The sequence below is a fragment of the Catharus ustulatus genome, chromosome 3 (assembly GCF_009819885.2).
Source record: "Catharus ustulatus isolate bCatUst1 chromosome 3, bCatUst1.pri.v2, whole genome shotgun sequence".
Lineage (NCBI taxonomy): Eukaryota > Metazoa > Chordata > Aves > Passeriformes > Turdidae > Catharus > Catharus ustulatus.
In genome coordinates, this window is record NC_046223.1 from 66,133,165 (window position 1) to 66,277,343 (window position 144,179).

Consider the following 144,179-nt stretch of genomic DNA (forward strand, 5'->3'; position numbering starts at 1 on the left):
ATTTGTTTAATTTCTGTGTTCACCACTCTGATCCCATACAAATTAAGTGCCTCAGAGCAAGAGGGATGAGTGAAAAGCAAATAGGCTGAACTAACACAGTAGACCTCAGTGACAGGTATGGTTTCATACACAGGATGTAGGAGCCGAAACAGGATTTAAGTAGATGCTAAGGATAAAATCTAGTTGCATGAATTGCACATAGTGAGACTGACTATATTTACAGGTGACTAGGGCCATTTGGAGCACTTTGGATATTCATGGGACTGTGAGAAAGACAGAAAAAAATATCGGAGATGCTCAGCCTTTTGACAAGACTTTCCTTTAAGTTCAACTAAAGTTGGTTCCCACATTAGTTGGCTTAAACCCAACTTCAGTTTAAGCTCACCTGAAAGTGATCTTAAACTGAAGGATTGATTCAGCAGACTCAAAGTGCCACAGACACCTAGTGCCATTTGAGATGCCTTAGGGCATTTCAGACATGTGCATGTGTCTGGCAGATGTGACACAGGACAAACAGGATGCCTACACTGTTCTGGATCATCTGGATACCACACACTGGGGCCAACAATATCTCCAACTAAATGCCATTTATAGATAACTGAATTTGATGCTTATTGTCCCACAAAAGATTTCAAAACAATTACCCACAATAATGTATTGTAACATAGCAAAAGAAGGCCACACTTAACCCAGGAATTTTAATGTGAATTGCTCTACAATAAAAACCGGATTTTGTTAACAGATGGATCATTTTCCCATTGTTATTTTTATGTTGTTTCAAATCATGTTTCCTTCAATTGCAGGGTACTTTACAATCCTCATTGCCAATGAAAACTCACAAATATCAAGTAAGATGGTTTTGCATTGCCCAGTTCTGCACAGCAGGGTGCTTCACACAGCCAACAGATCAACACTTGCCTACACGCCACTGCTGTTCCGCCAGATATTGATGGGAAAAAACTTTATGAGATTCCTTTGAGCTCACTAAACAGAATGTTTTAATCAATTGTCATTTGTACTTTCATTCTCAGCACTGATGATGTGAAAATTAATGACCCATACACAGACAGAGCTGAAGCAAAGGCTGGCGGTTGCTGCCAGAGCCCCTGAACACTGGAGCACTTCTGTCACTTGCAGTCTGTCAGGGAAATGGGGTAAACAGTTACATTCCAAAGGAGGCTAGGCAGAAAAGAACTTCAGCATGAAGTCTATGACTCCATGTCTTAACATGGACCTCACCTTAGCTAATTCAGTTTCTGTTTCCTTTGGGCTCCCGTTTATGTGATTGTACTTATGGAGATTTTGAATGTAATTTTAGACAGATTCTCCCATCACTTAGAATATTGTAAATGGAGTATGACTTCTAATGGACTAACTTGGTGTATAAAATAAGCAAAAACTGGGAGAGAAATCAAATCATTTTAGATTGCCTGCCTTCTCTCCATTTGCCACTATGCCATTAAATCCCTTCTGATTTTGTTTTGTTTATTCGTCTAGTTAGCAGCCTCTCAGTTAAAGAATTCATTTTTGCCTTGTTTATTATTCTTAGACTCTTGGAATAACCTGAAATAACTGACTTCAGTATTTTATAAACTAACTGGTTTATAATCTAGTTCCACTGAATAATTTTCATTATTGTAAATACTTTAAACAAATTAAGTGTTCTTCCCTTATATGGCTTGAGATTTATAGTTGTAAATTACTTCAGATTTACCCAGCAGGATACTTAATACTAATAATAATACAAGAAGAATGCAAATTAGTGAGTTTTCAGAGTTAAAATAAGTAAATAAAAGAACTTTGAAAGTTGAGAAAGTAATGTTAAATATTAAATTGAAAATATTAAATTGAAAAAAAAAATCAATACTAACAGTGTATTGAAGAGAGGTCTATGTGAACACTTATAGAGTAAAATATCTACCCATGGAGAAAGTTTTACAGCAGTGCCAAGCTGAAAAGCACAGGACAAAGTTTGTGAGTGTATAGAGACAAGGAATTCCTCACTGAAGGAATCCAGTTATAGTAAAAAAAAAAAAAAAATAGAAAGTATTATAATCTCACTCTTTTAGGAAACACAGCAAAACCTTAAACAGAAAAGATTCCCATGTTTCATGCAAGAACCACACTGCTTTGTACTAACAAATACTAATCCATGTCACCCACAACCTGTGTTGCAGGAATCTGAAGAAAAAAATCAGTAAACCAAATCAAAAGAATCTCAAAAGTTAAAAATCACACAGACTGAAAAAGAAATATGCTAAAGAAAAGAAAATGCCAGGGACTCTCTATTCCTTCAGGAACTTCTTTGCTGTTATTTTTTAGCCGAAAGATGACCAGATACTGTGATAATGAGTTGGAGTATAAAAACTATACTGAGAGTTATTTTCAAAATAGTAGCAGTGAGACTAGCTAAACAAAATGCATATCCGATTATCTGAACTCTCACAAAAGCTGCCGTTTCTGCCGTATCAAAAAGAAAACAAAACAAGCAAGCATGCACTAGAAAGCTCTTCTGGAGTATCTTGTAGGGGAAAATTCTTTGACAGACTTTAGGACAGAGGGTATGACCTTAAGAGCCAGCTTTCAAAGGACTTTCAGCTTTGGCTGTAAATTGAGTATGTTGCCTGCAGGCACAAACAGGATCTGTGATTATCAGATAAGATTTTGCAATGTTCTCAGATCACTGCTGGGTCAGTCACCCACTCACACGCAGTAGATCTGCAAGCGACCATTAAGGACTCTGTTACAAAGTTGCTATGACAAGTCATTTCCTTCTCTAATGCAAGCATTTCTGCAACAGACCATGCTAATCTATGAACAGTTTATAGCATTAACATGTTCAGAAATGTTCCATCCTGTACATCCATCATGACACTGTTTCCATTAGCAAGAGCAGATTGCATGAAGCACTGAGTTTATTCCATCAGCAGGTTCAAAGCTTTGCACTACTGGGAAAGTAATGCCATTATATATTACTAATACCAACTTTAATTTGATTGTGACTCTGTCTTCAATTTACCTCTTTCATTGTAATTTCCCCAACCCTTTCTCTTCTTTTCTCCTGGTCTTTCATGCTGGTCCTTGTCTTTTTTTGTAATATCCTATCTCCTACTCCAACCAAAAATATCTGGTCTAGTCTGGAAGAGGCTGCAGGTTTTACTGTGCTTTCTGGCATCTCTATACTGAGGGTTTATTTTCAAAAGTAGTTTAACTGGAAGAATGCAAACTCTTTATTCAGCTTTCTTAAACCAAAAATTCAAATTTCAATTTCCTGCTATTATGGACAAGCACAGCAAGATAAACTGGCACACTCACAGAACAGATGCCATCAGATGGAAAGGAAGGGTGCACAAACAGAAGTTGGAATGCTTTATTCACAGAGGATATTATTTCTTGTGATGCTAAAGTTGATTAGTTTTGGGAGGCTTCTCCCATCACCTAGAACTGATGCAAGAAGGTAGCCTGAGGTTTTCAGCAGTGGCTTGCATGTGTGCAAAGGAGACACAAAGGAGCTGTGCAGAGCATGAATATACAGCATTTCCTAAAAAGCATGCTCCACCAAAGTTTCCTGAAATATACCTAAACACCCCAAATATCAGCTATCTTTTCTGAAAACCCTCATCTCCACCTTTTAACATCCTCACAGCGTGTCACTGAATAAGCACTTGGAGGGACCTCTGAATGGCCATCCCCTTCCTCCACCTATGGAAACCTTCTTCCATACCCACTGAAGTTAGTCAAGTCACTTACACTTGCACTGCCCAAGGTGTATCCTTTTAATAAATACCTTTTTATTTCTTTTGTTCTGTCTAGTCTCTGTTCCAGGCCAGCCTTTCCAAGCATCAACACAGTGATCAAAATTAACACAAGAACTCCAGTGTGTTTTATGGTATTAAAGGAGCTGCTGCTATCACTTTAAATAACCAAATTCTAGTGGTGCTTTGTTTCAAGCCTCCACCAACCACTGCAAAATCCACGTGGCAGAAATAACCTCTCAATTCAAGTACACATCTCCAGCCTCCCTGCCTTTCCTTGATGCAACCACCTCTTTCCTGTCACTCAACACATAAATTCTGTTTTCTTTGTATCCAGTCTTCTAATAAAATGCATTGAGAAATCACTACGTAGCTGTAATTTTTTGCTCTCTTGCTTCTCAAAAGACAAGCTCAGGTTGCAGTAAGGGCTGAGTGCTCCTGAATTGTTATAATTGCACTAAACAATGCCAAAACCTCAGAATTAAGAGGAAATCTTAGCTAGAAGCACAACGCAAAAATGAGGGAAGTGTAGGAAAGATTATCAAGTATCTGTGTTGGAACAGACCAAATCATAACTACAGTATCTGTCCGTCCTTTTTTTAATTAGCAAAGAAAAGTAATTTTTTCATTTGTCATTTTATTACACATAACATAACCAAATATGCTAGTGGTTTTTAAAGCAAACACACCGCCCCATCAATTTTTCAAGTTTCTCTTTAAGGTGCATTAGCCAGTGTTTAACAAATATGCAGCACTGGCCAAACACTGTCCTCCTTGGTGGAAAAAGTGGGAACTTTTTCTGTCTCTCTCATCTGTCAGAGGTTCATATGGCTCACTGGACCCTGTACAGCTGCCTGCTTGCTTTTTTCAGAGGACTCTGTGTTTCTATTATTTTTACTAGTCAGACACCGGCTGAATGTCAATGGCAAGGAAGGTTATATTGTTATACATTAGTGATGTAGGCATTATTTCTGACACATACAACGGAAAATTAAAATGTTTGCTGTGCACTTATATAGTGTGTGACTGGGAATATGAGGCACTATGGTGCAGTGCTGAAGCAAAAGCCTAAAGCAATGGAAATACCTATTTATTCTTAAGTATTTCTGCCACCATTATGTCATTATATTACTAGATAGAACTGCTGTTGCTCTTGCTGGTCATCTACTGAGTGTGTGCATAATCAGCATGGATCTAATGACTTCTATTCATAGCTAGATCAGTGGGCACAGGCACTGGCATACAGACTGTATGATGTTTCCTGTACTTTGTGCAATTTGTTAGGCAGAGCTTGCTACCAAAGGAGAAACGCTCCAGCCCTGCTGGGTGGGCAGAGATCCTATTCTGGTTTCCTGGGACCTGCTTCGTATTGCATCAAGAGAGCACACAGGATTTAGATTGTGAATGGCTTCATTTTTCCTTTGAGTAAATAATAAAGTTCCACAGTTTAAAACTCATATTGCTGACTCTGGGCTTTTCCTCATTGAAAAAAGAGCAAGGAAAGGAATTCACTGTGCTCAGACTCATTGATTGGACTGAAATGCAGCTCAGCTACATTATAGCGCCATCTCTTCAGGTCCATTAGACTTGTTAAGTGCCATCAGAAGGTCTGTTCAGGAGCACTGAGAGCAGAAGCCTTCACAACTATTTGGTACCACTGAAATTAACAGGAAAACATTTTGCAGCCTAGGGAAAAAAAGAAAAAAAGGAAATTAACTCTGACTTGTCTAGTAGTAATTTAGTAATTCTAAAGAATAAGAATTTATCTCAAAATAATTCTTTGACTGTCCCCCCCAAATCTGACTCAAACATTCATTAGCTAAATAACTGCTTTAGATTTAGTATTTTGCCCTGAACATCTAGAAAAATTTAGACTTGTTTTTTGGCTCCTCCAACTTTGTACAGCCTAATTCAATCCAATAATCTTTAAAATACTTCAAGTAACTCTTAACTGACCACACAGTAAGCTATATTTTCATGTAAAATTAGTTTAATTTTCCTGAATGTTAACAAAACCATTTAAAGTGAACTTCAGCAATGTAGTAAAAACAAGTCTATTGATTTAGTTCCTGTAACACAAGTTATCAATTGTCACAGGTGGAGAGGGAAAAACAGTAAAGTAAAATACCTGATCAGGAGGAATACATCTAAGATTCAACAAGCAGAGTATCACTTTTACAAAGCACATCCATTCATAATTCTTCCAATGACAGTAAATAATTAACAAACTATTTTTAAATGCAGTTTCAGCTTTTTTAAGAAGGTGTTAGTGAGGTACCTTGCCACTATGCTGCAACCCACTTGCTGCTTGGTGCCCTCAGACACATTTTTCTGTCCGATTTCATGCTTTTCTTTTCTCCCTCAGTTCAGCAGACCACCAGACCACAACCACAGGCACAATGGGGAAATGTTCCTATGATGTGGTTTCTGAAATTTGTCTCAGTTTTTCTTTTCTTGGCAAAGGCTTATTCATTTCCATGTTCTGCGCCAATCCTGTTCCCAGTAAATGATAGCTGTGTGAATACACAATGCTGAATTTGGCTTTTTGAGTTCAGCTGGTTTCACAATGACTGTTTCTGAATCAGTGCTCATTCTGGTAAATAAATTCAAATTCTAGTAAGTAGAGTTGCCACTTAGCAAATCCTTTTTTTTATTAGTAAATAGATTTATTCCTACTACTTCGATTTTGTTTTCTTTTTCTCTGACATTTAAAATCAAATCCTCCTTTTTAAGAACCCTCCAGAGTCTACACTAGATTAAATTTTCAGGTGTAAGTAAGATATTGTTCAGCCTCCAAAGACCTCAGTTGTGCCTGGTGCCTACTGTAAGCAATTTAAAGAGTCACTTACATGATAAGAACAGCCTTTCAAAAGGAAAAAAAAAATACCATAATTTCTAAACATATGCTTTACAAAATGGAGACACTGACAGTTGTACAGGCTATATGATAAAAAAGCTTGGGAGGTCCTTGCTGCAGCCCTGCTACAGAAGGCTCAGTACTGGGGTCCGACTGGGGTGCTCCTGTGATGTCAAACAGAACAGGTCGCAGGGCAGAGTCACTGGTGACACTCCACTGCCACCAGCTTCCAGGTAAACACAATCCTCTAACTACTCTCTGTCCTTGGAGCCCAACCATACAACTGCTTTTTAACCAAACATCTGTACACCCATTGACAGTTAACTCAACTAGTTCTGTGAAATTTGAAGGAGGGTCTGTTGGAAGCCTTGCTAAAGTCAAGTTAAACGACACACACTGCTATCAGTTTGGTAAGGTATGATTGACCACTCCCTGGAAAATCCATGCCATCTGTTGACAATCTCTTCCTTCTTCACCTGCCCCAAAATGTTCTTCAAGAGGACTTGCTCCATGTCTTCCCTGAGATCAGCATTCTGGAGACTACTCTAACTGGTAGAAATTGTTCCAAGTTCCATGTGAAGTATTGCATGTCCTTCTTTCCTATTGGATTTGAAATCTTCAGAGTGGATACAACATTTAATTAATCACTGAACTTCATTTTAAGATGGTGTCTTCAAGACCAAGGCTTCTGGCTACTGTGAAAGGGAATATATCTAGTTGCTAAGTTCTGAGACATGTGCCACTGCTCAAAACAATTTTTCCATAGCTTTATTTCCTTCCTTCCTTCCCTTCTCCATACACATGTAGTTTAATATGATGAAATGGAGATTATAATTGTGTGGTTTGTCTGGCAGACAATTAACAAGAACTCAGCTTTTCTTCTCCCTGCTCCAGTTCTGTATATTATACTCCAGGGAAACACATGAATTTGGGGGTACTGCAGCAGACTTGGAGATAGATCCAATTCCAGTCTTAGCTGTATGTTTTGGCATTGCATACTGATTCCATTAGAAGGAATAACTGATTTTTGCCTTGGCTTCTGAATCAGCCCAACCTCATAGTTTCACAGTCTGTGAATATTTCAACTTACTATCATAGTCTTTTCTTGTGGCCCATGTGTTAAAGAAGGCCAGTGGCAGTATAAGGCATTTACATCTCAGCAGAAGCTTACCAGAATTTAACAGGACAAAGAAGAAATACTTCATCAACTATAAGTACTCCTCCTCTCAAAATCCTTCTACAAATAATATATATATATGTAATGAGTCTTGTAGAAAAATTTGCAATAATGCTATTAATGCAAAGTGTATAAAAGCCAAGATTTAGCTGAGTTTCAAGATAGCAGAAAGGAGTGCAACTCTTAATTACTTCTCTGAAGGCTATCTGCAGAGGTATTAGCCGACAAAAATGAGGATGTGCTTGAAGAGCTGTGTCCAGTTTTCATCCCCACAATTAAAAAAAAGACATGCACAGGCTAGAGAGGGTCCAAATGAGTGCCACAAAGATGATTCACTTGCTGGAGAACTGGATTCACAAGGAAAACAGAAGGAATTAGGCCTTTTCTCTCATGAGATGACTCAAGTGATCTCATCACAATTTTTTAGTACTTAAAGGGCAGTTAAAGAGCAGACAAAAGGTCACTTCACAAGGACACACATGGAGCAGACAAGGGACAATGGGCTCAAGCTCCATTAGGACAGGTTTCATCCTGATATAAGAAATAATATTTTCACAGTGAGAACACTCAGCCATTGGAACAATCTCTTGGTTATGTGACAGCCTGCATCATTGTATGTTTTTAAGATACCACTGGACAGGGTGCTAGACAATGTCATTAGGGCTCCCTTTCACATGAAACTTTGAATGAGATGAACTTCCCATTTTTTCCAACTTAGGCTGTTCTATCATTCTATGACCCATATACTTTTTGTTAGCATTTGGACATACATTATTAATTAGTGTACTTTGCTGTCTTTTTTTTTTTTCTTGGTTGGTTTTTGGTTTTGGGATGGGGGAGTGTTTTGTTGTTTTTTTGTTGTAGTTGGTTTCTTTTTTTTTTTTTTTTTTTTTAATTCAGGCATTCCATCCAAGCCTGAAATTTAGAAGCAGATGGGACAATTTACATTTGCTTGCCTAAACAAGATAACATCAGAGATCTCTCAAAAATGTTTTATTATCTTCTTTGTCTCGTCCTCTTTACAATTCTCCAGGATTCTGAATCAGATTTGATAAATTATTTGAGGATTTGGTTTTAACATGAACAATTGCCTTTTGTTGTGGCTCCAATTCATAGTCAGCACTGAAAAAATGGCTTATCTGCCTCACACTATGATTCATTGGCTGTCTAAAATACAGAAATTCTCAATATTGCATCAATATCAACAAGACCTCTTTTTTACCATGATTAAAGATCATGCTGATTTTTTGTAATAAACTATATTACTTTGAACATCTTAGCTGGCAGGGATAAGAAACCAGAAAAAAAATTCTACAGCTGAGAAATCACAGTAAAATAAGAGGAAATTATTATAAATATCAATGAACAAAATGTAATTTGTGGATCTGCTTGCATAGATTTTGTACTATCTTCGTTTGACGTAACTTTAAAGCACAAATCCAGTACGTAAACCCCAAGGATTTAAAAACACATGAAATTCTAGTTATCAGAAAAAAATAAAAGACCCCAGAGGATATTCTCATTTATTCTTAAAAGTTGGAAAATAGCATGTTGAGGTCAAAAGTAACTGTGAAAAAAAAAAATACATAGGAAAAGTCTTTTGTAACTTAAGCCAAGAATTCATGAATACTTGGGTATGCATAGCTAGGATATATGTGTGAAGAAGAAAATTAGGAGATCCAAGATATGTGAAGTAATTTCTTCAATTGCTCATTAAAAATATTAATACATCATGCCCACCCTGTTAAACAAATTTACCAGTCAAATATTGAAATTTGAATAGGACAATTTGCCTAAGAGGTCGACAATTTTTAAACTACTTTTAAGATGTAGAAAAACTTTATTAAATTAAGAAATTCAGTGAAGAGTAACAGAAATGGTCAGAATGTTGGGACCAATTATAAGGAACAGTTAAAAGTGTTGAATACCTCAAACTTAACAAGGGGCTGGCTGAAGAGCAATGTAACAGATTTCATTAAAAATGTTAACCTCAATATGATACGAAGTAAAACTGGAAACGATTGGGTAAGTATCAGTAAAAATTAAGAATAAGCATTTTCTGATCTTCTTTATGAAAAATTAAGGAAATTGTATACCATAGGAATATTTGGTACATGATGCATCATTGTAAAAGTGCAGATGTATTGTTGGCTACATTCTTTTTTTTAAAAAAAGGGTTTTTTTTTGTGGAAAGGGAGCAAGAATTCATAATATTGCAATCACTGAAAAAGTAATATTTCCAACAGCTCAAGAAACAAATCAAGAGTTTCTTACTGCTGCTGTAGTTACCACTGATTGTAACAGTGAACAAGTGTTCTAGAGAATGAGGGTAAGCCATGGCATTGTCCTGGATTCCTGGATAAGGCTGCTACAGAAAGAAATTCTGACTAACACAGGCACAGTCTCACGGCCAGTACCAAAACCTCCCTGAAATTATTGCAGTCTTTCCATGGATTTAAATAGACTCTGTCATTTTGCCATAGTGAAATGAACTTATGGCTAGCACCCAAAGTTCAAGAAAGCCCAAAGGACAAGATCCTGACCTTTCTATGCTTAACAAGGGGAAAGAAGAAAACAAAAACAAAACAAAAAAAAAAACCAACCCAAAAAAACCAGTAAGGGAGGAGGGCAGGCAGAAGAATGGTAGAGGCATAAAGGAGAATAACAACTTTGGGCTTTGGGCTATGTACCTCTTGAAGAAACTGGTAGAGAAGGAAAGAGAGATGATAAAATGAAGCTGGGTCAAAGAAGATGGAGGAAGAAGAACCTGGCACAGTAGAGGGAAATTAATAACACAGTTGGCAGCCCCTTCAGTGACCTCTAATTAGAGCTGCAAGGATTCAATGTCCTCCAAGCAACTCTCCCACTTTCCTATTCCTATTGCAAGTTCCAACAAAACTGAAAGCAAAAAACCAAAGAAGACAAAGAGGAAAGGTTTTGCATTGGTGGCAAGAAATAAGTTAGCTAGTTATGAGAAAAAGAGAGAATGCAAATCACAGACCAATAAAATACGGTTTCTTGCATTCGTAAGTTAACACTGAAGAGAAGGTTTTAGCTCAGAAAAACACTTGGTGGTTAAAGACACGTAATCCAAAAAGATTATTAGTTCTGGGCATGGTAAAAATGGTCCTCTATTACTCATGAGCCTGCATGAAGCAGAATGGGTGGCCTTAGAAAGAGATTATGAGAAGAGATGAGGAAAAAACAGAACATCATATAAAAAATGGATGAAATCCATAATAACAATAAACTTGCATTAAAAATATTTTAATCTAAGACTGCACTAAGCTTTAAAATTCTTTGTTCTGGGAGATGTGAGCAGACCAGCTTTAACTATTGATGAAGACAGTTCCTCACCCAGGCATGGGTCATGGTCCAGATGGCAGGTGCTTCTCAGAGCTTTCACCAGCAGTGACTTGAGTGGAAGGTTTTGCCTCTCTTCCCCTGCCAGCCAGTCCAAGCACTAATATTTATTCAAATGGGATAAACAACAGAAACAATTTTTGGAAGAAATAGAAATTCAGTTTATTAGGAGTATGGAAACTCAATGCCAGATATTTGAAAGTATAACCAAGCCACTTAAATCCAGCCATAATATTTAGATTCTATTTAATCCTAATGTATTTTTGTAACAGATTTTTGATGAATCAGGCTTTTAAAAATTTTTATGCAAACAGTTCTTTGGCTTCATATGCAAATACTATCCTTTGTAAACTGAAATGTTGGCATATATTCCTTCCACAGTGTACAAATAGCCTAACTATTTACCCATCAGATTATTCCTAGATTTTTTGATGTTAAATAGCATCCAAAGAAAGGAAAGTGCTACATTCTGGTATACCACTGCAATAAACCCTTAGAGATCACAAAAATTCCCTCTGTTAACATTCTTGCAAGAAGGCTAATCTGAACCTGATAGGCTAGCTCAATTTTGTTCCAATTGTTTGCTTAACAAATGTATTAAGAACAATTTGGGAAATTACCTACATTATACATGAGCTACTTCAAAGACTGCTGGAGTCTGTCAAAACACATCATCTTGCAGTGTTCCTATTTGACCAAAATGGTATTCTTACCGCCAACTGAAGTGAGACACCTGAATAGCACAAAATTCAGAACAGGCAATAAGGCAATCTCTTAAACACTTGCTGATCTTCTGAACTAGGTCTGTCCTAGAAAAAGGGAAAGAACCTTTCATTTTCTTATATCCTCTTCCTGATAAAGCAATCTGTGCTTCTTAAGCTTCTCAAGACACTTGCTTTTACCCATTCCCAAGAAGATTGCACACTCACATGTTTGCCCTTTTGCTACATATATTTTCATCCCTGTCCAGTAAACTGGAGTGGTCAAAAAAGTCAGAGAGGTTACAGAAAACAACAATCACAGTCTGAGTTAACAGGATAAACAGTGAGACAACAATTAGGCATACCTAGCTTTAAATATAGTGCAAGGCCCAAAAATGGCCTATTAGAGCAAAAAGTCTTTAACCTCACCTTTTAAGAGGAGCAGAGATTCAAACTTTATCTTGTGTCACCTCAGATTTCCAAGAGATCTTCCCACACTCTACATTGTGGGTGACAGTGAAAGCTGTAATTTCAGTGAAATGTTGATGATGTTCATTCTGCATTTTGATGCAGCCTATAATTACAGGCTCCTACAGAGGCTTTCAGGTCTACTTCATCTATGTATTTCTCATAGTAAAGAATCAAAAAAACACTGAGTAAAACATCCTGCTCAACATACAGAGATATCTAAAACCCCTCCAAAAACATATTACTGCATTAGGCACCCCACTACAGGTCTAATGTCATGTCCCAAAACTTTTAGCTACTACATTCTACATAAACACCCTCAAATATTACATTTGAAATGCAAACATACAGGGTAAGGCATCATGAAATAATATACTATGTATTTATCTAACATAATGTAACATAAAGACAAAGCTTTTTTTTTTTTTTTTCCTCATCAGCCAATTAAACCTTGCTCAAGCAGGCACTATACATAGTTAGGATTTAAGGAGTGAGAGTTTTGAAGAGTTCAGACAAAACCCTATACTATACTAAAATTTGGATAACAAATATAACAAGGTTCACCTCGGGACACTTTTAGCTCATTCCCACATATGTTCTTTAAATGTATTTTGTCCCTTGGTAGTGCAGAAGCAAATTAACAACATGGGAAATCTACTAAGGAAAACAGAAGGTGTACATTAATTTCACACCTAATTATTAACTAATTTGCTCAGGCTCTGCCAGAATAATCAGTACTTGAACAGCTTCACTTGTTCCCAATGAGCCTCTGCAGTGCCTGTGTTTAAAATTCCACGGGGGTGGGCACAGCTGTAGTAGGATGAATGATAATGATTGCAGGGAGCCTGAGCCTGAGCCTGGCTTGGGTACTCTTTCCATGGGGCCTGCACCACATTCCTTCATAGCACCAAGAATGACAAGGATACTAATGCTAGGGTAGATAGTTTTAATTCTTCTGATGTGCTGCACTAGCATAAAACTAAAGGGGAGGATGATGCAGGTAAACAAGCACTGTTGATTTTGTGTTGCCGTAAAATCATAACAGTATTAAGACAAAGTCTGTGTTTTTCACACTGAAAAAATTATTCAGGACAAATCAATCTGCATGATGTATTACAAAAGGCTTTGGTGCTCTGATACAAACAATATGTAGCGTTGGGAGATGACAGGTTCAGCTAACATTAAACAAAACACAAATCATCTTTGACAGACAGATGACATGAAAGGTTGACAGGAATTTTTCTACATGCGGCCTCTTTTGCAGATAAAACTTCTAAACATGTAGCATAAGCAATCAGTTCCTTGTATTTTTGATCCAGATGGCCTTCCACTTCCTTCTGTACCCCATGCAGGTTTTAATTTGCTTTAACAGCTGTCTGATAAAAAGTCTTACATTTACACAAAATAAGTGAGAATTTGAAAAAAACATTATTTATTTAAAGATACAAACATCTTCTACATCCTACCCTTATTATGTTATCCTAGGTAACAGAAATTGATACCTGTCACTGACCTAGAACAAGAGACACATGTAAAAAATGGAAGACATTTAGGACCAGATTAAGAAGGTCTGAAACTGAAAATTAGGGTGCAGGCTCCTGTTTGGCCCTGAAGACCCAAAATGCCTACATACCTCTTTATGCTTCAGTCTCACAGTGTCCACTGACAGTATCTAACTCAGTCTAGAAACTGAGAACTCAAAACGAACCTGTTCCTAGAAGAATTTTTAAGTGGCTGAGAAGCAGGCAGGCTAGGCTGAGCAAGGCTTTCCTCTTCTACTGAAGATTTGTGAAGGAGGTTGTGATTTGTCAAAGGGGGAGGGAAAGCCAACAAGTGGAAAATTAACTCTGCAGAGACACTTGGGTAGGAGTGAGTTGTGAGACTGTTGCTGTTGTCAGGACTGATCATCCATTTCATATTAAACAGTGACTGGACTTAATACAAAGAATAGTACCAACACTCCCACATCAGTGCTTCACCACAATGCTACAGTCAAGCTTCATTGCTGTGCAAGATTTGAAAGAATTTGTAATTCCTTTGGGAAAGGAATGGTTTCCTTCCCTTTCTTTCTCGATGGCGCTCACAATATGAAAAGCTAAGAGAGGAAGATTTGCCTAAAAAATGCAATTTCAATGGTTCCTTTCGGCTCTAAAGTCCCATTCTAGAATTAAGTCAACAACATGAGAGCCACACAGTATATTTCTGCAAAGGTCAGCTCATCTCACTAAGCTTAGGATCATATAATAGAACAGGAGAAAATGCATTTAGTCTCTAAATTTACTCTTTTGGGTAAGTATTTAGTCTTTGATGGATAGGAATTGGGGTGTCATGGTTAACATGCAAAAATAAAAATCTGCATGGGGTAAGTAACAGAAAGAATAAATGGTTCTGGTCTGCGAAGTGAGATTCTTGGCATCCATCACCTTCAGAAACAATTGAGAATGTGCAATAACACTCAGGAGTGATCTTCAAGTAACCTCTGAGGCAAAGCATTACAAATATAAACTAATTTCAAGAGACAAGTGTAAAAACCATAAAATCCTAGCAGAGCTTATTTACCGTTTTATACCAAGATCTATGCTTCCATAAAACTTTGTGGAATTGCACCTAATTTACCATGGGTTATTTCTTGAATAAAAACTAGGAAGAAAGGTAATAATAATTTCCCTATAATTTTATATTATTTTCATCACAGTAGGTAACCTACCTATAATAAAAATCCACCAACTTTGTTTTGCAGTACCATGTTTATTGTATTGAGTTATATGCAATATAATACACATCAATACCATATGGTGCATAAGCAGTAAAATAGAGAGTATGAAACACAATGGCATTATTTAGGGCTATAAACACTATAAAGCATCAGAGTAGCTGGCAAAATTATTCTAAAAACCAAGCAGGTATTTTTAGTGTTCTGAGAGCTTTGCCAAGAATTACTCATCTGTGAGTATATTCTCCTTTCTCCTTAAAACTGGGGTTGAATCTTCCACTGGTGTATTATGATAGATCCATCAGTATCAATCAAGTTAATTAACCTACAACAGCCTAGAATCTATATCCACATGGATTCTACCCTCCAGCTACTGCATTATTTTCCTTGCAATGCAAGTCCAGGAACCTCAGTTATGCAAAAAAGACTGCACCAAAAGGGAATCAAACTTTAAAATTGTAATTGCCACATTCTTAGCATACTTTGCATGCTGCAGAAGTGCTCCAAGGATTCCAAGCAGAATAATCTGTCTCCAAACAAATCACAACCAGTTCACAAAACCCATCTGACAGAAGACAAAAGGATTAAGATTACACTCAGCCATATCAAAACAGAATATGCTCCCATCTGCTTTGACGTAAAGCCAGGTTATGAAGTTCCAACCCCCACCAAGAGTTACTTTCATTCCAGCTCTTTTCCCCTCAGCAGCACCAACTTGCACATGGCAGGTCTGCTGTAGTAAACAAGACCATTCACAAGTCTGAGAAAAAGATACCTTCTGAATCAAGAGCCCTGAGTGTCATCTTGTGAACTCAAATAAACTTCTAACCCAGGAGAACAGGGACTCAGTGTGTGTTTGTTCTGGCAGTTGCCCCAGACAGGTGTATAAGTACAATTTCCTGGACGGAGAAGGTGGTTCCCTGAAAAAAAAAGGAATGAAAAGATGAATTTTCTGAACTGGAGATGAGACACCTGGACAGGCTGGATTGATGGACCAAGGCCAGTTGTCTGAGGTACAACAAGGCCAAGAGCCAGATTGTGCCCTCAGGTCACAACAACCCAGCACTACAGGCTGCATGTTAATTATGCATTACAAAATTTGCAACAGTCAGTGAGCAAGTGTATCAAGATATAGAAATATTTGTCTTATTCCTCAGTAAAAGGAGTTTGACTGACAAAATCATCTGTCTACAGGAATTTCACTCATATCATGAAGGCACTAAAAATACGAGTAAAAATATTAAATATTCTTCTTGTTAGAGATAGTTTTTCATGTCAGAGGAATGGATTTGCAGATTCACTGAATCAAATTCATCCTTATCAGTAAAATTCACTGGAATTATATTGAGATGAGGGTGCCATATTGACTTCAATAATGCTAAACTATAATTTTTTTTTTCAAAGAAATTAGATTCATTATCTTAAGGAATGTGTGTTACTAATAAGATTCCATTGCACAACAGATTCTGTTACACAACAATCTTAAAATAAATTTTATAAAAATATGTTCTTTTGACCATATTTTGTGTATGAAGGCATTCAGGACTGGTGTTTTTCTTCATCTATTTTTCTTTATTTCAGGCATTGTATTTATTCAGAGAATCTCCAAAAACTTTTCTCAGATGTAAAATTCTGTTAGGATCACAGACATTATCTAAGCAACATAAAAGAAAAAGTGAAAACAAGTGTTTTCTGGAATTTAAATAAACAGTGTTGTTACCAAGCAATGCTTTTACTATTTCTTTAAAACATAACTGTGAGGAGGAGGACACAGTTTGCTAGGACACAAAATATTTGAAAAACAAAGCACACAGTTCATGTTGCTGAAAGTACACAAAGGAATAAAGTGTGGCAAAGGATGGGCCAAATTCTGTCTTCCTGAGCCTGTCTTATGAAGAGTATGGTTTCAAATGAGCAGCAAAGAGCATGATTTGCTTACTTTTCAAGCATTTTACAACATTCCAAAAATGAACAGAACAAAGTTATCTGTGCGTCACATCTGGCTAGATTGATCTCTACTTGTAGAAGAGACCCTTAACAAGAAGACCATAACTTATATTAACAAGAGAATATAAAAGAACAGCTTACATAGCAAATGTCTCCAGTATTTGACTCCCTACAAATATTAAGATTACAGACAGCACTTGGTTGAGCATGCAGGAAGGAATCTGTATTGTGTTTGACACTGGGATTCAGAACTATAGCAGGATAAGCCATTAGGTAAGGAGAGCAGTAGTTTATCTGGATGGGTACAATTTCCAGAAGACAAATGGGAAACAGGAAAGAGGAGGTGTGGTGGCTCAATTTAAAGACCAAGTAACAAAATCACTCCTAAAGGCTTTGTAGTAGTAATGGTGTAATAACAGGAGTGATAGCAATGACACATTTTAGGGAAATCTAAGAGGGAGAAGAAATGCAAAGAGGAATATAGCAGTCAGTGTCTGCAAAAGAGTATCACATCAGCAGCTCAGAGGAGCTGATGAATTAATTCTAAAATGTGAAAAATGCAGGAGTTAAGGCTGATCTTGAGGGGAAATCTGAAGGAAGTTACTTTAGCAATACTTTACTAAGAATGAACATAAATTGAGCAATTATAAAAATATTCAACTTCAGGATATCGAAGTACTGTTTTGAGAGGTAGCACAAACAGTCATTGCTAAGGACAAGAAAGATGGACAATTCTAAGGTACAGGAATATTCACATACAACTACTAAAAAGGCCACCAGGTCTGCTGAGCAAACTCCTTAAGAAGCACAGTGTAATAAATTCTGCCAGTGTAATTTAAAATCGTAACATTTCTCTTCCATGCATATTTAGGAGTAGAGATTACCTTTTTTAAAAATACAATACCTTCCTTACTTTTCTCTTAGGAAACATTTAGTTCTGAAGGCAAGCAAGGACTATGGAGTTCATTCAGACCAGTGAAGATACACAAGGAAGCCTCTGTTTATGTTTTGCATCATCTTTAGAAGCATGGCCATTGGCAGCTACGCACCTGACAGAATCACAGAATAGGTAAGGATAGAAGGGACCACTGGAAGTCATCTGGTCTAACCTCCCTGCTCAAGTCAGGTCCGCAGGATTGTGTCGAGATGGTTCTTGAATATCTCAAGTGAGGGAGATGCCCTGTTCCAGGGCATGGGCACCTGCACAGTAAAGAAGCTCTTACTCATATTCTGGTGGAGCTTCCTGTGCACCAGTTTCTGTCCATTGCCTCTTGTCCTTTTGCTTGGCACCACCAAGAAGAGCCTGAGTCTGTCCTATTGACACCCAACTTCAAATACTAATAGACATTGATGAGGTCCCCTCTCAGCTGTCTCTTCTCATGGCTGAAGAAGTCCAGCTCTCTCAGCCTTTCCTCTTAAAAGAGATGCTTCAGTCCCCTCATTGTCTTCATAGCCCTCTGCAGGACCCACTACAGTAGCTCCATGTCTTTGTACTGAGGAGCCCTGCATCAAAGTGGCATGTCTGGGACAGCAGTACTTGGGCCCTTGTCCTAGATGCATTGTGAGAGAAGCCCTGGAGCCAACAGAAGACTTGCAGGCAGAAGAATCACCTGACATAATGCAATTTTGTTAGCGAAAGACAAAGCAGAGGAAAGCCTGCTGCAGACATGTCTTTGTGGGCTTCTATGATCCTCCATTTAAGCTGCAGTGTGATCTGCAACTCCTTGTCCAGGCAACTACTAGCAAAATGAAAGGAGACAAAAGTTCTCTAAATTATTTCATACTTCTGATGTTGATGCAACTGAGTTGCTTCAGTAACAGAAGCATTTCACCACAATGTGTGAAACAAGTGTTAAACTTTCTTTTTAATTAAAAACCTGCAATGCTGTGAGATAGTTGGCCTGAGTGACTCTTAAATGATTAAGATCAAATGAAGGAATGGAACTGAAAGAAGCCCTACAAACTGGCTATAATCTTCCTTCAGTGATCACACGTAACATTTGTAGTGTTTTGAACTGCTAATGTAGTGTCCACAAATGAGCTTACAGTTCACTTCAGAAAAGGCATACAATACAGGCTTCAATGAAGACAATGAAATAGATAATTTTAACTGCAAGCAATGGTAATTCATTAATTAAAAATATTTAATACTTCAGGAATCCTTCTTACAAATTTTTATCATACAGAAGAAGAAGCAATTCTAACACTCCAGCTCAACATAGTTTCTTCATATTTTCTAGTGATATTGTACATCTACAATATGTACAATGTCTACAACTACAAATCTATGTCATCAAATTTTGATTTAAGCATATTATTAATATTAATAAATAAAAATACATTTACACTGAAAGAAATACTGTATTACAGGTCAATAGTTCAAAAGTCAGACATTTATGCAAATCCTGAATATTGCTGCCACCTTCAGGAAACACATGATAAAAAAGACCAAAATAATAATTAGAAAATAAATGGAAAATAAAGTCAAGATCTATGATGCCACTTGGTTATTATGATGTACTTCTGTAAGATTAGTTTTCATATTGGCATATAATTTTATTTTTCTCAATTTCCAATAAAGACCTAAAGATGCTAAGACATCTGCCTAAGGCCAGTCAGAGCTAGTAACATATGTCCTTGGCTCCTTGAAGCTTCACTAAAAGAAAGTTGTGGAACGGGAAAACTATTTCATTGGCATTTGGATATTTATATTACCATTGAAGCTTATTCTGTCTTTGATTCTTTGAGGTAGTTACTTAGCATTGAAGCATAAATTTTATCACCTGAGTGCCAGTAGTTACTTTTACAACCACAAGCAGAGCATGTATTGAAACCTGCATCATAAAATACAGATGGAAAAATCAGTACTTATATATTCACTAAGTTACATTTTTAATCAATAGCATTCCTGATTGGTATTGGACAGGCTGGTTCAGAGCTGATGCTTTACAATGCTATGCAAGAGTCCTATCGATTTCCTGCCAGTTTCTCACTTTTCAGAAAAAAAGAGATCAGAAACAGCAAAGTAAGATCTTCGGTCTTTTTGAAATGTCAGCATAACTGAAGTTTAATAACCAAATAAGCAAACCGACCCAATTTATTTTTTTGACTCCTGTAATAGTTTACATGCATCTCATACCAGTTTAGCTCTCAAGTATGTACAAAGTCATCTGATGTAACTTTAGACCTGTCAGGACACTTTACATTTTCCCTGTTATGGAACTGATATAATTTCTGTTTACATAGGTTTTGAACACAAGACTTCTAAGTGCAGCTGACAGCATAAGTGCTCCAGCCTGCAGCCCTTGTGATCATTTACCCACCAGTTCCTCAGTGTTTGTTTTAACGGAAACATCTAACCAAGGGTTAGTATTTCCCCAGAGTGCACAGGGAGGAAAGGACAGATGGTCTCCAAAACAGAAAATTTCCTTTGGAGATTATTTAAAAAGATTTTCCCATCAGCAGTAATATTTTAAGCAGTTTCCTTTTTGATATTTATGATTAGATTATGATCTAATGATGTCTTAAAACATGTTCATTGTTCCTCCAGATTTGGGAAACTGCCATAGATGTGATAGATCTCATACATGTGAGAGGGCAACAAATGCCACAGCATTCATACAAGGGTTGATGAAGTGTCCTCATCTTTTATTTGGAGGCTCAAGAGCTGCTTATGGGATGTGAGTGTGCAGAAAGGTGGTGAAGACTTCTTGTGCTACCTCCAGAACCAGAATTCACACTTATTTCTCCTTTCCTAACTTATTTCTTCCTTTTCATATCCTAGTCCCATTTTGAGAAACTCTAAAGTGAGGACACCTTGCCTCCCTCTGATCCTGATTTAGCTCTGAAATGGGAGTATAGAAAGTTGCTTTTGTTTTGGTTTGGTTGGATATGTCTTAGTCTAGAGGAGTTTGCCTTCCCTTTTAGTTCTTTGATATATACTACTTAGAAAACCATACCAGCCAAGGAAAGGCTGATAAACTGGAATTTCAATAGATACTGGCAATGCTAAATTTTTAGCATTGATACTAAACCCCAATTCCTTGTAGGTCCTACATACAGAGTTTGTGAAAGTCTTAACTAAAGAGTCTTGGAAAAACTAAGAGCTGTTATGTTTAACGACATAAAATCAAAATTTCTCCACATCTTTGTGTATCATCCAGAAAGAGTGGTCTTGTGGGAAGCTACACTGAAGGAAAAGTGAGAAAGAGCAGAAAGAGGGGAGAGAAATTATGTCCCTGTGGTAATGACGTGCATCAACACAAGCTATTTCCACTACTACCACCAGCTGTAAAGAAGATTTCTCTGTTTTCCACGGTTTCCTTTTTTTCTGGTCTGCCACATAAAAGATGCTGCAGAAACATTTTAAATTTACAGAAAGTTGCCATAAACTGATAATTCAAATTTTGGTTCAGGTTCAGGGTATGGGAAGAAAATCATATAAATTAAATTAAACTTCTCTATAATACTTAAATTACTCACATTCCTCACAATTTGAAACTCTGCTTATCTTATATGCTACACACTCTAAGTATTTGTGTAGTTGATGTTTCCTTTAAGTTTTCTAAAACTATAGAAGTCAGCACTGTGACTTTCTAACAATGCTGAGACCTTATAAAGAGTTATTTGTATCTCATGCCTTCCTGAACCGGGGTTAGGAGCCAGGTTTTCCTGTTTGTACAACCAAGAGAGAACATCTGGAATATTTTTACCAAGGAGAAGGAATTCCGAGAGTAAGAGAGAGTGGAATTTTACCAGTGCTCACATGAACAATTGAAACAATTGTCCACATGAAATCCACATGAACAATTGCACAGTGATGGCAACCTCTCTCATGTTGACAGACATCCATCCTTGTAAACATACTGTACTTCAAAACAGTGATGTTCACTCTGGAATATCACCCTCAGAGGGTGTCTGCCTGGATGCATCCCAACAATCATGGCCAATAACATCTGAGCTCTGCCAGCTTTGCTCACAAGAAAGGGCTCCATATTCCCAATGGCTGTAAAATGGGGCTAAAGAAGCTGGATGCAATATAGAAGGTGGGAGAGGGTAGAAAAGAATGGAAGGATTTCAGGAACACCACAGACATCATGATAACATCTTTCTGAGATGCCACTACAAGTGCAACTTTTCTTAGAAGGTGTTTTATAAGATAGGGAAAGCTTGTTAAATTGGAGGCTCTTTCAGTAAGGACTATGAATGCTGAACACCGAACATTGATTTTTCTCTATTCCTTACCAGCTATGAAACTGAGATCCTGTCACTTGAATCAGTGCTTGTGAAGTGATAAAGGACTCAGAAGTGTTGGTATGAGGACAGAAAAGAATCAAACCATTCTGTTGCCTGTGAAGGAAGAGCCTGGCATGGATGTGGAATAAACTGCTAGCCCAACAGTGCACTTAGAATATGGGGAGAGTGCATGGCCAAGCTAACAGGACTCTGCTCAGTTTACTGGAGCTCCTTCACAAGCAGTATCCAGCAGACAGTTTTTTCAATTTTATTTTGTGTGTGTAGCACACTGGCCACATCCAAGCACCGAAGAGCTCCACTGCTACAGGTATCACAAAAACTTTGTTGCAACCGATCAAAATCTGGTTTCTGAGAACCGCCAGTAAGAGAGGCTGTGTTGCTTCTGAATGTCCCTTTTCAATAGAAATAATGCAGTTTACAAGCATAATTGTACTGTGCAAGTGGATCCCCCACAGTAGAGCTCTGTTAAATGCAGGTCCAGTTAAAGGAACAAGTCCTCATGGAAGATTAGCGTTGAATCCATTCTATTATCACGGAAGATAAACATTTAAAGGACACATCATCATGGAAGACTAGCATCACCCAATATCAGAAAAATGTAGGAGGGAAGGATAATAATGCAACACCTTGAACACAAGCACTGGCAAACATCGTTATGAGTGTTTACGGCAACCAAATTCTAGTTTATTATAGCTGACCTAATAGAAGTTATTTCATGCCAAACTGCTTTTGCTGGTTTTGTGTTATGCATTTATTTGTCGGAGAGAAAAAACGCTACTTGATATTTTGGTAACATTTCCTTCATCGCAGGAGGGAATGGAGAGTTAAAGAGGACTGAAAACCTTGCCTTTCACTATTTTATTTACTGAAACAGCCTGCTCCCCTGCATGACCGTATTTCTTTGGGAAACCTGCGGGCCAGCAACTCGGGCTGAACAGAGGGGAGCCCGAAGCCAGGGAGCGCTGGGTGTTCCGAAGCTCTGCTGGGGCTGCCCGCACCGGCGAGCCCGCCCCGGTGCCCGCGGAGCGGCCCCGCCCGGAGCCCTCACGGCGGCCGGCACCGTGACACCGCCATCCCGCGGGCGCGGCGCGCGCGGCCCACGCGGCCTCTCGCGATGCTTCCAGGGCCCGGCGAGACTCGGCGGCGGCGCCGCGGTTGCCAAGGGCCGCGGCCGCCCAAGGTGAATCCCGGCCAAGGGCCGCGGGCAGGGAGCTGCTGTGGGGCTGGGCGGGACGGGGAACGCGGGGAAGGAGCCACCTTGGGGCTGGGCGGGACGGGGAACGCGGGGCTCCTGGGGCGGGGGCGCGTGGCGGAGCCGAGCGGGTGAGTGGGGCGAGCGCATCCGAGGTGCCCGGGCAGAGCTCGCCCTCGCTGTCAGCGGTAGCTGAGCGAGGCACTGGGCAGGCGTAGCCTGTCCCGACGCTTGGGAAGAGAGCGGCTGCTCTCCTCGTGCCGGAGTTGTCCCGGGAATCCTGCTTGCTGCCCAGCGGTGGTTCGCAGCCGAAGGACGGGCGGTAAAGCGCCAGAAGGGGCAGGGGTTCTCGCTCTGCTCACATTCTGGGAGCTGCTCCCCTCGGTTTGTTGCTAAAATTGCCTCCTTGCCCAGGCAGCGCTTGTGTTAGGATAAATCCTGGCGACAACAGGCCGCTTCTGAATGGTTGCCTGAGTTATGGGACAGAATTTGCATTTGAGCTAGTACCGGGACCTTGAAAAGACTGCCCAAACTGGGCTTTGGGTAAAGTTGTAATTTAGGGAGAAAACGACCATTTAAATGTCCGGAAACTGAATGGGGGATATGCCTGCTGGGAAATAACCCCTAAAGCAACAACCACCAAAAAACCAAGCACACCAAACCACAAACCTTTACAAATGAAATGTAAGATATGTATCTTTGTTAATGATTACATAAGTCAGGTAAGACTTTTCAAGGCGAGCTGGAGGTGAAGCTGCAATATTGTCATGATTTCCCTCTATGAATAACCTGAGCGGGGCTTTGCACTGACAGCCAGCTAGTATCTGGATACCTTGCACTTCTAGTAATACCAAAATACTTGGTAGTTTGGTTTTTTTTTTTTCCCCCAGAGGATTAGGATATTGTCTGATGTTTATATAGACCTAGAAGTGCATTGACTTTGATTAAGTATCTTGAGATTCTATAAGAAAAAGAAGGCTGCAAATCAGTGAGTTAAGATTATTGCAAGGGATTTGGGGCATTTTGTTTGCTTGCTCTGATTTTAGTTTGATGAAATTTCTGGTGAGATGATTGAGTTAATATTGAAAAATGATAGATCAAAGTAAAATATTCAGCAGCTGTGCTACTTAGCACAGAAAAGTGCTACCTTGATGAACTATTACCTTGCATAAAAGAGAACTTTTCCAGGTGGTGCAAAATGTTGCTTGGGTTTTTTTTTTTTTTTTTGTTTTGTTTTGGTTTTTTTTTTGTTTTTCCCCTGGCTGATACTACTTGATTCTTAAACTTATAGTTTAAATTGTAATAATAAATTATTTACTATAGTAAATAGTAATTTACTATATTGTCTCCTCCAAATGTGTATGTATTGCTTATTCACAGGTGCTTAGAGAATCTTTTTAATCCAAAGAAGTCAAATAACTCTGAGTAATTTTTCCTTAAATAGGCTAGAAATACATAAGCTAAAACTACCACTGAGGTTTGAAAGTCTTCCAAGACATATAAAGATTTTTAAGCCATTGATTAATCAAGATCAAAAATGAGCTTGTGCAATTGTTTTTTGCAGCTCTTGAAAATTTAGCTGACATCTGTCTTCTGGACTTGACAGATGTTTCCAGTTGCTCACTACTTCTTCTTCTCCCAGTTTTTCTCAGCAGTTTCCATTTAATTTGGCAGGACTCTTTCAGGTCACTGTTGTTAATCAGCTCAGGGCAATTAAACTGTTCTGGTAATTCTCTGGCCCTTGCAAAAGCTGACAGCGCTTTCAGTCATGGGCACAGCAACAGCTCTGAGTAGAGGGATTCCAAAGTCAGAACTGGGTAGTAATAGTGGATGAGAAGCAGATGAGAGACTCTTAAAGTTTTCTTGACAGGTTACAGTCATTGCATCTGTTAAACTTTCCCTCCCTTTTATATTTTTTAGCTTATTGTGTGGTCCTGTGCCTCTATCATGGGCAAGTACAAATGGGAATATTCAAGCTTTTCTTAATGTAATATCTGCTTTGAGAATATTATGCTACTATATCAGGAGTTTTAGTGAAACCAATTTGATTGTTTTGTTTTCAGTTTGTCTGAAGATAAGCTCTATCAAATATTTCCTGTCTGTGATTGTGTCTTTTGATAGAAAATCCTGTTGATAACAGTAAAAAAGTAGCGGTTTAAGGCATTTGTGCTTTTCTTAGCATCTTGCATAAAAACAAAACTATGAGAGTTTCTCATTCTTCTGTTTGTTTTCTACAGATGTCTCATTGTACAAGTGAAGATGAAGCTTTATTACAGTCTATGCTTAGACAGTTGCTGCAGAGTGTGAAGGAAAAAATCACTGGAGCCCCATCAGTAGAATGTGCAGAAGAAATTCTCTTGCATTTGGAGGAAACGGATGAGAATTTTCACAAGTAAAAATATTTTTTGCTATTTTTAGTCTTTTGAAGAAGTTGGTGTATGTTAAACTGTACTCTTCTTGGTAAACGTCTACATTTTATATTGCTTTGTAAATGTGTATGTATTTATACATATATAGATATTCCTGTCACTAATCAACTCTCAGATGATACTAATTTAAAGAATAAAATTAATGTTGCCATTTTCTAAGTTTGCTTTTGGTCGAATCCACTCTTGCTAATTAATTTTTACTATAGTAAATTCATGTACTTTTAGTACATGTATATTTAGTACAAATGTACTAAAGTAATTCATGAACTGCTTGTGAGAGAGGAATTTACAAAGCTCTGATGCACATGCACACATAATGTACTAAATGCACACGGGAAAAGGAGCTAGAAAAAGTAGTCACTGAGGACTGAATATATTTGACACCTGCTAGACAACAGTCCTGTTTTTCAAAATAGAGTACTTTTTCAGAGGGCCACTTGGCTTCCATTTTTGATTGTTCTCTCTGGCCTATGTTACTGAACATGTCTATCTCATCTATCTATTCTAATCATTCTTTTAATTTCTTTTAAGTAAAACAGAAATGTATCTGTATCACACTTCTGTTAAATCAGGTTTTAACAGTGTGACTTCACATGCAATCTAGATTTCCATATCCCGTGCTCCTCTTTCCATGATGTTATAACTTGATTTTTTTTACTACTTGGGAGATTTTTAGTACACATTTTATCACAAACCAAGAGAGTATCAGGCTGAAATTACCTGAAGACATTTTAATAAGAAACAGAGTTCTGTGACCTTGCTTCTTCTAAGAAAACTGATTCTCGATCAGTTTTTTCAGAAGTGGCACTAGTTACATTCTCTTAAATTTACCTAGGTATTGCCATTCCTTTGTCAGTGGTATGGTTAGGTAAAACTTAATAAGTGAAATAGAATTAGGGTTTATCTAAAATTTTACTGTAATTTTAAAGTCTTGATGCTTGCATGTGTTCTGAAGATTGTTTAACAGGTATTTTAGCTCAGTTTTAGTTTTTGTTACAAATTGTGTTGGATTACACTGTTGCTTGTACTCTTGTGAATTTTTAGTAGAATGTTGGTGGGTGACAGCATGAGAGTAAAAGAATTTGATTATGAACCTGTCAAAGTTGAAAGACATGTAATTTTGAAAGGAAAAAATATTTAGAGAAGATACGTACAATAAAACTCAAACAAAAAAATCTCTGAAATTATTTGTGTCATTTTTGCTCTGAGAACCTAATAGAATACCAAGGGTGAAGAGAGTGAAGTCTCTAAGTGGTTGAAGCAATGCCTGTATAGCTTTTCCTTTTGCAGTAGTGATACCTCTACATCCATCTTGTATGTTAGAAAATTGGTGATTATAAAGATACTTTCTTTTCATGAGAACAGTTTTGATTTACATTTAATGGAAAATCAAATGATCTTTACGTTTAGAACATGAGGATTGCTGTCTGGTGCTGCAATATTTCTGGAGGTACTCTTGTCTTGTTTGTGACCCGTAGCAGTGCAGACTGGTTGTCCTGGAAAGTCAGAGGTCATATGGTCATTTATAAATGAGGCTGTTAAGAAACTGTCTCCTTAACCTATCCATCCAGATTGCAAGCTCTGTTATTAGTACTGTGTGCTTTGGACTATCCAGTGCTCTAGTTCAGCTCAGCATTTTGAGCAGTACTGTTTCTGCCTCATGGTATTTCATGCAGTAATTCTACCCGATTTTGAGGCTTTACTTCATCCTTCGTTACCACTTTGATATAGAAAAGACAAAAATGCAGGATCCTCAGAATGCTAATAAAATAGAAAATGGAACCAAGTACAAAACTTCTCTGAAGTAGCAGACATCAGAATTTAAAACTATATAAGTAGCTTGTTTTCTGTTACATTAGAGGTATTTTTAAGAACCCCCCCAAGTGTGATTCCTTTGTAAATCCTTCCAGATCAGTCTGAATTATTTCTGATTGGGAAGAAGTAGTACTGTCATTGCTGAAACATATAATTGTAACAAAACACGTCTGAGGTGGAAGAATAATGCAGAAGATGAAGACTACAACTTCAGACATAATAGTGGTGATGTGAATTGTGATGTGGTTACTGTATATTTCAGAAACTGCATATTGCAGTATCTGCAAAAACAGATACTCTGAAGTTTTGCCCTTAGGGGAGACAAGTTTCATGAAAACTTTCATGCAGTGTAGAGTTGTGTGCAATTTCACAAATGAAAACAGAAGTAAACATGTTTTGCGTCTTTCTTGAGATGTATTTCTGTTACTTTCAATGAGAACAAGAATGGAAAGGTAGGGGAAAAGAAAAATACTGACATACCTGATAGAACCTGAGGTAGGAAATCCAGCGAGGAAGTATCTATCATGATTCAATTTTGTGTGCTTTGTTGTTTGTTTTTGGGTTTTTTTAATACAAGTTAACATGGAGAAGTTGCACATCTACTTTTGATAAAATGAAAATAAAATTATGAATCTACTATTACTATATGATTACTTTTTTGTGTGTTTCTGTTTGCCTTGCCCTTTATGCAAATCACAAAACTAGCCAAAAAGAAAAGTTGATTTATTCTGAGCAGTACTCTTTAGCAATTTCTATAGCTAATATAAAGTTGAAGGACCCAGGGAGAGTCTTTAGTTTGAGATCTCCCTCTGATTATTCTATTCTTTTAGCAAGTGTTTGTGGGTATCTGATCATAAGACTGCGAAGTGGTGAATATGATGTGTTTGTGTAATCAGAGACAGGTTTTGTCAGTTTGACTGAGATCTGTGTATTGTCATGACACACAGAATTTCATAGGCCGTAGGTGTTCTCATATGCTCTAATTTGTAAACTGTCTTTTGTGTATCTTCTAATTTTGTATGTATAATGCATAATAAATAAGTACATACATAACCAGACAGTTTATACTCTAAGACAGTCTTAGACAGTTTTTACTCTGAGACATGTTCAGAGTGCTACAAGGAATAATTCTTTCGAAATTTGAAATTTCTTGATACTCTTTGTTTTTTGTCTACAAAACCTTAACCTTCTGTCTGAGTGGATTTTTATTTTTAGAAGAAGCACAAAGTGAAATTGTGCTATTTGGTAAACTAACTATTGATTTTGTTTCTTCTGTTTGGTATTATTTCTTCCTACAATATGCTAATAATGACCATATTGAAGAAAATCAAACTAATGTGTTATTTTATGCTCCTGACATTTATTTCTATGCAAGTCATAAACTCTTATCTCAGGGTAGCAGATCTACTGGGAGAGAAGATAGTGGTTGTTGATATAATGTTGAAAATGTTTCATGGTGAATTCAAGGAGATATTACATTTTAATTTTGTGTATTTTTTGCAGCTATGAGTTTGTGAAATACCTTAGACAATACATAAAAAATACTGTGGGACCTGTGATTGAAGAAGAAACAGAAAAATGTACCTCTGCTCAAAATCAGGGTGAAATATCTGGCTATGACACACTTGTCCAACATCTTACTAAGAAGGCCCGTGAATCAAAAGAGTGAGTAATTAATATTTCTATTTCTTCTTTGTCTTAGGTCTTACTTTCACTTTTCCATAACATGTTCTGTAAAAATAAGATATGAACCAATAACAATTCTGAACCTGTAACCAAAGTTAGTGCCAAGAAATTCAGATATTGCCACCCTGCGTTGCAATTTGTTATACTTTGTCTCACCCTGGAATTGTGAATAATTGCATAAAAAAGATAGGTATCAAATATGTGAAATTTTTGAGGTATTTAGGATTTTAGCATCAGTGGTCATTTTTATGTGTTGCAAAATAAGAAATAGGAAAATAGATGTTGGGATGACCATTTTTCAGATTATGGTGTTTGTATAATTGTATTTCAAGGATGAGGACCTCAGGGTTTGTGCTATTTAAAATTGGTAGAAGAAACTCCAGTGAAATAAATATGTATCTTATTAAGTTAAATTATAAATTTGACGTGTAGGAGGATATTAAAACACAATATGATAATTTGTATGTATGATAATTTGCATATTTGTGTCTTTTTTAATTTTTATGTAAAATAAATAATTGTAGCATTAAAGTAAAAATTGAAATAAAATATCAGCTTTTTACAATAGGATGCTTTTCTGAAGCATTTTTTATTTTGAATTGCTTCCCTGTGGATATTATTTTTCAATTTATGGAAATTCGAAAAAGCCTGGTTTTGTTGAAAGAAAATTATTTTGTGTACATGACCTGTACTCAAGATCTTGAATTAGAATGTTGTGTTCATTTCTACTGGTTCTACTCAAGGTTTATTGTGAAAGAAAAATTGGGTGTTGAACTACAAGAAACAAACAGTAACAAGGATTAGAACTGGCTTGTTTTCTCAGGCACAGATCCTCCTTTTTGGTGGGTTCATGTTGCTCTTTCTTAAGAACATCCCAAAATAGAATTATGATAGTAGTGTTTCTTTGAATGGTTCTGGAAGGGAAAAAATGGTTTTTATAGTTTTAAAATATCATTAGCTGAAACATGTAAGGTACATACATGTTTCCTTGCTCAGTTTGGATTAGGGTTTGGTATTCATTAATTTCTGTAAATTCAGTGAGTTCAGTTCCAATTTGCATTATGTCATTTTCAGTTACTCATGATGTAGCAGTTTCCGTTTTTTTTTTTTTTTTTACATAGTGATTTTTGTGTTCTTTTATATTAAAATCATCTTTACTTTGAAGATACAGAGAAATGATGCATGCCTTGAAGAATGTCATGATGGTTGTGGTAGAATCTTTGATTAACAAGTTTGAAGAAGATCGGATGCACGATAAGGAGCTGGCTAGTAAAGCGAAGAAAGAACTTCAGAGTGGCTATTACACAGACAACTGTTCTGACAGTGACTCCTCCTTCAACCAAGTACAATGGACTTTCTTTCTATGTTATGAAATAAGCATGATGCTGCAAAATTGTTGAATTTTTGTCAGTGGAGTTGCCCTAGAGAAAGATAAATTTTTTCCCGTCTTTGTTATATCTTAAATCAAAATTATTTGCTTTTCTTTCAATTTTAAGTACTAAGCTTATACTAACTACATTAGGCATCATATATTAAATGTGATCAATACGATGTCCATATACTCCAAAGTACCTGTCCAATATGGTATAGAAAACTAGAATCAGTACATCATTTAACTTCTGTGATTTTACTTTAGAAGCCAAAAAATGAGCAATTCATTTCCAGACTACTGTTCTATGCCACATTTCTTCCTGAATAAATTATTATAAGGGATTTTTTTAAGATATAGAAAACTTTGAAGTAAAGCAAACAAAATATGTGATTTATATGTGTGATATATGTGATATAGTGGTTTCATTATCTTAAGTTTAACCTTGGGTAAACAGGAGGAAACATTTGGAATGTTTGCTTTATAATAAAATTAGTATAAATGTTGAAGTCCTAATTATTAAAAGTGAATTAGGTATCAGAAAGACTGATGATTTTAATCTTCTGCTGTTCAGTTTAATGAAATATACTGATGATCATTTTATAATGTGTATTACAGAGCTATGCATTCATGAATCAGGAGCAATTGCAGCTGCTTGTGGAAAGGCTTGACCCTAGTCAGCCCAAGGAAGTAAGTTTAAAAGGAGAAATGAAATATTAATACAAATGAATGCTTATGGCATATTGGAGAGCAACCTATCTGTGCATAAGAGTTCCTGTGTACCTAATGGAAACTTGTCTTTGTTGATTCATCTATCTTACCTTCGGTGCAGGAACTACTTTGCAGTGCAGTATTTCGTTGTTTGTAACAATCTGGTTCAAAAACTAGTGTTGCAGCAAGTATCTATTTTGTTTTGGAGATCTGTGTGCTATAGATTGGCATTTTCAGTTTTAAGAAGTTGTTCCATGATAAATAAAGTTACTGAACATTATTTGTCCTGTATACGTGCTCCTTGCTCTTCTTGATAACTTCTGTGTTGTCCTTTGAGTTAGTCCTGTCAGAAGAGAGAGATGCATGCTGATTTGCCAGAAAACTGTTGCCAAATGGAAAATAGAAATCCAAGTTAGGTTTGCTGTCATGTCAGTGGCAGTACTAAGTTGTCTGTCTAACCAACAATCAGCACCAGCTGTTGGTATTTTTGAATCTTGGAGAAGTACCAGTTTGTGCTGTCTCGATAACACTTGTTGGGACTTGTCTGGTAGTTGAAAAAGGCATGGTAGGTAGGAGCTGGTACATTGTGATGGAGTTTTATTAGAAAAACAGGCAAAAAGTCTGATGCTACTAAATGTTATTAAAATGTCCTACAGTTTCTTTCAGTAAGATGAAATAAATTGCTAGGGATAACAGTTGTCTATAAATTTGAACAAAAATGAGTTACTTGAAATTATTTAGAATGCTGATGAAAATTCAGCAGTCTAACACAATTTCTAATAACTGTGTCTGCTTCTCCTAGCTGAGAGCTTTAGAGCTATATTCCCCAATAGCAAAATACTTGATTACGGGCAGAAAGTAGAAAATAAACCTTGCATCCAGTAGTGAAAGTGAAAACCCATTTAAAATGGTTTTAGTATTTGTTTGAATGCACGCATTTTCCCCACTGTGATGTAGTGTTTTGTCTAAATAGCCATAAAAAATATAGCAGAAGATAAGTATTTGTTATTCCTTATCTGTTCTGCAGCCAGGTTCTGTTCCTTCCTGTCCATCCTCCCACCCTCTGACTTGTAAATTGCATATTTCAGAGGTTACTGTGAATGGATTTTTGGTGTTTATCTTTTTGACTGCTCCAGGTTCGCCGAGAAGCTTTGCAGACGCTGTGCTTGGCCCCTGCCTCTGATATCCTGAGTTCTGAGAGTTGGCCAAGTTTGCGTAAGCATCTGACGATCTCTCTGGCAGATCCTGATGCAACATTCAGTGTAAGGGAATGTTTTGTATCTAATAAGATTTGTATCCAAAGAAAGGACTACCAAAGAGGTGTAAGAAGTTACACATATAAGTAGTCTAGCAGGGTTCAAGGCATTTTATTATTTGTGTGTGAATCACATGAACTATTTTTTGAAGTGACAAATCGAGGATTCCAGTAAATTTTGGTTTAAAGGACTGCAACAAGCTTTCAAAGGGATTTTTAGACACCAAAGTGCTAATCTGCATTTCTGTGAAGACATTTGAATTTCTTTTAGCTAAAATGCATGTAAAAAAATGGACAAAACTGCTCTGTAAAATAGGTCATGTTAATATTTCATGCTCAAGTCAAGTTTATGCTCCATGATGATGAGAAAATGATACATAGTAATATTACACAGGCTGTGATGAGGAAAAGGAATGACAGCTGCTTAAATGGCTTTTAGATTATTTATTATGTCAGTTAAACTTCTTTGCTTCTTCAGAGTTGAAAGTGATTACCAAATAAATAGGAAAGTTGCCCCAGCTGCTATCACATATTTCTCTTTCACCTGAGAAATTTCTTTTAAATCAGTGATAATTGCAAGTCACTGATTCTTAATAGAAAAGTAATGTTCCTTGGTTTACTTTATAACTCAGTGAGGCTTTTCATTGGTGCTGTAGTTTGAGTAGTTGAATAAAATTTCCTTTGAAATGGAGATTTCTGTGATCATAAACTATATTTTTGTAAAAAGTGCTTAACATCTGCACAGATGTTCAGATGAATAATGTAATACTAAGAATAATGATATATTAATTATTTTGGAATTATAATACACAGTTAATGACTATTTAATACACTTCTTGCTTTTTTCACCCTTAGGAGAAAATTCTTAGGTTCTATGCGAAAACCTTTTCTTCTTCTCCATTTAATATGGCAAAAGAAGTCTATACAAGTTTAGGTATGTACATTTAATTACATTTCAAACTTCATGGGTCATGTACTTTTTGAAAAGTTAAATTTTGTAATGAAGACTGTATAAGAATGTGTGGTTTTTCATGGTTGTCATGGAGGTCAAGTGTTTTTTTGTTATTGGGTTTCTCATTTTTTTTTTTTTTAGCAAGACACTTGGAGTTGTGCTTTCTTTCTGGAGAATATTCTCTTCATATTTCAGCTGGTCTGGATGTATCTAACTCAGATGTAAATCGTTTACTTAAAAAGGTATAAATGAACCTTTTGTACCTTTTCTATCAGTACTGAAACATTGTGCATTAATTGTTTTTAATTTTAATAATTATGTTTTCAGGTCCGCCTTTTAAATGAGTACCAAAAGGAAGCACCATCTTCCTGGATTCGACATCCAGAAAAGTATGTCACCTTCAAAACTCCGTAACTGTTTCTTAATTTAATAGTTATTCACATAAAATGAGATGTATGCAATTTTAGCAAAGGCTTGATCATAGGATGCACAGTGGCTGGTCAGTGACAACGGGGGAAATAAAAGTAGAGGGTGGGGAAAGTAAAATGGGGTATTTGCAGAGGAATAAGCATATTAAGCTGCTTTTGGAGTGTTCTAAGTAATTTTGAACAAAAAATAATTTGAATGCAAGTGTAGCAAGTGTAATATTCAGCACTTAAAAGGTGTAATAACTTAGGACAATGTAGAGGCATATTAGTTTTATTTGCAATATTACAAATAATTAATACCCATACAAGATCAAGCTAAAAATAATGCTGTTGGTATTTATGATTTATCTAAAGGTTTTATGATAAGTTTGTTCTTGAGTGCTACTGGTTGACGGACTTCAGTGATTTTTTTGTTTTCCATCCATTTTTTCCCATTTGTGTCATAAGGTACATGGAAGAAGTAGTGGAGAGTACCTTGTCACTTTTGTCATTAAAACACAAGCCTAATCATCCTGCCTCTCCAGATATCTTGAGTCCAGTGCACTTCTTGGCTCTGCTAGATATAAAAGCAGTGTGGTTTAAGAAGTGGACGGTAAGCAAATAACCCACAACCCAAAAACACATAACTTGTTCATGTCAGGCATTAATTTTGAAAGGTTGCAGTTCTGACATCACAGACCTATTGTGTCCTATAGCAATCTAGATTAAGGAAGTGCAGGCGTTTTTTCTGTCCACTGCTTTTCAGTACTCTACATCTCAATTTCTGTTCAGTTACTTTTTTTCTCTGCTTTGTGTCTTCACTCTCTTTGGTAGAATTGACTGACAACCATTAAAAGATGCAAGTATTTTGTGGAAGAAGTGATGAGCATGAAAGAACAGTTGTATATTACACACTACACACAACTTGCTAACTTCAGTGGATATCAGAGCTTTTTCCAGCCTACCATATATAAACTTACAATTTAGGATTTACTTGGCAATTTCAAAATGCATAGTTCAGCATTTCAGTCTACTTACTGATTTTCTGTTTTAACTAAATGTTCTACTACACTTTTTTTCTAATGACGTAAGGGTTTTTATGTCATTGATGTACTGCAAACAAAAGTTTCCGTTGAGTATAATACTGGTTTATTGAACTGGAGTTCAGTGCATTGAGTATGTACTGTACATGAGATCCCTATTAGAACAGAATCAGAGATAATTTCTACTTTTTAGTTAAAAACCAGAACATTTCTTTGCACTTGACATTACATCTTCTTTGTCATTCAAGCATGCATATTATAGCAGAAGAGTGGTATTTAGGCTTCTGGAAAGGAAATATAAATCCTTGGTAAGTATTTCTATTAATATACTTTATTGATTATATATTCAATAATAGTCTGTAAATAAAATTTATTTATGGAACACAGGGTAATGGCTTGAAACTGAAAGAGGGTAGATTTAGAACAGATATTAGGAAGAACTTCTTTTTCTGTGAGGGTGATGAGACATTGGAAAAGATTGCCTAGATAAGTTGTGGATGCCTCTTCCCTAGAAGCCTGAAAGTGTTCAAGACCAGGTTGGATGGGGGTGCAAGGTGCCCCTGCCCATTGCATTGTTTGGAGCTAGATGATCTTTAAGGTCCCTTTCATCTACAATTCTATGAATTTCTGAGGCAAGTTTACATGCAACTTAGTGTTTTTATGCACATAGTGGTTTTAACTCTCTTCTTTGGTTTTTTTTTTTTTTTTGGAGCTGCTTCATGTTCTTCAGCTGAATAAGCCTTTTGGATTTTTAAATTGTTTTTCAATTTTTCTTAGCTTAAAAGTGTCATTGATAAATGCAAAGAAGCGCATACAGCCAGATCTGAGTAAGGGGATTTTGGATATTCTATTGCAGGTGTTTACTTAGGATTATAATTTATTAATTTCTTATGCTTCATTCATATTTAGAATTATTTCCAAAGAAGCATAAAAATCACAAATGGTGCATGATAAATACCATAAATACACTCTACTAAATTTGGATTTTTGATGAAAACAGGCTAAAAAAACTGCTTCTCTGAAGCATTAAGGGTTCAAAGTCAGCAAGAAAAATCAAACTGGGAAAATATATTTAGTAATATAGTTGTTAGTCCTATCATATATTTTGTATGGGCATATCTCTTTACTGGGGTGGAATTTTCATTGTTTCTAATAAGATCACTATATATATGAGATCCATTCATATAAACAGGACTTGGCTATGTTTTATAAAATCTTGTCATACAAATGAAATCAAATGTAAAATATATGGGACTGATAAAACCTTAAGATGGAGAAAAGGACACAGAAAACTATAAGAGAGCTTTTCTGTCTGTGTGCACAGAACAGGCCATAGAATAAAGCATAATCCATGCAACAAAGAGTTTATGATAGAAAGTCCATCAGCAGAGTAGTCCAATCTAATTTATAAGCACAGGGTAAACATCTGATTAAGGTTGTTTTTGTTTTTTTTATTGTGTAGGCCTGTATATTTACACTTGTGAATAAATCTTGGCAGCTCTGAACTGTAATAAATCTAACTGTGTTTCTCAGATCATAAGAAAAGAATAGAAACAATTAACTCTATCCCAGCTAAAATCAGTACAAGGTGCTTTGGGTTTCCTTGCTACAACCACGCTTATAATTTTTAACCTTTTATATATCTTGATTAGATTATAGTGCTATGACAATGATATACCACCAAGAACAGTAATAGCACTGACAGCACCTGGCAGCCAAACCTACAGTTTAGAAAGTGTATTCAAGACAAAGTTTTTCACATCTGGAAACTAAAAATCTTCCACCATAATGACAATAGGGCATTCACAGATTGCTATTGAGTTCTCAAAACACATTCTCTGTACTCTTTTTCATAGACTGTCTTTATGTGTATAGAGCTAGTTGTGTGATAATGTAGTAATGATGGTGATATATTTTATTATCCTTGCAAAATTTTGCCTCCTTTTGGTTAATCCATCCGAAGCACTGGGAAATGAAGTCATTGAAGTGAAGTGAATATTTAAGTTATTGTGTTAAAGGACAGTACTTGGATACAAGAGAGAGTGAGAATTTTGTGAATTCTGTGAAATTGTGAAATATCTTGTACTTTATTAAGTTGTGCTTTATTTCACAGATTAATGCAGCAGTCCAGCATTGTCTTGATTATGTTGAATTTTGCAAGGCAGCAGTTAATAAAAATTCCAAAGTCGGTGACTTTTCCCAGCACTACTATAGTGAGTATCTTTGCATGTCTCACATTATATGTGCATGTGTCCACATTCTATGTATTTTCAAGCATGCAGAGGAAGACATTCTATCTATTCTATTTCTTCCCCAAATGTTGCGTGACTGTCTTTTAAAAGAAAACTAATTGCAGTGGTTAATTACTTAAGCTGTCTTTATATACAAAATGCTTGTGTTGCAGAAAGTAGTTAGGTATTGTAAAGTGAACTACAGGAGCAAAGTTCTAATTCTTTTTGCTTTATTGTTACAGGTGATATGCAGAATTTTTTTTACACTGGACCAGAGTTGCAGTACATCTATTTTGTTCATTCATTGTGCCTCTTAGGAAGATTGTTGATCTATAAGCAAGGCCAGAATCTCTTTCCAGTACAGCTGAAAAATAAAAAAGGTGGGGGTGAGCTGAGGAAAATGGAACCTATTGAGAAAAACTGTATCCATTCTTGATACATATTTCTATATTTTCACTGCAATATTGTGGACATTGAAGTACAATACTTTGTTCACCAATTCTGGGCCTGGAAACTTTCATAAAGGTGATGTGTGTATATATACATATACATATATGAGCATCTACACACAGTTTTTTATTCTTTGAGGGTTGTGGTTGAAGGGATTACTGATGTGTTTTACTTTTAATATGTAAATTTCATGTTGAAGGACAGTTGGATCAGTGTGTAAGTGATTCATTTTTTCTAGGTGTGAGTAATAGCTTCTGTCAAACCATTTGATATAATTGGTTGGAAGAGAGACATGTCCAGGGAAAAACTGTTCTTCAGGTGTGAAAGAAAAATCAGTATTTCAAGCTAATTGCAAATTGAAAACAAGTACACTTGAGTTTAATCTGTTAATTAAGATAATATAAAACTAGAAGAAAAATTCTGTGCCTGTGGAGCAGAGGTGTTAATAGGGACACCAGATATGAGATGGAAAAGCTCTTGTGGGACAGCCAGAGAAATCTACATGGTGCAGGATTGGCAAACAGAAGTGTGTGAGGGCAATTGTAGCATTTCATTGCTTTAGTGTCTCTATTAGTTCAATGTAGAATTTCAAACATTACTGGATACTAGTTCAGTGACTTTTCTTTTGTTCCTCTGGTTAGAGGATAAAGACTTGATAGATGCAGTGTAGAGCAGCTGTGAGTAAGAAACACCTATTCATAAAGCGCTTTTGCTGTTTATGCATTACCTTTACATTACCATTAGGGTGTAACACGTGTCCAGCAGAGATCCAGGGATGGTGGTTGCTTTTTTCTTTCCTGTAAAATGTAACAACCTTGCCATTTCTCTTCTTAACAGTATCTTTCTCGGCTTCATAGATGGCAACTCTTTCCTCACAAATTGGCTGATTTATTAACATAATTACTTTAAACTTGGAGCAATTGTTCCTGTCTTGCATTTAGCTACATTTGTTGTTTTTGTTTCAGACCTGAGAAAGCGTTTTCCCTGTTGTTTTACTTAATCTAATAGTAAGGTAATAGTTTTTTTCTGCAGCCATGTGTATTCAGTATTTTCAGATGTTGGCTGCCATTTGTTGCAGTGAAGGACATTGAAAAATTCCAATTGACTAAATTCAGAGCAAGATCAAGTCTTATAAGTTGATCATGAAGCACCTTAGTAGAGTCCCAAGGACATGTATGTCCTTATCTTTATCATTTGTACCTAACTGATGTTCTCTATACAGCAAAGCATTCTTTACATATATTTACAAAATCAATTTTTTTTATTTAGAAAATCATACTCAGTCTTTAATTCACAAAGTACTTTCCTTTTCTTTTTTTTTTTAACTAGATAGTGTATCCATAACTGATGTGTTGGTGTTATTTGCTCAACTTATTTATTATTCTCCAAGTTACCCAAAGACTGCTTTGGTAGCAGATACAGGTAAATGCTTTCTTTTCCTTATATGCTAATATATTTAGGTTTAATGAGACATATGATAACTTCTTTTGCAATTTTTAATTTGGGACTGTTAGTGCAGTTTTTCTTTTCCCTTCCACCCACCCTTACCCTTTCTTCCTCCCTCTATGTTGAATCAGTACTTAACAAAATTAATAGTTCAGAAGCAACTACATAAGTCTATAGGGATATTTGTGTAAGTTAAAATATAAATAAATATTTCTTGTGTTCACCAGACAATTATTCTCCAGAAAGTCTTGTTATGGAGATTCTGCAAGTTATTTGTGATCAAACCGGATGTGCTGCTGAATGTTTATATACAGATGCAGTGATAGATGCCCTGCTTCATCCTGTTCAAAGTTTGCTGAGTGGCACAGAGGTTTGTAAATATTGTCCAAATAATTTTTGCATGTATTGAATATGATACTTTTTCTATATTTTCTATGTAGAAGATTCATTTACTCACATAGTGTGATATTTTCTTTGGTATTTTATACATTAACTGGCATTGAATGGTTTAGTCTATTGCTGTGATTGGTTTGACATGGAAATCTTGTGAATAATAGCAAAAATTTTGCTGTAGTGGGACTGTTTCTTTGGGAAAAAAACACTGCTTAAATTTTTTCATTGGTTTTGGCTTTTTCTGAGGTCTTTTGGATATTCTTATACTTCTATTTTTAAATTCTGTTGGAAACTTGTAAGTTAGGTGTTCTCAATAACTAGTGTTAAGTAAAATATATAACTCTCCATGGGAAGCTGCTATTTTCTGGATTGATAAAAAGGGGTTTTTTACCTTTTTTTTTTGGTAAACATTTCTATAAAGATTATTAAAATATTGGGAATTACTGCCCGTTGTAATGAAGATTTCTGAGTGATGACATTTGAACATGGGGTGTTAACTTACTGTGTTTAAGACATTAAGAAATCATCAGAAAGGTGACCTTCAGGTTCTGCATACCTAAGACTGATTTGAAAAAACAGCTTTCACAAAAGCATTGAATTTAAAACTTCCTTTTTTTTTTCCCTCTTCCAAATAGGTGTATATAAACTGTCTTGAAACCACTTTACTTGATGTAGCTGATATTTTGGCAAGGATTGCTGCTTCTGAAGATGGTCTTTCCCTTCTTCTTTATGGAGAAAATGAAAAAAATTCTAAAGACACGTAAGAGTCTTTAATGGATGGCATTAGTGAGCAGTTCAATGAATTACATTGTTCTTATGAGACTCATTTGCTCATCTTTCATTTATCTATAACGTGGCATATTTTGCTTTTGTTAGAGTAAAATATCTAATTATAAATTAAAGTAGTAAATGTTTTATAGAATGTATAAGGGAGATATTTATGTTAGAACCAGGTGAAATGACAATGTAAAGAAATACTCAGAAGGGAGATTTTAATGTTTTTCTTCTTTTTCTAATTCATGTGAGTGCTTTCCTTTCTTTGAATATAGTTCCATTATATTTGTAGTGTTAATTTTCAGACCAAAGGCCTCTCTTCAATTGTCTTTGTTTTTAGAATAAGTATTAAAACCAAACAAATTTATTGAAAGAATAGATTTATTGTAGTATTCACATTTCAATACATCTAGTAGAGACAAATCTTGTATAAGAAGCTGCCATGTGTAACACTGTACTTGGCTTTGGATCAGTGTGTTCCTGTGGGTGGAATGTAATTAGCTGATTCTAAAACTTGTAACAGCAGAGATAAGCCTTGAAAATAGGTCATGAAAATGTTTGTTTGGAATGTATGTCTTCTAAATGGAGGAATCTCAGAATTGTCTTCCCAACTGGACTCCTATAAAACATGGAATCTGTGTAGTTCATGGTCCTGTGGGCTGTGGGGAAGGTAATGGATGTATTTTTGCATTGTATACAACTATTTGCCGAAGTGATATCACTGGCTGTTTATTTCTTCTGACTGATGTTACAAGTTACAGTATAGTTTGTCCCTCCATAGTGGGTCATAATCTCTTTCCATAGTTTATTTTCCCCTAAAAAATATAAATATATTTAGTCAGAGGATTTGTTTCAAGGCTGACTATAAAACAAAATTTTAAATGTATTATTTTATTTCCAGTCCTACAGCTGCTCATGTACTTGTTCAGTTCACAAAGAAGCTTCTTCATGACAACATTTCTCTTTTATCTGGATCAGAGCTTATGCCAGATATTAAAGGAGCTTTCATTTTTGTATGCCGTCAAATGTACAGAACTTGTGAAGGCCTACAGATGCTAATTCCTTATGACTTGCATGAATCTATTGCAGAGGCCTGGAGAAAGGTAAATCTTGCTTTTGCATTGGGAAAAATCTTACTGTGAGAGGTTCAGCTTGTGTAATGGTTGTTCTTACAAGTTAACTTTTTTGAAGCAGTTAAATAGTACTTAAAGATGTTGTAAAAATTTGCTACTTGGAAATTTTCCTAATGAATGTGAGCTAGCAGAAGTTTGAGACTTTTATGTGTAAGATTAAAACAGGGGCTCTTGATACATTAATAGACCTGAGAGGCACCACCCAGCCCCTGGTTCCAGCCCCTGCTGGCTGCGCAGGCTGAGAGGGACCACCCAGCCCCCGACCAGCGGCAGCCGCACAGGGAGAGAGGGAACAGGCAGCGCCATGCCGCCCTGAGCCGCGGACGGTCCCGAGCCGCCCTGAACTGCAGCAACCCCGAGGTGTGAACCGTGGCCGCCCTGAACCGCGGCAGCTGCGAGCCCCGCCTCGCCAGCCGGAGGAGGGTACTTGGGGCTGCGTTTAAGGATTATGCCAATCTGTTAAAATGTTTCCAATTAGAGCACATGCCAGTAGACTCCATGATCGTGGGATTCCATTACTAATTAGTTACTTTGTTGCATGCAACATGGATCTTCGCAGCAAAAAAAAAGTGCACCTTATATGATCTACAAAGTTACGAAATTTACCGACTCCCGGGGGGTGCGCTTTATAGTCTGGTGCGCCTTGTGGTCATGAAATTACTGTATTCTCAAGAGACCATAGTGGGAAGTACCAGGCAGGAGTTTTTGTCTTACCTGTGTACATGGATTTGTTATGAAGTTTAGACTCTGTACTACAACTTCAGTTGGATTTCTACATGAAAGAAAGAGCTTGGATCCAACAGTTCTGTGCATTTTTCTTTCTGTTATCACAGAATCAGAGAATGGGTAAGATGGGAAGGGACCACAGTGGGTCAACTGGTCCAACCTCCTTGCTTAAGCAGGGTAATCCTATAGCGCATGGCGCAGGATGGTGTCTAGAGGGTTCTTGAGTATCTCCAACAGGGGAGTCTGCGCAACCTCTCTGGGCAACCTATTCCAGTGCTTAGCCACCTGCACAGTAAAGAAGTACTTCCTCATTTTCAGGTGGAGCTTTTTGTGCATCAGTTTCTGCCCATTGCCTCTTGCCCTCTTGTTTGGCATCTCCCAGCAGAGCCTGAGGAGATCCCTCCTCTTGACACCCTCCTTTCAGACCCCTCTCAGTCATCTCTTCTCAAGACTGAACAGGCCCAACTCTCAGCCTTGCATCATAGTGATGCTTCAATCCCCTCATCATCATCATCAGTTCTATTTTCATTGTTCTGTAGTCACATGCAGTGTGAAAATTCTTGTGTATTGTAAAAAATTGCTTAGGGTGGGGAAATGACGGCAGATCCTGCAAATGCAATTTTTAAAAAGTTCACAGGGAAGCCAGTTCCAACATTTAAATTATTAAAATAACATTGTCACAATTTAGGTAAAGGTAGCAAACAAATCTTCAGTTTTGGCATCCAGCATAACCGAAAGCATATTTAAAGTGTAGATATAAGGTTTCATAGTGGAAAACCAAAGTGTAGCTGTGTTACTCACTTCACACTGAAAAATGAGACTATCTTTTTATATCTTAGAGAGGAATCAGATCGATCTGAAACAAAGAATGGACTGAAAGACTAAATTTGTTTTTTTCTGGAGACAAGGCAGTGGGAGGGAAAATGAATGCAAGGGAAAAAGAATGGAACAACTATTCTTCCTTCTTCATGTATGCTTCTACTGTATGCTTTTATTATGATGAGATATTTAAAAAATAATCACAATGTAAACTGGGGCAGAAAATACCAGAAGGGTAGAACATGAATAAAAGATACTTAAACCACCAGTTTGTGAGTTTTCTCACTGCATCATATATTAATATTGCCATGAAGGCATACATTGTCTTGAGAATAAAATATTATTACTTAAAATCGTATTTATATCACAGTAATTTTTTTTTCTCATCAAAGAATGTTGGTATTGTTTGTTTTTATGTTTGTTTTTTGTTGGTTTCTTCCTTGCATTGAAAACTTGGGGACTTTTATTGAATTAAGGAGATTCATTCACTTGATTCATGCTGTAATTTACGTAACTCAGCAATCTTTTTGATGCTTTGCTATTGTGTAACTCATCAGTCTTACTCAAACCAGTCTGTTACTCTATTTAATGTTTATCACAGAGTGTTAAAAGCCTTTGATGGACATTTCTGGTTATTTCTTCTAAAAAACCACAACATTTACACTTTGTACAAAAGACTTATTTCCGCATTAAAATCCCTTATTATGGTATAGAACATAATTGAGACAAGTTGTCTTGACACGTACAAGAGAAGTAGACTGAATGTGTTGAATAAAAACAAAGTTTACACTACAAAATGCTATTTCTTCACTTTGGTAGTCAGATATAAACTGAAGTAGAATCGATATATTCTTGACTTTAAGAATCAGAAAATTATTACTGGAAAGTCAACTCCATCTTACTGCTTTTAAAATTATTTTTTATAATTTTTCAATTTTAAAACATCTGAACTTTATAAAATATCTTCACTGTTTTTGCTACACAATAAATGATGACTGTGCTGCATTCTTTCCAAGCAGTAGTGTAAATTTTTTAATAGCTGGACTCTTAATTGGTATCCTTTTCTTTTCCATGACTCCTGGAGTTTTAAGACTGATGGAGAAAGAAATTATTTTTTTTCTTGGCAGATTCTGTTGAAATTCTGAGACTGCATTTATAGACATAATAATGAAAGGGGAACAATAGATCCAGTACAATTGACTAGTTTAATAGAAGAATCTTGTTGATTTTGTAAATCACATTTATAAGGCAGTAAATTAATAACAGCTCACTTTTATTTCAATGGTTTAATTGCTTTTTATCCCATAAACATAAAACAACTTAAATAATTACTTTTAAATATGCAGTCTTTCATGCCAGTTATTTTCAAATATAATTTAAATGATCAAATACAAAAATATGTATATATATTTAAGTCTGTAACTCTAATTACATCCATATCAATATATATATTTTTATATAATTTATAAATAAAAAGAGAAAGTGGCAGAATTAATACGTTTGATATAGTGACTCCAGAGGATATAATTTCCATTACCTGTGACAGAAATGAAGTGAAGAGTTGTGTTACAAATTTTCCTTTTATCCTTTTAAAAGCCAGTTTTTGATTTGGGAGTCTCCAGTTGAAAAGTAAAGAGTTTATTTAAAAATTCTAATAAAAACATTTAAAATGTGTTAGCTTTAAAATTGTTTATACCCAAGGAAGAAGTAAAAAATGAGCTTTTTTGGAATAAAAACAATGTAGTGGAATAGTGTATTCTGTGCCAAAGACTACATTACAACCTGATCACTGTGTTTTTATTCTTTTGTATATAACAAGAGAATGAACAAGATCTGGAGTTTAAACGTGGTGTAAATAAACATTAAAGAGGTGTTTATTTATTTTCATCTTACAGACAAATTTGCTTTCAGAAAGAATACCTACTCCTGTAACTGATGCAGACTCCACTTCATCAATAAGTCAAGACTTAAAAACAAGGTAACTTGGTACTTAATTTGTGCACGTGTGTAAGTGTGAACACACACTGCTGCTTTAACTACAACGGAGACATCTTGTAACCCCATTGTTGTAGTTTGGTTCCAGCTAGCAACTAAATACCGCACAGCTGTTTGCATCCCAATGGCATGGGGAAGAGAATCAGGAAAAAAAAATTATGGGTTGAGATATGAACAGTCTAATAATTGAGACAAAGTGTAATAAAAGTAATAATAGTAATACTACTGATGGTAATAATGGCATTAATAGTAATAGTAATAATAGTAATGAAAAGAGAGAGAAGTAACAGACAAGAGAAACAAGTGACACGCGACTCATTTGCTCATCACCCTTTGACTGATGCCCAGCTTATCCCTTAACAGTGAATTTTGACCAACTTTCTGGGAAACTCCCTGCATTTTATGTTCTAAGCATGACTTCCCATGCTATGGAATATCCCCTTGGCCAGTTTGGCTCAGCTCTTTTGACAGTGCTCTCTAATGGTTTCTTGTGTACCCGCTCAGTTGCAGAGCATGGGAAACCAGAAAGTTCTTCACTGTGCTAGGAACTACTTGGCAACAACTAAAATATCAGTGTGTTACAAACATTTTTCTCATCCTAAATCCAAAAAACAGCATTTTACCTGCTACTTAGAGGAAAACGCGCTCTATCCCAGCCAAAACCTCTACAGTCTTTTTGCCAAAAGGGTAGTGGTAGGTAGAGAATCTATCCTACTATAGATCTCAGTAGAGCTACAAAATTCTTCCTGACCTTTGAGAAATTTCTTGGCTTAGAAAGTAGTGTCTGATCGATGTAAAATTGACTTATAGTTGATTCTCTTTGACTAAAGAATTTGGTTTGAGGAAAATGTGAATTAGAAAGCACAGAACAAAATAGCTGTCTGTTTATCTTATGCCTTTGATGTGGTGCTAATTTTAAATGCTGTTCTACTGAATCATATTTACACCTTGAAAATATTGTGTAGCAAGACTGGCAGCATTTTGGCTGAAAACCTAATACTGAATGAAAGTTGTCCTTCTTTTTATACTGAAACTTAATGTCCCTTTATAGAAGTTTGTATTCATTGAGATAAGGAATATGAAAGTATTTAGGAGTCTGAAAATTCAGGGAAATGTTGATTTTTCCATTTACTGCTCCTAGTATGTGAAGCTATTGTGTAAATATAGCACCTTTCTTCATAATGCTGTACCAATTTCTTGCAGGAACCTTTAACTCCTCGAATGTGAGTTCCTTTTAGTGTTTTTACATTGCTGAGAAATTCTGTACCTGTGTTGCCAACATGCAACTGTCATGTTAATATCTTAAGACTGTATAGAGTCATTGTAAGTCGTAGATATATGTAAGGATAGCATAGGTCTTTTGGGTTTTCCATTACAATCATCTCTCTCTTCTGTGTTTCTCCCTAACCTTAGTTTTACCACAGTTTGGATGTTCACACCAAATGCAATCTATTATTTTTTTTCCCAAATGCTTTTTTAATATAACATAAACTTATAAATTAAGCATAGAGTCCAGTGAGTAAAGTACTGTTGTTTCTCAAAGTTAGGAATTGTACTTTTTCTTTTATCCCATGTTTTTTGCATATATTTTAAATTACTGTTTTATTACTCTTGCAGTTTGTTATGGGAAGAGACTTTGTTAGATGCTTTGCTAAATTTTTGTACCACACCCAAAGGACTATTTCTGCTTCATAGTACAGGTACCATGCCTGACTGTGTGAACTTTATGTTTAACAGTTTATCAAAAAAAATCCAGGTAAGCATTGCACAGTCTTTATAGTTTACTTTTTACTGTGAAGCTTGAAATGCTAGAAAAAATATTTTTTCTCTTTACTTCTAAGAGCAAATTTTTTTAGACGGTGTTGGCAGGTCATGTTGAAATCAAAATATGCTAGACAAAGTTTGTAATATAAACAAAAAAATCAGATAATGTGCATTTTTAGGGTAAAAAAAGTAATTCTAAATGCATACTACTGAATGAGTACAAAAGCATTATAATACTAATGGTTTTATTTGCTCATATTGCATGTCTCAACCATAGTATTTTGTATTTAAATTTTTATAATATACTTGATAGTTTGGTTGGGAATCTGACCCTGGTAAGTCTGTAGAGGATAATATATATACTGTTCAAGTCTAAACATAAGGTGGATTGAATTCTGTAAATAAGTTTAAGACAGATCAATATTTTAGAGCTCATTTGAGAGTTTCATGTCTTCTGAATAACTAACACTGCACTTTCATACTTCTTATCAACAGACAAATGAATATGAAGACTTTGGTAATAGAATCATTGTTACACAAATGGCAACAACGCCAATGGCTGCAGTAGCTCTGCGGAATTCAGGTAAATTGAAGAATGATGTTATTATGAATAACTACATCCTATAGTCTGGCATTTTGGAAAAAAGACAGTGAGAAAGATGCTGAAAAAATATGAACTGTGTAAGATAATTATGCAGTATTAACAAAAATTCCTCAATGTTTGTTAATTTTTTCTTGATGGAAACTGATTATCTCCAGATTTCAAGTTATTCATTAATCTTGATGCAGAATTTTAGGGCTTGTTTTATTTTCACTTCTGATATTATACAAAATCTTTACTTCACTAGTTTGAATTTCCAGAAATTTCCTGTATGTGTGTGAAGATATGTGCACTGTTTAAAAATAAGTTTGCAGGTGGTTCTTATTGATCTGCAGATCAGAATGAATAACTGTTGATGTGTGTAATTTGTATCTACATTTCCATGGTTACTGGCTGCTCAAAGGCTGAGTAACTTCAAGGGCCCGAATGTCATTGGTGCAGTTACACATTAGCGAGATGTAAATGAGATTGTGCTGCGTGAAGAATTGTCAATTCAGACAAAGTCCCTTCAGAGTCAATCTCTGATGACCCAACTGTTAACATGTCATTAACAATCCAGGTAACCATTATAGTAAAACTAGAATCTCATCAATAAAATGAAGGTGATGTCTTAAGTTGCTAAGGAAGTCCATGAGGTACAAAAGTTTTAAATAATCTCTCTGAGTGTCTAGAAGTGGCTGGTGTTGACTGAAAGACTGTCAGAAAGGCAGGCAAATTCTGCCAGTCTAGAAAACTGATTAGTTTCTTATTTATGCCTCTGGGATTTTTCACAAAGCAGGGAGCAGATCTACTGAGGAGTTCCCATCTGTCCTTTTTAAGCTTTTAGCCAAATTGCTTCTTACGACCCTTTTATGCCCTTTGGCGTCAGAGACAAATGATAAACCAAAAATAATCAGCATTGATTTTCAACCCTTACATTTGAAGATTTCCTCTTCTTTTAAGCATTTAACATTTTAAATTTTAACAATTTAATTTCAGCTAGTAATGCCTCTCTTGAAGTTGGGATTTTTCTAGTCCTTTTCACTGTGGTGTGTTTTAATTTATTAATCTGTATTTTTAGAACCACAGAGACAATGGTAGCTATGCCTTGATCCATTACAGTTAACTTTTTAAAGGAGGTCAGAAGCATATTTGCATAGAAGATATATAAATACAATCCTACTCTAGTGTAATAGTGTTTGGGAACCATTGCTACAGATTGTAGATAGAACATAAGCAGACTGCTCTAGAGAGGTAGTTTTGATTAAAGAATTGAGAATAGCAGGGATGGTAACCCTAAAGCAATCTGTGTTGTGAAATTTCAGCCTTCAGTATAGAGAATTTTGCAAATCTTGGTTAGAATTGTGGTGTAAAATATTTCTAGTATAAAACTCATGATTAGAACAAACGTTTGTTTTAGGCTTTATAAAGGCTCTTCTAACTGAATTATGGGCTCTTTTGGAGTGTGGAAAAGATGATTTGAGAATAACCCAACCCAGACCTACTCCAGTTGACCCTATTGACCAAAGTTGTCAGAAGGTGAGAAATTATTTAAGTTTATGATTTTGTATGGAAAGAAATAGTGCTGTGATTTAGATAGGATGATGCATATAGTTCTGGAATTTTTTATTATAACTATACCTGTTTCTTGGCACATGTATCAAAATTGTTATAATACCAATAATACTAGTTAAGTGATGGCTGATAAAGGATTCTTGTGTTGCATGACTGTTGACAATGCCAAGGATTAGCTATGAAATAATGAATAACAATCATGACAAAACTAAGTCTTAAATTCTAGCCATCAGTTCATGTCCAGATTACTGAAATAAAATCAGAAAGAGTGATATGTTTTAGAGTACAGTAATTTCACGATTATAAGGCACACCCTTTTGACTAAATTTTTCCCCCGAACCTGGAAGTGCGCCTTATAGTCCGGTGCACCTTATATGATGGACAAAGTTGCGAAATTTGCCAAACCGGAAGCGCGAGCCGCAATGGGGGGGTGGTGCTGCGGGAGCACCGAGTCGCGAGGCGGGGGTGGGAGCAGGTGACCACGGATGGCAGTAGCCGCGAGGGGAGGGAGGGAGCTGCTACCGGCCCCGGTAAAACAAGAAGCCGGACGGCGCCACCCTGGCTGCAGGGGTGGGGGGAACGAGAAGCTGGGCGGTGCCAGCCCCGGCCCGGGCGCAGGGGAAACAAGAACCCAGGCGGCCCTGGCCCGGGCATGGAGGGAATGAGAAGTGCAAGCCCACAACAGCCCCGAGCAGAGCCCGCTGGGCGGTGGCATCGGAGCAGCGGCGGTGCAGCCCAGGCAGCTGCCGAAAAGCGGTGCCGGCCAAGCCCCTGCAGCGGCCGAAAAGCGGCACCAGCCAAGCCCCTGTGGCCGCGGCGAAGCGGCAACAAGTGGCGCGGCCGCAGGAAAGCAGCGAGAAGCGCTGCCACCGCCGGCCGCGGGGAACCGGAATGCAGCACGGCCGCACGGTGGGAGCCGTGAGCCGTGCCAGCTGGTGCCAGGGGTGAGCGGGAGTGCCGGGGCCCGCTGCACAAGGAGGGCGCCTGGGGCTGCGTTTAAAGGCTACACCGATCTTTGAAAAATGTTTGCAAATTGAACACCTGCCAGTAATTCGTTACTTTGTTGCGCGCCGCACAGCTCCTTGCTGCAAAAAAAGGAGTGCGCCTTATAATCCGGTGCGCTTTATATGATCTACAAAGTTACGAAATTTACTGACTCCCAGGGGGTGCGCCTTATAATCCGGTGTGCCTTATGGTCGTGAAATTACTGTATTTTTTGTCTCCAGATTTGAGAATTATGTGATAATGAAATACTGTAGTTTTCAAAATTGCTTGTACAATTTGATACATAACAGGTATTAGATAGGTAATAGTGTATCAGACACTATTGCCCTTTTAGATTACATTGATGCCTACCAGCGTATGCAACCTTATTTTGGGCAGGTCTATTTATATTAAGTTCAACCTGTAAAGGATAAAGACAAAATTGATGTAAATGGCAAATAATTGCTCGCACTTACCTGGATGCACTTAACTGATTAATATTCTCTGTTGTTCCCCCTTTTTTTCCTTCTCTAGTCTTTTTTGTTTCTGGTAAATGTGCTCACTTACCCAGCAGTTTTTGAGCTCCTGAGTAAACGAGATATACCAAATAAACCGATGTACTCATTCCGTGAAGTACCCACAGATATAATTGTAAGTGTTTTGAAAGAAGAATACTTCAGCAAAGACATTTTTTCCTGAGAAAATGTTATGGTTATAAAAGAATTAGGTTTTTTTCTTATTGAAAGATTTTGATTTTTTCTGCATTTTGTATTATATGCAGCATGAGGGCAGTATATGCACATATCACTTCATATTAACCTAAATTTTTGTTTTGAAATCTTAAAGGTAATATAAATTTTGATGCCTAATTTAAAGATCATCTTTCCTGACTTGAGTTAGAATTGTGTTTTTCCACATAAAAAAGTAACATAAATAAACACGTTTGTATGTGCATACAGTTACATATGGGAAAATGTTGAAAAATATGTATAGTTGTATTTTATACAGCATTGCTCTATTACACTATCTCTGGATTTAAAAAGAATAAAAGAAAAATAAAAACCAAAATGAAAATACAAAGGCCCCATACCTCAAGGTTTTTTTTTTTTTTTCACTAGGACACATGATTCACACAAAGGAAAAAATCGGTAATTGGAAAGCTACTGATTAAGACATACTTCAGAAAAATAACTTCACCATTTCCGTATTTAGTATTATTTTGTATTCAATCATACTACTGAAGTCAATTATGGCTTTTTTTCTCATCTACAAAGCACAGACAAGTAATTTGTGACCTTGAGTGGCAGTTAAAATCAGATTTTTTTTTTTCTAATGAGTTAGCACTTTAATTGCTGTTATATTTAAGCGTTTGTTTAGCATAGACTCTGGATTGGTGATGTTTTAAGTTGTTTAGAAAGACTTTATCATAATAGTGTGTGTTATGTTTGGAAGAGATTTTCGAGTTCTTTTTTGCAATACTGTTTCGATGATTTCAGGAGGAAATGGCATGATAAATTTCATTTTTCCAATCTACTTCATGCTAATGTGTTCACCAATGGATAGCTTTGTTCAGTTATCAAGTTTTATAAAGAACTGGGAGTGAGATAGGTGTATGCTGAAGATGATAAGTATTTGAGAGCTTTCTAATTGTGGTAGATCTCAAAAATGATTTTTGTAACTTTTGAAAGCCCGTGTTATTTTAGCTTTCAAGGTGCTTGAGTGTTTTTATGAAATTTTATGGGTTTCTAGAAATGCCAATACTGATACAATTGTTCAAAGTTCCCCAAGGAGATAAAGATGTTTTGGATGAGGCTTGTCTCAATTAACTACTGTGCAGCAGTGGATTATAGGCATCCAAGATTATAACAGAAAGGAAATAGTCAGATACACTGATGAGTCTAAGTACTCAGAAAACTCCTGAAGAAGATGTATAGGTTTGTTATAACCATGCTTTTGGGCAGTGATTGCAGAAAGCAAAAGATAAAAGAGTTTGACCAGATAAAACTACAGGAAGCGAAGTAGAAGCAACTTCTGTGCCACTAGAAAATTTGATTGGAAGTTGCTAACTACTCTGTGTGCATTATTTTTTCTTTATTTCTGAATTGTGTCACATTGCCAAAAAATGTGACTTTTTTATGCTAAACTATATTTGCTAATGCGCAGAACTTAATCATTTTTGTGTATCCTTTATTTCTTTAATACCCAGCATTTAAACATTTTTGCTTCCTTTGTATTTTTACCTGACTAGCTGTATCATTGAATAGATTATGAGTTGAGCTTTTACAACTTTTAACTGTAGACTAATCAGGTTTTTATTTGTGCCCTTGGGAAATTTTTCTTAATATATGCAATATTTCTCTTTACTGTGTTTAGCATGTAAAATTATTTTAGAAAATGGAACACATAAATGACGGTTCTTCTGCCTGCCTCCAGACTTTGAGGGTTTCTGCAGTAAATATATATTCAGGGGAATCTAGTTTGAAAGGTGTCCTCTTGACCTTTAGCTTTGAAACACATTAGAACGGTGATTGTCTTCAGTGATTCAGGGCAATCTTAGATGGTTTTCAAAGGTATTCAACAGGTAGATTATATCTGACCTGTAATATTTAAGCTATGCACTGTAGCTGAGCAGTGCAGATCTATCCAAACATTTTTTGAGTGTAATTCTTTGTTAGACCTTTTTAATTATCTTCCTTCCTAAAATCCCAAATCAGAGCTTAGTCTCCTTTCCCAATAGTCCTCTCGCTGTGCCTACTCTTTGTACTCTTTTGCAACTCCAAGCTGTGATTTATAAATGAGAGAAAGAGGTTGATGCCAGAGAAATATCCTTTAGCATTTAACTCTTTGTATGTACAAATATCTAAAAAAATCTTAAATCCCAAAAAAATTGATTGCTTGCATTATCAATTTTATGAATAGCCTTGAGGTCCAAGTTGTGTTTTTTAATTGAGAATTTTATTGTAAATATACTATGTGGAAAAAGCTATCTCCCCCACTGCCCCAAAAATCTAATAGGAAAAATATGCTTTCACTGTGTTTTAAATAAGACTACATTCTATGAAGACAGTTTACTTTGAAAAGTTCTAGATTTTTTTTTTTAGTATTGTGAGTTTTACTTATGATTTTTATTTTTACCTGTTGAAAACCAGAGCTTTTGTTGATTTCATGAAAGTATGGGTTTTAACTTTCGCTTCATATCTTATTAAAATGACTTATTCATCTAATTGGGTGAGTAATAACTTCCTCTGCTGTCTCTGAAACTGTGCTTCTAAAATGTGGAGAAAGTAAAACTTTGTATTTAATCAAGATTAAATAGAGCTCATAAGGATTTTGTAATCTGTTTCTTCTGACTGTAGCACAACAATCTGTCTCTGACATGGTAACATCACTGAATGTTTCTGTTAATTCCTTAGTTTTTTAATCAAATAATTTCTTCAGAAGCAGTTTGCATATGCAGTGAGACAGAGGGGAAGATAATTAGGTTGGCTTTGTGGAAGAAGTGGGAAGCAGCCACAAGTCATTGTCTATTACATGAGATGCTCCAAGATGAAAGATGTAAGCCTCAATATTTGAGCCAAGCCTTGCTAAACTGAGACTAAATTGCTGTCTTCAAGCATGTAGTATTAATCAGTGTCAGAAAGGGTTATTATATTAAAGGAGTTGCTGTTCTCTTCATTAAAATAGACATGCACACACTACATACATTCAAAAAACATTTTAACTTTTTTTGTGGTTGAATACTAAAGAACTAAGATACTTGATATGTAAGGATCTTTTTGTATGTTTATGTTTTTAACAGATTTTTTTTTCCTAACCTTCTATATGATTAGGAGATTTTTGCCATTTTTGCCTTATTTTTTTGTCTTTGACTTTTGTGTGGAAAATGCCTCCTATTACAGAAATAATTTCAGTGCATGTTTCAATAATAGCTTTCATTCAATAGTAAATATCCCTATGAAATTATGATGTGCATAAATTATAAAAGCATACATGTTTTTTTATGTTTCTCTTCCTTTGACAGGATATCATTGACAGGCTTATAATTTTGAATTCAGAAGCTAAAATTCATTCCTTATTCAATTATGAACAATCCCATATATTTGGTCTGAGGTAAGATGCATGTTTTTTTATTCTCTGGTCACATTAACTAAATAGGATATAATATTCTTGGATGTGTTACTTCTGACAAGATAACATTGTTTGGGTTTTATTATGTATAAAGGTGAAATTCACCCTTTTTTTACCCTAAGAAGATTAAATGAAAAATGGCCTACAAAATGACAGCAGTGATGATTCTAATCTTATTATCTGTAAATGGATATATTGTAATATGAGAAGCAATGATAGAAACTGCATGCTATTTTGCCTACTTGACTGTAAAAAACAAGTTGTACATCCACTGTACACCGAAATACTAAAATTATTTTTACTATATTTATGTCAGTTTGGTTTTTGTGATTTCCCTGTACTTAAAATAGTTTTTTGAAGTATTTGTTTAATTATCACCTATTTCACAAAAACTTAGTTTGAGGAGTGTAGCATTTGATTACAAATATTTCTAGAACATGAAGAACCTTTTGCATCTTCAAAGATGCTCACCCTGTTATGCTCATGTATTGTAATATTTAGTGCTTAGTAATTTTAACATAGAAATTAGTTCCTGCATTTTTATTCTGTTTTCCTAGGATGACTGTATAAATCCTTGAATTCACACTTTTGTCAGGAACTTATTTTAGACAGTTAAAATTAAAATCTATTGGATTGTACTTCGTAATATGGGTAACTTTCATAGCCTTGCTTGAGCAAGATATAGTCTAATTGATTAAGGTCTGAAACATTAGCTTTTTGTAACCATATTTGTACTTTGATATCATGGTAAAATTATTTCATACTATATATGAATAACCATAAGATACAGTGTAATTTGTTGATAAGGATGAGCACAGAGGAGATGAACAATGGCAGAGATTGAAGTTGGGAGAGATAAATCGGAAGTTATAATTACTGCTTTGCAGGAAATCACTGGTTTATATAGGAATGAGAATTCTTAAGATGAAATTTGAAAAATAAAATAGTCTTAATTTAGGATTAGACTGACTCCACAGAACATAAAATACATAGGCTTTTCCACAGTCTGTTTAATCCAAAATGCACAGGTGTATATATTAATGTTTGAAGTATTACTATTGCATTCTCTGGTGGATAGTTTTCTTCATTTTGAATAAGTATGAATTCTGAATTATAATTTTGAAGGACAGTCTGGTAGACTGTCACTTTCCCTTTTCACGCTTAACTACTCTGTAAAGTGGTGTGCATGCAGTAGAAATCAAAGGGAAAACATAGGGAAGGTAGATATGGTGTGCATAGCCAATATCTTTTAGTCTTTAAAGAATACTCCCTATGGTGCATTCATATAGATTGGGGTTTGTGTGGTCAAGGGTGAAATACTCAGTTCCACCACAAGCTGTAGCCAATTTAAAATCTGTAGTTCCTTTGGTTTTCTTTTTATTGTTTGGTTTTGTAAGGGTTTTTGTTTATTTGTTTGGGGTTTTTGTTTTGGTTTGGTTTTTGTTTGGTTTTTTTTTAAAGTTCTTGGAAGTATCTTGGCCTAGCATGGTTCTTCACTAGTGTCAGAGACAGGGATCTGGTATTCCATTAATTTAATCTATTGTGTGTTTCTGTGACAAGATTTGTTTACTTGAAGGTCCTTTTAAGCTAACTGGAAAAGAAAAGATGTTATTATCATTATCGTTATTATTATTTATTTACTAAAGGGAAACCTTAGGCAAGAAGTTGGAGATAGGAATAGAAATGTGTAAGTATATAGACAGTTCCTAATTTGTGTATAGAAAGATTTTCAAACTGTCAGCTCAACTTTCAGTTTCAAAGCAGATTTACACTTTATTTAGAATCAAGAATCTCCCAGTTGGCCAATATCAGTTGATAAAAGAACACTGAAGGCTGTCTCAGGCACTCTTTTGTACAGGCTGAAAATCTGGATGCACAGGAACTAATGCAGAAATTGTCAGTGGTCTTTCTGTTTTAGAAGGTTCTGAACTTGCCATCAGAGGACAAATCCTACAGAAAGGAAATTCAGAGCAGTGATTAAAGCTATATATTTTTAGCATACTAAACCCAGAGTATTTTCTTAATTTAATAATCAGCTTTATTTCTCTGATACACATGTACCTGTCAATCTGATTTAACAGGATATTACATATAAGAAATACATTTTCTTAAAATGTGACACTAGAAGTCTTCATTACCTCCCTTTAAAGGCAAAGCTCTTTGAATCTCTAACTTATATCAATAAAGGAATCTTTCAGATTAATGATTTTATATATTATCAACAGAATTTGTCTAGTATTTCAGTACGGTAAATGCATTTATGGGTTTTGAGTTTTTACAGTCCGCCAAGAAAAGATATGCATAATATATATATATATTTTCAAAGTCTTTGCCCAGAGCATTATTCAAGCATTTACATATTGCTGTTCTCTCTATTCAGAAAATGAGTTTTCTGTGAATGTTAGTGACACCGTTTTGTTAGCTGGATTAAAGTGTGACAGAGTAAAAATTTCTACCTTTGATAATCAGGTTCCTGTCCCTAAACAGTATCAATACCCCAAAATGAATTCAAAAATACTCAGTTTGTGTTGGCTTGAGTCAAAAACAGAAAGAGAAACAACATTACAGGAATACGCATAGACTGTGGGCAGTTGGAGGGGATAAGAGTTGGTTTACAGGCAGCTTTTCAAAAAGTCCCTTTATTTAATAGAGTATTTTTGTAACACACTGTTCCTGGAATCTCTTTTTGTGGATATATGATAATATGGCAAGGGCATTTGAATACTTTAAAGAGAAAAACTAGACCTTTTATTTCTTTGGCTATCTTATTTTTTCCCCAGTGTCTTATTTTGACCATAAATCAATAAAACTTCTAAATATTGTGAAGTGAAAAGATCTTTTGTACGTACATTCTGAATCAGGACTACCTTTGTTAGCTCCACACTTTTTCATGAGGTACCTCCTGCTAGTGAGCATCAGGCAAGAACAAGAGCACTCTGTTAAAGAGTTTGGCCTGCAGGGAAATACCTGGAAAATTCTAAGAGTAAACCCTTTTTCTTTCAGATATGCAAATTGTGACTGCTTAATTTTAAAGACACAATGTGCTTGCCTATCATTAGAGATACCTGAAGATAACCCATTTTGTAGAAGTGTAATTTGAACTGCAATGAAAAATAGATTTATTTTAAGCTTCTGTAAGGCAAGGCTGAAAACCCAGAATTTATTACAATGTTCTATGTGAATAAATGCATTTCTGTTTCTGTGGAATTAGAGAAAATTGTAAATATTAGTCTAAGTCATATGCTCATGTGTATCAGCCTCAGGATTGTAAAGCTACTGTCTGCTGCAAATAGAAAAAGAATATTGGCTTGTTACTTTCAGGTTTGTGTAGTAAAGATTTTGACATTGTTAGGTTACATTTTCTTTGTCATATAAAATGTCATGGTTAATACATTTTTTATTTATGTTTTCTTGCTTACCAAATGAGTGCAGAAAATGATAAAAATTCATTGTATCTATTTCTGTTGCCTAAAACCTTAGCAGAGAAAGATTTAGGAGAGAAAATTTAAATGTCTTATACTATACTGACATCAAAATCAGTCAGCATCTTGAAATTTGCCTTAAAGCAGTACATATCTGTTAAAATTTCATCCAGAACACTCCAGTGAAATCCAGGTGAATGAATTAAATGAAAAAGAAATGTGATAGGCAAAAGATAACTTTGTGAGTTTTGAAAATGCAAATAATAAATACCCCTGCATTCTCCTCCATTACTTTTTTCAACTGCATTGTAAAAACCCTCCCTTATATACAGTAGTTTCACTACTGTAAGGCGTATCCTTTTGACTAAAATTTTGGCCCAAACCTGGAAGTGCACCTTATAGTCCGGTGCGCCTTATATATGGAAAAAGTTCAGAAATTTACCAACCTGGACGTGTGAACTGTGAGCCGCGGGAGGAACCGGCAGGGCTGCGGCAGCTGGGTGGAGGCGGGCCCGCGGTGCCACGGCAGTCGGGTGGAGATGGGGCCACAGCCAGCACCCGCACAGGGGGAGCCAGCGGCGGATCCTCGCTGCAAAAAAAAGTGCACCTTATAGTCCGGTACGCCTTATATATCGGCAAAAGTTCGGAAATGTGCCAACACCAGGAAGTGCACCTTACAATCCGGTGTGCCTTATGTTTGTGAAATTACTGCAATTGCATTTTTATAGTGAGGTAGGCTCAGCATATGAAATAGGTCATTCCTTGCATTATGTGTATTGTTAATTAACAGAATGTGTGACTTCAGTGATTGCAACACAATGCTGTTTATATTTAGTCTCTTTTTTTCCTTTCTATTCATTAAAAATCATTATGAGTTGAAGAATCCAAAGGGTCTGGATTAGCAGTGACTATTAGTGGTGGGGATTTGCAACAGAAATATGTGAGAATGCTTCCACATTATCTGTGATCATGTAGTTACACAGTTAATTCAATTTTTTGCTAATTTATACGTTAATAGAAGTTTGTTATGTTTATTCATTTAAAACAATATTAATAAAATAGGAACAGCAGATTCTGTGATCAGATGTCACTTGTTGGTTCATTTTTTTTTTCCTTTACTTAGCTGAGGGAAATTAAAAGTCTCCACTTCTGGGTCCTTTAGGCTGGCAAGTGTTGCACATGAAAAGGGTTTTTGTTTAGCTAGGGAAACCTTTTATCATTAGCAACCTCATTACTTGTCATTGTAGGTACATTAGGCAACTGAAGTGGTGTAGGTGCTCGTTCAAAAATCTTTTCGTGTGAAAAACATTGTAAGGAATACATTAGTCCCTGAGTTTTCTTCCTGGGAGAAACATGACTACCCTGAGGTAATAACTTCCAGCGTCCCAGGCACGAAAAGTGTAACTTCTGTATCCAGAAACTCATATACTTTTTTCAAAACCGTACATTGCCCTCAGAGGAACAATTAGAAGTCTCGATCCTTTAGCTAGACCAAGTGCAGAGGTGTCCTCTGTCTGCTCATTGCTAATGCCTTTTGTTCAGTTCGCAAAGGCAGTGTGCAAGGCTTTGCTTGGCTGAAGCCAAAATGCCCTTTGTGTTCCAACACTGACTGACTTTTGACTTCTTTAGGGGATTTTTTGTTACCCATTGCCTTTGTCTGCTGGTCTGGCACTTGATAATAATTGCCATTCACTGTTTGGATCCACATTGTAATTGAAATTTAGACTCTTATTCAAAGCATAAGAAAGAATAAATAAAATTGTTAATGTAAGCTCTGGTCATAAATGTTTTGAGGCTGTCCCCCATGATGATGACACTGCAGTTGTTTAATGCAAGTTTGGCTTTGGATTTCACTTGTGTTGTACATACTCATTTAGTGAAAATGAGGGCCTATGACTGCAAAGAGGTTCCAGTCCCTTGTTTTATCGCCCTTCAGTTTTTAATGTTTATTCCTGGGAGATTAAAAAAAAAAATGCACCTTACCTTGTCCCACAGCTGAGCTACAAATATCATGCTATGTATTTTGCACTGGCATGATTCAGCCATACCTGCATCTGTAGAAGACAGTAACTACAAGCCAAGAGAAAACCTTTTTCTAAAGACCAGTTTAGTCCTCTATTTTGGTATCATGTACACTGTGTATAGCAGAGATGCAAACGTTTTGTGCTTAGCTGGCCATTTTATGCTGCATTCCCACATCTATTACTATTGTAGTATAGTTTACTTTGGATGAGCTGCTTTCTTTGTTTATATGGTGGAAATTTCGTACTGCTTATAGAATAAAATTTTACCCTGTTTCATTTGACTACGTACAGACTGGGGTTAAATTTTTTAATAGCACCTCACATGGGGACTGTGTTTTGAATTGTTTTGAATTTGGGACTAACACAGCATATTTCCACTGACACTGTGCAAGCAACTGCTCAGCAACAGAACTTTCTTTTGTATTAACATTACCCAGCAAGTAGGATAGGAATGTGCAAGAGGTTGAGAATGAAAAGAGCTGGGACAGCTGACCTGAACTGACCAGAAGAATGTTTTATACCATATAGATCCCTCTCAGTAATAAAAACTGAGAGGCTTGAAGGTTGGTCTTGTAGGTCTCATTGGTCAGAGACTGGCCAGGCACAGGTGATGAGGGAGTGAGAAGTGGGGGAGTGCTTTGTTGCTGACTGGTGTCAACCCACCACAGACTCTTACAGCTGCTGTGTTCAAGAATAGTATCTTGCATCTTTCACCACCCACTGAGCATTAGCAGATATGCCTGAAGTGAGGACATCAAAGCAGCTTTGGAAAGAGCATATATTATGAAAGTAAGGAAGACTAGTGTATGGTGATGTAGTGGGAACTGCAGAAAAATAGAATTGGGTTTACCATGATAAAGGTCCTGTTTGAGAGAAATGTGGTTTGACATTGGGAAAAAGAACAAAGGACATACTGTCTTGTGTTCTTGAAAGAAACTAATAGAAAAAATATTGAGATATTAATAAGCTATCTTCATAATGTGCGTTTTTAGCAACTCGAAGTAAATCAAGGGCAGTTTAATTATATTATTTTCAGGCAAAAAATTTAGAGAGACAGCATAAAAATTAGCAAGGTTTATTTACTAGCTGATTTATATCTCACAAAGGACTTTTTGTTCTATCATAATTAAAGAAGTCATTATGATTCCACATACCAAAACCAAGGAGATAGCCTGTGGAACAAAATACTAGTTAGAATGCCTTATTTTAGATTAGGGATTTCTACGGTGAAATAGTAGTTGTGAAATTGTGGTTGAAGGGATAGAATCCAGGGAGCAATTTTTAAGAAAAATGGATGGGGTAGAAAATGCAGAATTCAGAACAAAATTACTTATTCCTAGCATATTTTCACAGCTATGATATGTATTTTGCTATTTCTGAATTTCTTTAAAATTACTCTTCTATAAAAGACTGCCTTCAGATAATATTTTCTTTTATATGCATTTCAGTTTGTTCCTGGGTGTATGGTATATCTTATAGTAGTGATCATAGAATTACATAATCAGAATTGAAAGAGAGATGGAAGATTGTATAGTACAACTGCTCTGCTCAAAGTGGGTTCAACTACAGAGCATTACTCAGGGCTGTGTTCCATCTGGTTTAGAATATTGTCAAGGCTGGCGATCCTGCAGCATCTCTGGGCAGTTTGTTCCACTGTTTTACCACTGTCACAGTATATTAAAATGGAATTTCTTATCTTTCAATTCATGCCCATTGCATCTAGTCCTTACACTGGTTATCAGTGAGAAGAGTCTAACTCAGTTTTCAAACCTTTCTGTTCAATATTTATACACACTGACAGGATCTCCCTAAGGATCCTCTTTTCCAGGCTGAGCAGTCACAGCTGTCTCAGCTTTTCCCTATGTCAGATGGCCCAAGCCTTAATGATCTTCTTGGCCTTCTACTGTACCTGCTCCAGTGCACCTATATCATTCTGTTACTGGGGAGCCCAGAACTAGACCCAGCATTCCAGGTATGACTTTACCAGAACCAATAGAGGGGCAGGGTCATCTCTTCAGAAAGTGACTTTTGGCAGTGCTCTTCATTACACAGCCAGGATGGTGTTGGCCCTCAGTGGCATGTTTCTGGCTCATGTTCAGCCTATTGACCATCAGGACCTCCCGGTCCTTATCTGCAAAGTTGCATTCTGACTGATTGGTCTCCAGCCTGTACTATTGCATTGGGTATACTTCCCAGATGTGAGAACTTCACCGAAGTTTATATTCCAATATTCAGCAGTATTCAGCAAGTTGGGAATTCTGTCTTTTGCTTTCTAAAGAAAATTTTTCAACATATCTCAAAAATATATGCTTTAATCTTATTGTGCTATATCTGTAAAGGTTTTATGCATTCTCATAAGCATGTACTTCTTATAGATGAGATATTGAGATGCGAGTCTGATCCAATTCTTATGTTCCAAAAAAAAAAACAAACAAAAAAAAAACCCAACAAAATTCCATAGCTGTATTCAAGCACGTTTACAAATATACTCACTGAAAATTGTGGTTTTTTGTTTATTAACTATTATTTATGACTTTGGAAGGTAATTAATGGAATATTACATTTAACCAAACACATTTTTAAATGTATTTTTCTATATAGGTGAAAATTTCATTTGAATGCCCAAGCAGCAACTGCTCACACTAGATCGTGTATATTTTGTCACTTACTCTACCACTATTCCTTCTACCTAATTTTATTTGCTTGTGGTTGGTTGTTCTGGGTTTTGTTGGTTTTTTTTTTGTTCTGCCTTGCCTACCAGAGGAGATGTTAAAAAGCATTCTCGGCTCTAGTCTTTTCCCAAGTGGTTTTTAACTGCTGGAAACACGTCTTTGCCATTTATTGTACTCAACAGAAAAAAAAGTATCCATCTTCATGCTCTTTTCTGTTTTTTCTTCTAAATCGAAATTATAGTTGAGCTGCCATTTTTTCTTCTGTGATTTAGAAAAATACTGAGAACAAATTTATGTCACAAAATGATTAATGTAAAAGAAAAGCTGAAGAGTACTGAAACTGAACAGATCAAGTTGTTTAAAAAAGAACAGGAAAAAAACTGTGACATATTCTCGTCTTGACTGTTTAATCCTTGGCCACAACTGTATGAATTTTCAGGTGTTAAATTATTGAGAAAATGACTGATGAAGCTATTGTCAGTAGAAACATATTAGAAATTACAGGGAAGAAAATAAGCTTTGACTGACAGACTATAAATTTAAACCACTGTATTTTCTAGTTCATATCAAATCTTATGTGAATAAAAAATGTTATGCTGATCAGCCTTAATTTATGTTGCATTTTATGACTGTGTTAAAACAGGAAATAAAACCAGTAACAAGAATGTTTAGTTACATTGTTTTCCTTGAACTGGAAGCCCTCAATGAAGTTATTCTGTTGTGGTCATAGAGTGAATGGATTAATTAAAAGAAACAGTAATATTATTTGGATTGCTTTATTTCAGATTTATGTGAAAACATATATTGGAGTGCTTATGCTGTTAATTTGCCCCAAACTTATGAAAGAAAATTGTATATAATCTACTGTCTTGTGCACTTGTTATTATTCATTTCATTTATAATTTGTTTCTCTGAGAAAAACCCAACCCAGCACATTTGTTGGTTTTGTTATGTGTTGAATCTTTTACTGCTTTTGAACTCTGTTAAATTTGATTATACAGAAGCACTTAAAAACCTCTTTTCTAAAGGAAAGATTTTTTTTTGCTTCCCTACCTTCCTCTCCTTTCAGATAACCTAATTCTGAATTGCTTTACCAACCTGTTATTGTATAATTTTCTTGCATTTCACATGGACTGTCTTACTTAGCCTGTATCATTTTTGTTACACTGAAAAATCACAGTGTAAACTCAAAAGCAGACTAAGCTGACCAGTGGATATTTTCTCTGGTCGTTCAGTGCATGCAGAAAAACAGCTGGGAAGCATCCTCTATTAAGGTTATGCCACTTGAGTGGTTAAAAAGGATGTAAAAGAGTGTTCCTGACCTAGTTGTGTCTGGGGTTTTTTTTGGACACTTCAAGTGGGTTTTTTTGTTGTTTTTTCCTTCCCTTCCTTTCCATTGCAAGACCTCATAAACATGTTCATCCTTGTCTTTCTGTGCATTGCTGGAGTCCTGACTGATGTGCTACCATTTCAATGTGTCCTCCTGCAGGCTGTTAAATGTGCTGTGCTCTGAGCTCAATACCCTTTTACTCTTGGAGACTCAGTATAAAGTGTCACAAGTTTTACTAACTGCTCAGAAGGAAAATGTCACAGAGACTTCAGAAGGACCAGGGTAAGAAGTGATTGATGTAAATGTTATTTTAACTATCACACTCTTCTTCTGAGAACAAATACACATATGCCGTAGTAGCTTTAAACATACAAATGCTTTCACTTAAGCTGATTTCAAATGTCCATGAGTTTCCTTGCATGCAGGTTTGTCAGCAGTTCTGAATTATGAAAAGATAAAATAGCCTTCTCTTTCTCCCATGTTCACTCTAATAGTATAAGAAATAAAAAAGCAATTATTTTTCTACTTTTTAGTTGATATTACTACTCTTGTTTCTTTAAAAAAAAGTGTTTAAAACTTGTGAATGTAAATATTCCTTTTAATTTTATGGTTTTTTGATATTATGCATTTAATAGAAAATCAGTGTATTGTTTTAATGTTCATGAATTAAAGGTGCCATCAGTACTTTGGGATTTTTATGGAGGAGTGTTGTTGTTATTGTTTGGTTTGTAGCTTTGTCAACTCTCCAACAGTTTATTTGTAGTTTAGTCAACTCTCCAGCTTCTGTGACTTTCCACTGCTGTCTTCTAAATAAAATTGCATGGTGCATCCTTTTAAAAGGAAAAAAGTGGTTTTGGGACAGAAGCGGACAGTCATTTAGTTACTGACATTTTTTCCTTTCTCACGGCATGCTGAGTTTAAAGCATTCTCCTCTTACCGTTTGTTTTATGGGACCATTACAAAATGTAAGTCAAACAGTGTGGGTGAAGATGAGAGTTATTTACTATTTAAAGATGAAAACTACTATTTCTCTACTAAGGTAAAACTTTTATTAAAAACTTGGTGAAAAAACCCGAATTTTACTGCTTTCAAAAATTTTGTACCTTGGGCTGCACGGTGACTTCAGACAGCAAGTTGTCTGTGTTTCAAATAATGAATCACTCTGTTTATTTGTGACAGCAGAAGTATACTGGTAGACCAAACAAGGAGCAAATTTTGATGGTCCATTAACTGTCACTGCCCTAGTTATATAATTTTTATGTGACATAAGAAAATTTGTGAGATTTTCTACTCTTTCAGGTTCTGTTTTTTGCTCAAGTTATTCTAAATCAGTGGTAGGTAGGGAAGCACAAAGTTAGAATAATGCTTCAAGATATCTCAAAATGCTTCATGTTTCTGTTTATTTATACCTATATGTATTCTAGGCTGTGTTTTAACTCTGGTATGTTTCTCAAAATGTTGCTTCTGTAAGTTTTCTGAATTAAGCAGTCAGTAAATCAAAGCTTATAATTTTTGGAGGTTTATTGTGTTCTGTTCGGGTTTTTTTCCACAGAGTTTTTATAATTGATGGTCTGTCAGTGGAGAGAAACCATGTTCTTGTAAGGATAAATCTGATTGGAGGACCACAGGAAAGGATTTTGCCTTTGAGAGAATTAGATAAGGTTAGAACCTAAAGTTTACCTGTTTCTCTTTCTGTAACTTCTGCCTTCATTAACTGAACACTTTTGCTGATAATTTGGCATGTAAAAAATTATTTAAAACCAGAGCGTCTTTAGTTTTGTGAAGTGTTCACATTTTAAAGAAATGATACACTGAGCAAATACATTGCTCCCACTATTTGGGGATTGTCATGTACCTAGGACATACTATGTTCAGACAACATGTTTATTTTGCTCCATTTTAGTGTTAACTTTAAGTTTGTTGGGTTTTTTAAATTTATTTTTATATTTCTGTGTTTTCTTTACTAACTTTCCATTTATCTTCTTATTATTTGATTTTTTTTTTGCCATTCTTGGGTTTTCTAGTTATTGAATGTCTAATACGTGGAGCTTTAATCAATATTCTAACAATGGAGTGTTTGTTAAGGAACTTCTTTAAATGTTCTACTTCTCACTTGATGTCAGTCTCATAAAGATGAAATACAGATTACTGTCAGCACAACAAAGACACCTAAATCAATGTCTAAAGTTGGAAATATATTTTAGTAGGTTGTTGAGGGTTTTTAAAAATAATTTTTATAAAATTTGCAATTTCCTTTGTGGTTGAAAAAAGGAACTGTAAAATCAAAACTGTCATTGGTATATGCACCATAAAAATTATGTTCTCAAATGCTTTTTGGATTTTCTATCCCTTTTTTTAGTTACAGCACATCTCATTGGAAATCATAGTATCCAGCATAATTTTGGTGCCTAAGCAGTAATTCTGGGAACTGTACCTTTGTGTGTTAATTGAGAAAAAGCTATTAATTTTCTCTGCTAAATTATTTTGTTTCTGGTCCTATTTCTAGGGCAGTGGTCTATATCCTTGGCCAATGTTTTCATCATTCCCTGTGCCAAAGTGCTATGTTGCAGAAATTCCTAGGAAAGCTGAATTCAGACAAGGTACACAGAAAGCATGCAAACAGTGTAGATTTCATGCAAGCATTCAGTCAATTAAAAAAATTTCTTTTTCCTTCCTCCCTGCACCCTGCTGCCCACCCTCACATCCCACAGATTACAATCTCGTTAAGTACAGTAATTTTACGATAATAAGCCTCACTGAGTATAAGCTGCACTTCCAGGTGTCGGCAATTTTTCATTCTTTGTCCATACATAAGCCACACCTGATAATAATTCGCACGTTACAATACAGAGCGTGATAAAAGGTATCTATTCTATCACCATCTGTTGAAGGTGGGGGCAGTGATCCTTATCTCAACGGCAGGTATTCTGCTGATGAGCCATCCATTGAAACCAGGCAGGGCATTGTTCTTTATCTTTTCACAACCCATCCTTCCTCCAGTGAGTCATTTTCTGCTAATGGCCCATTGAGTCCCACTGTGGGACTGATAAAATTACTGCATCCCATTGGAAGTTGCTCCAGCCAGGGGGAGGAGCCCAACATTTCTTACCAAGATAAAAACAGAGGTTTTGGGACACTAAGGGAGCCCCTTTCTCCACTGGACTCCAGAGGGAAATCGGATTTCTCCACATCACCACTGGAGCTCCGGAGGGAAACTGCACCTTCTACAGGAGCACTGCTTCAACTGAATCACATCTGTCACTGCAGGAGGATGCAGCCACCATTTAATGGGACTGCTACCAACACCCTGCCTGACGGGGTGTCAGGTTGTACTCTGACTTTGTCAGGGCTTGGAGCTTGTTTCTTTGTAGTTCTGTATTTCTATTTTAATTTCCCTAGTAAAGAACTGTTATTCCTAATTCCCATATCTTTGCCTGAAAGCCCGTTGATTTCAAAATTATAATAATTTGGAGGGAGGGGGTTTACATTCTCCATTTCAAAGAGAAGTTCCTGCCTTTCTCAGCAGACACCTGTCCTCCAAACTAAAACAACAACTTTTTGTTCTTTGTCCATATATAAGCCACACCTGATTATAAGCCGCACTTCCGGGTTCGGACCAAAATTTTAGTCAAAATGGTGCGGCTTATAATCGTGAAGTTACTGTACTTGAAATTATTTCAGTGTTGGCTGTGATTGTAGCTAAATAAGTTGGTTTGGTTTTGCTTGTCTGGTTTTGTGCAACTGTCAATCTGCAAAGCTCTGTTTGGTAGTCTAATTCTTATGCACACTTCAAGATTAACCTCCTGGCTCGTCTCTGGTGGGTGACTCATAAGGTACATTTATATCATCTCTCTAGTAACTGAAGCAAGACAGTTTGCTTAAACTGCAGAGTTTTTTGTACACTGTTTTCGGGATTCACATCCCTGTGTTTACAGAGCTTGGTGGTGTGTGAAATAGAGAGTGTTTAGGATAGTTGGTTTCTTCATTGAACATCAATTTGGAATGTGAGCAGACTGAAGAATTCTTTGAAGAACTACCTAGGCACAGCAGTTTAATTCACACAGAGAAACTATTTTAAGGTTTTGGTTTGTATAGACAATGCAAAAGAATCTGGTGAATCGTTTGGCAAATAAATAAGTCATTGTATTTGTTCATGTTTCCTGTATCCCTCAGATGAACTTATTAGAAATTATAAATTTCCTTAGCTGAGACCGATGTACAGAAGTGATAGAAATTCTACATTAACTGTGGACTATAAAATAGTCTGTTTGTATATATCTGGGGAAAAAATACTAAAATATTATTTCCTGCTCTGACCAGAGGACAGGACATATAAAAGAAGGGATTTTTCTGTATCTTAGCTTTTTTAATACTGTTCCAGGATTCCCAAGGCAAGTTTCATAAGACAACAATCAGAAAATGGTAAAGTGGGTGTCTTCAAGGAGGCAGTAGTATCACTCTTGGGTTGGAAAACCATATTGTATCGTTCTTATTTTCAGAATGTGTTCCAAGGATCCCTCTGTTCTCTTGTTCAAAATAATTCTGTTGCTTATCATTACCCAGCGGGATAATGAAATAGATATTAAAGTTGTCAAGTTTGTGGATGAGAATCAGCTAAGAAAACTTGGGTAAAACTTTGGGTAACTGTAAATTTTCTGAAATGATGTTTCAATGATTTGCAAATGAGTTTGTTGAAGAATTGAAATCAAAGAAATATTTTTAGTTAGAATGGCATTTTTGATGTAAAAGGTAACTGAAGTAAAAGATTACATAACTACAAAATGAACAGAATGTTTGGTAGTGGAGTTAAAATATTTTGAGGTTTTTGTTTGAAAAGAAAAGAGAAATAAACCATTGAAAGTGTTCGATTTCAGTGCTAGGTTAAAACTACCCAACAAATCACCAAACTGTGAACATGTGATTTGCCAAACTGAAGCTTTCAGGATGTGTAAGTTATTTAGAAAGAAAATACTAGAATAATAATATTAGAATAAATAGATGAAAAATAAAATTATGAAATTCTTAAATTGCCATTGCAGTGCTTGAAACAAAAGAAATCAAGAGCATGAATAAAAAATGGAAAATATCTGAACTGTATTTTTAAACACTATGATATGGCAGTGATAGAAGTTTTCTTTCACATGGAAGGTTAAAAATACGATGGCAAGATGGATCCATGAGTTACATTTATACAAAATTTTACAACTTCTTTGATTTGAATATTCAGAATTCACGTGTGTTACTCAGATTGCTTGGAGTTTAGAAAAATACTTGTTAAATTTTCATTCTGCTTTAGTGCAAGGAGATGGACAGGGTTCACGCAGATTTTTGACTGGCAAGAGTTCTGCAGTCATGGTGTGAGTGGGAATGCATGGCTGCTTCATTGTATCTGTTGACAAGGATGGAAGGCCAGCACGATGTCTCTGGGTACCTGAACCTGTGTTCAGATTTCATGCTATGGTGTTTCATTATGTAACCTGTGAGGTATCATTCTGGTCCTCTTATTTTGGGTGTTTCTATGACATGAATAATTAAGACTAGTAGATTATTAGTACTGTTTAAGAATGTATAGTTTCTTTGGCTGAAAAAGCTGTAACTGTAGGTTTTATTCTGTCTGTCCTGACCTCTTATTTGTGTCTTCTTTATTGCTCAAGACATGGACACCTCAAGAGAAGCTTACCTTTTCTTTGTACTTAGAAAATGTATCCTATATCCTTCACATAATTTTGATGGCAGGTGTAAAAACATAACCTGAGTTGATTTTTTAATATATAACAGATATTGGAGATGGCCTGTGAGAGTTTTAAAAAAAATTAATTTACAGATGTGCTCTTGAATATGATACTGCTAATACTTCTGTTTCTAACCCTCCCATCAGATGGAGTTGAATGACATGCCATAACAGAACATTTTGGAACTAAGTGTGGCCAAACTGAGGTCAGGGAAAAGGAAGCTTCATTTCCAGATCCCTGGACTTCATTTATACTGTGTCTGTATCTGATATAATGGAAACCATGGATAAAACTGAAAGTAGATTATGAGGGGTGGTTACTTAAAAGGACTTGTTCACATTGAGTTTTCTAGTGTGAAAACCCAAGAAGTGGGTAGGGTTTTTTATTCTATAAATTCTTTTGAAGGGACAGGGCTAAACGTGCAACACTGACACCTTATGGTTCAGTTTGGGATGTGAAGGGAGGAGAACTAATGAGCTGTAATAAAAACCAGAGTAGTGGTAACTCTGACAGTGTATGGAACATGTATCCCAGCACCAAGGCCTGAAGGCTGTATATAACAGAACTCTTTTTTCATACTCTTGCTTTTATTCCATGCTGTTATAGTGATCACAGACACTAGCAAGTGGATATTTTGACTCACTGAATAAAAAAGTTGGTAAATTTAGTAACTTAGAGTAGTGAGGTATCTCTTCCATTTCATAAGGACACACTGAGTAAGCAGACTCACCCAAAAAGATATATTTGTATTTGTGGAACACTTGTAGTGCATCAGTGTTTGCAAATATCTGTCCTGGTTTTGCAGATGTTAGATATTTGTGTGTGTGGTGTATGGGTCTACAGGAAACGATTTATGGAAAAATAAATTTGGTTGATTGTATATTAATATGGTCTAATAATATCAGCCAGCATTTAGAGTTTGAAAACTATTGGATAGAAGTATATTAATGATTCACTTCTGTCAAAGATAATTTATAGTGAAATTTCAAATTATTTATGTGGGTCATTATTTGTATGTGAAAATTAATTATGCCATTTCTACCTGTTTACACTGCAGCAAGATACCCTGCTACTTTTCTTTTTTAATTGTTCAGCTATTATTAAGGTAATTTGAGGAAGAACTATTAAGTGGTTTTCAAAGAGTGATGTAGTTCTTTTATATTCAGGATAAAATTGTGAAAAGATTTTTTTTATTTGTAATATTAACTGTAGTATAGATTATTAAAATATAAACACTTTAAAAGGTTATTAAATTGTAATATTCACTCTTCTATTTGCACAGAGTATGTTTTTCTTTTCTAGTCCTAGCTCTGCAGTTATGATAGTTGATAATGACTGTGGCTGAAGAATATTGTCCGTAAAAGTCCTGCAAGGATGCATTCACTGCTTAACATTTCTCTAAACTTGGGTATCCCACCATTTATTAATCGTATTTTCTTCTGAACTCATACAGTCCAGACTTGGTACCAAAAATCTGTGGTTATTTCTTAACAGAAGTGTTTTGATAATTTATCTCAACCACTCTTCTCTGAGTTCTTTGCTTTACACTTCTAACTTGAATGGGAACTTACTGCCATGTTTCAGGTTTGATTTTATTTAGGGTTTCTTTTTTGTGTGTTTGCTTGTTTGTTTTCTTTGGTTTTGCTTTGTAAATCAGATTTCTTTTTTTTTTTTTTTTTTTTAATACCTGGTATTAACAGTGTCTTTAATTATTTTTCTAAACATTCTCAAAAAATCAGCCGTACTATCCTTCCTCTTATCCCTTATGTGACGTAAATGCCTTTGTCACCTGCATTTCTTTGACTTGTCTTCCTTTTTGTATTTGTCTTGGTATTCGTGTATGAGTCTGTTGCCTTTTGCTTTTAAGTCCATGCAATTAAAAAAAGATGAAAGAATAGTAAGGTCTATGAGAAATGCACATGAGGTTTCCAAAATTGCCTATCTCTATATGGATTTGTTTCTATGTATTAGTCAAATAAATTGTAGTCAGATTATTCATCTCTCAATTTAGATTTTGAATAAGATATGCATGGATTTACTGATCTTAGTTATTAATCACAGAAAAACATTTCTGCCACAAAGCACAGTCAAATGAGAAGAGACTTGTTTCATTTCTTATGTTTTATAAAACATTGATGAGTTTTTCTGGGTCGTACTTGCTTTAGAAGAGCCAAACAATCTAGCTGAAAAATTATTTGAAGAATTATAAAGCAGCATCTTTTAGAAAAGGGAGATCAATTTAAAATGGCTATTTTGATGTAGTGATTCAGATTTCATATATGCATGTAAGTGTAGCTTATTTATAGTCCAATTTCATAGCTTCATAAACTATTAAGTGTGGGGTTTTTGGGTTTTTTTCATGAGATTACACAGAACAATCAATGCTAGCACAAAGTCAGTACAAGTAAGGGATGGGATGGCAAAATATAACCATGTATGAAGAAGAAGAGAGCAGGAGTGCAGCAGATTGATTAAATTGACATTAGCTTCTTTTCAATCATGACTGTATTTAAAAGCTTGCTAGAATGAGTAGGGGAAGGTCTTAGTCATTTTTTTCCTCATATTTTCTTTTCTTCGTATTTTTTTTCTCCTTCCCTTGTTCCTTCACCTTCTATCCTTCATGTCATTCAGCAGGTCTAGTATCTTTCCAGAAAAAAAAATACAATTCAAGTAATTAATTTAGTATAAATAGTGACCTCATTTAGTGACAAATCAGAAAAGAGAAGAAATAAAAGCAGAACTTCTATTTCTTGGTCTTGTTGTGTTTAGAATACCTCTAGTGGTAGTGGTAGTGTGACAGCCTGCCCCCAGTAACACACAATATGTATAGCCCAGAACTGTGTTGTTGCTTAAGTTTCAGCTACAGGGTAAGGCTACTGTTGGGCAAGGTATAGTTGCCTACTAAATTGTGAAAGTAAAATGGCGTGATACAGATACCATGAGTTTCTGTAAGCAGCTGTCATTCCAAAAAAAATCCCAAGGTTCTGTCTTTTTATTTTTATTGTACTGTGATGACCTGCTGGCAGAAGTAATAGTACACATTTAATGGCAAGTTAAGGGAAGCAAGTGGTTTACCTGGAAGAAAATAAGGTGCAGTAAGTTTCCACAATATGATACCAGCTTATACTGGATTTATTAAATACATGACTGCACCACAGTATGTTGGTTGCATGGGTCTCTGGTATATTGATTAAATCTCTGATCCTTGTCTACCAAACTGAATTACTACAATCCTTGAGGAAGTAAAATAACTGTTTAACTTGTATCAAGGAGTATTTCTTTGCAGTTATAGAATTTTCCTCAGTACTCACCTGTTTCAGAAATAACAAAAAAGGGCAGAGAAAGAACTAGAAATCATATTGATAATACTGTAAGAGTTAAATCCTTCTCCACACTAAATTTTCATAAGTAAGCTGTTCTAAGCATCACTGCATGTTATTTGGGAGGATACTGAGGACTTATTTATTTGAGGATAGTGAAGAAATTTCAGGTTAATTTGGGGTCATTATTAATGATAATAATTAGGTTACTATAATAAGATTGTTTTGAAATTTTTCATATTGTGTAGGAAATTCCAATGACAGAGATACAATCTACTAATTAGAAATCATTAAGATCTTTAGATGAACTTAAAATAAATTACATGCAAAATTGTAGTTCTATTGAAAACATTCTAATAATCTTTAAAGAATAAGATTGTTTGAAGAGTGTTTTGAAATAGAAATGCTATAAAGATGTAAAATTAACAGCAAACATTCTAAATATCCACAGACTGGCTCAAACAATTGTTGATTCTTGTCCTGGTTAAGGGTAAATTTAGGGACAAAACCTCCTAAGGAGGTTTCCCTCTAGAAAGCAGATTCAAGCAGCCCCCCACCAGTTCAGGAGAAAAAAATCTCCTTCAAGAAAAGTGGAAAAAACTGTTTATTTAAGAAGCAAAATACTGACAAACATGAAAAAATAATAATATTAAACAGTGGAACCTCTCGCTGCTCTGAAGAGATGACAAATTCAGAAAGTCCTTGTTGTGGGGTGTAGCTCAGCTCGCTCAGTCTCTCTCAGTCCCTCCTGCTGGAAAATGCCACGTCTGGGCCTCAGTGGGGCCACAGGTGTGAGCTCCCGCTGTCTGTCCATGCTGCAGACAGCACAGTCCAGGAGAAGGATGCAGGGGAGCAAGTGCAGTCTCTGATAACAAACTGTGCACTACTTCTCCTCCCTTCACTCTCAGAACCAGTCTTAAAGCTGCAAAACTTAATATCCAGCTTAAACAGAGCATACAATTGGGAGTACAAACATCATAAAGTCACCCTAGGACAATGCTTTGATGAGAAGTCACAGCAGTATTCATTTCTATCATGTCCAAAATGTAGAAACAAAATAAAGGAGACCTTGTGAGGTGTGAAGAATGTTTATCACCGTACTCAATACTTAGTGTAGGTTGCAGTCATTTCATATGGTAGGGACTATGTGGTCCAACAGCAGAGGGACTGTACACAGCTGGAGTGAACGCATGTGCATTTGCCTTGTCTCAGGTACCGTCTTTATTTTTCCCCTCAAGATGGCCAGAAACTATTTCATAGCATCATTGAATACTTTGGGAGCCAAGTTACCTGGTAGCTGCCAAGTGCCCTCGAAGCCAGGAGGGCAAACCTTTTCCTGGGGGGCATCAGTCACAGCATTGTCAGCCAGGCAAGGAGGGGATTGTCCCGCACTGTTCTGCACTAGGGCAGCCTCACTTTGAGTGCTGGGGCAGTTTTGGGCACCACAACATAAAAAAGACATTAAACTATTAGAGAGTGTCCAAAAGAGGGCAGCGAGGATGGTGAAGGTCTGAAAGGAAAGCCTGATGTGGAGGGGTTGAGGTCACTTGGTTTGTTCAGCCTGGAGGAGACTGGGGGAGATCTCACTGTGGTCTTCAACATCTGCATGAGGTGAAGCGGAGGAGCAGGCACTGATCTTTTTACACTTGTGATCAATGACAGGACCTGAGGAACTGGTATGATTTAGGAAAGGTTTAGATTAGATACCAGGAAAATACTATTCATCCAGAGGGTGGTTAACTGGCACAGGCTTCCCAGGTAAGCTGTGTGTTCAGCACAAATCCAAAACATAGCCCCGTACCAGACGCTGTGAAGAAAATTAATTCTGCCCCAGCCAAAATAAGCACAAAACCCCATCAGTAAGTAGAATGAATGTTCCTGTTTTGTATAAAGCAGAACGTCATCAACTTTAGGACTGCTTCTCCAGTTTAAGTGTCTAAGGAAAAGACATATTTATGCATTCTTTTCTTATGAGGTCTGCCAAAAATACATGTGGCAATGGAATGGGAGGTGTGTGATCGTTAAGGTCCCTTTCAACTCAAACTATTCTGTGAGTGTATGATCATTATAGAATAACACTAAGTTTTTGTTTCTTCCAGATAAAGATCTTGACAAGCTCTTAAAGCTCCTAAAAAATCCAGACAAGCCAACTGAGTGGGCAGAAACTTATAGAAAACAGTTCTGCAAAGTCATGAAAACCAGGCCAGATAGCATCAGTGGACCAAGTGAGTATGACTTAAGAAGTTTAACAGAGAAAGCAGGCAAAAGACCACTAGTAAGCAACTCTTCTTCATATTTTCATTAAGGAGTACGCTATCTATACAAGAAATCCATAATTTTGTGTTGATTATGAAAACTATTTCAATGGGATTTTCACAAGAAAACAAGTTTTATGCTTTTATGTCCTATTTTTCTCTTTATGACTGTTATCCCTCTATGTTGTCAGTGAAATTTGACAGAGAAAGAGGGCTCAAATACAAGTCTTTTTTCCAGATCTCTAAAGGGTCTGTTATTGAGATACTGAGAAAATGAAAATAAAACCTGAAGGAAAACAGACATTTCTCAGAGATTAGTGAATGAGTTAACATGGATTGGGAAATTACATGAATGGGCAATTTCGGTAAAAAATGTCAGAGTTAAGCCATAGCCATTCATTCAGTTTTTTTTTAATTTTCATATGCATTTCTAATGAACAGTGTGATCATGCAGGAGCATTGCTATAGTTCAGTTAAAAAATCAAAGCAGCCAAAGAGAAACACAGATCATCTGTATGACATAAATCTGATTATGGTCAGATGGTCAGTATGTAATCTAACTTGTTATTTACAGATGCCCAAGGCTTCTCTTAATATTATTTAGATAAGCAGTTAATACAACTGGCTGTTGCAAAGCTCTTCAGATGTTCTGTATCTGCTTGGAGATATTTCAGAAGCAGCAAAATATCTGCAGCTCTGTGGTTTGAGACAACATCATGTTCACTGAATGTATTTCACAAGAGACAACTGTGCTGCTGTGTATCTTTTGCAGCATGCAAAACTCCCAAATTTCAGAGGAGTGAAAGATTTCAGTCCAGATGCCCAGAAATCAAAGCTTTCTCTATAGTTACAGATGGAGAAATCTCCATGGTTTACAGAGCAAAGAACACTTGTGCTTTCTGTACTGGGCCCATTGTAATGGGGACTGACATTAACAAGAGTTAAACAAGAATATAATGAACAAAGACAACATTAGTTTCAAGGACTGTATAGTGTAGTGAGTATTGATTTGTTAAAAATATTCTGTAATCTGGTGTCAGGATTACCAGATATAGAATCTACTTGAACTCCATCAAAAAATTCTAGAGCAAACTGTACACTATCAATATCTCTAATTCACCCTTCCCATGCTGATTACTCTACCATCAACTTGGTCAATACTTTTGTGCTAAATGCTCTGGCAATCATTGCTTTTGGGATGCTCTTAGACTGGTGTTTTCTCTGCTAAAGCATCACGTCTGACTGTAGCATGTAAGCAATTTCTGTGTTCAAACATCAAGATCCAGTTTTGAAAACTAATTGAACTTTATTTAGCAGCTTTATTGAACTGCTAAAAGGAGATGCAAACCTTCCTCAAGCTTGCATGTCTTTTAATGTGTCAGGACTGAAAGTCTGGGATTTTTCTTGGTCCCCTAAAAGCAAAACGTACTGTAGACAACCAGCAGTTGTCCTACAGTCTCTTGTTGTAAGCACAATAAACTATGACAAAGACATTCCTCCAGTCATTCCTTCCATGAAGGCGCCACAGATTTTGTGTTTTAGGGTCCATAGCTCCTTGTTTTCTTTGGGTCACTTATCAACTAGAGAAGCATGGGGAGAGCCTTTGGTCAGGTTATGTCCTTCAGGTACTGCAGGAAGCTTTTCTGTTGTTTTCCATTCCAGCAACTTCTTTTTTCATCTGTTCCCAGTAAATATTGTATCAGCAGCTGACTTAGCATCCTTATTCCTCTCCCCTTTTAGTGGACTTTAAACCCAAAACAAAATTAAGGGTGTTGCAGAGATCATATCAATTATATGCTAATATAATTCCCTTCATAATGAGATATTCTGTTCCCAAATCCTATTCTTCTCAAGCTTTGTATTCATATGTGATCTGGATAGGGATAGTAAATTCAGCTAAAATTACTTCTCCATAGACTCTTTCAGATTTTCCATCACCTATCTCCCTAAGGATCTGGATTTAGATCTCCAGCATTCTTTAGGGCCTATTAATTTACCTCCAAATAATTCTTTCTTAATAAAAACCAACCAACCAAGAAAATAAAAGATAGCAGCTCTTGAACCTGCATGTCAGAACTTGTGGTAAAACATAGGAATTTTCTTCAACTTTTACAACTGAAATGTCTGATGGTTACAGTGGTTACAATCAACTCTGGAATCCTTCAATATTTTGTAAGCTCTGCATCATCTGAGATAGTACTATCAAAACATGTTGGCAAAAAATACAGTGAGCCTTTGAGGCCTTTGAGTGTCATTGTAATGTGCGTGTGCTGAAGCCTTTAGCAATTGCAAGAAGTTGAAACTTAACTGTAGGGCTTTCCCTATAGGAAAAAGAACCCATGACTGTTGTGCTGTACTAGTGTTTTTAGTTCAGGATAACAAAATGCTGCAAAAGAAGGTTTTAGAATAATACAAAATAGACGCTTACCTTTCTATTTCCTTGATTTTCCAAGGAAGCTTATTTCAGAATTCAAGTGATACAGTGGGTCTTTATGTTAAGCAGAAATAGCAATTGCAGATCAGAAATTCTTTCTTCTGTCCCCTAAATCAGTTTGGAGCCACTGTAAGAAGTATGAGTGCACATGAATGTGCATACAGGTGTGTAAAGATTTGGTTTGGATTTGAAGGACTGTTTTTTCCATCCATAGAGAATACCTGTATATTGATACAGCATATGTAATGTTCATCTCTAATGGAAGGACTGTCAGAATTTTTATTATCTTGTTGTCTTCTTTTCAGAGAAGATTTAGGTTAATTAATTTTAATTTTAGACAAATTAAAATTTGTCATGTTAATGTACGATAGTTGAGAGTCCTCCTTGGTGTTGCCATCAACAATGGAATTGCTAACTCTGTTTTTGATATACTTATTAAACTGAAGTATGGCTGATGGAGTTAAACATTTCTGACATTACTCTTGCAAAAAAGTAATCTGTCCAAGATTTTCACTCTTGAATTTCTAGCCTCTTAATAGAATCAGCTGAGTTGAAAGGTACCGTCAAGGATTATTGAGTCCAAATCCTGGCCGTGCACAGGACCATCCCCAAGAGTCACACCTGGTGCCTGAGAGCAGAACTGCTGTCAAAAGAATCCTTTGTATTTTCTTGTAGACTCCTCTGAAACATCTGGATCATAGAATATGATCCAGTTACACTGGTTATATTAGAGGATTTAAAAACATCTGATGCTTTTTCCATTTTTTGACCTTTTTTGGCTTTCAGCTTTGAGTGGGAATTAGGTTAGTGCTCGTGGTTGTTACCTATTAAAACAGTTTTAACCATATGCTTTTTTAAAAGCAGTGTTCCTATGCAGTTTTGAAGCTGTTTCAGTTATCTTCCTTTTGTACACTACTTCAAGGAAAAAAAATCCTTCAGGAATGTAGGTGTTTTATGAGCATACTGCAATAATTTAAGAAATTTAGAAACATTTCCATTTATTTCATAGATGATTATACACACCCAAATTAAAATTCTCTTTCTTTGTAAGAATTAAATTTCCATGAGATGATTGATAGACTCTTAAAAACTTCAATACTAATACACAATTTAAGAAAATCAACATTTTTAGTGTCTTGGTAGGCCACATAAACTTTACCTGAAAATTTGAGCTTTTACAGCAATACTGACTGTACTCTACAATGAACCTGCCTAAATATCTTTTGTCTAGTTTTCCACTTAAATGAAGAATCAGTGAACCAGTTTCTACCAGTGCCAAATGGCAGCTAAAAGACAAAAAGTAAAGCAGTTAATTGTCATTTCACATGGACATTCTTTTGGAAAAGGTGTAGTCCTGTGAAAAGTCTCTGTTTATGTATTAACTACATGTGTGTTGAGACTCATTGTTATGTGTCTTTGTCTCTCCAATTTGATTAAAAGATTTTAAAAGATATCACTTAGATAAATATCACTTAGATAAATACTTTCAAATGGTCGAAATCAATTAAGTGCTTGAGTTTCAAAGTACTGCTAGTAGTTGAACTGTCACTTTTCCTATTAACTCAAGCACTGAATTGAAGTATTCACCTGCTAGGTCAAACATGTGGATGCCTTATGACAAAAAGGGAAGAAATGTACACTGTCCCAACTAGGTTTTAAATTTTCTGAATTATGGGCTATTTTAATATGTATGGCATATTTCAACAATCACCATGCTAATAGTCATACAGTAAATATATAGCTAGTTACATATTTAAAGTATAATTTCTGCTTTTTGCTGTGTACAGTTTCAGGAATAGACATTCCTGAATAGACATTTGCTCATTTTACACAAATACTTGTTATATTGTTTGTGGGCCAAATTCCACTAAGCATATTAGTGAGGATTAGTGAGTTTGTATATTCTTCAAAAAAGAATAAATTGTTCCTCTTCTATAAAGTAAATTGCTTTTTTTAGTCCCATGTGTTTTATTAACTGTGATTAAAAGTAGCTATGTTATATTTAATTAGCAGCTTCTTTTTACTATAAGAGTGCATAAGAATATAAATTACACGTGTAGGTTTTTAGTTTTAATTTAGTAGTCGTTTGCAATGCAAAATTAATTTCATTACTGTTGGAGTTGAAACTCTAGCAATAAATTCATGTTTAGCTGTTGTAGTGAAACTTCTTAGCATTACCAAAATGCAACATTTAAAAACTTTTTTTGGACTCATTCAGTGTAAATTAATTTCTGTAAATGTTTTAGGCAATTAATCAAGACAAAAAAAAATTAATGTATGTTAGCTTAAAATAATTGGAAGAAGAACTAATTGTCTTTATTATATCTTTTTCTTCATTGTTTTTCTGGCTAGCAAGCATCAGACAGTGGGTGGAGGTTCTGTCTTTCTCCTCCTCCTCATATCATCATGGCTAGCTCAAGAGGTCTCTAGCTTTCTCTGTTGCCACCTCCAGCATGTGTTGTTTCTCCACCTTACGTGTGCTACTGCAGCTGCTCCTGCCACTGTCCACTTAAACAGTGTAGTGGTACTGAGTGTTCCTTATGACCCCTTTCAATCCATGCCGTTCCATGATTCTGTGAACTATTCAGTTTAAAACAAGCACACCCACCTGGGCAGTGTGTGCCTGGAGTTATCTGGAAGAATGGGGGAACGGGAGCTTCATTACTGTTAAATGGAAGTGCTGCCAGGGAAATCGTTGCATGGTCTTAAAACAGGAGATCCCACAGGTAGCAGCAGTTGTTACTCTTGAAATACTCTCCCTTGCTTTGCATTCTTGTGAGAAGTATCTGTATGTGTATCTGTGTGCTTTATATCCTATTTATGAAGCCAACAGCACCTGTTTTAGGATAGCTTTTACGTAGAAAAAAAAGTTAATTGTTGCTATCCTAAATTCCTAATACGGCTTACCTCATATGGGCCTCTTCCATGCAGTTTGTGTAAAGGCTTCCTCATAACCTTAGTTTAAACTTGTATGGTGTCATGTGTTCAATTGCTATAACCTTAGACTTGCAGAATTGAGAAATCAAGGACAGTTTGGATAATGATTTGTCACCAAGAGCTCTTGTTAACTTCCTGGCTAACATCCTATCAAGGTGGGAGATAAGATTTCCTTCATAGTGAGCGGATATCAGCATCGGACTTAGCTATGCAGTATTTGCAGACTCGAAGTTCCATAGCAAGAACTGAAGAAGGATATTATGGTCATCATTAAATACAGAATTTCCCAAATGAAATACTCCTATTGCCTAAATTTAACTGAATAATTTTTATCATGTGATGGCATAGGTGGTTTTATATTGAAGTGTTTTGGAAATAGCCCTTAAACTTCATGTGCTTTTGCTAGCATAATTTTGAGATGATGTCAGGTTTTTATTCTATGTGAGTTGTTTGGTTTATTTGGGGTTTTTGGTTGGTTGGTTTTTTGGTGTGTTTGTTTTAATGTTTTCCTTTCTTATCTCCATACGCAGACAAATGGGGTAAGATATTATAGTTTAATTATAGTTAATTTTTATTTCATATTGAAACCATGTAACAAATTCTGAAGTAATCCTTGGAGAATGTAGAGATAATATGAGATTCTCCTTCTGTTTACACTGAATATATTCTCAGTAAAGCTATTAAAATTTAATTTAAATTAGGAATGGTGTTAGGAATGTAGAAGTTCAATGTATGTGTTGAGTTTTTCCCTCATAAAATTATGAATAAATATGCAGGAATTTAAATAGCTTTACTTTCCCACATATTGTCATTTAGTTAGATGACGTAGTTCCATATTTTGTTGGTTGCCTCTAGCATTTTAATGGGTTTTTACTTCTTGCAGTTTTGGCAGAATTAATTGAAAAGTTCGTGTCACATCTTTCTGAAAGCAGAACAGATTGTTATTTCAGCACGGAAAGCTATAAAGGTCAGTCTCCTAATAATTTATTGCCATGAAGCTTCTTCATATTTAAATTAGCCTTTCTTCTAAATGTATGTGTATCATTTTGGGGGTTGTTTAAAATGTTCTTTAACAGCTCATAAATTCTTTACTTCACTGGTGGGAAATACCTTACTTTGGAGAAGAAAATGATGTGCTAGAGTGAACAGAACAGATAATTATTAGTGATAGGCTTTCACATTTTTGTGTTTATAATGGAAAGATGAAGATGCGGAACAGGTGAGGGTATGATTCAGAGTATTTGTTGGCATCTACTGTAGATGATTTGCAAAGCTGGTGGCATAAATATTTAAGATGGTGTAAGCAATCTGGCTCAACTTTTGAAAGCCCCCCAAAGGTATACACTTTATATTGTGTTAAAGGATATGTATTAAAGAACTGTTATTGTTGTCAGAGTAATCTGAGTGTCAGTTCTGTACAGATGTTGTACTTACAGTCAAGAATAAAGGGTGAATGATAAAGTTAATTTATTCTGAGTGTAAAGTAATGAGTTTTAATACTTTGAAGCAGTGGTAAAATTAGAAGATTTAGAACCAATGTTAATATCTGCTGGAAAATGCACTTTCATTCTTCACTATTTGTCCTTAACTCTTCTCTCTGGCTGTACTTCAGCCATTTAAGGTACTTACTATGTTACTAACTGTAGAGAATCAAACCTGCTTTGGGGAGAATCTATTATTTATACTGATTTTTTACTCTCTTATCCATAGGATGCAAATATAGTATCCTTGGATGCTTGGGGCCTGCCTTTGGAGTTTCCAAACTTAAAACCTCTTTAGAAATTTTAGAAGCTGACTTTCTTTTTATGTAGTGGCCTTTGCCTTCCAAAAGCTTGCTAACAGGATACCATCAATTTCATTTGAGAATCTCTCTCTTTGGTTTATGAAGAGAGTTGCTGATGGAACAGTTTTTTCTATCATAATTTAATTTTTTTTCTTAAAAGAAACTGAAAGTGTTTTGTCCTGTATTTCTTTTCAACTTCTCATGAGGCATAATGAGCAATAAATTAATTCCATGGACTCTCAATGCTTGCTGATTATGTATTTCTGAGACTTCCTAATTCAAAGAGTAATTTTGGTTGTTCCTTTAAAAGCTCTAACTGCAAGAGCAAACTAGAGCAAGAACAATCATCTGAATGTGCATCCTGCAAATGGATGTCTGGCTCAACTAAGATAGCAATCCTGCTCTTCCTTAATTATGATAGCTAAGTGCTTCTGTCCAATGTGAAAGATCTCAAAAGAGAAGCAGTAGACCTTACTTCATTGGCTTAGTCATCAAGTACCTTACTTGTAATCCATTGCTCGCAACCTTTTGGTGAAAGCTATGATTTAAAATGCATTCTGGAAGTTTGAATCTAGATCTTCTATTTAATTTATTTCACCATGAACCACTCACTGATTAGATGGAGGTGGCATCAACACTATATTATTTATCTAAAATTTAATGTCAACTTTGAAGAAAGACCAAGTTTGAAAATCCTATGCATATATTCAATTAATTATCTATAATGAAATTCCAAAAGAATAGATACAGAAACAAAGATAACAGTGAAAACCTTAGTTCATGGTTTTCTTGAACCTTAAAGACTTTCTTTTAATGATAAACCAAGTCAGTCTGTCTAATATTTCATTTCATATTTTCTGATTGAGGGTTTTTTTTGAGTCTTATGCAGGCACTATTGGACATTAATTCTGGATAAGTTTACCTGTTCAGTCATCAAATAAAGGCTCCAACATTTAAAGGGTTGTCTAATGAACAGTTTTCGTGTGCAAATGCTTTTGATATTCCATGTGCTTTAGTGAAGACAAATGTTCAAATGGGAGAATAAGAAGTCTTCTCAAGGATAGTCAGTAATATGGTGGTAAGAGGCAGGCAAAGGACTGGTGGTGCTTTACCAAGTTCTTTCCCTGTCAGCAGCAACACTATCATAGACTTCTTTTGTGAAGAGTTCTCCAGCCCAGGAAACAGTGTTGCTTAGGCAAGCAGCACATTTCATCACCACTTTCTTTTACCTTTTAAAGGAAAACAGTTATTAAAACTTCATGGCACCTTTTTCAGACAGATGTAGCAAGAGGGGTTAACCAGAAAAGTTAGTTTAGGCCAATAAATTCATGCTGATTGAGATGAAACAAAAGTCTGGCTCTAAAACTGGATCTGTGATCATATTTTAATTCTACTCTGAAAGAGTAAAAGAGCATGATTTTAAGAATTGATCATATAACTAAATTAACGTTCAATTTGGGTTCTTTTTTACATCATAAAATAAACAGTATGGCCTTCCTATGAAGGGAGGTTTATGCACTTTGGGAAGCCAGGTATGCATTATGCTGTCTATGTTTGTACCAAAGGGACAGCAAAACACACTCAAATCTTTATTAGAGCTTATTTGTTTAAAATTAGATTTCTCACTGACTGATAACAATTGACCTGATTTCTGCACATTTCCCAAGGTTTTCTCATAAACTTTATGAAACATTGCAGTTTCTTCAAGAATTTTTGAATGCCATGTTATTCCACAGTATCTTTTTCATATACTCCTGTAAGAGCCATCTAACCTAAATCCTAGAGCTAGTTACAATAGAGACATTTTTCTATATGAGGTAAAGCTAATGAGTTGTTAGAAGGTAACATCTTTCTGGCTTGACACCTAAGTAAGCCAACATGAACTTGGGGGTTCTGTTCATCCACCATTCTCTTAAATAAATTTGAGTCTGAGGAACTGAAAACCAGTTTCTTATAGTTGTTTCATTTCAATGAAGAAAAGTCACATTTTTCATGAAAGTGGATTCACTACAGTACATAGATATTCAGCGTTTATCATGTTTCCTGAAATGAGAATTTGATTATCTTAAAAAAATGAAAGCTTTGTAAACCTGTAGCTAGTTGTAATTAGAATAACACAGTCATCCATCTGCTGTGGAAGCCCTCAGGATTTCAGTCTCTTATAAAACTTGCAAATATAGAAAAAATTAAATTAGATTGGTTGTTACCATTTTCAAGATAAGAGAGAAGGAAAAAAATCTGATAAAACACTGTGCAGTTGCAATGTTCAATTATAAATAGCAACAAAAATCTTATATGATGTTTACTTTCTGCTAGCAGCAATGATATTGCTGTGATGTTTATTCAGATGACTGAATCTGTGTATATGTTAATGATCTTCGTCTGTCCCCTCTCCTAGAAATAATAATGTCTAGTTTGCTATTTTTCTTTCTCCTTTATAAACCCTAAAACATTGAAAACCAAATCATTGGTGTCTAGCTGTAATAGATAGTAAGATGGCAAGAAAATGAAATTTACTGTAGTAGTAAAATACCATGCATTCACATGGTACTCATATGAAGTTCCTAAGAGAACCTTTTGTTCTTTCTGTTAGCAAGTTCCAGTTCAATGTAACAGAAACACTTTGTGAAAATGTCATCATTTTCTCTAGGTTTTGACAAACCATTAATCAGAGAAAGGCAATGGCATCTAATGTATTGGTGTCTTCTTAATGTATTTGTGCTTCTTAATTGATGTCCATGATGTGTTGCTGCCTCCCCAAACTTGGGACTGCTGCAGCATTTTGCAATCAGCAGGGTTTTATTGGGAGCTCTGCTTTTGCAGATGACCTTGCTGTTGAGTCCTCTGTTTCCATTGCGCTTTATCTCTGAAAGAGCTCTACCATGTACTGCCAAAGGGACAGAACCTCTGGGATTTCAGGTCTTGGCCATAAAACTCAAATGTCATGGTGTGTTCTGTCTCCTAGATGAGCCTTAGTTCTCTGAACAAAATCTCGTAGGAGCTTTCTGCCATTTAATGAACTCTTAATATTTGAAGGGTCAAATGGATCAGGTAACAAACTGAGAAATTTTAAAAACACCAGTGGGAAGGTATCACTATAGAGTTGTTCAGGAGGAGCAGCAAATGTGAAATACAGGATTACAATCTGAAATTGGGCTGAAGGGGAAGGAAAAGGAAGGGAATTCTTCCATTCTTTTTGCATCATTTGATAAATGCACTTCTTCAAACTGTCTATCCATTTGAAAATGCTGTTATCAGGAAGCTTTTTACCCATTCCCAATTTAGGTAACTGGACTGAAATATTGTTCAGTCTTAATGAAGCTGTTGCCAGAAACAGCTTCCGTGTTTGTGATGATCATAATGAAGTGTTAGAAATGAATATTTTGGTCTTGCATTGGTATGTCTGGAGTACTGATGACATAACAGATATTTTCAATAGTTAAGGTAGAATTGCACGATATTGCCTCTGAAAAGTCATCAACATTCTCTAGAAATTGCTGTTCGATCTTGTTTACATTGTCTCCATTCCCAGTTCAAATCTAACAAAAGTAATACTTTTTTTTTAAAAAAAAAAAAGCTTTTTTTTTTTTAATAGACAATTCTAACAATGAATATGAGGTCAGACTGTCAGAAGTGTTCTAGATAAGTAGCCTGCTGAAGGAGGGGACAACTTGAAGAAACAGTAGCAAAATGACGAAACAGAATATGGAGAGAAACTCATAAATTTTGCTCTGGCACAAATCCAAATAATGTTTAAAATAGAAAATTTTAATAAGAACATCAGAATGAGAAAGGATAGTTACTGAAAAAACATAAAGATTAATATTGACTGCTTGGGTATCTGCCAATGGACAGGGTCACTGTTTAGGTACCTGTTGAAGAGTAAGTGAAAACCTACTGGTTTGTTAACAAAAATAATGAATCATAGGAAAAAATCGAGTTCCACAATTTCAGTTTTTATGGACAAAGCCATGGACTGATAACCAGAAATCTGACAACAAATACACCTATATACTTCTAAATATTTTAAAGCATTTGTGGGAATTATGCAGGTGACTCTGGCTATCATGGTATTTTCAGCTGCTTGCAGAATCTTTACTTAAATATTTTCTTTGAATCAAAAGTCTTTTTCGTCCATAGCAATAAACCTAATCTTTCTTATCACCACTGAAGTTAAAATGTAGCATCCATTAGCAAATTGCAAAGATTATTTATATAGACATAAAACCATTTGGCCTGGGCCCCAGGAAGTAAAAAAGCTAAACCAATAATGTGAGTGACAGCTTTAGTAATATTCTTTACTTAAAACAAAAGGGAAGCTGGTGGTGTCTTTGGCGTAAAAGCAGTTTAAACTGGGAAATAAATTATTATCCAAAGTATTATCCAAAGACCATACAAGTTACGTGAAATACACTGTAAAGCTGTTTCAGTTTGGCATCCTGTCATTTCAGTATGAATGCAATGTAACCCATTTTCTGACTTAAACACATAAAAGCTTTGTCATGGTAAGAGGAGAAAATGTATAAGAAAGAAATCTTTCGTATAAATTTTAAAATTAATTGAAGTATAGGCTGATCATAAGGAATACCACAGGACAATGCATGGCAGTTAACTTACGCTGGCATGTTTATAGTTATAGACTGAGTGTAATAATAATACGTAGTTGCCTTTGGAAATCATGCCTCATGGGAGTCTCTTTTTGTGCTCCTGAATGCTACAAAACATTTTGAAAAGTCCTGTCCATTGGGGTGCTTTCTAAAAATTTTCTTAAATTGTAAATCAGCTCCTAGAGAATTCCAATATCCTTTGAGTCACTAGTTTAATTTTGGTTTCTGTTTTTCAGTGTTTTTCATTAAAAAAAAGAAGAGTGAAATATCTGTTTGACATAGATTTTTTTGCTTTAAGATAAATAGAAAGGCATCTGCCAAAGTAAGTTGTTCATTCAGTTTAACAACAGCCAGAGTGCTGCATCATATTATTAATTCACAGTTCAGAGAGGTGGTCTGGCCTTTGAGGATGCATGACATTCTTATTTAGACAACTGATTTTTCTCCATGCCTTTTTGTTATGAAACCTTTTGTGTCTCAAGACAGTTATATCAGGTGTAGTGAAAAATGTTTGTCAAAAAAGTTTTGTACAAATTAACTCAGTACATTAAATCAGATGTATCTGCATCATCACAATAGTACAGTCACAACAAGCAAGCTTTTTGTCAATGGATTGCAATATGCAGTATTTAAATATCCCACTTGTTTTTCGTAGCATTTTTCTAAGTTTAATGGAGCATTTAAGGTTTCTAGGTCCAGTTTTTAATCAGTGGGAAGTAGTCCTTTGTGTATTCTTAATGACTTTGCAGTGTTCTTAAGCCTACTCTTCCCAGTTTGTTAAGTGATAAACAAAGGGGAAAATAAAAACTTTTGACCCAGGACAAAGAAATAGAATTTGTGGATTAGCTGAGTACAGAGCTGTGATTATGCCAAATACAGTGGTGTCTGAAAGCAAGAGGTTTTGCCTTGATAAGGTACTGTGTGACAGAGAACTATTATTCAATCCAGACTTCACGTTAATTTTATCGTCCTCTCCAATACAGAGGAAAATATCAGAAGGAAGTGTAGTGGGGGAAAAAAAGCCCTTTCCAGCCGCCAAGAAGTTGTTACAACAGAGAAGAAAAGTCAGTAGAACTCAGCAAAATCAGTTATTTTCTTTTAATGTTAATGGACAATGAGCATTCAGTACTTGCTGTAAACTGTTACAGAATGGACACTGGGTTCACACAGCAGGTTGTGATACAACTTTTCCTCATTACACCCTTGCTGGACTGGGATACCTGCCTTGCCACCCACAAGAGGATCCACCTCAAAATGGAAGCAGGACTGCATTGGAGCTTAGAGGTCATTGCCTCTCCTTGCCCTCTACTGCCATTAAACACGGTGGTGTTAGGACTGAAGTAGTCATTAGCCCTAGCCAACTCATTTAAATTGCCCCTATTTTCTAAGATATGTCTATGCCTCTTGCCTTCCCACTTGCACACACAAATTTGGAAATGAATTGACTTAGTATGGCAATTGCAGCCTGAGTAAACAGGTAACTTTGAACAAGAGCTGTCAAAAGTTATGAATATTTCAGTTATCTCTGTGGGATTTTAACTGAAATGCACTGTGAATTTATATGTATTCTTTCAAAGATTGCACTGCTGGTACACTATGCAAAAGATATTTGAACTTCTCTTCTTTGGATTGCAAAAAACCTCTCTGATGTGGGTTTACATTTCAGTCCCATCAGATTATTGAATAAGATTATTTTACTCAAAGAACAGTTGATTTTTGTTATATATAAATATATTGTCAAAGGCACAATTACAAGCCGCACCTGATTATAAGCTGCATGTCCTGGTGTTGGTGACATTTTGTTCTTTGTCCGTATATAAACCACACCGGATTATAAGCCACACTTTCGTTTGCAGCGAGGATCCACGTGCAACTTTCACAGAGTTGCCAATTAGTAACAGAATTGCGGGATCGCAGGGCTTACTGGCTCGGCTCGGACCAGGCAGGTTCGGCCCGCTCGGGGCTGCTGACGGGGCCAAGTGAACCAGCTCAGCGCTGTCGCTTGGTGCGCTGCTGCCGCCACTGCTGGGCTCACTCACCCCCGCCCGCATCGCCCCCGCTGGGCGGGCTGGCCCTGGCCCGGCGCTGCCAGTCCCACCACCACTGCGTTCGCTTCCCCCGGCCCGGGGCTGCCCGCCCTGCCCCCGCCGCGTTTGCTCCCCCTGGCCCGGGGCTACCCCACCGGGACCGGGTGGGCTCGGCTTGTCTTGGGGCTGCTGCCTGCTCGCACTTCCGGGTTGGCAAATTTCAGAACTTTTTTCATATATTAGCCGCTCTGGATTACAAGCCGCACTTCCAGGTTCGGACTAAAACTTTAGTCAAAATGGTGAGGCTTATAATTGTGAAATTACTGTAATTTCTCACAACTGTAACACTTAAATTATTGCTCTCTATGAAAGTTATAAAACAAAGTGGGGTTTTATTCTTGCCATGCTTTCTCTGCTGAGTTTTATTGCTTCATTGTTGAATTTAATCTTGCTATATTATTTTCTTCATAAAAATTTTAACCTACCTCATCTCATATGAGCAGACAGAGTCTTCTTTTTGGTGGTGTTTTTCCCCTTTGAGTCCTTTTCTTCCTGAACTTGTAACTGTTTAATCTTTAATACCTTAGTCCCTGTTGGCGTGCTAGGAACATAGAGTGTTTACCTACATAAATATCCAGGGAATCCTTTACTTTCTCTGAGATTTCTCTGTCTGTCTGAGGATATAGAAAAAAAATGCATAAGAAGTTACTGTGTGACCTTCTTAACTGGATTTTTACATTATTACATTTGTCATTTAAATTAATATACTTAACTTCTGCTGCCATATCTATTATTTACATTTTAAACAAATGTAAGTTAGTAAGGGTTTTAGTTTGTTTTATTTCTTGGTGTTTTTAAGTAGCATTTTCAAAGTATATTAAAGGTTTATTCCCTCAGCTTTGTAACTCATAACATTATTAGACTGCAGGTTTTTAACTGTGGTATAGTTATCTTAGATGATAACATGTACCTGATGGGGAAAATGCCCATTTAAAATTTAATTTAGAGTTTGGAATTTTGAGGAAATGCTACAGCAGTGGTTGCTTTAAATCATTATTTATTAATTTTTCTAATTTAGATTTTTAATTTAAGCAACTGAAGAAAATTGAGTCTATTTTGCTGTATGAAAAAATGAATGTAAATACAGGATTTAATTAATTTCTAAATCTATCAGTTTTAAAGTTTTCTGGGATTCATATAAAAGTAGATTTTTTGTTAATAACGTTAGAATTATAGCTAGGAAATTTTAAGGCCTCTAGAATGGAAGAAAGTGGATCAGAATAGGCTGCCTTGATTTCTAGGCTGTAAAGGATAAAGTTCTACTAAGATATGGAGCTGAAAAAGATGTCACTTGCTGTGAGTCTAATGATAATCATCATGATAACCATACTAACCATGAAGATTTCCTTATAAAGAGGGTGATTTTAGTTTTTAAAAAAGTCTGTGAAGAATGCAGATTCTTTATGAATCCTTTCCAAACACTACCAAAATAATTTTGAATAGGAGACAGTTCTCCGGAATTTGTATTCATACACAGAAAGAACTTTACATTAGCATTCAGTTCATATAATATTTCTTATAATACTTTATTTAATTTATTTTCTTTTGTTTTAGCCATGAATGCAGATGTGAAGAAAGAAAACCTTTCGTCTGTGCAGCAGCTTGGTGTTGAAATGACAGTCAGGTACATGGCATTAAAATATTTCCCTAGAGTATTTCTAGGATTTGTTTGATTTTCATGGAATGACTCTAATAATACTTAATCCATCAACTCATTGCTTTATGCCATTTAAATCTAAGATAAACTTTAAGAAAAAGAATTCTGAAATTGAAAAAGGTATTAGTACATAATTAAATTATCTTTACAGTTTATGTATGTTATTATCCTCTATTTTTGTAGACTAATTGTAACGTGCTAGCAAGATTTACTATAAAATTGCATTATCCTGAATTATGTGTCTTTTTTTCCCCCGCATTACTTCTCTAAATGGTTCTGTTTAGCTGAGCTTAGTTTGCTGCCATTTAAACATTTCATTTGGCTGGTAATTTGCAGAGCTGGGATGAAGGAGAAGCTTAGATGTCTGTACTTCCACAGATTGCTATCTTTAGCATTAATGTTTGAATTCTGATTATAATAATTACATGCATAATAATTATATACAATTCTAAATATTGTATATGTAGAAACTGAGTTGTTTGTGTTAGAATACTTGCTTCTCCCCACCATGGTCTCTAAAATTGAACTAAAGGGAATTTGAGTGAGGATTTGTAACAATAAGCAGCAGATGTTTGCTGTTGTATCCTTTCTAGGTAGACCATAGAAGGTTTTACTTAATCATTTATGTGTATATCATAATTTTAGTGATGAACAACTTTATGACCATTTAGCTTTTAAATAAAGATCTATTAAATATGAGTTCTTTTTTAGGAATTAAAAGAATATTTACTCTTTAAAGAGGTTTGTTTTGTTTTTTTAACTCTGTGAAATAGATATGGAAAATACTTAAACTTGCTAAAAGAAGATGCTGAAAATGGGCTGTGCTTTGTGTTAATGAATTGTGAGGAGTTTCTGAAACAACAGCAAAGAACTGTGGTATCTTCTCTTTGTATCCTTTCCTGATGGTGTAAGTTCTGTAGTCTAAAAATTTCAGTGGAATTTGAACTCCTGGTTTGTACTTTTAGTAGAGGTGTAAGTGTGTAATATTTATGGAAAGAAAAAAAAAATTAAAAGAGCACTTTTACTTTGAAATTTTATTAAGTTAAATGCATACTTAATGCAGTCAGGAAAATGTTCATCCTTTTGTTTCCATACTTTTTTAAAAGTGCAAATCCCATTCATATTTGTCATCAACTGTTTTGGAGTGGGATCACATCTTTGAGTGTGATAAAGAGCTTGCAGCGATGCACCTTTAAACATTAATGAGTATTTTTGGTTCTCCCACAATACCAACACTGTTGATGATACTGCCTATGTAGTGATAAGTATGATAAGTAGATGCAGTCTGATCAACAGGAGTGGCTAGACTTTTGGTTCTTTTGGATCAACTGTGGAACTTTCTTTAAAAAAAAATTAAAACAGATAACAGCTTTTTAACAAGCTTTGCTATATTCTTTTCTGTTAGATTTGCATACCACTATTAAATTATAGTTCAGGTATATTAGTCGGAATGTGTTGAATCTCATTTTTAAGGCTTTTCTTTTATGTTTTTGGTTTTTTTCCGATAATTGTAACTCCTGTTTTACCCTTCCACTATTCTCCTTTCTTGCACTTTATAAGCACACTTGTTTTGGTGCAGGTTTTTTTTACATTTACTTACTTTTTATTTATTTTACTGATTTAGCTTGACTACTTATGTAGTGAAAAAATTAGTGTATGGGGGAAGCAGCTTAAATTGTTTCTCTTAATTCAGTTTGAGAGACAAATGTGCCTTGATGCTGCCTTCTGTGCAGCTCTGTTCTCCTTGGCCGTGTCTAACAACCCAGCTCCTGGCTGTGTGTGCATGGGCCTGGGAAGGAGGAGAACTGTGGTTGCTGAAGGAGAGTAGGAGAATGAGAAGATCTCTGCCCAAGTCCCTTAACCTTCTCATTCAGGCTGCTTGCAGGACAACTATGCTGGTTATGACTGGTTTGCATCTTCCATCTTCCTCCTAATGTCAGGGGACAGGGAGAAGACACTGACGTTTCTGCGGCAATTTTCATGTCTTCTTGTTTCAGCATTTCTCTGGCTACCAAGACTGCATTTATCTGTAAGAATTTATAACCTGTTTCTTTCTGAAACGCTTCTTTGAAAGTTTACAAGTGAAACGTTATTGATCTTATTAATCTCCTTAGTTTGGTTTACTTCTTGGGTTTTTGTTGTTGTTGCTGGTTTTGTTAATTTTTTTTTTATTTTTTTTTTCCCTAATGTAATATATTTTCCTTAAGGCCCCCTAGCTAAATACATGACCCTAAAAACTTCATGGAAAAATGTAGATCTTATATTTGCTTAATTTTTTGTATAAAAGGAGCAAGTAGCAGGTGGACTGATAGTGAAGACAATGCTAATGAATTTGAGAGCTGGCAGTAAAACAAACCTCGTTAGTGGCATTAAATTCTGTGTGAAGGCTGTGATACCCCTGAATGACCTTTACAGAGCAAGTCCATCCATCTGTTTTTTTTTTTTTAGTGACAGTTTTGAAATTTACTTAATAGGTTTGAGTATATTTAGTAAATTTTTAAAATTGTTACTGCACACATACTATATGATTGACAATTTTAAATTGCCAGTATTCTGGATTGAGGGTGCAGTATGGGAAGCATAATTTCTATCTTTCATTATGGGTGTTCCCAGCTATTTAAAATAAAACTCTTTGTTCATTGCCATGTTGTCTTGAATGTTTCGAACATAAACTCTGAACTGTAGTCTCTGCCAGAGAATTGTGGGGTACAAGAAGCACAGATTAGATTCTGTACTTCTTCTGCATGGCAGCTTCTGTAGCAATACCAAGTGATCTCTCTTGTCACCAGAAGGGTTAATGATGTCGGTCTGTTCAGCACTGAGTCTGGCCTGAGGTTGTTCCAGCATAATGAAATTTGTGCTGAAATTTGCTCCATTGTATGAGTGCTAAAAAACCACTGGTGCCAAGGATTCATTAACTGGAACTGGGCATTGATATCCAGAGCCTTCCATAGTGATAAAACCTCTGCTCCTTTTGCTGCACATAATAGAATTTCACTCACACCCTCCACACATACTGCAAAGATATGTGCACACAAAAAACAGCTTCAAAAATAATGAAAGTTCTACTCCACCACTAAATGGAGGGAAAAAATCCAGCAGAAATCAGTCTTTTTTTTCCTTCTGTTCTCCTGTTTAAAATATAACAACAGTTTCTCCATCCCTGTTTTGACAATTAAATTGTGTATACAATAAGGAGCTAGACTGCTAATACACAGCAACAATCAGGATATTTTTATTAACACTTTTCTTTAGTTACCTACATGTTTTTCTTGGTGGAAGTACAGCCTATTTTGTTTATCCTGTTTCCTGTCTCTAAAATACAGTAATTTCACGAATACAAGCCGCACCAATTTGACTAAGATTTTGCTCCTAAACCGGAAATGCGGCTAATAATCAGGAGCGGCTAATACAACCTCAGAAGTGCCTGCCAGAGTGCTGAGCCGAGCAGCTGCAAAGTCGGCATTTTGCGATTGTTACAAATCGCTACTTTGTTGCACCGCGGGTGGAGCCTGGCTCCGTGTAGGCAGAACGGGGGGCGGGGAGAGAGGCGGGAGAGCTCTCTTTCCTCCTCTGCCACAGCCCAGGGGAGAGACGGGGGGGGGGCCCGGCGCCGCCATTGCTGCGGCCCGGGGAGGAGAGGGGGGACCCGGGCCGCCCCTACCGCGGCCCGGGGAGGGGGGGGAAGCCGGCGCCGCCATTGCTGCGGCCCGGGGAGGGGGGGGGGAAGCCGGCGCCGCCATTGCTGCGGCCCGGGGAGGGGGGGGGGAAGCGCGCGCCGCCATTGCTGCGGCCCAGGGAGGGGGGGGGAAGCGCGCGCCGCCATTGCTGTGGCCCGGGGAGCCGACGGGAGCCCCGCGCAGCCATTGCCGCGGCTCGGGGAGCCGACGGGGTGCTTTGTCCCCGCCCGCCGCCGCCGCGGCAGGAGCGGGGAAACTCCGTCCCCGCCCGCCGCCGCTGCCGTAGGAGCAGGGGAAGCTCCGTCCCTGCCTGCCACCACAGGGCAGCGCCGACCCGGGGTGACCGAGCCCAGGGGCAGCGGCGGCCGGCCCCGAGCTGCAGCACCGTGCTGGACCACCTGGCCCCGTCAGCGGCCCCTAGCGGGCCGAGCCTGCACAGCCTTAGCTCAGCCAGTAAACCCCGCCCTCCCGCCGTTCTGTTAATAATTGCACGCGGGTCCTCGCTGCGAACGACAGAGCGGCTTATATTCGTGTGCGGCTTATCTATGGACAAAAACCAAAATATTTGCCAACACCCAGAGATGCGGCTTATAGTCAGTGCGGCTTGTATTCGTGAATTTACTGTAATCAGAATTGCTTATCTTACATATAAGTGTGTATTTTTATATATCGTTCTCAGCAAGGCATTAAAAAACAACACATTTCTGTAGTCTCTAATCCTGTTCCTCAATTTTGTAGTTGGTAATGATGATGATGTTATTGTTGTTGTTGTTAACCAGACACACCTGCCTGTTACAACAGTGGAATATGGCATCCATCCAGTCTATTTTTGCAGTGCTCACCACGTTGAAATGTTGCTGAAAGCTGAGTTGCCGCTTGTCTGTTCAGCCTTCCACATGTCTGGTTTCACTCCATCCCAGGTAACTGATTAAAGTGTATTAAAGTATCATCAAACTATTCACTTAAATCTACAAAATCAAGAACATTGAGGAACTACTGGCCATTTTTTTTCTAAATGGCACTTGTGTGGGGATTATAAAACTAAGGGTAAGAGATAAGGATACATAGTGACTTAGAGCATCTGAAAGTAGAAAATAACTTACTCATAGAATAATATCAATGTACTGGAGCTGGTGACCTTTTATTACATGTTCATGCAGAAAAATTGATAAAAATAATATATACTAAATCCTCAGATTTAGCATTTAAACAGAATATCTTATTCCCTGGAACAATTATCTAAATTTTCCATAGGAGAGAAATGGGTAATTTGCAGTAGTTGTACTAGGAAGCAGTTTCTGTGATATTAGAAAAAAATTAATTTTATTTGAGCTACTGTAACTATTCCAATCAGGTAAAACACTATTCTTTCATACTAAAGTGGTGTTACAGAAGAAAAACAACTATCTATAATGCCAGCTTTCATTTTGCCTACTTTCAACAATTGTTTGCTGGTATGGAAAGCTATGGATGAAGCATTGTAAAGATTGCAATCATGATGAAGGGTAAAGAGCTCCATGCAAAGGACATCTCACCAGAGTGAGAAAGCTTATTGCTGTGCCAAGGCAAGAAAAATACTTTTTATCTTAAGCCTTCAAAATTCCTTTTTGTTGTGAGTTTTGCGGCTGAAGAGACTTTTTAATGGAGGCAGATGCCAGTGTGGTACAAACATTGCTTAAAGTAGTCAGCTGGGGGTTTGGTCTTTGGAGAGAGAAGAGTAGCAGATGAAGGAATTTATGACAGCATAGTAATAAGGTGCTTGTAATAAGGTTCCTGTTTTGGGATGAGGAAAACACATGGGGACGGTCACTCCTTCAGCTATTCTTGTGCAAGTTACACTGTTTTCCTTTTTTGTGTGCACTCAGTAATAGACTATATACTGTTCTAAACTGCTAAAAAGGATATTTTCACTTATTTAACGAGTTACTGAAAGAGGACTAGTGGGTGCCACTATATCTTCCATGTGATTTTGCCGTTCTACTGCGGTATTAAAAACGAACTCTGAACTGTGGAAACAGTTCTGATGTATTTAAGTGATTGTGTGCTTCAGTAAGTACCTCAAAATAGCTTTACTGCCAGACTATGGTTCTTGTCATCTAATTAGAATCATGGTAATTCTACTGCATGTTTTTAAACACTTTAAGGAATGATTAGCAGAAGATTTGTGGTTTAGAACCAAATGAAATGTACATTATACCTCTTAATACATTGCAGTTTAGAACAGGGCTAAGGAGTCACTGTGTTTATATTCAATTAAATGGAAATGTGTCTTAGAGAAGGGCCTAACATTCATTTATAATGCAGAGAACTACTTTAATTGAAAGGAAAACCCAGTTTGAACATGCCGTCATCACTGTCATTACCCTTTAGGCCACATTTAAAACAAAATCTTAAAAAAATCACTTTTGCTTTCATTGCACTCAGAATCTCAACCTGAGGAGGTGGCAGAATATACTCGAAGAAGTGAGATGCATGGATACAGAGTGTAATGTTTAGTCACTAAATTCATTAGGAGTCTGTTCAGAGGCTGTACATCAAAAATGGTGAATCTTGGCTTCTTTTGTACTTTACTCCTTTTATTTTTACAAATGGGGTAATGTTATAAGGAAAAGGTTCTTTAGCATAGAAAAGAGATTAAGCAGATCAATTATGACTGAATGTATAGAATGATTTAATTATATATAATTTCATTCTCATCTAGATCTGTCTGCAATGGATAACTCAGTGTTTCTGGAATTACATGGACTGGAGTGAGATCTGTCACTACATTGCCATATGTATTTTCCTTGGTCCTGATTATCAAATATATATGTGTGTTTCTGTGTTCAGACACCTCCAGCAAGACATCCTGAAGCACACAGAAGCCCGAGATCTTCAGGTTTTTCTGAAAGTAAGGATTTCTTAATTTTTCAGCTGCTGAAGAAAAGCAAATCTCTGAATACTGAGGATATATACATTGCTTAATCTGAAACTCTTACTAGTTTCAATTAGTCATTTTAAATAAGTGAAATAATACTTTAATTTTATTTGTTCTGTGGTAGGAAATTGTGTATAGTGTTTTCCAAAAAATAGCTTTCCTGCATTTCTTAGATATCCTTAAATATGGAAAAAATAGCACAATCAGCTTCCTTTAAAATGTTTGGTACGCAATCTAATGAATGTGTTGTTTTGTTTTCCCTCGTTTAAGACATTTCTTAAAAACTGTATCTTGATGGCATTATTGGATAGAATATGTAAAATATAGAAGAGAGAATTTCTGTGTTGCTACATGCAGTATAAACAGATAGAGGTTTGGCATGGTACTATTAAATTAATGAGAAAAGAATGTAAATTAATGCAGTACTGTAATATCTGCAATTTATTGAGTGACCACAAAAAAAAAAAGGAACATACTTAACTTGTACTCCTGCTATTGATAAGTCTTAATTAATTGAAGCAAAAAAAAATTGAACTGCAGAATGGTTTGAGTTGGAAGGAACCTTGAACATTATCTAGTTCCAGTCCATCTTCCACTACACCATTGAACCTGGCCTTGAACATTGCCAGAGTATTCCACAACTTCTTTTCAATGCCTCACCATTCTCATAGTAAAGCTCTTCCTCATATCTAGTCTAAACCTACCCTCTTTCAGTTTGAAGTCCTTCCCCCTTGTCCTGTCACTACATGCCATTTAGTTCCAGATATATGTGTGAGATGAATAGAGTAGACTAGAATAGAATAGAATAATATTTTTATATAAGTTTATATTCCACCATAGTCAGCCTTTTCACAATGCATGAGAAGCAGCTTGGAACGTAAAATCTTACTTTTGCTTTGCTTCTGTGTAAAGGAGAAGAAATATAAAGACTATTTTGAATTCCTGTTCAGATGCTGAAATGCAGTTTTCCAAGCCTAAGTAGATGTTCTCAGGAGAATTCTACTTAGCAGAGATTCACAGTTAATACACCAGAGGTACAGCTTATGTCCACAGAGGCTGGCTTCAGAGAATTTTTTGCAGCACGTGCTGCCAGCAGTGTAATACTGATTAGTAGATGATGAGCACACAACAGCAACAAATTAACCCTTTTTACCTAACTGTTGTTCAGGATCCTGTGTTCTGTGGTTCATCTTCCTTACCCCTCCAATATAGTAGCCATGAGAAGGAGCATTATCTGTTCATTTCCTGAGGGCATTTTTTTTTTACTCTGTGCTTTGGAATTAGTAAGAGTTATTCACTTGTGGTGGTGCAGAACAGTTGATTCTGTTTCTATTTAGGCACTTTTTAAAGATCTTGTTTTATAACTGATTTTAAAAATACACATCTACTGTTTTTCTTTAGAGTCTAGCTGTATATAAAAGTCACATTTATAAACTTATGCCATGTGCTGGTGTAAAATCTTCTTTCAAAAGAATATTTTATTTCCTGGCTTTCTCTTCTTAAAGCTTACTTTGTTTTTCTTAAAAATCTTCAATGAAATATTCTTCAAAAATGAGGTAGACAATGTGCCCATGAAATACAATTCTCTAATACCAAGTATGTAATTAGAAAAAAAACTGTGTGGAAGCAGATATTGCCAAATCTGTATTTCTAAATAAAGCATAATAAAATCTATTTAAAACAGCCAGGCTCTGGCAATCAGAACAAAATGAGCTATTCTTAGAAGCTTAGAATTCACTAAATTTGAGTTGTAAATTTTTTTATAGCTAAATAGTGCTTTCTCTCTGCATTTGTGCAGGAGGAAGCACTGCATGGATTTCGAGTGAGTGATTATTTAGACTACATGCAAAGCTTGGAGGACATCTACAGACCGATGCTGCTGAAAGACATGAGGACCATCAGAGCAGAGAATACATAGATGAAGCAAACAAGCACTTTATTTTACAGTTTTGATTACATCCTTTAAAAGGATGCTGATTGATTTATTGATTGATACATCAGTCACCTAAGATCAGCCAGGCTGTTGAAATATACATACTGTAAAATAAATATGAAGGGTTTTCAGAATATAGTTTTTAAATAAGACATAACCTACTTTTGATAGCCAGACTTTTCCAGACAAGTTATGTGCACAGCCTCATTTTCAGTTAGCAGAAGGCAGCTTCAGAAGCCACCTGTTGGATGCTGAAGTGTTTTTCTTGTAAAGCCTTGAACCTGTTATTGTCTCTTTGTCATCTTCTTGTAGCATCGTCCTAAAGCTTTACTCGGGTCTGACAAATGGATTTTTTTCTTTTTTAATATTTAGAAACAACTGCTATTGTGTATTTATGTACATGAAAAGTCAACAAATGAAAACAAAATTCTCCGTTCCAACTTTGTGGATAATGTTGAGCAAATGGGATGTTCGAATATATGCTCTGTAAAAAGACTTGATATTCCTGTATTTAAAAAAAAAAATAAAATCTATGTAATAAAGAATTATTTGTTCTGAATGAAATTAGAATCTTTAAAAATTATTACTTGGCCAAAGAAGAAGGGAAAATGCTATGTTTTTTCAACACATGCAATAAAGTTTTATTTACAGAATGTCCAGAATCTCAAAATCTGTTTATTAGAAATTAATGATCTAGAAGTATTTTGGAATTCCAATGGAAACCTCAAATATTGAATTTAGATTTAGCCAATATTGTTACCACATTCCTGGGAGACAAGCTAAACATTACTGCAAAGTTCCTGAAAAACAACTTTGCTAGATAAAATGGATATATATACATGAATTGAGCACATACTCAAATTCAAATTAGAAAACACATTCAAACCTGCAACGAAATTTCTGAAATTATATGCAACCTAAGAGTGAACATTGACAAAGGTTTTGCCACTAACTTCTACTTTCCTGACTGTGCACTTCGTAAGTTCACAAGTTTAGCTTTTTTCCCTGTCTACCAAAAACATGTTTTAAATATTTTTGCACTTTTGTGAACTATGTTAGCTCACCTACATGAATAAAAGAGGCTGGCAAGTATGAGGAAGGAATTATGACAAGAACTGATAGAACCAAGTGTTTGCCTGACACTGAGGCCAGTGGGTGTTATGATTCACATGGTATCTATTCTTTTAACCTTAATAGCAGTTTCTCTTTTCTTAAATAACCTTATTTTGGCATATATCTCAAACCAAGAAACAACAAATGACAAACACCCAGGTGGTGGATAACACTCAAACACCAATATACACATGTTTCTAGACAGACTGTGGTTGATTAAATATCCATTATGAAGTAAGGTATCAGTTCCTTTGGCAGCAGCAGAAATTTTTCAGGAAAATAGGCCCTTGTGATAGTCCCTAACCTAGAGACTCTTGCCATATAAATAGCTGTCATTTTGTATTCCTTTTCACCCAACAAAGAAGAGAAAGGTATTGCAGAGCTGACCCTTAATATTAACAACTTTCATCGCTATTGCATCAAATTCATCCAGAGACCCTGTACACAATAACCAGAAAGAAAAATCAAATACAAGTAGTAGAAAGTAAACAGCCTGACTACCAAGCAGTGCTACTGATGAAAGCAATTTTTGCATTGCTTCCAGCAATTCAATCAACTGCAGTTTTCCCATCTGCAAAACAGATACATTTTCATACAGTCCATATATGCTGAGATGATTAATTAGAGAACACCCATAAAATAGTTAGTGCATGAAAATTTTATGTAAATGTTAAATCTTAATACCTGGTAATAATTTAAAAATCTGTTGTGCCATATGAGAGAAACAGGGTATTGACACCTATTACAAGTAGACTGAAATACAGCTTGAAGTGATGGGGAAACCAGTGGCATCTTCTCTAGATCAGTGACAACCTGAAAACGACCATTTTAGCAATAGACGCCTGAAGACATGCTCATACTATATTACCTTCAGTCTGAAGACCCCCCCTTAACCAATTTTCTGGTTTATATATAAATTTCTCCATTCTGCTCCTTATTTTCTTTCAGGGAGCTACTCTACTGAGATGTAGACACTTTTTATCTCAAAGTCTATTTGTGTTTTTCTGGTTGCCTCTTCCAGCTGCTTCTTCCTTGCTTTCCATCATGATTCTATTCACCTCTTTTTCTATCTGTTATTTTAAGCTGTCTCATTGTTCCCAATCCCCAGTGACAGCCCAAGCACTAAAGGATAAGAAGTATTTCCTTCCTTATACCTAAAATGTGTAACTAAACTTTAAAATTTATTTATTTAAAATTAACATAGTGGTGCAAAATCCTCCAAAAAAAACCCTAAATAAATCCCCAACTTGGAAAAAATTAGAAGCCAGTTGTAGGAAAACATGACCCTCCCAAATAATGCTGTCAGCAGTCCTGACCCAGGCTGCTACTGGAGGCAACTGAGCCCTGCTGCTTCTACCTGTCTGTCATATCCCCCTGACCATCAGCTGAGATGCCATTCTGGATAGAAACATCTGTGTTATTTCTAAAATATGTGCAGTTTCCAAACTACTTCCTTTAGTCTCTGCAGCATGAGTCAGCCTTTTGGGATAAAAAACCAGAAACATCCAAAAATACTTTTCACATCTTCATGTCTCCCCAGTCGCCTTTTGCCAAATTCTTTTCTTTCTGTAAACTTTGAGTACCTTTCTAAAAAAATTCAATAATACTTTTTTGGTTTTTTTTTAATGGCAGTTCTGCAGGTAGAAACAGTTTCTCCATTACTATATAAAGTGTTCATTCAACAAGAGAAGTACTGACAGTGAAAGCAGCTAGAAACTTTAAAACAAAATATTTTAGATGTGGTAGGAAAAAAAAATAGATCAATGGTAAATAGTTGCACTCAAAACTCTGGGTTTGACTGTTTTAGTATGTCCAACTCAATCAGTAAAACAAAAGGTAAAAAGTCTCAGCTTTTCTAAACCATTTTGTGTTGTCTTCAAGTACTTTTTAACTAATCCATAGCAATTGTCCATAGATTTAAGAATAGATGGTAATTTCAACATATATTTTCCCTTTCAAATTATAATATCTACCTATATATCAAATTGGACTAGAACTAAAGATAAAATTGTACTTAATTTGAGCAGATAAAAATTAAAAACTTGTTTGCAATGTAAGAGTGTATTTGTGCCAAGAGAAGTAACTATCATTTATTTCCCATTTGGAGAGGTGCAGTGTTTGTACTGTTTCTGCAAATCTATGGACTATATTTATGACACTTCTTCTGGCATATTGTTTATTAACTGATCATACATAAGTGGTCAGAGATATGACTCCTCTAAGATAGATTACTCAAGGTAGTTTCCAGTAATTTAAAATGACATTTCCATATACACAGATCCTGCCTTTTTAGAGTTCATTTTTATTCATTATCTAAGCTAAAGGAGAACAATTCTTTACATTTTAGATTGTGAATGAGGTACCAGTTTTATTACTTCACCTAGCAAGAGCTGATTCAAAAAGTTTTGTATATTCAGCAATGTTTTAGGGAAAACACATCTTCCCTGTTCCTCTGATAACAAAACACCAGTAAATTAAAAAATCCCCACAGCTCCAGAGCATGATGTTGTTTGTTTCTGTTTCATCACAACAAAACAAAAGGCCTTAAAGCATAATATACAGAGCAGTGGTGCATAGGGAGGTTTCAACATGGTTTGAAAAATTAGTTTAGATGGTATTAAATCAGGAACTGACACCTGACTAATACTTCATAAGGTCAGTTTCCTGTTCAGAAATAGAACAAGACAAGGAGAATTCGTAGAATTCACTTAAAATTATGAATGAGGAAAGCAGGCTTTTTTGGAGTAGGTTTTTGAGGAAACACACACCACAGGAATAAAAACTCCAAGGGAAATTAACCATTTAAAAGAAATTAGTGTTCACTCTCTCAAAAGATTTCATCTGTTTTTGGTATTTTCTCTGCTCTAACTCAAAGCCTAGCATGGAATCTGATTAGTCTATGTTGTGGGAATTAACTCCTTTAAAATTTGTCTCAGCTTTTAAAATGCTGCTTTAGTTTTAATACAGACATTCACAACCACAAACATCCAATTAGACTTCCCTCTCCTCAAAATTTTTGATGGTTTAGATATGATGCATTTTTTGCATTATCCAGGCTATCTACTGCCACACAATTTTCACTTAGATTGCAAATTGCAAGTGTTTTTTTAGATCAGCCTTTTCTTGATTTTTAAAACCCAATGTTGTGAACAATGCCATGATGTGTATGCTGTCACAATTTCTGTCATGGGTTTTGTAGGTAAAGATTTCTTCTCCAAAAGAACTTATCCCCTATGTTGATTCAGGATGGTTATAATGCCCTTTTCCCTCTAGCTCTGAATCAACAGAGAGAAGCCTCCTGTTAGAAAATAGGAAACCAAAGTTTGGAACAAATACGATTTTGGCAAGGAGTTCCTTCCGAGGGAAACTATAGACCCATGAAGCCAGTTAGACCATCTGTCTAAATCACTTTCGAGTCATTCAGATATTTGTAGGAAATTAATTTTTTACAGAATCTGGAAGTGAGAGGAAGCCATGGTCTCTAGATATCCCAACCCTTTCAGACTCCCATGAAAATTAAATTTGATGAATTTTCAGCCAAGTCACTTGGATCCATACAACTTTCTCCCTTAGAGAAACTAATTTTATATCCTGAATAATTGCCTTGACCTTCAACATGCAGTAGACTTGAAGCTTCCAAAACATCCCGAACTGAAGAAGTGGGAGAATATCAGTGTAGTGTTTAACAACTATTGTTCTGTTTTCAGCCTGCAACAGTGCTGCAGCTACCACTGGCTATTCTTAGTGCCAGCTGTTTCACATAGCTATAGACAACATCATGCAATACTAACATGCTGTGCTGAGGAAAACAGGGATATCTTCCACCCCGAACCAGCTAGCTCATCCTCTGTGGTGAATAATAATGGGACAAAATTCTCAACAGAATTTTGGCAACAGATTTCATCAAATATTTTCCAAAAGCACAGTGATTGTTTTCAAAGTGGCAAATAATTTTAAATGTCTCTCATGAAAAAGCAGTCCCCCTCTCCATCAGCACTGCCCCCAAGAATTACCAGGAATTCTTTAAAATGCAATATTCATTACAGAAAAAGGGTAATAACTCCTGGAACATGCTGTTTCAAGCAGCTAAAACAACAAGCTGCTACCTTCCCTGCCTCTGTGATAAATACTGTCACTGCTTGCCCCACTCTTAATTCTTACAAGATCCTTCCACTAGCTGGCTAAATAATTAAAACAGCAGAAGCACATCATCTTGTTGTTTTCTAAATGCTCAGATGGGGTGTGGGAGCCCCATCAGAGTTGCAAGGTGAACCTGTAATGTGACTAACAGTGCGAACATGGAAAAATGTCTCCTCCACTTGTGTCACAAGCACTTAAACTGTCGTTTGTTACAGTAGAGAAGATGAAAGTATCAAAATCCTAAAGTAAGAATAGTGTGTTTCTCCCACAAGGAACTTATCTCTACTGTAAATTTCAGCCACTGAAGTTCAAAAGATTTAAAGAAACAATTAACATTCTTTGTGGTACATCATGGTCTGGATTGTGAGCAGCCAGTTTGACTTGACTTTGAAGAGCACAGGAGGCAAATGTCAGAACTGGTCTTCCAAAAGACCCTTTCAGAAGATAAAAATGGGCAATAAACTAGAAACAAACCCAAATGTTATCTCTGATTCTAAGAAAATAAGCTCCACACCTACAACAAAACAAAAAGTTTTCTTTGGGAAAAACCCTGCTGGGACCCACAGCAGATTTTCTTTGGCAGGTGTGGTACACAGTGGACAAAAAGGACAGATCAATCAGCAATCTGAAATCAAAGCTATGTGCCAGAGTCTGTCCCTAAGGTCATTGTATACCCTTATCACTTACTTATTTTTAAAAAACATGGAGTTACAAGAAAATTGCAATAATAGAAGTTAAACTCATTTTAGGAGTACTTAAGGGTACAAACTCTAAAGGGTTACTTGAACAATTACTTGCAAATTCCAGATTGATGACAATACAGTAAATCCAAATTGATTTTGGACTCTCACAATGTGGTTTTGGATAAGTCAAGTTTAGCTTTTCTCTAGCCTCTCTGACACTAGCCACAGTCTCTTCATACAAGTGTTTGTTCAACTCTTTAAAAGTTGTCACAGGTCCTAGCAGAAATCTGTTTGGAAGCTTGTCATAAATTGAATGCTCTGAGTGTTACCTAAAAGTATGAGCAGTATGGAGAACTCCACATATATATCTTCAAATGTCTTTTCCCAGGAAAGGGTTGTGCTTACTTCCTCAATCCACATCCCTCCTCATGGGCAATGGCATGCAAATCAAGTTTGCTTGGTCCCTCTCCACCTTAGGTCATGCAAGATCTTCAGAGAAGAGCCTTCTCCTTAGCATTTGTACCAGCAATTTCTGTTGCAATTTCAAAAAATTTCAGGACATGGGACAGAATGTATGAAGAATTCCTTGAAATACAATAACAATCTCATGGTTTGTGTTCATGAAAAAGTCATTCGCAAAAAGAATGTGCTGCTCACAAAGACAAAAGGACTTAACTGTATTTTATCACTGTAGCAAAACATTCAACTCTGCTATGTAGTAAAGGCCATTGTTGACACATTTTTGTTTTATTTAATCCTGGTGACAATTTCACTAAGACTATATTATTTGCAAATTCTATCACAACAATTTCATCTGTGAATAGATCAAGCAATGCTAACACTTAAATCTTTTTCACAAAAAAAGTAAATTAAGGAATTTAGGCTAGATGTGATGGGTAAGATAATATGTAGCTTTAGACATATTTAATCTGTCTGAAGAAATTAAAGCTTAGTGTGTTCTGCTTCCAAATAAAATTTTAGTATCATAAACTCAGTGCACAAGGCAAAGCACTCAGTTTAAAATGTAGCTTGGAAATGCTTTTCTCTCTTGGTCTCAAACTAACATTATAGTGAGATACATCATTACCTATAGAAAGAATAGTATTGCGATTTCTTTTAGAAATATCTTACTTTTATTAACTCCAGAGCAACTGACCTAATAAGATCCCAGTTTTTGTTCTGATGGAGCTGAATGTTTGGTAAAGTTTCCAGCTGGGTATACAGATATACAGAGTGAGAGCTCATAAATTTCAGCAGAACTTTGAGCAAACATACTTTGATCATTTGTGAGGTGACTGTGCAGTTTGATAGATTGCAATTATTATCAGTTAAAAGTTCAATTCTTTCCACAAAGTAATCAGCCAACAAAGATTAGCTCATTATGCAAATGCAGGCAAGTGAACACTGTGTGCACAGTGGTGTAGCAAAGATGCTGCACTGGCAGCAAGTTACTTAAGGTACAGAGAGAAACCAGAGCTTAAAAAAGTAGATGTAATAATAAAAAACAATTAGAAGGAACGTAAAGATTAGGTCTGAGACTAAGAAATTAGAAAAGAAATAACTATCAAATTAGTATGCCAGCATGGAGCTGAAAGCAAGGCTGTTCATAAAATAATCAGAGCACAACAGAGACCATCTGAATTTAAAATTGCAGTTTCAATGGATATGAAAGCATCATCTGCCTGCAACAACAATCAGCCCCTAGGGGTACATGAGATCTTACCCTACTGTAGGATGGTGTTTTTTGTGCAATGCCTTGCTATGTTTACACTACCAAAAATTTCTTGACAGAATCATTTTTTCTTTTTTTTTAAGTACCAGTGTATTGACCTGAGGCAGCTCTTTTGAAATATCTTACAGTGAAAGTTCTCTATAAACACGTGGTCAGTCTTTAGAAAACCCTCTTGCCTTACCCAAGATCAAGCTCTTCCTACCCTCCCAGTCTGGCTGTTCTGAAAGTGGTGGCAATTATACTAAGAGCAAACTTTTAGACAAGAGAGATGAACTTTGAAGTAGCGTGTATTTTCCCATCTCCATGTCAGCCTAGCCAGTTCAAATCTCACAGAAAAATTGCAAGCTCTGAACTGCTGTTTATAAAATGGAAGTGCTCAAATAATTCCAGGTTTTACAATCAGAAAAAAAAAAATCTACTGGAAGTCCCAACTCTAACATTTGCTTAGATATAGTTATTCCAATAGCACTGCAATAGATAGTAATTCTTGAAAACTAGCTCAAAGAAACGTACTTGTTTCCAAGTTTGGGTCACCAATCAACAACAGGAACCCAATTCCTTGTGCAGGCATACAAATTGCCATATATACTCAGATCCTTCTGAAGGTATTGTTCATATCTTCAGAAGGATCAAAGCCTTTAAAAATGGTGTTTGGATGTTTCACTGTCAACCATAAGTGTGCACCTTAAGAATTTACTGTTTTGCTTTACAGTATTTTGGTCATTCAGTCAGTTCAAAAATACATCGCTGATACATTACCCTTCAATATCTATCTGCAAATTGTTCACTGCTTTACAATGTGATCTTCTTCAGGCTTTATCCACAAGCCACCAATAATCTATATCTCAACTGCTTTTAGCAAAGCAGGAAGCAATAATGGATTTTAATTAGCCACATGCAGTAGGAAAGCTTTTATTCAGGAGACTGCTTTCTTTCTCAATCTCTTCAAACTGTGACTAACCACATATCATTCCACAAGTGCTATTCATTTCTTTGTGAAGACAGAATGCTCCTAAAGAAAATCTGTTCAGAAATGCAGCATTGCAGCACTTTACCTGGCCTAGAGATGAAAGGTACAAAAACTCTTAAGGACCAAAGTCTGTTCATCAAAGAAAAGGAGTTCAGACTGGAAAAAAAAAATTAACACCCTTCACTAACAAAAATGTAGGGATTAAGCACATGCACAGTTTGATAGAAAACACATTCCTTGCTGTATGTTAGACTGAAAATGAAACACAATTATTAGAACCTGATATAGATGAGAAGTTTGCAAAAGAGGAATTCCAGAGGAATTAATGAAAAGCTATTTTGATTTCTCAAATTTCCAAGTAAACACCAAAATTGGAGAAGGAAGAAATGAAAGACCCAACCCCCGCCCCCCCCCCCCGCTAAATCCTCAAACCACTACAAATAAATAAAAATGGGCTTAGATAGTGATCTTTTGCTGGTTATCTTTTAATATTACTTCATATTTCAGTTCCATGCAGCTGTCTAATGCCAATAGGAGAAATGTATTTATAATTTATGATATTGATGAAATTATGGTACAGGCCCCTTCCCATAACACCAAAAGAATTAAGATCCAACTACTTAAGAGTGTTTTGGCTAATCTGCCTTTGATATGTTAAGATTCACTGGTATTCTCTCATCTAACTCCGTAGATGTTTCAGCCTGTGAAAATTCAGGCAGATCTTCAAACCAAAATCAAACTCTGGAATTTACACCTGGCTCTTCTATAATTCCTAGATCTATACAACATAATACCTAAATCTTGGGTATAATCTCAGCCTGCCTGCCTGTGCACCAAAGAGGTCAGTAAAATAAATTTATACCAGCTACTACTGCTCCATGTATTACATTTCTAAAGAAACTGTAAGGATTTGTCCTTTCACAACCTAAGGCCTCTGTGTTTACTGGGAACACTTTTTCAGCTTCACCTCTTTTTCTATACTGTTCATGCACATGACAGCAATCCCTATTTGTACTGCTTCAGTTTATCTCGAGTCCAGTTTGCCATAACACGAGAGCTGCAGTGGGCTCACAAATAGCTGTGGATTAAAGCAGTAGAGATTAATGAATTACAGGCCAGAGTTCTCCAACATAAGCTTTATAGCTAATGACCCACTCCAAATTAAATCAGCACTTAGACAAACACTTATTTATGTAGCATTTCTCCTCATTCTCTTTCTGTTTTATCTGCAGGAGCCAGGCAGGAGCACGCAGGGCCACAGGTTGTGTGAAGCCCAGTTTATCCATGGCTTCATGATGGCAGGTGCCACTTCCAACATGAGTTCGAGTCTGCTGAGTTCCCAGCAGGTCATTTGAAACACAGAAGTCTTTATCTTTTTTTGATAAAATGTCTTTCTGAACCTTTGCTAAAAACTGAATTTGGTATTTTGCCTTCAAAGCTAATATTTTAAAAATCAGAAGAGCAGCAGGGTAGATGCTCCAGCAGCCTAGTGTGGGAACCACACCAGTAACAAAGCAGTAAGAATATTTTTGCCATCTTTTCCAGGTGTCTGGATAAATTATTACTATGTTTTATTTCTTCCTTTTTTTCCTCCCCTCTTCTACATCATATGCTAAAAATTCTTATTTTCTTCCTTGGTTTTTTTGTGTTTGTTGAGGTTTTTTTCTGTTCCTCCCAAGATCCGTTTTGTGCCAGAGTGAAACAGTGGTAACTTGATGGTCTGGCAGCTGGCCAATGTCAACCTCTCACAATCTGGTTTCTTCTGATACTGCTAATCACCTGTTTTCTACACTTTAAGAGGAAACCAAATACATTGTCTCAAATTTTTACAGCTACTTTGCTTCTCTTCCACACAGAAAATGAACAACTATTTCTGGTATTTTCCACATTTTTGTAACACTGGAGTAAATAATTTACTTTCCCAGTATACTGATGAATGCAACTTTCATCATTTTCACAGCATCAACAATAGCCAAGTTCAGCTTAAGGCAATTTGAGAATTCAGCTGTGGAAAATCTCATTTATTCTAACCCACTTAAAAGGATAAACCAAATCTCAATATGCGTGATCAACTGAACAGATAGGGGGATTTGCTCCAGTGGTTGAATTAAGAGGGCATTATTTCCAAATGCAGAGACAAATTACATATGTCTATGACAGTGAATACAGACTGAAATTTTGAAGCCCTTCCCAAGGTCCTGTTGCATTCATGTTTAATACCCAGTTTTTGAAAGCATATAACCAAAGAAATTGATCAAAACATAATCAAATAAACCTTCACCAAATACCTGGGTGGAATTTTCTTTAGTGATGATACTTGTGTGTACATCTTTACATCAGAGATGTCACAGTGATCAATTCTGCATGTTCTTTTCTGAAAAAGAAACAGTTCACTCAGCAATTTGCCTTGCAGACTTGCAAAAAACAATCCAAAGACACCTGCATAATAAGTTATAGTCAATTTTTACAGGATGATGCACAATTCTATTTATGATTAAGCTACCTGAACCCTACATACAGTACTTGGCAAAAGAATTAACATAAGTTTGTTGATTTTGCTTAGCATTTTTCACAGTATACAAACTCTTCCAGCAGGAGATTCCTGTTTTCAGCACTGTTTAGGATACACACCTTGGTTCCACTACTGCCTTTTCAGTGATCACAGGTAAGCCAAACAACATTTCTGATTATACCCTAAAACAAGTTTCTCTCCAGACTGTCAAGACTGATCACTAAGTATTCATTTGTGCTAATGGTCATAGGGCCCCTCATGGTCCTGTGCCTATACTATTTCAATACTTTTGTTACCATTCCAGGATTGCCATTTGATTACCTTAATGGTTCTAAATTATCTTTGCCCTGAGGTGCAAACTCAGCAGACCTTATATCTGACTGGTACTTATATTTACTACAGGGGAGCTGAAAATTTGTTCTTTATAAGAGTGTTTCACTAACAGAATCTATCAGTACAAAGCATGCAATTATTATCCTTTATTTTGTCATGGAAAAATATAGATATGCAAAGATAAAATCTTTCCCAGCCCATGAACAGTTAATGACTTTGAGCAACATTTGATGTTCCTGACCAAAAAAATACTTGGAAAGGAGATGCACCATTGGTATTTCTGTTTCACAAAACACCCTGTCCTTCTCTTGAACCAAAAGGTTTTCTTTAGATTTCCTCTCCCCTGTCCAGATGAGGGGAGGAGTTATAAGGAAGTTTTGGTGAGCACTTGGTCAACGCAAACATACTGGTCTGGAAAAAAGAGAAGTATCTCACAAATGTTGTTGCATTGTCCAAGTTTATTCTTGGTTATTCTGTTTTAAAACTGATTATTCTGTTTTAAAGGTATTTTGCTGCTGAAACCAATTCTGTCTTAAGCAAAGCAACATTGGGTACACCACAGCAGACCTGAATGGTGTCTACAAACAGCCCCAGGGGAACCATTACCACTGTCCATTGCCATAGGCCAGTGATTGCAATTGAGGTATTGAAATAAGACTGAGCAGAAGCAAATTGAGTTGTATGCTAAGCATGGGGGGAATTTTAATGAACACAGAAGCTCCTTTTCCATCAGAAATATTCCCAGCAAATTTTCTCTCTTTCCATGGGTATCGGAGCAGTAGAAAAACTTCCCCAGTTATATTCTTTAATAGAAATGATAGGCTCTTCTTTTAGACCTCATAAGGAGTCCACCATCATCCATTCAACACTGCATTCCTCCTTCCCCCTTGGAAAAAGAAAACTCAGAAGGTTTAGATTCCTCCCTTTTAAATTCTTCTTTCCCTTCCCCACTGTCCCCACACAAATAGCAAATGAATGGGATGTGTATCCTCTGGAACAGACCCTACCCAAGCTCACTGCCCTTCCACCACCATCACCTGACCCATGACTGCAAGTTAGAGGCAAGTGAATGGGCACTGGTGAGAGGCTGAGGTGGATAAATCAGCCAGCCATGCTTTCAGTACCTACTGCCAGAACTGAACTTTCAGTCACTTAAGAGTACGTTTTAAGTTCACACTGGACTCTGATGAACTCAGGGTAATTTTCTCATCTACTTCAACAGTCTCAATAATACACTTCTTCCATCTTTTTTTGTATGTAAAAGGGAAGATTTGGTGGCATATCTTTCACATGCTTAGCAGTACTTGCTATGGGGAAAGCACTGAGAAAATTACAAAAAGGAACAATTATCTTGTCATTATCCCCTTGCTGTTTTAGCAGCATGCTAAGAGGTACACATGTAAAAAGATTACAGAGTGCATTACAAAGCTCTAACAATTAATTTTGCTTCAAAATATCCAAGCAATCTTTACTAATTGCACTGAAGGTTACAAAAATGATATTCCTAAATTAACAATATATTATTACCAACATTTTCCCACTTTTCCAAGAAAAGGAAAGCAATTGTTCCAAAAGACTTAATTAAAGGTGCATTAAGCCAGAAGCAGCAGAAAGAAGTACAGTAATTTCATTATTACAAGCCGCACTGACTATAAGCCGCATCTCTGGGTGCTGGCAAACATTTCGTTCTTTGTCCATACACAAGCCGTACCCAATTGTAAGTCACTCTGTCATTCACAACGAGGACCTGCGTGCAGCAAAGTTGCCAAATAGTAACAGAATCGCGGGATGGTGGGGTTTACTGGCTCGGCTCGGGCTGTGAGGACTCAGGGCTGCCGACGGGGCCAGGTGCCCCAGCTCGGCACTGCTGTTTGGCGGGGCCGCTCTAGGCTGGCTGCTGCCGCCGCTGGGCTCGCTCGCCCCAGCCTGGTGCTGCGCCACGGTGGCAGGGGGGCGCGGAGCCCGCCGGGACCTGCGGCGGTGGTGGGAGGCGGGGATGGAGCCCACTGGCACCCACGGTGATGGGAGCCCCCCGCCTTCCCCCAAGCCGTGGGGCCAGCAGGAGGGAGCTCCCCTGCCTCTCCTGGGCTGCACTGCCTGAAGGAGGGAGTTCCCCCGCCTTCCCCCCTGCCCCGTGCTGCCTGCACTGAGCCCGGCTACACTCACCGTGCAACAGAGTAACCAATTTGTAACAATCGCGTAAAGCCGGGTTTTACTGGCGGGTTGCTCGACTCGGCACCTCGGTTTGCACTTCCAGAGTTGGAAATGCCAGAAAATTATTCACATATTGGCCGCTCCTGAGTGTATACCGCATTTCCGGTGTGGGAGCAAAATTTTAGTCAAAACGGTGCGGCATATAATCGTGAAATACTATTAACATTCCAGTTCCACTTTAATGGTACTGGCTTTAGCAGCAGGTCAGTAAGAAATTCAAATTTTTCATTACAAGATAATAATAAAGAAACCCAGACAATTATTCATTTCTTCCTTACTTAGCACAATTTTCTTTTACTCTATTTGTATGTCACTATTTGTTCTCTCTATCCTGCTATGCTGCAATGATTAGCTCTAATTCAGTCCAAAGCTCTGAACCAGAGCTTCACATGCCATACCTGCACCTACCTGGGGCAAGGTCAGCTCTAACAGCAGTTGGATTTCTGAAGGTCTCCGATGATTAGCTCATTCCAGGCTTTTTAATGTCATCCTACCTATGTTTTTTACCACAAATGATGTGGCATAAAATGGTCCATTTTTTTTTCTCTGAGGATGCCTGTTAATCTGATAGAGCTGTGAGAAAGAAGGGAGACTTTGTGAGCAGGTGACAATTTTGTGTGTGCAGTGTGTCAGAGAAAACTGACATCTGGTTCTTGTTGTCAAGAAATGATCACTCTTCAACTCATAGAGAGTGGCTTGGTGTCTGAGCCTCTTTAAAATATTTAGGATCATCCTCTGAGCTCTCAGAAATATCAGAAACATAATCCCTTCTAAGAAAGTAACAGCCACCAGCAGAAGTTCATACTTTGAGAAAGGAGGGAAATATAATATGTCCTTTTTGCCTGGCACTTGAGCCATAGCTTTTGTTGATAGGCAGTGAAACATTTCTTACAGAATGCCATTGCTGATGAATTGATGGAAAACTAACATAGACAGCTAAAGAGGCAGATGAGGAAAACAAGGAATGTTCATACTGCTTTCTCTGTCCATGTAAGAACTGATACCATGCTCCCAGGACCATTCATTTGCAAGATGTCCCTTATGTGCTGTCATCATAGCTGACACTCATTTGATCACTCAATCCTCCTTATCCTCAGGATATCAGGATCAGAGTGGTGTATAGGAAGATTACATTTCTGTAAATAGAAGGTATGAATCATGATCAGTGCATGCAGAAATCTTTACAATACATGGAAAAAGGTATCAGAAATTTTAAAATTTTCCATTCTCCTCAATTCTAAGTTCCAAGGTAAAATTTCAACACATTTTTTGTATTTTAGGAAGAATCTTTCTCCATTATCGTTAAGTTCTGATTTACTTTTTAATAACAAAGAGGTTTATTTATGGTTTCATGTTTATCTCATTACAAGAGTTGATTCTATGCAAACCTGTAAAAGACTCACAGACAATTAACATATTTTATAAATCACCATTTAATGATCTTTCACAGCTGAGAAATTTCCTGATTTTTAGCAATGCTCACATCACTTATGCAAAAGTGATATTCCATAGTAACACAGCATTAAAAGGAGATCGTGGGTTTCAAATGTTAGATTGTTGTACTCTTAAAAACTAGTCAGAGATATAAATGGACATAAAAAAATGCCCCAGCCAATGCCTCTTCCAAGAAACTGTGAAGATTTCTGCATACGTCATGTGATTCTGTAACTTTTCTGATCTCTAACTAAAGTATATAAAAATGTTTCTCTTCCACATTTTGTTATTTATTTCTGCATGCATCCCAGCTTGCAGTGTTGATCCCTTCACTACTCATTCAGCAGAGACTGGAGAGTAAGACACATATAAGATCATGTCAAAGACCTCTACTGGGAAAATATTTCCTTTAAATTTTTTCTTTCCTTACTTTAGCTTCAATAAAATCAAGAGAAACTCTCAAAACAGAGCCTGCTGGGTATCTTGGAGTCCATTTAAAAGCCTTCCCTGAGGCTGCTTGGGTTGTTGATACCTGCTGTGGGCATTAGAGTATGAGGCCACCATCAAGAACTCCTTTTAGCAAACATTACTGTACTAAAACTTCTTCTTCTTCCTCAGATAAGTATGAAAAAATAAAAAAGAAAAAAAAGAGAAACTTTTGGTTCACTGATCTCCAAATATTACAACTTTTCATAAAGCATAAAGCTCAAAGTTCTATTTCAACAGAGCCTTTTGGGACAATGTAATTTCTATTCTGCAGTGGCACACAAGGAATGATGTGTCTACGCTGTCTCCTGGCAGCGCTGATTACACTACATCTTTTAAACCTGTTATCAGCTCAGACTGAATACTGATGCCTTTCTGTACAGGTTGGCACAATTTGATGAGAACATCACATTTTCCTGATTTTAATTCAACCCACTGGCATTTTCTAGTGCACTGAACTCTCACTGTCCCCCCAGAGACACATTTGGGGACAGAATATTTGTGGCAGATAGTGCAACTCCTCTCCACAGTTTCCTCACCCACTGCAGTACCTGCAGGCTGGATATGTACAAACTCTTACAGATGCCACCCTTGTGTGAGAAAGATCTTTCCTGAAAGAAGCCATGTATAGTACTGCACTGCAAAAAATTCCCATTTTGTCTGCCTGTTATGGTCAAATACCTTACCTCTTATACCTTTATACCATTGTCTCCCCATCTCATCTTCACTACAAAATCAATCCTACAATGATTTACAGTTGCAGAGGATATTTTCTCTTTCCTATAAGTCCATTTTTCCTTCAAGAAGAGATGAGAAAACTCCCAGCAGGATGAATGAAATATTAAACCTGAGCAGAGACAATGCTCTCATGACAAAGTGCTCAGTGCTTCATCAAAATATCTGGCAAGTATAGAAATTAATCCATATGAGGTTCTGCTACTAAAGCGGCAAAATGAGGATTACAGTAATTTCACGAATACAAGCCGCACCAATTTGACCAAAATTTTGGTGGAAACCCGGAAATGCGGCCAATATTCCGGGGTGGCTAATATATGAACAATATTCTAAAAGCTGCCAACACGGAAGTGAGAGCCCGCGGCAGCCCCAAACCAAGCTGGAGCCCAGCCGGCCCCGGCAGAGGTGGGAAAGCCTGGCAGAGGCGGGGCCAGCAGTGTGGGGGGCGGGCGGCAGAGCCTGAGCCAGCAGGGCGGGGCAGGGGGGCGGCAGAGCCCGGGCCAGCAGGGCGGGGGAGCCCGGGAGAACTGGGGCTAGCAGTGCAGGGGAGCATGGCAGAAGCAGGAAGCCCGGCGGGTGGGGCTGCCTGGCAGCGGGGGAAGCCCAGCAGAATCGGGGCCAGCAGCGTGGGGGAGCCCGGCGGTGCGGGGGCCTGCAGTGCCGGCCAGGGTGAGCAAACGCGGCAGCGGTGCAAACGGGAGGGGGCGGCCAGCGAGCCTGGCGGCGGCGGCAGCCCTGCCGGCAGGGCGAGCAAACGCGGCAGCGAGGCGGTGCTGATGGGAGAGGGAGGCCAGCAAGCCTGGCGGCGGCGGCAGCACCACCCGGCCAGCCCCGCTGAGCCGTGGCGCCGAGCTGGGCCACCCGGCCCCGTCGGCAACCATGAGCGGGCCGAGCCTGCCTGGTCCCGCCCCGAGCCAGTAAAGCCCGCTATGCCGCGATCCTGTTACTAATTGGCCAATTTGTGAAAGCTGCGCACGGATTCTTGCTACGAACGGAAGTGCGGCTAATATTCGGGGTGCGGCTTATTTATTGACAAAGACAGCAACATTGTCGACGCACCGGAAGTGCGGCTTATACTCCGTGCGGCTTGTATTCATGAAACTACTGTAAATTTGAACAGTGGTTTTAGCAATAAGAAATGTGAAAATACATAAACAAGTAAATGCTATGGTACTCTAACAAAAAATGTGAAGCGTTAGGTAAAAAAAAAACAAACAAAAACTAGGTAAAACAGGTATTTCATCTGCCTTCCTCTGAAACACAGATATATGGAGTCTCTGGCTGTCACAATGCAGGAGTGGAGTAAAAGCAGAAGTACTAGATAGAAGCTGAAATAGGATGCAACTCTTTTCTGTTCTTAGCCTCACTATAAGCTTTGTTAGTAAAAGCCTAGTCTCCATTCTAGAAGCAAAAATTGAATTCAGCTGAAAAGATATAATGCATTTGGCCTCTAGTTCCCTTACGCTTAATAAATAGACACTTCAACTGCTATGAAAATTGTTTCAGGCTACATCTAGAAGCACACCACAATAGACATTTCATTACAAAAGCAAGTGATTTTCTCCAATTTTTGGGGGAAGCAGAGCCATGACTTCAGACTTACGTGACGTTTCTGATTTAGCTAACAAAAGCACTATAAGCCCAGATGTTGCTAGCATTGCAAGGAAGTGAAGCTGACATATTCATTGTATCTGGTTTCCTTTGGAACTGACACTCCACTTTGGGACGTCCAATGATCAGATCTGCAAGAAATTAATCTTACTAGGGTGAGTAAAGATGGCACAGACTGTTTAGTTCTTACCACTACTGGGTTTTCAGTCAGAAACAAATGACCAACTTTCTTCTATTTGAAGTGTGATTAAAAGATTTCCACATTGGAATGAAACATAGCCAAATCTCTTAATTGAAAGCTAAATTAAATGGTGTTAGAGACCATGCTAGATGAAATCAAATGATGATAGAACTTTTACTATCACTAAATCTGTGACCTACCAGGCCAAACACATACTGTGCACAAAAATGGGGCAATGTCGTTGCTAAGATGAAGCCCTCAATACTGGGTATGAAACAAACCCACCTCCACAGAAAACTTTGTCTGCAATCACCTTTTTGGTTGTTGTAGTTGCATAATAAATCAATCAAAGAATATGGTTTTGTCACTGAAAAAGAGGCTGTATCATCCGTATGGACAAAACGTGGCATATGAGGACAAATCTGTGTTTGCGTTGCTTGTCAGTCCATGTGCTCTGCATGGTGATTACATATGGGTTGCTATCCACAAAGCTCCCATTCTATTCTATGTTGATAGCCAAGAGATGGACTATGATGCATGTGGCCAACAAACATGCATAGTAAGAAGATACCTACTTACATCTACCCAAGATCCAAACAGCAGATATGGCATTAAATAGCTTGGCAGCAAACATTTGCTCAGGCAAAACGCCCTGCTTCTGGACATCCAGGCAACTCTTTACTTGTCTCCTTACTACTCTGTGAGGGCCCTTCCTTGTTCCTGCCCCAAAACCCAACACCACATAGTCAAAGAGCCATGCAACTTGATCCCAAATCCATCCCTGCTCCAGCTAGCAACACACAGAATATAGTCTTACCTTCAAAACTGCCAAGGGGATGGATGCATGATTTTGAGGGAATTAGTATGTGCGTGTTCAGGCATTCCTAAAAAGCATAAATTCTCCGAACAAACTTAGCTGTAGGTAAATTTAGGATTAAGAGACCGTTGTCAGTAGGGATTAAAGCACCAGTAAGAAAACAGCTTTTACAGAAAAACTACAAATCTTCAGTCTAAACAAGTGATTTATGATTAAGTGCTTGACTATAACACAGGCCACACACCTCACCCAGCTATCCAAACTTGCTCTGTTTGATCTATAAATCTTAACATAAGGTTCAAGCATTAAGGGGCTCTCATGCTTCTTGATGGCCACATTTAATTTCTTGCCTCAAGAAAACTGAAAAGCTGCGGTGAATTCCTTTTTATGGAAACACATCTGCTTGGACTCTGCCTTTCTGCAGTAGTGTACATTTTTCTGCTACTTTATAAATCTACTTACTTTCAGAAATCCCAGTTGCTAGGTACCTCTCTATTTCAAACAATTTACCTTTAAATTTGCTTCAAATTAAACTAAATACCAAATTGAATGGGTATGTTAGATGTCTCACTATAGTGGAAAAAAATTTAGTTGTTTTATTATTTTTCTTATTTTTGAGGGGTATTTTTATCCCTTCTTTCTCTAAGAGCTAAAATGTTCTTATTTCCTTATTAAACCAAGTTTTTGTAATGCTCCATTGGAGCTATTTAACTTCTTCATTGATAGATCCCTGCCCTTGCATCTACAGAGTGTATTCTAGCACAGGAAGAAACCAATAGAATAGCTCACAATGTACTGATGACCTATCACAACTCGTTCTCATCTCCAGATGCATTTTGCAGAAGTAACCTGTTTTTTTGTTACTATTTAAAAAAATTATTTATAAATACATAAGCTTACAAGAGGAGAACTTCGACATGCAATTGTTAAATGTAATAGCATAAAATGAAAATCCAATCATCCAAACTGAAATCTCTTTTTTAACTCAAAAAAGAACAGAATTCTCCTTAAGAAGAGCATGTATTTTACACATAAGTTTTTTCTTATTCCTACTCATGTGTCAGAAAAGTTGGCCAATGCTGCTAGGTTTCTTCTTTTTATTTTTGTTTTTTTCAAAATGGTCTTTCCTCTATGAAAACAAAACTTCCACATGAATGATCACTGGTTTTAATTAGTCATAGGATTCCTGCTATGCCAAACCTCTTGTTGGGTAGTTCTAAAGGACAAAAATATAATCTTCTTCCTTTCAAAATGCCCCACTGGATACATATTTTTTCATAATTTCATCTACCCCTTACGAGATGACAAACCTTCCCACTGATACACCGATCTCTGTGATCCCTATGGACAATATGGTCTGTGTTTGAGCCTAGGCCCAACAGATAAAAGAATATATTCATCAATCTTGCATCATGGTGTCCCTGCAGTGACTCCATTTATGACCTAACAGAAGTTACTTAATGCCTGTTCTCAGTCCACTTCTCCTGTCCATGACAGAAGGCTAACACTCTTCTACCTTATAAGAGAGTTATGATACTAAAATAATGTAAACACTTTCCAGATAAATACAAAGGTATACTCTCCAGGGGCAAAAAAAAAAAGAAAAAAAAAAGAAAAAAAAGAAAAATAAACCATACTCGTTATTTCACATGTCAGATGACAGTATGTATTTTTGTTAAAAAAAAATAAATTCCCAGCAGTTTACCAGAAAGAGGTATTTTATGTAGTTTTCTTTTGACAAAACCTTCTGAAGTAAACATTCCTCCCTAAGATTTTAGTCTGTTAAAATACATATTGAAATTCTCCCTAGAACATTTCTTGCACCAAAGAGGAGTAAATAACTAATACTTTACTTCTCTAAGTACAAAAGAGTTGAGACTCCTCCCACATTTCTAAGAGGTAGAAAAAGATAAATAGCTAGCTGGATTGAAGAAATAAAGCATAAGCAGATGAGCATTTTCTAATATTTACTCACTACAGGCTTTGGTTCCAAAGTTATATTCCACCATAAGTGGTAAGTCCGAACCTTAAGCACAAAACATACTAGCTGCATTCAAATGAAATATAAATGACTGTGTTCTGATTCACTCTGCATTCTTGCACAGTTATTGGGAAAGGCCTGAAAGAGAAGATAAAAGGAAAGTCATAACCTTTCTTTTGTATTCAAATGGTATCCCACATAGATGACAGGTACCCTTTTTAGTGTTCAGGACTTTCCAACCTACAAAATTGAATTAGATCCGAGATTCTTTGAAGGCACATCAAGTTTTCTGCAGGACCCAATCTATTTAATATCATTATTATATGAACTCACTCTGTCATGTTTTCTGAGTAGTATTTTAATTATTTCCTATTTCTTTCATCACTAAGATTCCTAATAAAAATTTCTTACTAAAACTCAATAGTCCTGAACTTCAGGACGCAGAAATCATTTTTACAGCAGCTATCTTATTTTAAAGGCTGTCTCATGTCATTAGATGAACATCTTCTGTGTACCAGAAGAGCTTTTGTATTTCCAATCCAAGAAGGCCCACAACATGCATGTTCAGTCAGCTTCTGTGAATGCAAGAAGAGTTTTAAAGATTTTTATTAAAATAGGTAGAGGGGGAAAGAAACAAAAACGTGTTCAGGAAAAACCCAAACAAATTAACAACAAGAAACCCACAAAAAAAGGTCAACAATATTTCACCTATGATACTAATACTTTCTGAAAAGCAAGTATGTAATCCATACTTAAATTTAAAAACCTGAATGATTTAAGAAGGTAGTTTTTTTCCCTATGAGATTAGTTGTCACTTGCTGCAGTGGGAGCTCTAGTGTGGTGCACATGGGTATTTCCTGATCTAGGGGGATGTCAGGGGAGCAGAGACACCTGCCAGGAGCTCACAGCTTGTGCCACAGTGGCAAATGAGACCCGGGTAAGGCCAGAAGCCATGTAAACCAAGCTCCCCAACCCTGTAAAAGAAGTCCTTGTGGAGTGCCCATAGCCAGGGTGTAGTATGTCAGCAAGGGTGTGGAATGACACCTTAAGCTGCAAGGGGCACAGGAAGGCACTGAAGCCCAGACAGCTCAACCAAGGAGCACTGTTACCCACTGAGCAGAAAGCTGCTGCCTCACCGAGCCCTGCATTCACCATGACTGACCCAGCTGCCCAGACAGTGCTCCAGTGGGAACACACTATCACTAGGGTTTATATTGGATATTATGAAAAATGTATTTATCAAAAGGGTTATTAAGCTGCACAGGGAAGTGGTGGAGTCACCCTCCTTTGATGCATTTAAAAAATGCATCGATGTGGCACTTAGGGACATGGTTTAGTGATAGACTTGGGAGTGCTAGGTTAACACTTGGACTTGATGATCTTAAAGGTCTTTTCCAACCTAAGTGATTCTACTCTTTGTAACCTGTTGAAATGCAGCATTTCTCAGCAGCTAATAAAATATTTTTCATATCATTCTCTGCCCTCAGATTTTGCTGGTTAGGGTGTAAATCTTCAGGGATGAGGATAGAGCAGTGTCATATATCAGTTCAAATCTGCAAAGCCTATACTGAAATTACATCTCTTCCATGGACCTGTAAAAACACAGTTCATTGTACCATCCAAGCATTTTTCACAGTCCCTGCATAACAGGACAGCATATTGGCTGCCTAAACAGGGTCCAATCTTTTGGTCACATTCCACAGGAATGGCTACAGAGTGTTTTATTTTAGCAGGGTCCAGATTTGGATTTTCTTTAGTGAGTGGTGCTGAACTTTAAACTCTGCTCATGGTCAGTTCAGAATCTTCCTGTATTGCATTGGGTCAGAGTCAGTGAGCTCTCTCTTCCTCCTCTACACTCCTGTAGAAACCTGTGTTTTACCTGAGCCAACTTTTGGGACAAGGTTTCCACCTTGAAACACCAGGTGTCAAGGAATGGCTTTGAAAATACAGTCTGGACAGTGCTGAATCCCCAGCTTTGTCTTGACATTCTATGGGAGACAATAAGCACATAAAAAAGCTGGTCTGATGTGCACTTTGAGAGCTAACTCCTTCACAAGCATAAATGCTATTACCTCAGCTGGTATTCCTCTGGATGGGAAGAAGTAGGTGCTGCTGCAAGAGACTAAGACAAAACATTGAATGCTATTTTACAGCATCTGCAGAGCCACAAATGTGTCTGCTACCAGATTCAATTACAGCAATCATCCTGAAACATCCTGTACTGGAAAAACTGAACACACCATCTCTCCTGTTCGAATGAGGCAGGGAAGAGAGATATGCTGTTGTCACTGTGCCTGTTGTCTCTCCATCCTCTCATAAGTAATTTATCAAGAGTAGTTTATGTGTCCTAGGATAAGAGCCAAGCACTATGAATGTCAGTGTCTACTGACAAGGTAGATAATGCAATACCTTTTATTGGGCCAACAAATAAAATATTATGCTTTAGCTTTCAGGTCAAAAAAGCTCTGTCTTTTGGATGTTGTCAGTATTTCCAGAGTATGGCATTTAAATGAGGCAGCTGATTTAAGGTGTTTCAGCTGTCCAACATAAATCACATCTTAGGGCTACATCAAAAAGAAAAGCCTTCTAGGAGAAAAAGACAGGCAAGATGTCTGTAGGCCCTATTTCCTGTCTTAGAGAACCTGTCCTGATGTCTCTAATCTAAAATTATTCTATGCTTTTATTCAAAAGTGTTACACAGTCTGTGCAAAAATTGTAAAAATAAAAATCAGGTGTGGAGATACACAAGGAGAAATTACACTGCCTAAATAATTTGAAAATAGTTCAGGAAACCTGAAAAAGAAGCAGAAGATTCTTATAACATCTTCTGATGAAACTGATGAACATTGAGAGAAAAAAAGGAGCATAAGAGCCCCATTTAATTTAATATAAACAAAGCTATGTAGAAGAAAAATTAAAAAAATTCATCAGGAAAAACAAAACCAAAAATACCAGGCAAAAATTCCTGTAGGCTTGCTGCTCTTATCAAAGTCATTAGTTATCTGAGTAACATGATGAATTTCTTATGATGCATAACTAGCTTTTTTTGGTGAAGGTACATTAAAGATCAGATCACATTGTCAGTCAGGATCCAAGGATGGGAAATGCATGAGTAAAATCTTTAAATTTCCAAAATGGTGCTAAAATATCTTGCTTTCTGCCTTTGAAACTTTGAAAACGATAATCATCACAAGTGTAGATGAATTTTTACCTGCCTTATTCAGAAGAGTAATATAAAATGTTAAATTTCTGAAATGATATGTATGAATGGCAGAACCTGAGAACAGAGACATTCCCAGCTCTAAGTTTCTATAAAGGAGCAGAGCTGGGCAAAGAAGTCTAGACAAAATGCTGACAATGCTCTGTAGCCTCTCAGCAGAGCTGTAGCTGGCCAGGGAAACTAGAGCAAAGGCATACATTCCTCCTTTGTCTGAAATCCCTCAGCTTGTGAATTAACAAGTTTCCTTAGGAGAGGATTGCTCTTAGCCTTCAGCCAGTAAGGTGTCTCTGGCTGTTTTTCAGATAATTTCTTTCACTGACACATCTTCACCATTTCATTGTTAATAACTCCTCATGCTGCATGTGAAAATAACAGATTATTCTCATCCTAGTTAATAGTGACCACTAAATCACATATCATTTCCATTGCTTTATGACCTATTTAATGCTTTTACACCTCCTCCAGCATTGTCCCCAAATCCCTTTCTTTTCTCACAAGACGTAATTTGACTGCAAACCCCAAACCACTGTACTTTTAAATATTTTTTTTCGATGGCAAATTAGTACTCTCTATGCTAAAAGATAGCAGAAAGCATTCTTTAAACAAGCTTCTTTAGTTACCAGTGTAATAGAAGAATCACAGCTAGCAATATGCAGTAGCTTTAAAACAGTCATGTAAGGACACTGGTTCACCAGTACCTTGGCTTAAAAGATTTACAGAACTCTCAAAATTGGGAAATTGTTTAACCTATGCTATGCAAAGGGCAATTTTACACCTTGAATGCACAAGAAAATTCTGGTTTTTTACAATGAAGCAGAAGATGTAGTTGTCTAACATTTTAGACTCAAAAACCTGTCACTAAATTAGAACAAATTAAGAAACATAATGCAGCTGAGCAAGTCAAAACCTTGTTTTTTGTGATTTTTAGGTTTTAGATTTTTATTTGAAACAAGCTTCAAAGTACTTTCCAACTAATGAACTAGCAGACATTTTTTCTTATTTTCTTATAATAATCCCTCAGATATTACCTAAACATTTTTTAATATATTACTCCTGCTGTCAAAGTGTTGATAACAATTAAAAAGCGGCAGTATAAACAGTATTGAGTTATTTGTTTTGGTGTTTGTTTGATAGGCTTTTTTTACCCAGAGGTTCTGAATCTTTTAAAAGATGTAAGTAAAAATAATAATCTGATAGAATGGAAGTCTCAAAAGAATAAAAAATAAACAACACCTTCAGGTTAGACAGCCAGATTTTCAAATAGAACAGCTAACTCATTGGGAGATCAGATGGTCCCAATGATTTTGATAAGGTTGCCCTTGATCTCGCTGAGAATGTGCTTCACTTTTTAAACACTGGGTAAAACATCAGGACATGAAATATCCTGCTATAACTAGAGGCAAAATATTTCTTAGTCCACATGAAAAGGTGTATCTACATTAAAAGAAAAATGATTTCCAATGTAGTCTCTTCCAAAAAAAACATTTCAAAACTTCTTCATAAAACAACATGATTATGTACTTACACAGGGGTGCTGTGCAAGAATTTACAATCAAGTTTAGAAGCTCTGCAAAGCTCTGTACACCCCTGCAGTCCCAGCTCTCAAGATTTCTCATCTTATCCAAATATACAACTCTCTTTTTTCTGGGGATGACTTTTAGAAGGATCATTCTTTACTTTCTCAGCACTTCAAGCATTCTGTGTTGATGTAGTCTTGAAGGACATATCAAAATATTCCAATTTAGAAGTAAGCATCTTTTAAATCAGACATGGATAGGACTTGAAACAAGCTAAACAAATTAGTGGCAAATGCTGATTTCTTAGCATTTGCACATCAATATTTTATGCCTTCTTGATCAGACATGCCTCTCAAATACTGATTACAGAGTTTAGTGAATTTCTGTCAGTCACTGACCTGTGAAATACAAATGAACAGATGGGATCCTGTCATCTGATGCTACACAACATGCATCTCACTATCAATTATGTTTCTAGTCCTAACTTTAGACATCTACAAAAATGGGTTTAAGACTTAACTTCAGTATCCATGTTTGAACCTTTCTCTGTATACATTAAAATATCAACTGCATTCAGTTTCCCTTCCTGAAGGTCTGACTTTTCTTTCATTGTTAACAGTGAAGCACTGAAGTTTTGAAAACAGTAGAGATAAAGCCAGTGTGAAAGTCCTCAAGGAACAAGAGGGTTTTGCACCAAATACTGTACTTGCTTAAATTGAAGCCCATTATATTTTGGAAAAAAAAGGTTTTCCTATTAAGTGTTTTATATTAAAATTATACCAGTCTGTAAAATTCAATAAATGTTACTATTTCCTGGTAAGTTATTTTAAAAACAATTTCAATCTGTTCCAACTACTAAGATAAAGCGGCAAAAGTCTGCATTTCTTAAAATAAATTGTACAAATGCTCAGCTTCACTGAAAGCTTTATCTGTCATAAAAGTAACACAATTTTCTACAAGATATTTGACAGTTTATTAAAACTACTGAAACTCCTCTTGAAGACATAGATTTTTTTTATTTTTATATGACTGTTCAGTCCTTGCTAATAAAACACCTGAGAAATAATAGATGTTTCAACCTGCTGAAGGGTTCAAATTTGGCTGACGGCCTGATCTGAAGCTTAGAATTGTCTTCTTCTGAACAGTCTTTCTCTGGTTTATGATGAATTTGTATGCTTCCACACACAGGAAGGTTGTGGAAAGGTCTTCCAAAATTACTTTTGCCTGTACAGTATTCCAAATCCTTTGTCTGTACCATGTGCCTGCCACTCACTCTTATGAACTTTACTTAACTTGGCACCTGGTGAACATAAAAATCTGTTTGATGAAAGCAGAGACACAGCTCTTGACCTTCATGAATGTGTGACAGCAGCTTTCAAGACAATGCAACATAGCTCACTTGACAGACTTCAGAGTTTTAGTACTCACATGAAAAGTGATTTAATTTCCACATCTTCAGAGAGCAAACATATGCTTCCAGTCTGAACAAAATTAAGTTTGTGTTAAGAGGAACGTTTAACAAGAGTGAAGTTTCCAGCATTTATCCAATCCTCTTGTGACAGTTCAGGGATGCTGAAAAGAGAGAGGAGAGAGGAAAATATTCTGCCCTGTAGTATCAGCTGTGCCACTTGGTTCTTCCTGAGACAAGAAAGTCTTTTCAATGTTTTAGAGATATAATTGGAAATAAAGCTCTGTCTCTTTTATGCAACTAAATATCCTAGCTAAAAGGAGTCCGGAAATCTCTCATCCATGCAAGGTTCATAGAAAAAAACTGAGGGTGCCATGTGTTTCAGGACTCCATTTGTCAATACTCGGAAAAAAATCCAAAATAGCTGTGGAAAATATTTATCTGCTTAGCTAATAAGCTATATCTCCACAGAAGAGATTCATGGTTGTCGAAACAAATAGACTACTGTTTTTATTCTGTAGTGACTCCTAAGTAATGGGACATGCTTACCAAGTCTACTTCATAGATGTAAGTCTATTTTAAAAGTCAGACTATGCACACATTTCAGAAATATTCCTCAAAACAGCACTGTAAACACAAGTCTCAGAGCACGCTAACTCTTCTTAAAGAAGCATTCTGCTACAACATATTACAAATAATTAATGTTAACAAATAGAATCTAAAATTGCAATATTTACTAATATTTACTTTTTATATGTCCTAATACACTATTTTATGTCTTATTTGTTAGGTACATTTCTGTATTCTCTCTCCCATAAGAGTTCACATTTTTTGTTGAGTTCACAATCTCAATATTAAGTAGCACTCAAAGCATAAAGTGCATGAAGTAGAGCAATACAAAGGCAATAAGATGAATGACGAGGGAATACAAAGAAAATGAGCATGCCAGGAAGTTTTCTGCCTGCTTCAGACACAGTTGTTTACTGTTAAATGTGCTCAGCAGCAGTGTGGGTGTCTTTCAGCTGTGACATAAAAACAGAATCTTGATAGCTTTGTTCTACTGGTAACAAAAATGCAACGTGCAATAATTACTTAATTTAACTGAAATTTTATGCTGCTTGACTATCCCATGAACAGGTCAATAAGTTAAATATGTTTGGAAAAATTTGCAATGCTATAAATACCCAGAATTACATATTTTAACTGTTGCATGCCTATGTAAATGGATGAAGTGCTAGATAATTTTTCTGTTTCTCTAATTTAAATGGATTCTGGCTTGTTTGGTTTTTTTAACCTTAATTTTATTTTGAGATTAAAATCTTTACACATATTTGGTATTCTGTTAAGAGCTTTTGGAACAGAAAAAAGTTGGATGCAAGTATCAGATTGCTTCAAAGATGCAACTATTAATCAATTAATTTAAACACTTTAAATTCATAAAGGCTTGTGAATTATGCAGAGGCTCAAAAGAATTACCCATTTGGTGATGATACTCAGTAGTACTACACAGAAATAAAAAGAAAAAACTACATATGTTTTTCAACTGCAAAACTGATTTTTAAAAAATACTATATAGAAAACTGAGCTTTCTTTGTATCTATCATGTTAGATACCACAAGAAAAAATTTGACTCGTAATTGGAGGAAATACGTTCTCTTAATTACAAAATGCAGAAATTTAAAATTGTTTAAATTGTCTTAGTTTTTGCACTACAAATAAAGAGTACATATTTATGTATGGCATGATCACTTTTAAATTGTTTCTAAAGCCATTAATAATAGTAATTTTTACCTATGGAGACAGCAGTAAAGCTTCCATTTAGAGAATCATGATGCAAGAAACATAAAAGCATAGATCCATTCTAGCCAAAGAGACCACTGCAATTCCCTATTCTGCCTTTTTCAAAGGGAGAATCAGTATTTAAATTCCTTGTGGCTGAGAAGTTTTTCAATTAAAAAAATATAAATCTGAAGATTTGATTCTGTAGCACTGAATTATCACCATGCTTAACATGCAAACATCCTTTACATGTGTTTTGCACATAAAATATGATTACAAAATGTGTGATAAAATAATAATTTACTTATTTTAAACTAGGACAATCACAGTGGAATTTTAACTATATAAACATGTAGTGTTTAGAAAAATGTAATAACGTTACATTAGCCAGCTGAATACTTTTTTATTAGTTAATAGCTACGGAAGTTCACAGATATTAGGTTACCTCTAAGGAAATAAATTATTTTTCCATTATTTCAATAGAAACGGATTAAAAATTGCAAAGGAATACTAATAAAGATGCTGAATATCAATGGTTGCATGTTTTAAAGCCAGTATTTTCATTAATTTTTTTTCACTTAACCATTTTTTTAGATAACCCAGGGATTTTTTTTATGAGATACCTTGCACTTCTCACAAATAGAAAGAGGTAATGAAGGTTAGAAAGTCAGGTCTATAAATACATTCTGCATAAATTAGATTAACTAGGTTTATGTAAGAAAAAAAAAAGTCAAAATTTTTAATCTACCTGCTAATATTGTCTGGATCGTACAGCAGCTTTCCTTACACACAACCTGATAACAATTATCTTGAAGGTAAATAAAAAAATTCATATGGATTTCAAGGAACAGTTGAAAAACAAGAGATCATTTTGAAATTTGGCTTAGAATTATCTTCAAGATGTTGAATACATGCATGGAAATGAAAGAGGATAAAAAAATGCTTTGACTTATAGACCTATGAAAGGTGGCAGCAGATAATTCCAACCAAAAATCACAATATCTTAGAAGTCTACAACTAATGGAGAAAACCTGATGAAAGTGAGACATTGATTCATCTGGAAAGTAAAAGGAAAAGGCACCTTTTCCAATCTGGGCCCAGGAATTCACAGCATATTCTTAAGTGACAATGCTAACAATATTAACAATGCTGAACACTTAAATTACAACAGGTATACTTTTGTGTTTTCTTATATTGCTATTAGTTTCTGAAAGACATGATTTTAAACATCCAAGCAGAATATTAATGAGCATAGGAGGCTTTTTTTATTTCAAAATAAACAGTTGGAATTGGTGAATCAGCAACTGGAGTGGTATTGATGCCTAGGGAGGCTGACCTGGAACAGAGATCAGACAGAGCTAAAAGAATAAAGTAGGTGTTTATTGAAAGGCCTTTAAAGGATACACCTTGGGCAGTACAAGAGCCTGGCCAGGGCTACATCCATGATGAATACAAGATGGATCCAGTCACTAGTTTTTACACTTTTAGAAGTTTTGGCCCATTTCCATATTGGGATTAATTGTCCAATTACAGCTTCAGGTCATGAAGTCTCATCCTTCTTGTTTACTCTCTTCAGTTCCCCACTGTTTATGCTTTTTGGGCCTCAAGCTTTTTACAGTTGTCCTTGATCTTGAGCTGGAAAAATATTGTTTTGTTTACCTACCCTGTGAAGAGAACTTGCTAACACTTAATATGAAGCTCAGAGCTACACATATAGGCGGCACAGAATCTGAAAAATATGAAAGCTAAAACTTAAGGCATCAGTATCTTAGTCACCAGCTCAGTTGTATCTCCTGCCTTCCCTGATAAGTCTTCTGATAAGTGGAAAAAGAAACTTTTAAAATTCACTACCACATCAGAAAATCATCACCACCAAATGGAAAAACAGTCATCACCTAACCTCTAAGCTTTCCCTTCTAGCAAGTGCTGAAAAAAATGTAGTTCCTATTCTTTAATTCCACACAATTCTACATCTCAAAATGCCAGCCTATATTTTTGTCTGAGTGGCATCCAAGTCAAAATCTCTTCCTATCTTTCTCCTCCGAGAGTCTCAGATATCTTCTGTTCAAGCATTTTACTCTCAAGATCCAAATATCCAATCTCATTTGTATTTATGTCTGACAGGAGTTTGTCAGAAACATAATGTTTCACATCTCATCCATCCTGAAGTTTTAAAAACTTAAATTCTCATCTGAGTGCTGTCATCAGAGCTTGCATCAGCAAATGAAGTTTAGGAGAATTTAAAACTTCATCATTGTTTTAAATTACTTCCTTCAACACTAATTGGCATATTTTAAATCCATGGGTAGGATTGCTTTTCTTCCCTCAGTTTTGAAATACATATTGTAAAGAGGATTTCTTTCACATCCTCATCCAAGCAATGACGCCTGAATGTAAATGGAGGTCTTTTGTATGTAACTGCTTTTATCTTCCAAATCATACTTGCCTTCTGCAAAGCAGTAGAATGTGCTGGTTCCTTTTCAAAGAAAACTTTGTGACAAAATGGCTCATACACCTGCCAGGGTAATAAAGGATGTTTGTTGTTAAACAAAACCAGAACTCTTCCCCGCTCCCCTGCATTATCACTGTTAATTGCTGCATTGTTTCAAGAAACAAAAATTCACGGAGAAAATAGCAACTGCATATGCAGCACTGTGTATCTACAAATTGTTGGAAGCTAATTGAAAGAAGCTAAAGCTGGCTGTTCCAGCACTTGTATTTCACAGTGCAGAAGATTCAGGAAAACAAATTCTTTCATCTTTCTGGCTTTTGAAACCTTGATATTCTTATCAGTTTACTTCACATGCAGTCTGTTGATTTTCAGTAACTACTGCAGCAAAAACTGCTATTTGAATTAGAAGAATCACTGATTCAGGCAGAAATAAATTTCTTGGAGAAGTTTCAGAGTTTCAACAACACCGACAGCCTGTGGCTTTGCACCAGGTGCGCTGCAAGGCACCAGGTGCAGCTGTTCCTCTTCTAACTCTTCCTTCAGACCATAACACCTCTTGCTTGTGATTTTTAGAAGCAACTGAGATAAGCTTCTGTTCAGTTATGATTGAATGCATCAGGGGAAAGGTGGCACATGACAAAACAGAAGACAGGAAAAAGACACGTGACCACAGTGAAAAAGCCCAAAAGAAACCCTTAAGTTAGTATTCTGGTACATTGCACTCATAAACAGGAAGGCAGAGTGTTAGCATTTTTTTTACCTGCAAACAATGTTATTGCTGCAAATCAAGAATAATCCCTATAAAAATTGGAATACCGCTGTAGTTTTATTTCCTGCTTAATTCAAAAACCCATGCTTTCAAATTGAAAAAAATAGAACTGAACTCTGAATTTAAAATAACTCCACAAGGTTGAAGGCACATCTAGTTTCTCAATGTAACAGAAAACAGGTTTTATGTGTTTTTTTTTTGTAAAACACACTAGTCTTCAGTGCTGGCCCACCAACCTGAGCTAGGAATCATTGCCAAGAATCATGTAACCCTAACATGAAGACCTCACAGAAGCACTAGCTGTTCCGTAAGAATTTCTTCCTATGAAAATACCTGTGGCAAAGCCCCATTAACTTGAACACCCCCAAAACCTCATTCACAGATCCATTCTCAGATAGTACCCCAACCATGTCTCCCAAATTCAGAACTTAGCTTTGACCTTAACCTCAACAGATTTGTTACACAAATCTTTTTGGAATCGGCCTACACAAATAAGGTTCAGTAGAATTATTATTTTTTTAATTTTAAAAAGAAAAGAATAGCTCATAAATGGTTGTAGATATATATGTTTGACTAAATATCAGTATTTGAATCGCTGACCACAGACAACCTTTTGAGTTAGAAGTGAGCAAGTCAGAGTTAACTCCATCTCAAAGCACCATTAAAATCATCTGAATTGAAAGTCCTCCTTAGGCATCCAATTCTCTGCACTTGATAAAGAATAGAAAACTTCCACAGAGCTAGAATTTTATCTTGGAAACTCTTAGCCCATGTTTAAAGTAAAGTAATGCCCTTATATTTGCATTTCAAAACCATGTTCCATCTCAAATTTTATAGAGTAAATCAAATTTAATGAGCTTTCTTAAAACACAAAAATCAAGTGATTATACTTACACTGTCCCCTCAATGAGTTTACTTCATTCATATTTGAAAATGGGCAAGTTTTTAAGGGTATTAGAGTATTAATTTCCCCTGCTTCCCCATTAGAAGCTTATTTCTCAGGAGAAGACACTATTTATTCCTTTAGTAATGGAAAATCAGAAACAATTCTGTCCAAGTCTTTTCCAACATACAGGAAGAAAAATAAAACTTCTTTAGCAGGTTCACAGTTCCAGGCAAGCTACACTCCTCTCCTGTGGTGGTTGCATACAAGTGTGGGCTGGTGTGCAAGAATTGGTGACAATAGGAGAGCAAGTTTCATTAGTTCTACCACTAATGGAACAGTTTGTTTTAGCTTATAAATATTCTAGAAAAATTTAACAGCTATTAGAACCTTTGAAGTTTACATTTGATCATTAAAGTGTGAAATAGAGAAATTTATGTCTGTTTTAATTGAAAAGCTTAATGCAACCTTTATGGCAGTTACCTCCTGATGTATCTTCAAATGTCTGCAGAAGTTTCTTCTGCTGTGCATATTTTACATATGCCAGGAGATTCTAACTAGGAGAGTTAGACTGCGAGGACAGAGAAAAATTAATAGAGATTCAATTAAGATGTTCATAATTAACACTTCAGAGTGATTACTTTGTCCTTTCTACTTTTCCTAGCTGTAAAAACAAGGGAAAAAAATGGTGTAATCCTAGAGAGGTCATTTTAGTACTTCTCAGGGGAATAGCTCTCCACATAATGTATACTCGAAGTCTAGACTCAATGGTGTGTAGGTCAACTCCTCAAAACTTCACCTGTAGCACTCTAAACAGAATTCTTCCATTGCAACTAGTCAGCTTTGTACTTATGTGAGATCAGCCACAGCTAATGAAGCTCAAGTATCTGAAAGAATTCTGCTCTTTGATACATCTAATGTTGTATAAACCTTGTGCACAAATCACCTTGCCCCTGGACACTGTCAGGTATTGGGTCAACACAAGAGCTTAAAACCGTTGCCCCTTGTCCTGTCACTCCAGGCCTTGGGAAAACCTGTCTCTCCCTCTAAGTATTGAAAGGCCACAGTCAGGGGTCCCCAGAGCCTTCTCAGGTTGAATAATCCCAACTTTCTCAGCCTGTCACCAAAGAAATGCTCCAGTCCTCTGGGCATCTTCATGGGTGTGCTCTGGACTCACTCTAGCAGGTCCACATCCTTCTTACATTGAGGAGCTGGACACACAATTCCAGGTGGGGTCTCACCAGAGCAGAGCAGAGGGGCAGAATCTCCTCCCTGGCCCTGCTGCCCACACTGCTCTGGATGCAGCCCAGGACACCACTGGCTTTCTAGGCTGTGATTGTTCATGGCTGGGTCATGTCCAGCCTCTCATCCATCAGCAACCTTATAAGTCCTTTCCCTTAGGGTTGCTCCCAATCCCTTCATCCCTGAGACTGTCTTTGTGCTTGAGATTGCCCTGACTCAGGTGCAGGATGTAATGTTAGTCTATATCTATCTATATAGTCACAACTGTGTTTCTGACCATCATCACACTGAGACACTGTACAGCTCACTGGGAGCATATTGTGAGTCAGACAGTTCTGTCACCATTTGCATTCCTTTCTCCTCAGATTCAAGTTATAATCAGGGAACACCTCATCAGGTTTCAGCAAAAGCTCTTGCCTTGAGTTTGATGGCACAAGTTGATTAGAAAGCCATCAGTTACTGGTTTTAGTAGGACCAAAAATATTTGTAAGAAATAACATAGGAAGCCTCACTTCACTACAAAATATGTGTTTGCACAATCTAATGGATAATTGCTATCCACATTACTGAAGCCTGTGAGCTCTTTGCTCTTTTTGAAATACTTTGAATATTCTGTCAGAACAGGTGTGGTGCATTCAACTCACTAGCTAAGGTCAAAACAAATGCAGCAGCAAAAGTCCCACTTCAGTATCTGATAGCTTTTCCACAGCTTATGTAAAAGAAGTTGAGGGAGGTAATTGCTGAATGGGAGCTTGGATAGATGATTTGATAGAAAAAAGAAAAATAGCTGTTGGCTGGCACATAGTCACAACTTCATTAAAACTGAGACTAGGAAATACAATTTGCATCCTTACTGTACAGTGTGGAAAAATGTTATGGCAGTCAGTATACAATAAGATACTAGAGGAAAAGCAAATTCTGAAGAAAGAACTTCAGCAATTAATAAAACCCCCAATGACGCAGGCAGTCTGTGCATGGGAGAGAAAAACTCCATATTTTAGAAGTTCATAGAAAATAATATCCCTATAATTTTCTACAGAGGATTCAGAAATCTAATGTTTCTGTAAGAGGCTCAATTTTGCAAATACTAGATACTACTGATGACTATTGATTAATGTGACAGTGGGACAAAAAGTTTTCTATCATACTTAGGGGTTTCAATATAGAACTCCATTATAAGTTTGGTTTTTGGTTTTTTTTTTTTTTTTAAGGCAGTTTTATGAAATTAAATTAAGAGCAGGACAACCTAGCAGTTCTGTGATTTCAACCTTATTCCAATAGCAGGAAGCAAAGCAGTGTAGGACCAATCAGGTTGCAAAGAAAAACTCTCTTCAATGGCACAACATCTCTGTTTTATCTTTGTAATTTCAAACATCTCTGTTCTTGGATTACCTGTCTTCCACAAGTTTTCCTTACATCATAATATTTCTTCTTACTTCAGTTATTTTGGGGTTCTCTTGTACATATTTCAAAACATAAAATTTTTATATAGAGTTAATTTTTTCATTCATAAGATAAGAAAATAAAATAGTACTATCAAAACTCAAGAATACTATCAGAACTAGGAAATACTTTGAATTGTTTTGATGGAAAATTAAAGCTATGAATTTTAAGCTGCAGTCAAATTTGCTGTGAAATAATTTACTATTTTATAATTACAGTAACACACTTAAACTGAAAAGAGGATTGAAAATTAAAAGCAGACCCTTTGTCTCTTCTAGCATTCTCAGAATACCTTGGTTTTATAAAACAGTCTCCCTCCTCATGCATTATGATTTTAAAAACAAAAAATATTTCAGAAATGTATTGGGATAAAATGGTATAATTTCCCATCAGAAGCACATTGAAAACTTAATGCACTTTAAATTATCATGTATTTTTTAATTGAAGATTTTTGAAGGCTATTTGTGCATTTTTGGATAGCTTTTCCACTCTATTCATAATTTAGACCAATTCAATTATTCTATTTTGAAGTCAGCTATAAAAGATTCTACATAGCAAAGCAGTGACTCTTACTATGTGAATTGCAGACAAGAGTTTTTCCAGACTTCTGATTCTGAGAATAGAATTATGCACCTCTATTAAGTGATTTATTTTTTTCTAACAGATTTTGGTGACATTTAAGGTCTTATAAGTGATCCAGTAGTGCCTGTGAAGGCCAAGATTTCTGCTAGATAACGTTCAATTGACTACTCAAAGAACCTTTTACTCAAAGAGCCTGAAACCTAGTTTCTAGTTGAAATAGTTCTGAAATCTGGTTCTAGTTGGTCAGACATCTCCTTTTTCAGCACTGTCAAACTGATTCTTGAACTATTTATGCCTCCAAGGTTTCTGCCAGGGCATTCTGTAGAAAGTCAGATGCAGAGTTAAATGTCTAACAGAGAGATTTCTCAGAATTTAGAGATTTAAGTAAATTAGAAAATCAGAATATTTCCTGTAAGTAAGATACAATCTAGACAGCAGTGCAGATCATATGTGGGTGAAACAACTCTCTTAAGATGCCTGATCTGTTGTGGGCCATCCAATAGGCATACCCTGAGGAGTAACTCTGGGATTTCTCTAGTCCTCTTTGCATCTGAAAGTCACAGAAGTATGTTGAAGGAGGAGAGCTACTCTAGAAGCACATGTATAAATGAAAAATATTTTAGGCAAAGGCCCAAACAAATAGACTAGAGTCAGATAGATAGCTGTTGCTGCTTCTCTCACTTCCAGGATGCTCTACATTTTTTTTTCATAGTGGTCAAGTGCTGATAAATATGGGTCTATAACTTATCCAAATGCTCTGGCGACCAGGTTGTACAGGTTGTAAGACTGATGCTTGTCAGCCAAGCATCTTCAAGTCCATAGAGTCACATGAAAGTTTCTTTTTAATCTAGGCTAATTATATTATAAGACACGAGTATTCAGCACTTTTCCCTTCCAAATCCCCAAAATATACATAAGACAAAAGCAAGTTATATTGTTTTAAATATGAACAGGTAAATGGTGGTCTATAGGTATGTTTATCTGCATTCAGGCTCATGCCATTATTTTTAAACCTATCATTGGCTAAACCAATGCTAATACTTAGAACACAACAAAATAATCCATTCTTCCACAGGAAGAAATTTTCCCCATGTTATTCTTTTCTCGCTGACCAAAAACTACATTTGGGTCATTTAGATGAAGAATTTTCCCTTTTAAATCAATGAAGGTTTCCATTCTGATTTCAGTTTGAGAATGGTGACAGCTTGTGAACTACAGGTTCCTGTACACTTCTCTGATTCAGATTTATCAGCAAGGTTAGGCACAGCAGTGTGGGAATAGCATTGTAAATACAAAGGTGGTTGTTCTGCCAGCTAGGTGTAAATCGTCCCAGCAGTGCACAGTGAAGCCTTTCTTTTATGTGTAAATTAATTGCAGTAACTACCAAACTACAGTAGTAAGGCAGCTAGCTGGGCATAAATGGGAATTCCAGACTGCCAGAGTCTTCCTGCTGGAAAAACAGCATCTTCACAACATGAGACTTAAGCTGTTTGAGATGACAAACCAGAAAGGGAAAATGCCACCTCACACATCTGACTTAAAAGTGAACATCTAAGCAGCTGATACTCTAGATAGACCCAAAAGCAGAACACAGAAAAATCCTTCAAGGCTGGTTATATCATGCAACACAAGATCAAATGTTTGAGATTTCACTGTTTTTCTTTCAAACTGGACTTGAACTACATAGTCTCTAAATAGAACTGCTAGTTTCTATAGCTGTTATACTTAATTATCCCTTCAACCACTTTTTTCATCTTTTGCATATGGAGATGAACACCAGTTAAAAGAAAACAATTATACAGCATAGTGGCAGCTCCATGATACAAGGTCTTCAACAACGGTGATAGGAATTTTGAGATTTTTCCCCTTCATACGTACTCTTGCACCTCAATGACACAACCATCCTTTGAACTGGCTCACTGAACATTCCTGAATGAAAATAAATCCTGAGGAAAAAAGTCATTATAGTCAAAATATGAAGCTGAGGTAAGAACCTCAAGCAAACCTCCTTCTTTTCCAGAAAGCTCATAAAATGCAATTCTACTACAGTGTCAAAAATATATTTAAATTCTATGGTCTTATTGAATTTCAAAATTGTATTTTTACTGCAGTCATTGACTGAACACTTAGTGTTCAGAAAGAAACCAAGAAGACCAGTTATAGAAATGATAAATAATGATAAAGAATCTCTTAAGGAATCTCTTCAGCTTCAGAAAAAAAAAAAAATCAGAGTTAAGTTTCTTTTACTTCTACACAAAAAAAAACCCCAAACAAACAAACAAAAAAAACACCCCAAAAACATTCCAGCAAAGCTGACAGAGGGAGATGCAAACCTCTAAAGAGACCACAGGTGTGGATGGACTCGGAGCTTAAGCCAAGATGAAACAGAGCAAAAACCAGCGAGTTCATTTATGTCCTGTGTGTTGGTGAGGAAGAGGTTGTTCCTGGTTGAAAACGCACTGATGAGAACATCTGTGCTGGATACTTATCTCCCTCTCCCTTTTCTTTTAAAGCCTGAAAGTTCATTTGTACGGGCTCTGGTTGTAGAGAAAGTTGATTTGGAAAAGCATTTTCTAGGCTGTGCTTGACATCCAAGGTATAAATAACAGATTGAGAGTAACCTTTCCTGGAATAAAGCTTTCATCAATCAAAACAAGGAGGAAACACATCCACTCATTTACAAACACAGAGCACATAATCTATTTTTGCTTCTTTGCACCTGCTCACTTGACAATCTGTCATCAAACAGGAAAGAATGCAGTTGTGATTAGGAATTAAGAGTACAGATCTCATACTGTTGAAAATCCCCAATGGGCTTGTCCACTTCTAAAAAATTGCATTAATTAAGAAAATTGATGTCAATATGTCTGACACAAGATTGTGCTCGCCTGTGTCAGCTGCTCCTATACCAAGCCCAGTGATCACGAATTAAAGTTTTCAGGACCATATATAATCATGCCCACAAGCCTAGCTGTAATTACACAATAACAACACAGCCACTAGAATTTCTACTAAGATCATATTTTCGAGATATAATCCCTACCCTTAGAAAAAAAATGTTTGCCTACTTGAAAATAACTAAGAAGGTGATCTCTTCAAATAACTTATGAAGAAAATTTAAAAAAGAGAAAAAAGTCAAGGCAAGAAGAGAATGGTGAAGGATTAGAGGCCTTGAAGCCTGAAGGAAGAGTCCTGTGCATTCAAACTGCTGTAATTCACACCTTTAGCTTCCTAAGGCTAGTTTGTGTTATTTTAGATAGATGACAAGAAGCAATTTTTTACGCTTGAATTAAAAATGTTTCCAAAATATCGTCTTTTTTTCTTAACACTGAATATGCATTTTGACCATAGAGGAAGAGCATATTCTTTAAGAAAGCTCAATGGCAAACATAACAAAACAAATAAATGATCAAACAAAAACAAATCCCTAAGTAAAATAAAAGAGTTTATCCAGAATGAATTCTGGGATTCATATACCCCTCTAAGCTCAGTTAGATCTCTTAAGATGCATTCTTCAGTTGCAAGATAAAATGTAGTGGAATATATCCTTGGGAGATTAAGCCAATTTTAATCACTTTAGTTGCTGCATGGACAAAAGACAACAGGCATGAAATTTTCAATTTAATCAAAATAGCACTTTTTCCATTACAATTTGTTTTGACAGAAAGTGATTGATTATCTAAAATTAAAAGGTAGAAATGCAAAGTCATACTTGTTTGTGCATTGAAACATCAGGAAACAACCACTTAGTAATCCTTCCTGATATAGAAATTCTTTAGTCAAAAATATAAACAAGGTTGAAATATGATCCCCTCAAAAGTGTCATTAGCTACTATTGTCTATCTTCCCACTCAATTTGTATCCTTCCTTTACCTAGTAAAAAGTATTTCATAAAGCATTCATCAGAAACAACAGTTTTCTTGGATTTTGACTTTACAAAAAAAAAAAAAAAAGCCAAACACACTTATCTATTCTTAAGCAACTACTCATGTTCTGATTCTCCCTATTTAAATGGTATTCAAGGAACCAAGTGGCCTGCAATCAGATAAAACCAGTCCTTGATGTTCATTTTAATAAACATTTAAATCACTAGAAGATGTAAGACAGATTTCACTGCCAAAAAAACCCCCTATAGAAAACGGCATCTTCTCCAAAATTAGTACCTGAGATATCTTAAAGTACCACTTAAAGTGGTACAGACCTCCTCATTAACTATTTTAGTTTGACGATTTGCTTGTATATGTACTTACAAATAAAGCATTTACTCATAGGATCACACTGAAAAAGAGAAATTTCTTTCTACATATATATTTATATGCATATTTTGTATATTCATGTGCTGTATATACAATATATATTTAAATGTATTTACATATTTACATGTATTGTACATATACATATCTACACACGTACCTTTAGACAGGGGCAACAGCAATTCCTAATTATGTGGCATGAACATTTCAGTGCACTCAAAATATAATTCTGAGTTTTCAGTGCATCAATTCAGTCCAAAAAGCTCAAAAAAATCAGCAGAAGAGAGATAATATTTCCCTTATGAGCAAAGTGGCATTGTTTCTACAATATTAAAAATCTTTTAACAATGTGCTTGTCACATATGATTTTTAGAACTGAAACTTAATTTACCAATTTTATCTGAATAGCTTTTAGGAAAACAAATGTAACTTCTGAAGGATCAAAACATCTTTGTGAAATTATATTAGTCAGGAAAGGAAATTAACAATTTAAAAAAGCCCAACAAAATAACCTGTTTTTGCATATGAAAACACTGCTGATAGTCAAAAAGCTGAAATCTTTCAACAGCTATCAAGAAGCTGCCAGCAAAGAGGGCATTTTGATCATTGTGATAATTTTATTTTTTTTTAATTGTTATTTTAAAATATATATATCTGTCTTGCTGCTTAAAAGAATCTCACAAGGGATGTTCTTAGAAAAATGTCTTGCTCATTCTGGTCACACAGCACCAATCTCCACTTTCCATTTCTCGCAGAGAAGACAATATATAAGGGAGAAACAACAACAACAAAAAATAAACTGCAAATGATGAAGTAAATAAGACAAATCAAAGGAAAAAAAAAGCATAATATTCCCCTTTATCAATGTACCTCAAGTCAGTTTTTACTAAGGTTCTTTGTGTGTTTCAGTGATTAGCAGCTATAGCAATGAGTTCTACCTCCTTCCGTGAATCCAATCACATCACTTCCTTAACATTACTTGAAGATCATTTGTTACTGCAGCATTCACTGACGGAGCATTGCATCCTCCCACACCATAAACTCAGAAAAGTTGTCATATGTATATGAAAACAAACAAACAGTAACAACAGTTTTATAGCTGGGCACACCAACAAACATCTTATTGGAATTACCAGTGATTCTACTCTAAGAACACTTTTGGAAGGGACAGTCCATTAGCAGGCAGGTCAAATTGACCAAATGACCAAACTGCTGTAAACCTTGTTTTTACACCTTGAAGAAGTCATGGAACATAAGATTTTTTTTTTTTTTAATTGTTATCAGTGAACATACAAGGGCTATCCAGTCTACTGCTAGGTAGAGCATAACCAAGAAAGCCATTCTATTGAAACAAAATAATATTTCTGAGTCTGAACAAGTAGACAAGTGTTGTTGTGCATATTTGCTTGGACTTGACTCTGCAGCTAACCAGGGTCCTAAAAATGCATTAATCTCCTAGAGAACAGCCATTCATTGTTGCTTTCTCAGTCCAAACGTGTATGGTCTGGGATGATAAATGCATTAACAAATAACTTATTTAATTTAGCCTTCAATATAATCAACAGTCTTTCAGTATGGGCCTTGTGATGGTTTTATAGGTGAAAATACATTTTTTTGCATTTACAATGTATTAATGTCCAGGGTGCTCTTCTGCAATGAATTGTATTGCTCGGAAGGAAACAAACTTTGGAAGACAATCACAAGAAACAACCAGTTAATGAGGAACATGTCACCAAAACTAAACTTCAAGATCTCTTAGATGAAAGACTAATGATTGATCAAATCAATCATACTGCCAACCATTTTATCCAACATTGTGCATGAGTAGGCAGCCATTTAAAAGAGGAAATAGGCATTAAATTAACTTGCAGATGGCATTGCTCCCCCTAATCAAAGGGCTGTTGAGGATGGTTTGAACAAACATTTGTCCTACAGGGAGAAGTCCCAAGGAGGGCTACAGGCTCTATGTTTCAACTCCATATGAAAGTTTCTTTGAAGACTGTAAGACAGCAAGCTGACAACAGTGACTTCTGTAGACTTATACTCTGGTATGTGTTCTTTTTCAATCCAATAACACTTGACAGTCTAATTTATTTTTTTTTTTCAGATTGTCTCAGGATTAAGATTGATTAAATCAACTTTGTTCATTCCAAATGAAATAGGACTGACATTTATTGTCATGGGAAAGGATAGAGTGCTGTCTCTGAAAATCTTGTGGTAGAATGACACAATTTCTTGCTAAATTGGTTCAGATGCACTACAGACCTTCGGGCTTTGAAAAAAACAGGTTTGGACTCTCAAAGAGTAGCACATACTTGAACCATTTATTTCTCATCACTGATTTGAGAGAAAAAGTAATGAGCTTTCTACCTTGTATTTGACCAGATCACTTAAGCTTGCAAGAATTGTCTTACTCCACAGTGGACAGCACTGAGCTCGTAATAGTGAGCACAGTCATTCCAGCTCTAAGCAGATTTATTAATGCAAACTTCTGGTAGGCATTTGTGTCCAAATGTACTGAAGAAGAGCTTTCCACAGGAAACATTTTTGTCTTAATTCCTGATTTACTACAACCCTATGACAGAACAGAGTTATTATTTACAGGCAAAGTAAGTGCCCTGGGAATTGAAAATGCAAGAAACAATTTTCAGAAACATAGGTATGCTTTAGTAAGCTAAGTCTGCAACTGCAGACTGGTTATTCTCTCTTTTCTTCATCTTCTGGATATTTAGTTGAAATCTGACCTCTTGAGAAAACAAGACAAAAAAATTGAAGGTGATACTTAGACCTAAACAGTGTGCCTTTCCTCATGCAGCAGCAGTAGTTGAGCATTTTCTATCAGTCATGCAGAGCTTTGCTTACAGAACCTGTGTGGCAACAATTTTGCACGGTGCTTTGAAAAACATAAAAGCTAACATTGAATTCCGTACATGCAAAGTATTATTCTGTATTTACTTCATTTTTTTTTCCCCTACAGATACTGTTTTCCTCTCCATCTATCTGAATGCCTGCCTCATAAAATCTCAAGAAGGAAAGAAATTTTTAAGAAACAAGCCAGCAACAGAATAAAATCTGAATGGAAGACAGAGCTTTTCTCTTTTGCCCTTTCTAAGAGTCAGAACCCCAGGGGAGGGGTCATGTGATAAAAGTCAACCTTATGAAAGGGAGATGATTCTCTTAAGATGTTATTTTTTACTAATAAGATTACCAACTTTTCTAGAGGATATCCTGTTTAACACTCACTAAGTATTTGAAGACATGCCTTCTATGAAGACATTTTATTCTGCCATGTCTAGTTAGACAACTGAATGATTAAATATGTACTTGTCCCCAAACACCTTAAAAGATCATAAAACAGCTCCACAATGTATTATCATTTAGCATCCCTGAGGCAAGAAAAATGAGAAGAACAAATATTCATTCCTCTTCTAGATGTTGAAAAATGGGTTGCCACATTAAGAAAACCTTTTTTTTTCCTATAGAGACATGAGTTTTCTAGACAAACAATAAAATATTTCATTTATCTGTTTTTCATCAGCAAAATCAAATACATTTTTGTTTGTAATGATTTCTGAAAGTTAGTTACAGATTTAGAATTTAAAAAGCCCAGATCATTAACAAACAAAAATGAAAATCCTGTCCCTCCTCTCAAAAACTCTGAAGAATATAATTTTACATTTCAGATTGAGGGTATAAATCATAATTAAGAACTCCAGGTACAGGTTGCCTTCTAGCAACCTGGGGAAAGTGGGAGAGTTCCTGAGGAGAGACCAATCTCCATGCATATGAAGCCAGCAGACTTAAGCTCCCCATTTCCATCTTGATAAAGTTTGAGCATTCTTGCATTAGCTCCCAACCAAAAATACCCACTCTCTCCTGCTTATTCTGACCTCATTAGCATCCTGTCCATTGTTTAAGAGGAGATTCTTTTTCATTGTATGTTCTCTTTCAAACCATACTGCCCCCCACCCTTGCTTCCCTTCAAGGGCCTTTAATCGTGCAGACTACAGACATTTGACAAGCATGACAACTACTTTGATTTAATGCCACAAGATTATTTATGTGCTGCCCTAATTTTAAAGAGCAAAACTGATTAAAACCAAAACTTTGAGTTCCAGGATTCAATAAATAAGCTTCAGATGTAGCAGCTCAAAATGGATATTTTCAGCAGAGGACTGTTTTACACAGACATTTCAAAGAAAAATGGCAATAAAAAAATTTTTGCCCATATCTATAAAAATATGCAAACACACTCTCTATTCATAAATTAAGATCTTCTGAAAATCTGGATCCCCGAAATGCACGTGTTCAATATAGTCAAGAGAAAGGAAAAAAATTTTAGTTAAAAGAAACCTACTGTCTGCGCTACAGCTGTGCCTAATTTTTACTGCAATGATTATGCAGGTAAAGCAATTAAATTTCAAACCAAAATCACAGTATTTTGATGTTGTTTTGACTGTAATTATATGCCTACCAGAACACAATCTCAAAAAAGAGAAGTTCTTGGGGTAATTTAAGAGAGGTTGTTATTTTACAGTAGTGAGCATGAACACACATTACTGTGAGGAGCTGGGGAAAGATTTCCCTCAGTGCTAATGATTGTAGTTTTGTTTTATTTCCATAATGCTGTTTTTGAAGTTTACAAGCACTTAACTTGAAGTCTGTGACCATGAAATTCCTTATCTTCCTTACTGAGTTTGAACACAAAATAGTAGTTGTTAACTTTTTCCTTAAATAGTCAGTTCTGAGCAGCTGAAGAAGAGGCAATGTAGAGGTGAGTTTTACAATACTTTTAGGACTCCAGA

At 36.4% G+C, this 144,179-nt stretch overlaps 1 protein-coding gene across 5 annotated transcripts; it reads left to right on the forward strand.

Moving 5' to 3' along the window:
* Positions 1–23,351: 23,351 nt before the first annotated feature.
* On the forward strand, positions 23,352–99,500 carry TBC1D32 (TBC1 domain family member 32). 5 transcript variants are annotated; one of them, XM_033054752.1, is made up of 34 exons: positions 23,352–23,417; positions 25,667–25,821; positions 29,177–29,338; positions 30,525–30,702; positions 31,347–31,418; positions 32,576–32,701; positions 33,550–33,628; positions 33,788–33,888; positions 33,974–34,035; positions 34,522–34,666; positions 35,345–35,404; positions 37,210–37,309; positions 37,570–37,707; positions 39,107–39,199; positions 39,451–39,593; positions 40,252–40,376; positions 41,292–41,493; positions 44,964–45,046; positions 46,681–46,819; positions 47,323–47,410; positions 48,828–48,946; positions 50,501–50,617; positions 53,988–54,076; positions 63,702–63,824; positions 65,095–65,203; positions 66,049–66,142; positions 74,694–74,819; positions 81,104–81,187; positions 90,252–90,321; positions 91,128–91,243; positions 92,229–92,383; positions 94,814–94,954; positions 96,736–96,924; positions 98,750–99,500. In XM_033054752.1, exons 1-34 carry the CDS (start codon positions 23,352–23,354, stop codon positions 98,867–98,869), a joined length of 3,969 nt encoding a protein of 1,322 aa, XP_032910643.1. In that variant the 3' UTR covers positions 98,870–99,500. The 5 variants fall into 5 exon arrangements, with proteins under 5 accessions (XP_032910643.1, XP_032910646.1, XP_032910644.1 ...); XM_033054755.2 differs by having other exon boundaries at positions 96,864–96,924; positions 98,750–98,866; XM_033054753.2 differs by lacking the exon at positions 23,352–23,417 and adding an exon at positions 23,430–23,454.
* Positions 99,501–144,179: the final 44,679 nt, after the last annotated feature.

Coding starts and splice junctions, on each gene's coding strand:
- TBC1D32 (XM_033054752.1), top strand. CDS start 23,352: ATGCTTCCAGGGCCCGGCGAGACTCGGCGGCGGCGCCGCGGTTGCCAA. Junction 92,384..94,813: donor TACCAAGACTGCATTTATCT/GTAAGAATTTAT, acceptor GTTGTTAACCAG/ACACACCTGCCTGTTACAAC. Junction 96,925..98,749: donor ATCTTCAGGTTTTTCTGAAA/GTAAGGATTTCT, acceptor GCATTTGTGCAG/GAGGAAGCACTGCATGGATT.